Below are 144179 nucleotides of genomic sequence, written 5' to 3' on the forward strand. Positions count from 1 at the left end.
ATTTTTACTTACTAAAATTAACAAAGATTAATAATGCTCTAATATATATATATTGCTGATTGTTAGTTGATGTTTGCTAATGCATTAACTAAAGTTAACAAATGAAACCTTATTATAAAGTGTTGCCGATGCACATGGTAAAAAGGTTTTCTAGGTCCATCACACAAAATAAGTTTGTCTTGGTGAAAATCATTGTTTTGTGACTTTAAAAATGCACTATTGTACATGACAACATTTGGAAAATATAACCAGGAGTTAATGGTAATTTAATGCCAGATAACAAGCAATATTAGATAAAAATAGATCTGAAAAAGACATTACTATTGGGATCCGTGTAAATGCTCTGGAGGATGAAATCAGTTTCCAGTCTTAGATTAAAAAGGAACTATGCTCAATTGCAGATGTAAAATGTGTTGTGAGTGCAGTTTCATGTTGACTTTAACTCTCAGTATGTGTGTTTGAGTGTATGAACGTGCGGTCATCTGTCCTTCTCCTCATATTAAAGCAAAGATCAGCGGTTCTGTCGCTCTGCCTCACTAGCCTGGAAATCCAGACCTAAATCTGAAAGATTAACGGTCTGGCATCGACTAATGAAAATCGGCCAGCTCGAGGGGCGGCACCAAGCATGCGTTTGAAAATCTCACTGCACGCAATTGGATAACACTACGACCAATCACAACAAGTTATCGCTTAGCTACCAGCGGAGCTAACTGGTAGATTAGACTCTTGCCGTATCCGGTCGGCAAAACAGCTAAAACGCCCTTCTTGCAAAGGAACGATTCGAGCGCCGTGTTCTGTTCCTCTTTTAGATAAAAAGCCAAGTCTAACTCGTTCATTGTAGCGGCCAAAGCCGTTTCAAACAACTGGTGTTCATCCATAGCCATCTTGCAATGTTTACTAATGACTTGGACGTCACAGCGCTGTCGTCATCTTTAGCTCGCCTCTGGCCCGCCTATATCAGATAACCCGATGTGATTGGTGCAGCTCGGATACAGGGGCATATTTAATGAGCATCATTACTGGACGCCAGAGTAAACTCGCTGAGCAAATTCAACTTGTGCTCTCGTGAGAACTCTGGATTTCCAGGGTACTACCTCGCCTGTATCCCGTGAATGTGTGTGTGTGTGTGTTTAACTCTTAGCTTCCCCCCCTCTCTCTCTCCCTCTCTCTCTCTCTCTCTCTCTCTCTCCGCCTGCAGTTTGCCTCCTCAGGGCTGTTCACTGTGTGGCTCTTGTGGTTTCTGATCTAGTGGCCTTTCTCAGCTTCCATACAGACCCCTTCTCCCCTATGGTAACTCCCTCCTGCCTTAGAGGTGAGCTCGGGTTCGCCGTCTTCCCCGTATCCATGTTCATCCCGGGTCATGAGGTCACGAGATCGCCGTCCATGTCATTGTGATGTTGTTCTTCAGGGCATTTTCACACTAGAGCAAACATGACAAGTGAATGCTTATGTGAAAAGAGAGCTGTGGTATCGAGAAGGAAACCTTTATTTTTCTTTTTTCTTTCAGTTTCCATTTGAGTTTTAGTCATTTTGTTATGTTCTTTTGTCATTTTATTTTATTAATTTAACTAGCATTAACTGTCAACATCAGTTAATAAAATACAATTTATTAACAGATACAATATTGAAATTAACATTAAGTTGAATAAATGCTTTTGAAGTGATTAGTTCATGTTATGTTAATGTAATTAACTAATGTTAATACATTTAACCTTATTGTAAAGTGTTAATTTTTGTTTTATATATTTCTGATTAGCCATTACATTTATTTCTATTCTATTTCATTTATTTTTTATTCCAGCTTTAGTTTTAGTCACGTTAGTACTTTTTTGGTAACACATTACAATAAGGTTTCATTGATTAACATTAGTTCACCTACATTAGTTAACATGAACTAACAATGAAAAATACTACATAATCTTCGTTAATCTCAACATTTACTCGTACATTTTTAAAATCAAAAGCTGCATCGGTTAATATTATTTAATACACTGTGAACTGACATGAACAAAGGTTGTTAGTTCATGTTCATGTAATAACTAACGTTAACAAACAAGACCTTATTATAAAGCATTACCTTTATTTTAGTTACTTGCCAAAACGTTTTCATCTAATATCCATGTTTTTCATTTTATTTTAATCTAATATCTATATTTCATTATATCAGTTACTGAAAATGTTTTAACTATTTCCCTGCCAGCGTTTTCGGGAAAAAGTCGCCAGTCACGGCCAGCATTTTTGAAAATTTTACTTGCCCCCAGAATATATATTTTTTATGAATATCTGAACATGCAATATATCAAAAGAATATATGAAGAGTTCAGATGCAAAAGCCTCTAAGTGCCATCTGAAATTTTCTTCTAAAATTTGCATTTTTATCAAGCTTGTATATTTAGGTTCAGTAATTTCACTTAAATGACAATTAATAGGTCATTTTCATTGCCATTTAAGTGAAATAACTGAACATAAACATACAAGCTTAATAAAAATGATCATTCTAGAAGAAAATTTCAGATGGCACTTAGAGGCTTTTGCATCTGAAGTCTTCATATATGCTTTTAAACAAAACAAAACTTCATGCATTATTATTTTTATCAACACATGAATGTGGGTAAGTTTAATAAAAAAGCAACATTTTGAGATGTGATTCAGAACGATGATCAAAACACAGATGGAGTAGATCGAGTCCATCAGCACACTCACATTTCATTCAGTAACATTAGACAGTTTTGATTTATGTGCTGTTTAATGTTGATGATCGCGTATTTCTGCTTACATGTGTTATGGCTTGTTTTTGCTGCTTCTTCACCTGTGTTTTGATCAGGACATTCTGTACTCTTTCAGTAGATGTGTAATAGCGCCCCCTACCGTATAACAGTGAAAACACGGAAAGCCGGAAAATGGCGGGGAAAGAGTTAATAGTTTTAATTTTGCTACCGGGAACAGAGTGTGACAACAGCCTTCATGTCCGCCGCTCACACAGGACTCATGTCCATCCATCCATCCTCACTCACCTCAAACTGTCTGCTGTGGCCTCCTTTCTGTCTTAGAGTCAAGTGCTGATGTCTCTCTCTCTCTCTCTCTCTCTCTCAGGATGATATGCACAGAGTTATCGATCAACAACTGATGGATAAACACCAGGAGGAGTGGAAGGATCCTCCATTCTCCTTCAGCGGGTCGCGAGGAGGAGCCTCTTCCAGAAGAGGACATCGCCTCTCGGACAGAGACAAGCGCCTCTTTTCATTCTTCAAGAAGAACTGAGATTCTCTGAAGACATGGAGGAAGAGAGTGAGAACGAGAGAAGGGTACAACAAACGAAAGATAGAAAGTCTAAATCACTAGATCAGTGCTTCTCAACTGGTGCTGCTCATTTATTGTACAAACCTATATAAAATACTAACATGCCTTGATTGATTGCATCGATGCACTTGAAAAAATATTTTGAATTTTATATAAATTAAGATATTTCGATTGATGTGTGTTTGAATTGCATATAAAATTCCCATGCATTTGAATTACGAACTAATCAAGAAGTCATAAACTGAATGTTTTAAATGCACAACAGCCACATTTATCAATAAATCCAGCTTGTTTCAATCTCATAAATTGTATTAATTGAATATTGCTTGATCCACAGCTAGCCATATTTTAATCATCTTTTTACTTTTTAACTGAATACATTTTTCACAATTAACAGATTTCTGCTGATTCCAAGCAATTTGAGTAACTGCATAAAAAAAAAAGATTATTAAAATCAAATCAAATAGTAAATAAACTGCACCGTGCAGAAATCATCCATGTACTGTATGACTGACAAATATGCATCGCATTAAATGCATTGCTTTGTTAAAACACTGTAATCTAAATTTGATATGCAATTCAACACCCAAAAATTCACTGTAAAAACAAAGACAGAGCTATTTTTTGGGTCACGAGCCACTGGTTGAGAAGCACTGCGCTAACAGACGAGTCCTCTGACGGCTTTGAGCCATTTTGCACTTTATCTGTACCCTCAAACCTCACTCAGAAAGCTTCAGGAGCCGAACGGGAATCTTCCGAGACACAGCCGTCGGGTGAAGCCCTGCGTCAGGGTCTGTTCAACAGGGTTCCCAGAATTCTCCAGTCCTATCAGAGGTCAGTTTCCCCTGCGAGTGCCTCGGAAAGCTTGTCCTCACCTCACTGCCAGAGACTGACGGAGGAACGTCCGCTTACCGACAAATCACGGGATTCGCTAGAGACTCAACTCAGGATGAACCAGACTTCAAACGGTTCAGGACAAATGTTTTCAGGGTCATGCTGTAGTTGCAGGCCCAGATGGAATCTGTGGACGGATCAAACGTGCGAATGCTACGGTACTACTCAAAGGACGTGTAGCAGACGTATATCTGCATACGCTTTCGAAAATGTCATTTTCGGACACAGATTCCATGTTGGCCTGATTATAGATGATGTTTGAATGCTGCAACATTTAAGTCGAAATTAGTAACAGTAATCTGCTCTTAGGTTCATTCACAGAGCCATTATATATACAGGTGAAACTCGACAAATTAGAAAATCATGCAAAAGTTCATGTATTTCAGTAATTCAACCTAAAAGGTGAAAGGAATATATTATATAGACTCATTACATGCAAAGTGAGATATTTCAAGCCTTTATTTGTTATAGTTTTGATGATTATGGCTTACAGCTTATGAAAACCCCAAATTCTAAATCTCAGAAATTTTTACAATTTTACAAAAAAGCCATAATCATCAAAATTATTACAAATAAAGGCTTAAAATATCTCACTTTGCATGTAATGAGTCTATATAATATATTAGTTTCACCTTTTAAGTTGAATTACTGAAATAAATGAACTTTTGCACGATATTCAAATTTTTCGAGTTTCACCTGTAAATACATATATATATGTATTATGAATGTAATTCACTTGGTCTAACAACCATATGAATATTATATAAAAAAGATCATTATAAAAAGCACGCAACATGAAAATAATAATGCAACAGGAAAACATTAAAGGGGATCTATGATGCCCCTTTTTACAAGATGTACTATAAGTCTCATGTGTCCCCAGAATGTGTCTGAAGTTTCAGCTCAGAATATCCCACTGATCATTTATTATACCATGCTGAGTGAGTATTCAGCACCTCGTGCCTCAGATACGCTGCCAAAAACTAAAACATCTGTTTGGTTTTGATCATCATCTCCAGCGCGGTCACACTTACGTGACATTGCAGTTCTTGCTTCATCATGAAAGTTTATTATCTGCATGTGTTTTGAAGCCGTATCAGTGTAAACTTCTGATATGTGGTTTTCTGAGCGCACACACAGAAAGCTGACTGTCAGGCGGAGCGTCCCGTGAGTATTAAACTAAGTTCTCTTTCACGTCTTACTGCGCTATAAACACAAGGTTATGTCAAAAACACACAAAGTTCACACACACACAGTCAGTTACGTATGTGAACGTAAACAGCAGGGAAAGAAATCACGTGTGAATATTAGATATGATCAAATAAAAAAACGGAGTGGATGGATTTTTTACCACATTAGGATGCTTGTGTACACACACTGCGGACACATAATTATGTTCAAAACAATACAAAAGTGAATTTTGCATAATAGGTCCCCTTTAACGCAAATGTGTTGTGGCTATTTGATCAAACGCACCTGGAGAAAAGCGTTCAGGACAGTATTGTGGCCGTTTCAGCTGCTCGATGATAAACTCCAGGCCATCTGTGTCTCGATGTGAATGAACCAAAGAGCAGATGTGTTGAGCTGGAATTAAGGGAACTGAAAATACTGCGTTGGAAATATCGTTTACACACTTACACACACACACACACACACACAGTAGAAATCAGAGAGAAACGCCAAACTGAATACTCACCATTAGAAAACAGCAGTCCGAGATGCACTGAAACTGCGGCTGTGTTCAGAATGCAATATTAGAATACTGTGCAAAATACACAAATAAATAGTGTGACACTGTATGCAGAATGTAACCGTATTAAAAAGAGCAGTACAAAAATTAAGTACTTTAACTTTAAATTCAGTTTAACTTTTGATAACCCAATCAAATGAGTCAAAATTGTTAATAGAGACTTTTATTTTCTTACTTCTGGTTTATTTGTCATGTTGTAAATGGAAGGCCAAGTCAAGTGCATTGCATTGTGGGATGCAGTATTCAATGCAGTGAATGTTGTATATGCATACTGCACATTTTGGCAACTGTAGAAGGTCATTTGAGTATTGTTGCATAAAAAATCATACAGCTAGTATGAGTAGTGTGCTAGTATGAGTAGTGTGCTAGTATGAGTAGTGTGCTAGTATGGTATTCTGAACGCAGTCGGGGTCATTTTTAGTGTGTGTACTTCCTCCAGCCAATGGGCATGTGGAGATTCCAGCCTATGAGAATGAAGGGAGCACTTGTGTCCTGATCGTGAGCTGTAATTGGGTGTGTCTTCTGTCTTTCAAAAGCGTTCTGTGTGTGTGTGTGTGCGCGTGTTATGTTCAGTCAGTGAAAGTTGGGCAGATTTTGAGCAAAGCTATGCAGCTGTCCTCTGATTTCTGGTTTGGAGAAACCCAAAGAGTGAATTTTTTTTTTTTTTTTTTTTATACGTACAAAGACACAAATAGGTTTGGAATAAGAAAAGGAATCAATATATTTGTAAATGTATAACTTTTGAATGATAAATCAACACTTTTTTTAGAACACTCCTCATGTAAGCGTGTGTCTGTCATGCAGTCTGACTCATAAGTGTTTCTGGAGGATTGATCGGGTCCGGTTCTGTTCCGCTGTCTGATTAGAGTTGAATGTAAACCATCGTTCTACATCCATCCAGAGCAATGTGAGATAAGATGATTGATCCAGAGAGGTAATACAGGTGAACAATACAAGTTTCGCTGTAACAAAGTCATATGAATATTAACCATAGTGACTGGTTTCAGTATGCAAATTAGGCATTATCTTACTAAATTTGCGACAAAAAAAGCATTTTATAACAGAAGTGATCAACTCAAGTGTTTAAAGGTACACTATGTAACTTGTGGCTTTCTAGCACTTAAAAAACAAAACTGCAAGCATTTTGCGGAGGAACATTGTTTTGGTTGTGCTTCTATGCGGATGAATATGAGCATTCACAGATAATGCTTTAAAGCTACATATGACAATTTATCTGTATATTTAATATTTTATTTTATTCAATAAAACACACACTTTTAGCATCGCTTTTACAACATTTCACATCCCTCAGTTCTCTCCATCTCTGAAAAGCCAAGCTAATGTTGATTCTTGTTTTATTACGAGCTCGGTCTCGTTCTCTTTCTCTGATATCCTCATCCGTTCGGCGTTCGTTTTAAACGGGTGATTCTCCGGTTTGGAGATTTTTAGCGGCTCCACGTTAACCTTTCTCGCTCGCTGTGAAGACTAACCTCAAAGCAGCCGGAGCAACTTATTTATGGATATGACGAGACACACACACGGGCGAGCGACGCATGTACGCAATTTCCCACCAAAACCATCCCGACAGATCTACAATATAAACACTTACCATTGTGAATCAGGGTAAAACAAAATCAAGTTTTGAAGGTGTATTGACACAATTTTGAACAAAGTTACATAGTGCACCTTTAAGCATTTTTTTTTTTAAACTAAATACATGCATATGTGCGTGTACATAAACATTCTTGTTAAAATGCTTCTCAATTACATTTAATTTACTTGACTACATAAGCAAACACCAGTTCAGAAAATTGCAGTTGGATGATGCAAACTAACGCTAATGTATATGACACAAAAAAACAGGTTTTTGATGTTTTGATGAATTCCTGTAGAGCTTCTCCTGACTGACAGCTGAAGAATTAAACATGTTGTTTTATTAGCAGCATGTCAAACATAAATCTTCCAGACAGCCTGAATCGCTCCACGTTTAGAGTCTTACACATCTTGTTTTCTGTTGTTCTCTGTGTGAAAACATTTCAGTGAGTCTCCTGTGTCATTCCTTTAGATTTTGCGTTTTACACACACGGTTATGTAAATGTCTCATGTTACATTGCCTTTGTACTATCTGTCCTTTTGCCATTTAAACACTGTTTTTGCAAGTCTCTCCAGTCCGTGTCGTATATCTGTGTGAGCTGCAGTTGTGAATGTTTTTCCCCACAGCCATCTCCCATTTCCAGAAGAAATCTCTCTAAAATGTCACCAGTCACTCAGATTAGCAGCACTTGTTCATTTATGTGCATGTCTTTCTATATGCATATTTCATTCATAAGACAAAAACAATCACTAAACCCATTCTATAAGATTATTTTAATAGAAATATTGAGTATTAAGCAATTCTGTCCTGATCCTGTTGATCTGATTGTTATAAGCAAACCAAAAAGCTTATTTTACATAGAAAAATGAGAAAAAAAAAAAAACGTATTTCGTGACTAAGTAATGTTGTATAAAGTTACAATTAATTGTTCTCACCAGCCTTTCATTAGTGCCACATTTCTTTCCCTAAATGCACTTTCTGAAAATTAATGTAATATTAAAATCTATACACATATATATTTATCTTTGCAGTAAATCTTCTTAAAAAAATGGCTGCTAAAATGTCAACATGATCCTCACCACATTTACAGTAAAAATCTGAATTATTCATGCCGATCAGAACATCAGATTAAATCAAAAATAAATAAATAATGGAACGATAAAATACAGCTAATATTAAGTCTTTTGTAATAGTCTTCAATTCCAGGCAAAAGTGTATTTATCTGTACATTTGTAAGTAATATCATGGTAAACGTGTAAATAAGGAAGATTTTATACTTTCCATAAATGTATGCTATTTATACTCATAGTAAGTACAATATGGTGTATGTTTTTATAATGATCAAATTCTTATTTTTTCAACAGATTCCTTGAAAATACCAAGTTATATTACAAATGCAAGCATAAACATGTCCATGTTTAAAAAGCTTCCAATGTCTTCACGTGGAACGCACTGTGATGTGTCACAATAAAAATGCAAATGCAAAAGTTTCTCAATCATCACTTATTTCGGTAATAAAACGGCGGAATCATTGCAGTCCTGCAATAAACATCAAGATAGAAGAGCTTGTAAAACAGATGTGCAACATGTTCCCTGAAGGTGCTTAATAAAGACGAGGACAAAAAAAATGCTTGTGTCAAATATTAATTCTTTAAAATATTTTATTAATGATTTTAATTCATAAAGGGGAGGTCCATAATACATTTCTTTTCTCCAGTGTATAATATAACCACAGCTGAAAAAAGTGTTTCAACCAGCACAGTCTGCATGGACATGTGCTAATATACGAGTATACGCACATATATGGTGAACAGAAGTCACGTGACTGGGTTGAATTTGGCTCACAGCACAGCTAGGGCTTCTGGTGTGTTTTGGCTTACTGGTTTAATACGAATACTGAAAGTATTCCTATTTGGTGAATCTCACAAAAACGCTCAAGAGCATCAAAACTCAAAAGAAGAAATCAAATTTTAGATATTAAAAGTGAACCAATGAGGCTCTATCTTTTTTCTCTGTTTTGCATATTTCAATTGTGAAGCATTTATCTATTATGATTCCATTTGTTGTAATGACATTAATGCAGATCTAAATTCATTGCGTTACATAATCAGCATTTTAATCTCTCTGCATTTGTTTTTTTACATTCACAAATAATAATTTGCATAAAAATAGGCTTCTTTTTTCGTCATGAAAAATATTTTCTTTAGGGCTGAATTGTGACACGGTCACGTTTTCGTGAGATTCACTCCTATAGAGACCGCCAAAGGAAGATCTCATAGGTTGGGTATCTGTCAAAGGTAAATCTGCCATAAAAGTCAAGAAATGTGTCTTTTTAGGGACGAACACAAACAGATTCACCCCTTTGGCTTGGCATCTCCTGTCCACATATAAAAACATATTACATTTGATATTAGCAATATACCCTTTGCAACTGTGCATAAACATGGTAATTGGTTTTTTTTTTTTACTTTGCTTGGATCAGTGTCTTCTGGGTCCAGATGAGTTGAGGATCTTGTGCTCCATACAGGACTCGTAGCAATGTGTTACAACCTCGTATGACATTAACATCACTCATCGATGAGATGCAGGAGACGAAATCTAGTTCTTAACATCAGCTTCAATCGGGTGCATCCACAAACCCAAAGATGCGACTCCAGCGTCCGTACGAACACAGCAAGTCTATGGCAACACTGAACGAGAGGGCGACTCTGTCATGATAGCATCTGAGATTACGGCAGTATCTTCCGCCCTCATCCTCGCGGGAAGCACAAAAAGCAGAAAAACACAAGCCTGAAGCGGCAAAAGACGTCTGTGAACGTCAAAGAGGCTCTGCTGTCCTCGGCCTGAAGACTTCATCCAGATAACTAATCTCATGAAAGCATGTTCAGCCCTAAATCTAAAGGAAAAAAAATCAACTATATTTTGCATGAAGCCTATTACAAGGCCAAGGATTTACGTTTTTTTTTTTTTTTATCTCATGATAATGATTGACTCAATTCTCTTCCCTAATGTTCATTACTGTAACGCATCCAGATGTTTTAATGCACAACAGTAAAAAAAAAGACTATTTTAAAGGAGTATTAAAAGGCAGTACAACAAATACCATCATGATGTATAAATACGACTTTTCTTGCATCGTAAAATGAGAATTTGGGGGGGAAATGCGCTTAAGTGTATTGGTCTCAAACAGACTTCATTTTCTTTATGCAAAATAGAATTAATTTCACATTTAAAACATGGACATGCTCTTTTTGTGAGATTAACCCAATGAAAGGAAGGGAAAAAAAAAGATCAAATGAGAGAATCAAAAGACTGCTATTTGACGCATCACTGATTAATATGGTCTAAAAATGTGCTAAAACTGAAAAATGTTTGGCATCTGTCTTGCACGGAGTCCATGATGAGTGAATGTCTGTAATTGCAAGATTTCATAGAAAAAAAAAAAGGCCTAATTGTTCTTGCAGAAAAAAAACACTGGCATTCCACAAAAAATGAGAGAAAGAGATGATGATGATGATGATGATGATGAAGAAGAAGAAAATAAAAATCACTCCTGAGATGGTGGATAATAGAGAGTAATTCTGAAAGCATACAGAAACCTGCACGGTTTGGCGATCATGTCAGCTTGCTGGTCCTTCAATAAAGGAGGAGGATCTTTTATTAAATATCACGAATTCCACATGAAACTCCTCGACTCCGATAAAATCTGTACATTTTCTTTTAAAAAGTCTTTGTGGTTTGTCTCGGTCCAGAAAGGACTGCATTCTGTCCGCCCGGTGTTTTTGTGAAATCGTAATTGAGACGATCACAGTCCGTCTTGCATGTGCCGCCCGCCGTGCAGAGGAACGTGTCTGTTCGTGCACTAGCAGCATTTTTTCTTTCGTTTGCTATTCTTGCCGAGTTTAATCACATCATTCTGCTGCTGTTGCTGCTGTTTGGCCACAGACTCTTTCTTTGCCCGGAGCACCAGCTCTGTGATGCAGTTAAACATCTACACAAAGACCAGAAACACACACACACGTACACGTTACTGTACCATCCAGCACTGATTCTAATAAAAACTAACACACTTTACTCAACAGATCCAGCTATAAAATCTGAACGGATGAGCCGTGTTGGAAGCCGCTGTAGATGACACACACGCATGCATGCCTATACAATATATTATTTTTTTTATGTCAATGTTTAGTTAAATTTCAATGTGCCAAGTTTTCTTTGACAACTTTAAACTAGGGATGTGCACAAGTAATCGATTATTCAAGTAGTCATTCTGTGAAATATGAAATAAGATATTCTAGAACAGAGCAAAACTACATTTCATTGATTTTTTCCAGGCCTGGAAGCTGCGCATTTGTGAGTCAGGAGTGTTTTAAGTGTTTTTACAGCACAATCTGAACGGTCCTAAGACAGAGCCCTGAGGAACTCACCTCCTCCACGTTGACATTCTCTTTTGCACTCGTCTCAAACAGACTGATGCCCATCTGCTCTGCGAACTTCTGTGCGTCATTCGTCTCCACAACCTTAGAGTTTGGATCGTCGTTTTTATTGCCCACTGAAGGGAGAACATGACAGAAGTGGAGAGAGACGTTAATACAGAAGTGACCTTTGGCAGTTCTACTAATTCATGTACTAAAGGTTTCATATCATGGAAAATTGGATGTTTTTTTTTTAATACATAAGAGTTTCACTAACTGCACCCCCTCCCCTTGTCCACCCTGACCATTTATTGAAACTAAAATGCAAAAAAAAAAAAAGATTCATCATGGTAATAACATCACAACCCTGAGCTCCTTAAATTATGACCGCACACAGAATGAATTACATCCACATTTCATTTGCAAAGATGTTAACCAATCAAAATAAAACAAGTGGGCTTGAAAACAAATAAAATAAAATGTATTGTGTAGAGCCTGCAATGGTGAACTGACCTAATATTCGACAGACGTCATCACAGTTCTGGTTTATTTCATGCAGCCATCGTTTGACGTTGACAAAGGACTCGGCACTGGTGACATCATACACTACTATGACCCCATGGGTTCCTCTGTAATACCTGAAAATGGAAAATCAAGAGTATTAAAGACTTAGTTTAGTTTAAAGGAATAGTTCACCCAAAAATTAAAATTAGCCCATGATTTATTCAACTTGACGGACGGATCGCCTGCGATAATTAATGCGATATGGCTCAGCTTGTGAACTACGGCTCTGTGTAGTAAATGCCGCTCCATCTGAAAGCAGGTGATGGCGATTTACTACTAATCAAGGAACCGGCTTTACTGACGAGATGCGCATAACAATGTCATGCGATATATCGCCCAGCCCTACGACATTCTTCTTTATATTAAATAAAGTTCATTTAAAAAATGTCCTGGCTCTTCCAAGCTTTATAATGGGAGTCAATGGGAATATTTTTTTGGAAGTCCATCAAAGCGCATCCATCCCTGATAAAAGTGCTCCACACGGCTCTTCGGGGGTTAATAAAGGCCTTCTGAAGTGAAGCGATGCGTTTGTGTAAGAAAAATATCCATATTTAAAACTTAAAGGCCCGGTTTCACAGACAGGGCTTAGACTAAGCCAGGATTAGACCATAGATCAATTAGGACATTTAAGTAATTTTTATAAACATGCTTAGAAAAAAACATTACCGATGTGCATCTTAAAACTAAAAAGGCACTGATATATTTTTAAGATCAGTCAGTGCAAGTTTATTTCAGTGGAAACAGCTCAGACTTACATTTTAGTCTAGGACTAGTCTTAAGCTCTGTCTGTGAAACCAGGGGATAGACTAAAATAACTACGGTAGCTTCCGGCAAACGGACGTTCGCAAGTCGACTTACGCCAAAAGAGCAACACTGGACGATGTATGACGTAGATGTAGGAGTAGCGTAAGCTTTGACGGCTCTCGCGGATCAAACAAACAGGGCTGGACAACCGTGTTCGTCATTACGTTGTGCGTCAAGGTCAAGGGTTACTCTTTCGCCGTAAGTCGACTTGCGTAGGCCGTCTGCCGGAAGCTAGTTATTTTAGTTGATTAAGGTTTAAATAGGGATATTTTTCTTACATGAACGCATCGCTTCACTTCAGAAGGCCTTTATTAACCCCCGCAGAGCCCTGTGGAGCACTTTTATAATGGATGGATGCACTTTGATGGACTTCCAAAAAAATATTCCCATTGAGCTTGGAAGAGCCAGGACAGTTTTTTTTTAACATAACTCCGATTGTTTTCGTCTGAAAGAAGAATGTCCTTTACACCTAGGATGGCTTCAGGGTGAGTAAATCATGGGCTAATTTTCATTTTTGGGTGAACTATCCCTTTAAGTAAGAGTTTAGTTTTCAGTTACCAGCAGGAACCAACAGTGAACAGAGGAACAGCCCTCTGACTTAAAAGCACAGGCCATCTTCTGTCTCCAAACACAGACACAAAGACAAGTGCACACACAAAGAGCTCTTTGAGAGGTCTGTAGCGACCAAGCCCTTCTGTCATTGGCCGAGCCTGTCACAGTTCTGCCTTCATAGCAGATCAAAGCACATAAACATGCAGGAACATGTACATACACTAACGAGACACTAATGAAGTGGCATACATTCTCTTGTTAGCTACGTAATGACCATCCAATGTCGCCACATCAACACCAGTCCAAATACAAGAAATGCGTCTTTGCATTTTGAAGGGCAAAAATGTAGTTTAAAGTTTTGAATACTTTAATGTAAGCCATATGTTTTCACTTAAAGCTGCTTTTACCAATAATGCCTTAAAAATCTATAACCAAATTGAAACTTTCAATCTATTTTATTAAGCATTTTCTGTATGAAAGCTTCTACACAAATTAAGCTGATTATATAATGGTGTTTTTCACCAGTGTGTTGTTTGCGAATGATTGGATTCTCGTGCCACACGGAACTGTGCAATAAAACCCATGGAAAGCTTCAGTCCCAGAGTGCCAATGGTAGATGTGGATTCCCAGTCAAACAGCAGCTATAAAACGTTACACAACTAATGAGAAGCTTCAAACGGATTCCCTGAGGTGTTCTGTTAGTGAAGAGCCACGCTCGTACACACAACACCCAGAAAAACACAGTCGTCTTGAAACATTGTTCACTTTCTTAAATAAAATATGTTATTACTTAGGGCTGGGTAAAAAAAATATATATCGAATTTCGCGATTTTAATCTATTCTCATTTTTACGAACCGATACCGTTTCCCAAATCCCAAGAATCAATTAGTCATCCTGTTTTCAGTTGATGAACGAATGGAACATTGTAGCGCGCATCCCATCCAATAAATTGCTATAATCTTTGTGCTTTGTTACTAAAAATATGAAACAAAAAAACAAATTTTGGCGCTGTGGCGTGAGATCGCTCTGGCTCAGCTCAAGAGAAGCACATGATCTTCTCTTCCGCCTTAATAATATCAGTTACAGCACGAAATAAACATGAATGATGAGCGTTTCAACCGTGGAAATTTACCTCAGAAAAACCATATCCAGTGACCATAAACTCGTTAGTCAGCTAGAAAAATGTGCTCTAGAGAGGAGCATTTAGCTAAATATATGCACCATATTACATATTCATTATAATTTTTAATGTTCTTCAATATTTAATGCATGTTTGAATAAATCTGGCAAGTTTTTATGACAGCCACCATTTAAATGTTTATATTTCATATAACTTCATTAATTATAAAAATAAATAAAAGTGTAATTTAAGTGTTTGTATACAAATCAGTTCATTTTTACCTTCAATATTATATAGTAGACTAATGTAGGCTAGTAGGCTACAACTGACTCCCCTAGTTCACAGCATTAGTGAAGAGATTTGTTTTCCTTGAGAAGATTTGACATGTATTGTCCCTGATATCTAAAATAATCAATACTGAATCGAAATCTAATCGAATTGTGAAATGTGTGTCAATACCCAGCCCTATTATTACTGAAGCTAAGAGTGAAAGCACTATTTTAATACATTTTTAAAGAGAAATACCAGATATAATTTATTCCGACCGAGTGTTTGGTTTGATATCTACTGGGTTGATTACTGCGAGCTTCCTGTCAGACAATATCGAACACAAGCTTCAAGCACGTTTCAGTTCTGGCGATTTTCTCAAGAAGTCTGAGTACGAAATCTGAAAATGTTTAAAGAAACCTCTTTGTATTGTGGTTTACTCTGAGACAGAAAGCAGCAGGAGTTTGATCATTTCACGCGTTTGACTCACGTAGACGTGATGGTTCTGAAACGCTCTTGCCCGGCTGTGTCCCATATCTGCAGTTTCACCTTCTCTCCGTTAATTTCCACCGTCCGGATCTTGAAGTCGACTCCTATAGTGGTGATGTAACTACCTACAACACAATATTACACCAATCAACAATGTATGTACAATCTTAATATATTAGGTTGGGCTTTTTCAACCCCTTCATTTCCATAATTAGTTCTACAAATATTGTACAAAAACATCATTTTAGGCACACTGTTGGCCTACACATCACATGAGACATGATAAAATGACAACGATTTCAGCTTAAACATATTAAAATTTAAGAGACTGAATAATCCCAACTAATATTTACAGTGATAAAAAAAAAAAAAGAAGTCTCTTCTGCTCACTAAGGCCACATTTATTTGATCAAAAATACAGTAAAATCTGAAATATTATTACAATTTCAAATAACTGTTTTTTATGTAAATATATTTTAAAATGTAATTTATTCCTGTGATCAAAGCTGAATTTTCAGCATCATTACTCCGGTCTTCAGTGTCACATGATCCTTCTGAAATCATTCTAATATGATGATTTTTCGCATGACACAGATGACATGACTTGACATGACATGATTTAATGCTCAAGAAATATATCATATTTTTGTGGAAACCATGATAAAAAAAAAAAAATGTTCAGGATTCTTTGATGAATAGAAAGTTTTTTAAAAAAGCATTTATTTGAAATATATTTTTTATGTAACATTATAAAATATGTTAACTGTAACAATTTGATTAATTTAATGCATCCTTGCTGAAAAGTCTTACTGACTGCCCTCAATTCTGAACGGTAGTGTATGATTCATAAAATTATATTATTTCTCTTTTACAAGAGTTACTTGAATTTGTTAAATTCCATAAATTATTTCATAAAAAATAAAATCTGCAAACAAGAACTTGGAAGTATTTTAATTGGTCCACTACCTTTTGTTCATTAAATAAAATTAAAAATTAAAAACACAAACAACAGCTGTAACATTATCACGTTCCTGGCTTCAGAAAATATGATGAGTTCGTACTCAAACATGATATGCATCTTGATCTTACCTGAAAAAGTGTTGTCTGCAAAACGCAGCAGAAGACTGCTCTTTCCAACACCTGGAACGACAAACAACAAACAAAACCAAAGAATGAGGGAAAAATAAATAAATGATACAACATATGATGCAGCAGATTTCAGCTGAATATGATAAAAACTGGCTCCGTTAAACCAGACAGGCTAACGTCTGCTCACCATGTGGTTTCTCACACTGCTTTCAAATTTACTGCTGATAGATAAAACCTAACATTTCAGAAACATGGGGTCAGGACCAAAGTAATCTCAAATACCACCAGCATAATATCTCATCCACACTGACTGCAGATTATTGTACATTCAGACTGTCTGCAAAATGAGTGTCACTTTCTTCAGCTCTCATGGGTTTGAAACAGTAATGGAGAAGGCCATATCAGTGAGCTCTTGGGATTTCTTTGTGGAACACGAACGTCGGAGACTACAGCCGACAGACACACCGACCACTGACTCTCAGAAAGGAAGATAAACCAAGCAAACATCCTCTCCTGACAAACGACGCCACGAACACACAGGATAAACGAGTTTACATGCTTTCTCTAGTGGAAGGGCTGTAGAAAGGCAACACAGATTCCTGTAGAATGAGTAGAACTTGTGCATGATTAACTTGTTTAACATGGAGCACATCAAAAACATGACCTTGCAGTGGACACAATATTTCAGCCGTCTCAAAAAGACCACTTAATCTAACCGCAGTTAAATATAGCAAAAGCTTAAACCTGAAAATCTTCTATTACATGCCAGATCATCACCAGTGTCCAAACTGAGCCCGTCCATCAGAGAACACAGCAGATTTCCTTTCTTCACAGACCACAGATCTGCAGCATATCATTCAGTCCCTTTATTAGAGGTCAGATCTGAAGCAGAGGTCAAATAAAAGCCCTCAAGAGGACAGAAACACTGAGGCCTGTGTGTCCATCTACTGTACGCTCAGTGCCAGCGTCCATCCTTCATGTGTGTATTGGCCAGCTCTGGTGACTGACCAATTGTCAGGATTAAAACTTGACAGTAAAGAAATTCTGTAAGTTGTACCTGACTAAGCTAAAAAAATAAATTAAAAAAGTGTGTGTGTGTGTGTGTATATATATATATATATATATATGAAAGAGAGAGGAGTATAGCAACATCAAGGTCATGGGTTCAATTCCCAGTGAATGCATGAACAAATACATAATATATTATAAAAATACATAATATATGAACTTCTTTATATAGGCTATATATACATGAGCTCAATCAAGTTTGGATGAGCTGTATATTATTAGTATTTTGATAATGATATTCTGATATAGTGTGTGTGTGTGTGTGTGTGTGTGTGTCGACTGCTTCACACTAGAAGGTGCACAAACTCAAACCACAAGAACCACTGTGAGGTGTCGCTGCTCTTTTAACCATCCATTGAAATAAGGACACTCGCCTTTACTTCTGTGCAAAGAATAAAGCAAACACTACATCTCATTTCCTTCAGCTGTCACACACACAATAAATCACACCACAAACAACAAGTATTTCAGTGTCAAAATCAGCAATTGCAAACACTTGAAGTATTCAGATCAGTGACAGCCCTTCATCATCAGGTCTGAATCTGTATCTGTGCCTCTCAAATCCTGCAGGATTTCTTCATTAGTCTTGAATATGAACAGAATTCCAGAAAGTGCCACAACACCATATTCATTTTCAACTAGATCTATTATTGTATCATTTTTAAACCAACTACGTAAAATGTTTTGACTGTAAAGTGTTTATCTTCTGTCGTGTTATCTAATGCACTGACATTCAGACACATTAAGTGTGACAGCAAAAGCTTTCTGTGGTCACTTAAATCAATGCACTTCTGTTCTAGTACTGAATAAGTGATGGTAGAGTAAGAGTGATGAGCTGCAGATCTGACTGTGGATCTCGGGCCTGTCTGCTGTGATCAGCCCATAAAGCAGCGGCACAATGACACAATAAACACGCTCATCTGTCCATTAAATCAGACCTGCGCTCATTTACAGCCTGTCGGACCTCACAGCTTGACTATGAGACACTCAAACCCCCACAGAGCCTCGCCCCGGCCCGCTTCCCGTCCCGCATCCCCGGCGTCTCTTACCGCTGTCCCCGATGATCAGCAGCTTGAAGAGGTGATCGTAGTCGCGGGCCATGCCGGTGGAGTGTGGCTCAAACCCCGCGCCTTCACTTCAGCTTTACGCCTCTCTCCAGCCGAACGCTTGGCTGGAACCCGTCTGAGGTTCTGCCCGGAGAAGAGCGGACAATTTCACCCCGATAGACGCCGAAAGCAGCGGGTTTGTCGGTGTCAGGAGTCAGTCAGTCAGTCGCTCATTACCGGAAACGGCGCTTCCTCCTCCTGCACCAGCGCGGCTAACGGACCAATCAGAGCGCGCCGACGCCGTATGACGTCACAGCCGCCAACGGGCCAAACATACAAAGGATGTCACGCTCATTAAATTATTATTATTTCTTTTAAATCATAAAATAGGTCAATGACAAATAAGATATCCCAAAGTGATTTTTTATTTATTTAATTTATAAGAATGAAAGTGTCAGTATGTAAAATTTTGACAACGAGCCCTTTGACGAAGGATCAAAGGATGTCACGCTCATTTAATTATATATACATATATATATATATATATATATATATAGATAAAAATATATTTAAATATATATATATATATATATATATATATATATATATATATATATGTAGGTCAATGACAAACATTATTTTAATTTAATTTAAAATAATTTAAGTGTCAGGATGTAATTTTTCATTTGCAAAACGTTAAAAATGTTTACACTACAACAACAACAACAATACATTATTCCTTGTTTACATAATGCATAATATTTTGAAAATTATTTTTCACGTTTTTTTTCTTGAGGTTAGCTTAATATTGGCATCTTTATTTGAGACGGACCCTTACAAGCCCGGCCAAAAAAGAAAAAAGAAAAAAAAAAGAAAAAAAAAAGTTGCTGTTTGGATTTAAATAGGCAAATGCTTAAGAGTCTTTGATTGGATCATTATTGCAGTGATTATGCATGAAGAATAATTTCCAGAGTTTAAATTCAGTGAAAGTGTTTGGGATGTGCTGGAGGAGACTTTACAGAGTGCTGGACTCTTGGATTGACAATACAAGATCTTGACCAAAAACTGGTGCACCTCCTGATGGAATTAACATAACATTTATATTATTAAATAACACAACATTTGCATATTTAAATCCAAACAACATTTTCTTTCCCTGCCGGGCAGTGTATAAATGTAATATATGCATATTTGTATTTATAGTGTCATTACAGCAAAATGTTTAAGCATTTTACCAGCCACCTTAAAGTTGATCAAACTTTTAAAAAGTACCTTGTATATAGCATGATATTTATGTGTTACTCATTAGGGCCAAGTACTATATTGTTGAAAATATTACCATCTGATACCATGGTACCAATACAGACTACAGTGCCCTTTTTGTCTCATTCTTTCTTCCTTTGTGCCAACACAGAAGTATATTCATGTCATCTCAGCACTTTCTCAGTGAGAGCCAGAAAACTTTTCAAAGCAGTTTAAACTTTTGACAGTCTGTCAGAAACCTGCAGATTTCATTCCCCAGGATCGGCTGAATTGTGTTGCATATGAGCTCAAAATTGACATGAATATGGGTTTGTGATGACTCTAAATCCACAGATGTGTCTGAAATTTATATAATATATATATATATATATTTTTTTTACAAAACTGATATTTTACTTTTTTTTGAGTGTATAGTAAAGTCTCCAGAATAAATGTTCCTTCTTAAATAACATTTATAATCATCCCAGGATTCGTTAGATGAGAGAATATCCAGCGTAATAAAACTCACATTTTAGATTTCTGAATTATTTCAGTTCAATTACTTGAACTGTAAAACCACAGACAAGAATCTTGAGTACAGCGTCTTAAACGTGGGTAACTTCTCTAGAAAATGATACTTCTGTCAGTGAGTTATTAATATTGTGTTATTATTATGCATAAAATGTCAAGCATTAAAACACAAACATTATTTCTTTTAAGTCAAACCGTTTATTAAACCAAGGTTTTCATTTTCTGTTTATTCATACAACCATTATTTGTGGACACAGCGCTAACTGGAAAAATCAGCATCACATCCTTTGGGTTGTTAATGGCTCACGCGTCTCTCGCTCGCGCGCGCGCTCTCTCTCTCACACACACACACACACACACACGCACACACACGTTTACAACAGCTTGACACAGCGAGGAACTGCTCACCATCAAAACTAAATAAAAAAGGGAATCAAAACATCAATTTGTAAAGAATTGGCACAAATGAATACCTCATCTCTCAGAAGAAAACCAAAAGAAAAATGCACATTTACAAATTACCAGGGAATTAAGCAAAATGCCAATTTTAGACGCTGATTTTAGGGGCTCGGCTCAATAAATACTTTCCCAGGCTTTCCTTGTGGCGTAAATGATGAGGACAGTCAAAGCTAGCGTGAGGAGAGCGTGATGCAGGATCTCTGAGAACATCAGCGACTACAATGATCCCGAGCAGGGCTGAAGCTGTCAATCATGTGAGGATGGTGTCGTCGATCTCTTCGTTGGAGTCGGGAAGGCTGGAGATCTTCTTCAAGGATCTGCGGTGACATTCTGACAGCAGCTCATTACTGGCCGAGTCCAGGATCGCACTGATGCTCTGAAACAAAGTCACACATGCAAACGGTAGTTGAATTGCTGCACTGTGATTGGTCACGAGGCGACTTTTAAGGTCAAGCTGTGAATATTTGCCTTGTCAGAGTTTAAAAGACACTTAAAGGGACACTTCACCCATTTGCATTAAGCTTTGTATCGTTAGAAACCCAGTCATATTTTTGAATGGTCGTGCATTATTCCCTCATATTCCCCTGAGACGGGAGAAATACGGATTTCAGTGTTGCAGTTCCTGCTTAAAATGATGTAGAAATCGTCATTTTGCCTCATTCTAAAAGCAGGAAGTCCCATATCTTTGTAGAGGGATTGAGACTACAAACACTCGTTCCTCATTTTTCCAGGGGGTGGGACCCACTCACGCTACAGACCTATTACAGATCAGTGGGTGGGACTTCACTTGCAGAAACTAAAAGCAATATCCGCCATCTTGTTTGGAAGCTAAGCTAACAGGCGCTGTGGAGCCAGATGTGAAGTTACGACAATGGCGGAAGGTACTCAATATGATCTGGAAGAAGAGGATTTCGAAAGTCTGATGCTCGAATCAGATGTTTGTGTTGTTGTGAAAATTAGTGGGAGTGGCTTGCAGAGCTGTGCAATGTGGTGCATTGTGGGAGTTGTTGTCTTCCATACAAATGCGCCCTAAAGTTACTTTCTGTCTTTCCTCTACATATATGACCCACTTTCAATAAAGATTGTTTCCACGGGTGAAATGCTCCTTTAATATTCAGTAATATTATTATTAGAATAGAATTCTACAGAATAGAATTAGACTGCACTGAATTGAGCTGGATAGTGACCAATGTTGCGAAGTAACGCATTCAAAATAACACACTTTAAGTAATCAGATTACTTTTTTGATGTAACGAATAAAGTAATGCATTACTTTATAAATGTGTACATTAATATTTGAGTTACGTTTTTAAAGTAATGCACGTTACTTTTCAGTTTAATTATTTGCTTAAAATCTTTTTAAACGGCTGCCATAATGAGGTCAGAATATAATAATATTCTAAATGTGTTTTTAAAAGAAAATGAAAGCGATTGTTGTTGAATGCATTACTTCAGAAACACCTGAAAGCTTGGAATCGGGCGAGCCTCAGTCAGGTGAGAACAGTAGCGCACAAGTAACGTTTACTAGTTACTTTTTAAGGGGGTAACACAATATTGTAATGCATTACTTTTAAAAGTAACTCAACACTGATAATGACACCATTATCTTCTGCAGACCTGTTTTGTAGTTGAATTGAATCAACACAGACTCGAGCGGAATAACTAATGTCTTTAGTTAATGTAGAGCTGCTACTGTCTGTATCGTATAAAGCGCTATACGAGTAAATGTGACTTGACCTTTTGTTTTCATAACACGTGACTGACCTGCATGCGCTCCTCTCCCTGGCGCAGTCGCAGCAGGCTGACGAGTGTGTGTTCGCTCTGGGCTCGGACGCTGGTGTTCTTGTCTTTGGTGTTGTCCAGCAGGGCCTTGATGACCGGTTTGACCAGATTGGGCTCTAGAGCGGGAGTCTCCGCCTCCTTGCACACCCACCACAGCACGCGCTCCGTCACCAGACGAATGTCACTCGACTGGTTCTGCAGAGACTGTGGGAGGAGCCACAACAGAGTCACACTCACAGATCAACATTTCTGATGCGTGTTTGTGTTCGTAGGCAATGGCATACTAAGAATCATCTTTTAAATAAGCAGTATGTAGCATGTATCCTGTAGAAAGTGTGCATTTTCTGTCCACATGGAATATAACATAATATTATGTAGCATTCCACAGTTTGAAATGTTTGTTGCACAAAGAATAAGGTTTAATTTGTTAATACTAGTTGACTATATTAGTTAACATGAACAAACAATGGTAATTTCAACATTTACAAACACATGAATGAAATCAAAAGTTCACATTTAATGTTCATATTATTTAATAAATCTGAACTAACTGTATTTTTAGTAACTGATGTTAACAGACAAATAAATACTGTAAGAAATGAATTGCTTTTTGTTCATTCTAGTTAATGCATTATACTTTTTTTGGTAACACTTTGCAGTAAGTTAAAGTATGCAGTGTGACATTATGCAGCAGGCTGTGTGCAGACTCACCTTCACGAACTGTGTGATGATGCGTGGTGACACGGCCTCGGTTCCTCCTGTGCGGAGCTGGTGTCTCGTCAGGAAACCCATGGCTCTGATGCCACTGCAGGCGATGGGGATCTGCAGAACACACACATCGATGAGAATTAAAGGGGTGGTATAATGCCCTTTTCACAAGATGTAAGATAAGTCTCTGATGTCTCCAGAGTGTGTGTGTGAAGTTTTAGCTCAAAATACCCCACAGATATTTTTATATAGCATGTTAAAGTTGCCATTTTTTGAGGGTGAGCAAAAACACACCGTTTTGTGTCTGTTCCTTTAAATGCAAATGAGCTGCTGCTCCCGGCGCAGGGGGCGGAGCTTCAACAGCTTGCACTCACACACACACGCACTGAACATTTCAAAAACTTTTAGCCTTTTATGTTCAAACCGGAGTCAGACAATAATAGAGAGACTCAAAAAGAAGTGACAACATGTAGAAGCAACAGGACATTTCTGAATGGTTGGTTGATGAATTTATGTAGCTTATGTGTAGTTATCTTCAACTCATTGATTAGCATATTCTGTCTTAATAATCTATAAATCGTGTTCCGGGGGCGGGGTTTATGTAAATTCTAGGGTTGGTGATGTCACAAACCCGGGAGAAATGTGGTGTAGTCTCTACCAGCCGTTTGTTGTAGTCCTTAAAAAGCAATTTCTTTAAAAGCAAATATCTCGCTTTGCTTTGAACTTTGAGCGTTGTAACTTTGCAGATGTTGTTTATGCTCAAACAGCAACATTACACACTAACTAAAGTTAGAAAAGTGAAATCATAATCAACCACCCCTTTAATCAGCAGAGCCACAGATACAAGTCTATGCTATGCACTACATCATAAACTACGTAAATGTAGTTTCTTAGTTGTTACATTGTTGAAAAGTGTAAACTGTATTATCACCATAAAAACATTGTCCATTTATTTATGAATTTTTTTTTAACGTTTTTATTCATGTGCCTCGTAATCTTGAATTAGAAACCCTCCCTCATACAGCATCTCTTCTCTGATGACGAGGGTGGATAACCTGTCACTCACATGAGATCCACCAATAGCAAACCACAACCATCCAATCCAATCATGAAGAAGATCAAGCCCCGCCCTACATTTGTTCTTGTTCTAGAATCTGTTTCACTTGGATATACGGCACAATAGGGAAGAACAGACTATCGCAACTTCCCTTTCATGCCTTCACGAGTTTGATACTTCATGAGTACAGTACTTACTATACTTGCGTTCATACAGTAAATCTCACGTGAAGCAATATCTACTATATAGTAAATCTCACTTGCTTGATTGTCTATATCACTGCAAAATGTAAACTGTATTATCGCATATCCCTTTATATAAAGTTGGATACATGGCTAATTTCATCCGCATACATACAGTACACTCACGTAGAGCGATATATACTATATAGCAAATCTAAACTGCTTGATTGCTTGTATTGTGGCAAAATCTAACAATATTACTGCCCAGCTGTAATCTGATAAATGCGACTATAAGGCATGAAGATATTATAAACACTAAAACTGATTTTCTGTAAAGCTTCTTTGAAACTGTGTATTGTGAAAAGCGCTATATTTACATTTATGCATTTGGCAGACGCTTTTATCCAAAGCGACTTACACTGCATTTCAAGGTACACATTTACATTCTTATCAGTTCTTGCTTTCCCTGGGAATTGGACCCATGACCTTGGCGTTGCAAGCGCCAACGCTCTACTGTTTGAGCGGCAGGAAAGCGTATATAAATAAAACTCAGTCTTAACTCCAGCGCTTGTGAAAATCATGAGCTCCAATCTTATTAGCTGGTGTTAAGCACTGTCCAGGAGTCACGGGCTTTAGCACAGAGCTGCTACAGCAAACAAGGCAGTGGATTTAGCAAAGCTTGAAAGGTTTATGCAATGAACAAATGTTTGAATATTCAAGAGTTTTGACTGTTGTCATCGTTTTCCTAAACATGCTGATATTACACGGCTCTTACTCTGTCTGCGGTGGCACTAGATAAGACGGCCTCCAGGACAGAGGAACTGTATTCATCCACACACAGCCGATCAGGAGCGGACTTCACTGCGATGGCCAGAGCCAAACTACGGCCGTGACGCACCATCCAGTCCACACCAGACACATCCGCTACAGAGACAGAGACAGAGACAGAGAAGCATATGACGGAAGAGAAGGGCATAATATGATCTGGATTACAGTGGTTTTCTTGACTCATCGCATCACACACTACCAGGAAGTGTGCATGAGATGTGTGTGATCTTACCGAGGACATGCTGCTGTAAGACACTCTTGAGCTCATCTTCAGACAGGAAGGCACAAAGTTCGCCAATACAGCCTGCAGAGGCCATTCTAGTGGCATCCTACACACACACACACACACACACACACACACACACAGAGAAAGGTAAGGCGACAATGACACTCTCACAACCACATCCTGTGCTAGATACTGTTATAAAGACAAAAACACATGCATTAACATTCTTATGTCTTTAAGTGTAAAACTAAAATGAATAAGAAAATAATCATAACATTCATAAATGCTAATATATTTAAATAGGAATTAACTTTTATTTTGGTAAAAACAACAAGGTTCCATTTTTTAACTACATTAGTTTGCATTAAAAATGTATTAATCTTAGTCATTTTCAAAATGTACTAAAATATTATAAACTTAAAAGTTGTCTTCATTCTATTGGTAACAGTTTACAATAAGTTTAATTTTTTTTTTTTTTTTCTACATTAGTTATCATGAACTAACAATAAACAATACTTCTACAGCATTTATTAATCTTATTTAATGTCAATCTTAACATTTACTACATTTGTAAGATGAAAAGTGGTTTAAAGCTTGAAAGAGCCAGGATATTATTTAATATAACTGTGTTCGGCTGAAAGAAGAATGTCATATACACCTAATCATGGGACACATTTTTATTTTTGGATGAACTAACCTTTTAACTAATGGGACTTTAGTCTTTACTTTGATTTTGAATGATTTATAATCTCTCAAGTAAAACAAAAACTGAAACACTTGCTGTACCTCATCATGTCCCAGCATGCCCAGCAGTGTGGTGGTGATGTTCTTCCTGATACTGGGGTCGACCTTTGCCCCTGCACCCTGGATGACGAAGCGCAGGGCCTGTAGCATGGTCTCCCTGCAACACCAACAATAACACAGTGACTGACAAGCACAACTACAGTTTTACTTTTGACAAACAACAACGAACTAGAAATAGTGTATTTGAATAGTGTTCTAGTCAAGTCACCTTCATTTATACAGCGCTTTAACAATATAGATTTTTTCAAAGCAGCTTTACAGCGATAATAGGAAAATAAAGTAACAGAGATTGTTTTGGCTTTACAGCAGCTCTAGAATAAAGTTATTGTCCTGCTAAAGTTAGTTTTGATTGATTCACTTCTGTTGCAAAGATCATTAGTTATTAACTTAGGGGCCGCTAACACGACACCGTTCTAACAGAAGACTCTTAAAGGGATATTTCACCGCTGGAAAGATGAATGTGTATTTAAATTGGATCATTTATGTAGAAGAAATGTGAAATTATATTAGAAGTTGTTGGTGCCTTCTAAACTGAGAAAAGTCTTTTTCGCTCATGTGGATGAAAGACAACAACTCCCAGAATGCACTTGCTTCGCTGCCCTACGAGGCCACTCCCACACCACGCCTACCGGTAACAGAGGGCAGTATCGGAAGACATGATACAACTGGGCTACTAGTCGACTCGAACCTGAAAAGACTGCGTTTTATCGTGAGATCCCCCTATGGGCGGGTTGAACACATGCGGGACGAGCTCCTCCTACTGGCTGAGTCTCTCGCCTCTGGACAGAAGAGCCTCTGATGAGCTAAATGATGATTTTTGCGTCATCTGAGGTTTTTTTCCAGACACACAATACAGAAATCTCTCGTCTCAGGGGGACATGAGGGAGGGAAGCACGTCATTCGAAAATACTACCGGGTTTCTACTGATACAAAGCTTAATGATAATCGGTGAAGTCTCCCTTTAACGCGCTCCGGCTGCTCATTCGCACAACAACAGTGCCTGGTGGCTCGAGAACGCAAACCTCAAAATAAGGAGGAAGCGTAAACTCTACCTGACTCCAGAGTCCTCAGCGTTGCGTATGGCCGCCAGCTGCTCGGTGAACAGTGGATCTACTTTAGTGTGTATGGCGACCAGCTGACCGAGAGCCTCTGCGGCCCGAAGCCTCACGGCCCGGCTTGAGTCCTGAAGAGCCTTGAGGAAGGTGGTCTGGAGCTGCGGCAGGAACGGTTTCAGAGCGATGCCCACCTGTACGGGTCACAGACACACAGAGTAATCATGAGTAGTGTTGTCAAAAGTACTGACCAGAATCGTAAACACCTCTGAATGGCCATTGTACTCGCGCGCTCATCAAATATGTCTGTGATTGGCTATGATGATCAGCGCTTCAAAAACATATTGTAAACAAGGGTTCCCACATCTTGGTTAACTTCAAATTCAAGGACCTTTCAAGGAACTTTCCAGGTCCAATACCCTCAAATTCAAGGACTTAATGTGGGGACACATATGTGGTGTTCAACAACAAACGCTGAGGTTCCATCGTAGTAGTTTCATGCGCGCGTGAACGTCATGGCAACGCACAACACAAAGTACATCATGCGGGAAACACTTGATGTAACGCGTAAATGCGCGTAACTAACGTAAATCAAGCAAGCTAGTGTGCATAGGCCACGAAGTGTTGGCGAAATAACACATTAGCGGACCGGAGGGAATAATATGGAATTTTTTTCTAGAAAACTTCTTGCACAAAATAAATTCAAGCACTTTCAAGGACCTGTATCTATGCATGTTTATTATCAGATTCACAAACTTTCAAGGATTTCAAGGACTCGTGGGAACCCTGTGTAAATATACATCAATGGCGCTCTTCAGTGAGCGCTTGCACAGATACACACGGGAGCGTTTGAAAGCAGGATCGGTCCGCTGATCAACGGCTGCTTGTGCTCTCAAACGCTCCCGTGCGTTGATCATTGTAGCCAATCACAGACATATCCGATGAGCTCGTGAACATAATGGCCAATCAGAGGCGTTTATGATTCCACTCAACCGTGCTCAAAGCGTCACATTTTTGTAATTTCAGTACCAAAGTCAGTACTTTTGACAACACTAATCATGAGTGTGAATGAAGGGTCTGCATCAACATAAGGACAGAGGCATGATGGACACTCACTTTGGCCAGGAGTAGAGTGAGCGTCTCGAGCAGAGCGGTTTTCACAGACCAAGTGAAACGGTCTCCTAGGATTCGGATGAGCGGTCCAGTGATGTTGACCACAGAGGGCCGGAGCGCCTCCGCTGACGTCAGTTTAATGACTCCTCCCAACGCTCGAGCTGCTTCCTCTTTCTGCTCAGGACTTCCTGTCAGCACGCCTTCCCTCAGCACGGGGAGAATGCACGTCACTCCCTGAAGGAAATGCATGTTGAGTAGAGGGCATACAGCATTTCATATCATATTTATGTACTATTATAGTATTTTGAATTTGCATTTATTTAATGTTATCAGTTTTTCATTTTAATTTTAGTAATTTTGTTATGTGCTTTTGTCATTTTATTTTTCATATATATATCGATTTAGCTTCTTTCTTTTTTTTCAGGTTTAGTAATACCGGCATAAAAACAAAACAAAAAAAAAACGGTATTTGCAACTTTTTATCTCACAATACTGACTTTTTTCACAAAATTGTGACAATTCTGATGAGAAAAAAGGCAGAATTGCGAGAAGTAAACTCGCAATTGCACAATAAAATTAGCTTTTTTACTTTTTATTCTTTCCATATATTTTGGTACTTCAAATAAATTTCAGTTCTTTTTTACTTTCAATTTTTCATCTAATTTTTATAATTTATTTCATTTCAGCTTTATTTTAATTAAAACTGATTTATAACAGTTTTAGTTAACAATAACAGCACTCTTTCATATTATACTTAATGCAGTATGCTAGCATCACTACAACTTTTAAAAACAGTATGTAAAATTGTGTGCAATATGTAGTAGTTTGTTACAGTGTTATCAAATTACATCACTATGTTTAATACAGTGAGTGGCATCCAGTTATAATCTTGAACATAATTGTTATTTTGCACTTTTAATCTAATTTGGCTAGCACTTTATTTTACAGTCATGTTCCGCATGTACATACTATGTACTTATAAGTAACTGGGTAATAACTAAGCACTAACCCTGACCCTACACGTAACCCATGTAGTTGCCTTATATTACCCAGCACTTTCTTAGGTAAGACGGTGTCATTCTGAACACTTCTAAATTGATTATATGCCATCAGAGATGATATGTGCTGACATTTGCTCTGCAGTTTGACTCTCTTAAGCGATACTCACCTTCTTGGGCAGACAGAAGCCAGGCAAGTGTTGACCTTTGACCTCAGCGGCAGCAGAGCGGATGTCCCTGTGCAGGTCATCGATCATGGAGAGCTGGCTGGCAGCATCCAGTTTCTGCACAAACACACACACACAGTTTTATATTCACAGCTCCAAACATAATGAAACTATGAGAAACGTAGCAACCAGACACCACAGTCATATTTCATCACATTTCCCATTTAATCCTAGTAGTAGCAAAAATTATGTAATGTATATAAGAGGAAGACGGTCACATTCATTTGATCAAAAACACAGTAAAATAAAAAATATTATAAAAATTTCAAATAACTTTTTTTTATGTGAATACATTTTAGAATGTAATTTATTTCTGTGAATTTTCAGCATCATTACTCCAGTCTTCAGTGTCACATGATCCTTCAGAAATCACTCTAATATGATGATTTGCTGCTCAAGAAACATTTCTGATTATTATCAACGTTGAGCTGCTTCATATTTTGTGGAAACTATGATACTTTTTTCCCACTTTTTAGATGGAAAGTTCAAAAGAACAGCATTTATTTGAAATTATTTGTATTTTTTTGTTATAAAGACTCCAAACTTTTGAATGGTAGTGCGTAAGCAACAATATAATGATTCATAGTAATAAACTGCAATATTTACCTACATATACTTCACTAATACTGTGAATCTGTTTCAGTGAGGTTAAATCGATTGAGTGAAACAAAGTGATTTACAGAAATTAATCAAGCTTCCCAACTATCTTTTGCTACAGAAGTTGCAATCAGAGAACAATCTCATACTAGAGGTCAAGAATAGGGCTGTCACTTTTGTGAAAAAATCCTGTTCGATTTCTGAGACGTAAGTGTTCATTGAATCGATTGTAAAATCGATTTTCCATGTCTAAAGACGTTTCCATTTTAAACGGCAAATATGGGCAAATCCAAGGACAACTAACACGCATTAGCTCGAACGTAAAGAGGACGCTTGAGACGCGCACAAGTCGGCAATATTTCTGATGATTTATTGACGTGAAGTTTCGTGCACAATGACAAACAGGAGTGCAACATTCTCGAAAAACAATAAGCAGAGTGGACTGCCATAACATCAATGAAAAACATCACTGCCGGCTTCAACATGCCTGTGTTTACGGTAGTGTTGCACGGTGTACCGATACTTCAAAAGTATCGCGATACTCGGAAATGAAAAACGTCACGATACCTAAATTTATCAGTATCGATACTTAAAAAAAAAAAAAAACACCTCCCTATGGACGGCTGTGTTTTTTTCCTCAAGCACGCAGCAAAGAACCTGCCGCTGTCAGTGTCATGTGACAAAACACTACAGCGAGATGGCTGCATGTGCGAGCACAAGTGGTCCACGACTCGTAGAAAAAGATGAGGCGAGGAGTGACATATGGAAGTAACTGTTACGTTGCCTACCTTGCTCTGTTGCACGGTGCACCGATACTTCAAAAGTAAAGCGGAAATTAAAAACGTCACGATTCCTTAATTTATTAGTATCCATACTTCTAAGAATGACCGCGTTCCAGATTTGTAAGGCCGGCGACACACTGGCTGCGTGTCGTGTCCGTTTTTATTTCGGCTCCCATGTTAACTGCCTGCGTGACACACGCATCTGGGCGCAGCTCGAGACACGCGGAAAACGCGTGCATGCTATAAATAGAACCGACGCCTATTTTTCACGCGTCACGCAAGCGTGTTGGAAGCGTTCCCAGGCAAAATAGAATAGGAAAATATGTTTCTATGTCATTTTGACACGAATACATATTAATAAATGACATTTTGATGTTTGAAAGTTTTGACATAAATACAATATAAATGTAATTAAAAAAATATGATCGATTTTCAAATATTGCACCTCTCGATACAGAACGAATTATTCTGTAGCCTATTTTGCCGTCAACACGGCCGACGTTGTCTTTGCTGCTATATTCCAAAACTCTCTCCCCACATGCCAAATATATCACCAATGAGGCTTATCATGTTACCAATATTAAACATTGTTTAATATAATCGCTGTTCATATTTTTATTCAAAGTTCAGAATCAAGATAAAGCTCTTATGTTTCTTATGATAAATGAGATAATGCTGATAAATTTATAAAAAAAAATTACCTTGAATGTCATTGCTCTAATTTATTTTTTATATTTTGATATTTCATATTTTGTTCAAATGTTTAATATATCTGCTGTTCATATGTTCATTTATTAGTGTGTTATATGATTAGAATGTTGTCCCGGTTTTAAAATAAAGCACAGCAATGATATTTGAGAGTGTTTCTCCCTTTTCAGGAAAAGTATCGAAAAAGTATCGAAATCGCAATACTTGACTTGGTATCGGTATCGAAACAATAATTTTGGTATCGTGACAACACTAGTTTACGGTTAGAAATGTCAAACAAATTTCGCCTACGTAGGCGACTGTAGACCGTAGCCTGAATCTGTAACTGTATGCATGAGATACCGTCTGAATACCGGCAGAATTCACACTTTTGTAGTAAAAAGAGGCACATTATGCAGAAGTATAATTTGCTGTTATGTGTGTTTGTCAGAGCCTGCAGTTGCTGTGTGACGCGCGTTCGCTACGGGCGTATCGTGACGAGCTCCAAGAAGACCGTCACAATCGATTACCTATTTTGGTTTTCGAAACTTGTGTTGGTTGGTCCGATCGATTTTTGAATGTAAAGTGACAGCCCTAGTCAAGAATCATGAAACTAATCTACTCGTGTCTTATGATGACATGAGATGATAACACCAGGTATAAACAGGTTTTTTGAGAAGATCTGCACGGATGAAAGCTTCGTTTACCTTTGTGATGGAGTTGATGGTTTCCCAGCTCTGGCTGAGCACTTCTGGGTTGGGGTCGTTCATGAGCCGCATGAGGCCGGACAGCAGTGTGCGTGTGTGAACGCTGTAGTCCAGTCGTGTTCGAGAGAAGTAGCCGTTGAGGATGGTGACGGACGCCTGCCTCAGCCCCGCGTCTGCTCCTCGCGTGGCCTCCAGGAGATCATCAATGATGATTCTTTGGCCGACTTCATCCTCCACCGAGAGGATCACAGTCTGACAGTTGCTCAGCTCCTGACGAAGGCCATTAAAGACACATTTACACTTAGATTCTGATTCTTCATCATTTCCATTTCGGTAAGAGCTGATTGGTCAGTATGAATGATTGACAGCTGTGGTGTTCACCTGCAGGCACTCCTCTGAGCCCAGCTTGCTTTTGAGAGAGGAGAGCAGCGCGGGAAGAATCACCCCGAGGTGACGCGTCAGAGCGTCTCCCGCCACCGCGGACAGGAAGGCCAGGACGCGCGTGTTCACAGGAGGAGCCGTCAGCTATAGAGGATAAAAAAATATATAACAGTTAAACAAGTGCAAGGAATATTTTAGTCTCAGGCTGAGACAAAACGCCCACAGATCTCATGCAGACTGAAAAAAACAAAAATGGCAAGAGCTTTCTCAATGCAGCAAGCTCCAATCTGATTGGCTGGTTCCACGGGATCAAGTCGTCATATTTATTTATACAGCAGTCTTTACAACTCACACTGTTTCAAAGCAGCTCTACAGAAAATCATAATCTAAATGTTTAATATCTTAATGCCTTATAGTTGCATTTAGCAAATTAGAGCTGGGTGATAAAATAGTAAAGTATAAATATTGCAATGATACAAGCAATCAAGCAGATGAGATTTGCCATAAAGTATATTCGCCCTACATGAGTATATGTGGATAAAGTTGGACATACTTATATTATGCAACTTTATATATAGAGCTGGGCGATAATATAGTTAAATTTTGCTACAAACTTAAAAATCAGGCAGGGGAGATTTGCTATAGTATATATCGCTTTATGTGAGTTTACTGTATGTGTGCAGGTAAAGCAGGATTTACTATATTTACAACTTTTAACCCTTTAAAACCGGACGTGTCGTCAACGACACAGCCAACCAAGCTGTATTCATGTCACTGTAACTCTTCAACCTTTTGCACTATCAAAATAATTCAAATAGTTCCTGGAAGTAGACATCATGCGCTTTTATACAGCTTATTACGGTAATGTCATGCTTTCCGTCTGCAAATGACAACAGCGCGGGATGGAAGGATTTGAACACAGAGATACGACGCGCGGCAGGTTAGAGTGTTTTGGATTGCATAAAATAATAAAAGAAACAAACAAATACATGGCGAAATAAGTGTTAGACAGCAGAAGAGGGGATTGGGATGCTTTTTAATGAAATTTGGGAGGCGGATGGCCGTTACTCTTTCACGTATCTAAGCATGTAGTGCGTGCATGTGTATGTGTGCGTGCCTATGAATGCGTGCATTTGTATGTGTGCGTGTATGACAAAAAGCGTCCTAAATGAAAACTGTGCAACCCAATGTCACAAAAAAGACTTGTATATATGTATTATAGTTAATTTTTCAATTTTAAAGTGTTAGTTTCTTTCGTTCATGATTTTTTGTTTTTTTTTCTAAATAAAAATCAGTAAATTTACTCTCGTTTTTTTTATTTTTGTCTATTTAAATTCTATTTACAAACTCACCACACACAATAATGGTCAATAACTGTAATTTGTTGAAAGCTTATCTTTTTCTGAAAAAGATGACACCTTGTTTTAGAATTTTACAGTTAAAAAATCTAATTATGTGAAAAACACTATTACTAAAAACTAGGGCTGTCAATCGATTAAAAATTTTAATCAATTAATCGCATGATTGTCATGAGTTAACTCGTGATTAATCGCACATTTTTTTATTTGTTCTAAATGTACCTTAAATTTATACTTTTCAAGTTTGTAATACTCTAATCAACGTGGGCATGGATAAATATGGATGCTTTATGCAAATGTATGTTTATTGTTGAAACCATAGTCAACATAGAGCATGAAGACGAGACATGTTTCAAAGGTCATAGATGTTTTTCAAAGAACTTGTTCATGTCTATTAGACACATGTACAAAAAAACAAAGAAATACCAGGTTCCCATTACTTCTCTTTCTTTGCACTGAGCAATTAACACAAACATGTTTAGATTTTTGCATGACAGGGCAGCTCTTCTGAAAATGCTAAATGTACATTTATTATTAGGCTACATTATAGTTTGTCTCTCTCTGTGCCCATTTTGATGAAGCTAAATTCTCAATAAAACTGTTTTCATTGGTATATTTAACTGTTTCTGTTGTCAAACAACGGAATGAATATGAAATGGTGACTGAAACGCGACCCATTAGACATAACCAGCTCTCCCTTCCAAGATGTTAATCTGCACAAAAATCCTGATAATCGAGCCGTCGTCTGATTAAATCAAAATACACATAAGATAAACACAATATCTGGTTTGCGATTTCGGCTATACTTGCATGTAAAATTAGAGAAGCAACATCATATCTGTGTTTAACTGAATTAAAGCGCTGCTCCTCTCTCCAGCGCGAGACGCAGAGAGAGAGCGAGAGAGAGAGAGGCGCGCGCGCGTGCTGGGAGCAGTACCGGCGGTACCGGTAGATTCTCAGAAACTAAATAAGGTTTGGGCGCTTTGTTGAAGGGAAAAATCGCTAAATGGGTCTGCAATGTCGCTAAGTTGGCAACACTGTGTATCTCCATTTCTCCAACTAGGTTTTGGGCCACGGGTCAAACAGAAAATAGGCGCTGCGTTAATCGAGCGTTAAAAAAAATAGTGCCGTTAATATGATTTTGCGTTAACGCGTTATTAACGCGCTAACTTTGACAGCCCTACTAAAAACACAACTATTTTAGCTTCAGTTTCTAAAGGGTTAATATACCGCTGACTAATATTCTGATGATTTAACAAATAGTGCATATTGCTAATTGTGAGTGTACTGTATGTATCCGGGTAAGGTTGGATATACATACAGTAGTATAATTTGAATAGATTTCAATAGAATAAATTTAAATTTTCACTGTGCACAGGGAAACAAAGTCGGATTTAAGGAGTATTGGGTGGATATAATGAGCAGCAAGAGTTTAGTGAGGTTTGTGAGATCAAATCTTTGAATCATATCATATCATATAGTTTACATTGAGATGTTTAGCAAAAAGTAAACAAATGTTGTAAATAATTACATTAAAAAAAAACCAAAACTGTGGTCGATCACTTTAAATGTCAGTGAGATGGTAGGCGGTTCTTGGCCAGAAAAAGCTGCTTTTATGAAGTTAGTCAAAGCCTGTATACACAAGTCTACAAATCAGGTTAGTTAAAAGAGGACACTAGTAAGGAGAACTCACTTTGGGAACCAGATAAGGCAGGACTGACCGACTCTTCACAGCCATGACCTGTTTCAATCCATCCAACGCAAACTCTGACGTCTCTTCGTCCTCCTGCAACAAAAAGCAAAATCATTTGAGTGCTTTTCACAAAACATACATGCTTCAAAGCAGCTTGGGTGATAGAAACTGGCAACTAGGGTTAAAAGTGTGACGTCTTTTAAAGAAATCAATACTTTTATTCAGCAAGGATGCACTTTTGAACCTTCTATTCATCAAAGAATCTTTAAAATTGAATAATATTTGCAAATACAGTCGTCAGCATTTGAAGTGGATCAAAAAAGTTAAAGTTGTCCTAAGACAAAATTCATGTATAACTTTGATGAAAGGTTTTGATCCACTTCAAATGTTGACTACTGTATGATCAAATAAATGCAGCCTTGGTGAGCAGAAGAGACTTCTCTCCAAAAACATTAAGAAATCTTACCAACCCCAAACTTGTGAACAGTAGTGTTTAGAACAGTAGTGCAAGGTAAAGGCGAGGATTGTGGGTAGAAAGCAGTACCAGTTGTCTGAGCAACGCAGGCAGAATGTCGTCGAGGGCCTGGTGACCGATGGTGGCGTGGAGCTGCTCGAAGGTCTTAGCAGCCGCTTCACGGACCTCCTCCAGAGGATCACACAGCGCCTTTCTCACGGTGGGAACCAGAGACTCGGAGAACACCAGAACCTGACACACAAACATCAGTCACATGATCAATAGCTGCGTTTCCACCGCAGGAACTTACCCCAGGAACTATCCAGGGTCTGGTAAACATTTCCCCCTCCGAATGTCCCTGCTTGCGAGGTAGTGCTTTTTCAAAGTTCCTGGGACAAATTGTTAGGCTAATGATATGAAGAAAATCAAGCAGCTGAGCATTATTCTATCAAGCTGCCACTCACTGCATCTTTGCTGGTGGACTTCATGATCTCGCTGAGGCCGATACACACGCCCTGCCTCTCGTCACTCTTGTCTGAGCGCAGACCTTCCTCCAGGATGGGAATGATCTCGGGCAGGATCTTCTCACCCAGTTTCCTCACCAGGTCACCCAAAGTACGAGCAGCGATCTGGAGCAGGACAGACGGGGAAACACAGACCATTAACTTTAACAGCACAAGCAAGGCATTACTGTCGGTTATTCATCAAAACCTATGATGAAAAGAAATTTAATAATTAATAATGAAAAAATGTATAATAATTACGGAAACATGGCGGCACAATGCTGATGATGCTAAATACACATTGATTTCCACATGACGTAAAAGTCCTACTATAATTCATTACGGTATTTTATTAATAAAAAAAATATAAATAAATTTGAAAACTAAAATAAAAATTGACCAAAAAATTTATAATTTTAAAAAGTATTGTATAATTTCATTTTGGAAATAGATATTAGATAGATATTAATCTTCATTATTACAGCACAATGTGGATAATGCTATTAACTGCATAATGCTTTCCAAATTATATAAAAGTCCTACTACAGTTCATTACTGTATTTTATTCATCAAAATCTAGACCAAAAAAAAAAACTATTTTAAATAATAATAATAAAAACAAAACATTACAGCACAATGCGTACGAAGGTAAATACACATTGATTTACAAACTACATAAGTCCTACTATAGAGGTGATTATGGTATTTTATTCATAAAAAAAAAAGAAATTATTCAAAGAAAATCCTCCTCCCTAAAATATATATTTTTTTTATTATGCCATAATAATCTGCATTATTATGGCACAATGTGGATAATGCTCGATACACAATGCTTTACAAATTACATAAAAGTCCTACTATAATTAATTACGGTGTTTTATTAATCAAAATGGATGGATGGATAATAATAATAATAATGATAAAAACATTACAGCACAATGCGTATGAAGGTAAATACACATTGATTTCCAAACTACACAAAAGTCCTGCTACAATTTTATTACTGTGTTTTATTAATCAAAATCTAAAAAGTTATGTATAAATAAATATCATTATACCATGGTCTGGGTGAATACTCGATTCTGATTGGCTGCAGGGTGTCCATTAAAAAGTGATAGAGGACACCTAGTAAAGGAGTTCTGGTGAAACTGACTGTTTACCGTTCGAAATGAATAAATAAATGCGCTGGCTACATCAGCTGTGAGTAACCATAGCAACAGGTGGTCAAAGTATCCGTTTACAATTTATTGTATCAAAACAAAACTGAAGGGTTCTACGAGCTGAGCGGACTATAAATATCTCCGAAACCAAGTTATTGTTTGTTAAAAACTTTAGATTTCGATTGTTAAACTAATTAAAATATAAACTAATGTTTTAAAAATGTGTTATTTGGCAAGAGACCATGGTATAAGCGGGTTAATGCCCTTCGAGGTGTCCATTGTCAGGTATTAATGGACTTCGGCGAAGACAACCGTCCGACGCGCACCTCGTCAGGCATTAACCCTTACTTACACCACAATGTGTATGATCCTAAATACACGTTGCTTTCCAAATAATGTAAAACAACAACTCGACTACAATTCTGATGAAATTGTTTGAATGGAAACCGATTTCCAAACACCACACTGCAAAAAAAAAAAAGTCTTACTTAGCATTTTTGTCTGGTTTCCAGTCCAAATATCAAAAAAATCTTAAATCAAGATGCATTTACTAGATATGTAAAATTAGATAAGATATTATGTCTTGTTTCCTGGGGAAATTAATCAAAATTAAGTGAGTTTTTGCTTAAAACAAGCAAAATTATCTGTCCACGGGGTTACAAAAATAATCTTAATTCAAACAGAAACAAGATTATTTTTCTTATCTCGACAGATATGATAAAACAAGACATAATATCTTATCTAATTTTACTTATCTAGTAAACGCATCTTGATTTAAGAATTTTTTGATATTTGGACTGGAAACCAGACAAAAATACTAAATAAGAAAAGCATTTTTTGCAGTGCACACATGCATGTTTTTCTGTTGAGGCTGAAAATGGAGTGCAGTTGTTGTACCGTTCTCTTGTCCGGGCAGGTGGAGGCCAGGAAGCCCAGCAGGAGCGTGAAGAGGGTGGGCAAGATTTCTCGAAGCGTGCGTGGCGTGTTGGACACCACGATCTTCCACACATGAAGAGACGCCTGTCTCACCACCAGCTGTGTGTCTGAGCGGCCCATGTAGAGCCCCGAAAGCACACGGTTACGTCTCTCTGCGCCCAGCGCTCCAATGATGGCCTGGGGAAAGTCAGTAAAAATACAACATTTACACACACCGTTTCCTAGAACACGGACACAACAGGAAGTGAGGAATATATTTTCGGATTCTAATGAAAGCACAGCTGTCCTGAATGCCATGAATCCAGGGGCTCATTATGTGCTACCTTGTTCGACTGGGCCGTGCCAAAATTGTCATCCTCTGACGCCGTCTCTGTTGTCATCTTTCCCGATACCCCGGAGATATGGAACAGCAGGTCTCCTAGCAACTGCACCGAGCTGAATCTAAGAACACACAAACCCTCAGCATCAGCAACAGTGTAAACTTGTGAACTGATGGAAGGACCATTTAAAGGGATAGTTCACCCAAAAATGAAAATTAGCCCATGATTTGCTCACCCTGAAGCCATCCTAGGTGTATACGACGTTCTTCTTTCAGACGAATACAGTCGGAGTTGTATTAAAAAATGTCCTGGCTCTTCCAAGCTTTATAATGGGAGTGAATGGGTTTTTGTTTTTGGAAGTCCTTCAAAGTGCATCCATCCATTATTAAAGTGCTCCACACGGCTCTGCGGGGGTTAATAAAGGCCTTCTGAAGTGAAGCGATGCGATTGTGTATGAAAAACATCCATATTTAAAACTTTATCGACTAAAATAACTAGCAGACGGACGTACGCAAGTCGACTTGCGGCAAAAGAGCAACACTGGACGATGTATGACGTAGATGTAGGAGTAGCGTAAGCTTTGACAGCTCTCGCGGTTCAAACAAACAGGGCTGGACAACAAACTCAAGCTCCTCCCACATTTCTCTTTACAAATTCTCGTTTTAGACTTCTAATTCGTGACTGGTGTTTAGTTTTGCTCTATTTGTCAATGCGTCAGGTTCAGCGTTGCACTTTCGCCGTAAGTCGACTTGCGTATGCCGTTTGCCGGAAGCTAGTTATTTTAGTCGATAAAGTTTTAAATATGGATATTTTTCATACACAATCGCATCACTTTGCTTCAGAAAGCCTTTATTAACCCCCGCCAGAGCCATGTGGAGGACTTTTATAATGGATGGATGCACTTTAATGGACTTCAAAACATAAACGGCCATTATAAAGCTTGGAAGATCCAGGACATTTTTTAATATAACTCTGATTGTATTCGTCTGAAAGAAGAAGAATGTCGTTTACACCTAGGATGGCTTCAGGGTGAGTAAATCATGGGGTAATTTAAATTTTTGGGTGAACTATCCCTTTAAATGGCTGATGGGAGAGTGTGTGTGTGGTACCTGATCCTCCAGAGGTCATCGAACAGGCCCTGCTCCAGCTCTGGCAGAAGTAAAGCGATGGCGGTCTCGGCGTACATGCTGATGATGCGCTGGCCCGCACGCAGGGCCGTGTCTCGCACGTACTCGTTCTCATCGGCCAGAGCCTGAACACACACACACACACACACACACACAGAGAGAGATCTTTATCTACCAAGTGTCAATCAAACAGACCAGCTTATCTATGACTAGATGAGTACAATATTCCTGGATAAACAACGTAACGTAATGCAACGCAATTATGAATTTGAGAGTGAAACAATATTTAGTGGGAAATAACAAGGAATGAATGCCATCCTGACTGAATTGTGAAAAATAGCATAGGATATTATTGGTTCATATTTTTTCCCACCCACATGGCCTGATTCAAGTCAAAGAAAAATACAGTTAACGAGAGTTATTACATTTTAATGAAAGTTTTTCTTCAGTGAAACATGGACTGATCCATCAATGCACAATAACCAGGAAAATGTATTAAGAAAATAAATATTTATTTATTTATTAATATGTATTTTCTTAAATATAACGAAAATAAACACTAATTCACATTAATTAATTAATATTTAAATTAAGAAAATACATATTGAGATATTTATTTTCTTAGTAATAAATTATTATTACCGGTACTAAGAAAATACATTTCTTAATATTTATTTTTATAAATAAATATTAGAAAAATAAACATTAACCACTTTATTAATAATTTATTAGTAAGAAAATACATTCTAAAATATTAAAATGTAAACATTTGCTTAATTATTCAAATAAACATTCTTATAATAAAATCTATATTTATTTTATTAAGAAAATAAAGCATCACATAATTTTGATTTCATGTTGTAATCAAACAATTTAAATACTTTTTAACAATTGTGTTGAAATTTAAACATTTTGAACTTCTGTTGAACTTGAAAATGCACAAGAGAAACATTGCGAAACGATTAGTAAGTGTTTAAACATGTTGTCTGACCTTTAGGATGCAGGGGATGATGGGACCCACGTATGGGGTGAATTTGTCCCCAAAGGTCAGCGGGAGGTAGATGAACATCATGATGTATCCGTCTCTGACGTGAGAAGCGATGTCCACCTTACTGGCCGTCTGGACCACGTCTGGCATCAGTTTGTCCAGCTTCTCCACACCTAACGCTGCCATCACCTCAGCCAGACCTAACAGAGGAATACAGCACAACATTAATACAATTAATCTAATTCATTCCTTTTATAACCGCTTTTATTTTGTGCTTATTTTCTACGCAAAGCACTTTGAATTACCATAGTGTGAAATTTTAGAACTGTTTTGAATAACTGTTTTAATTTTCCTTGCTTTCATTTTGTGATTATTTTTATTCCTTTCTATGTAAAGCACTTTGAATTGCCACAGTGTATGAAATGTGCTATATAAACAAACTTGCCTGGCCTTGCCTAATACAGTCAGGCAGAAAGACAAACACACTGGTATGCTGGTGTAATCAGGGCTTGACAGTGCGAGTGTTTCACTTTGAGACTAAAAATAGATGTAAAATAACTATAACTGACGCACCCACTGCTAGCCTAGCTTAGCACAGAGACTGGAGGTAAACGGCTCCAGCTAGCATACCGCTCCCAATAAGTGACAAAATAATGCCAACATTTTCTATTTACATGTTGTGATTTGTATAGTCACAGCGTGTACAAATAACAAGGTCACATGAGAGACAGCCATCTTCTAACCGTATACATACCGGGAACTATATTATCAGAAGGAGAAGCACTGCTACCGCCAGTCTTTGTGCTAAGCTAAGCGTCAGACAGAGTTACGGCACGCACAGAGATGAGAAGGGTATGTATGGAGTTATCGAACTCTGGGGGATACGGTGAATAAGCTAAAGTCCCAAAAAGTTGGTGTGTTCTTTTAAGAGCACATGTCGTCCTCTGGGGAAAGGTGCACTTCAGGCCCTGGTAGTGTGTGTGTGTGTGTTCTGCATCTCTCTGCTGCCCTCTAATGGTGCAGTGAATCACCTTGAGCGGCACCAGAGCGGTCCACAGAGCTCTGTTCTGACGCCAGCGTCTCCATGAGCCACGGCACCAGATCATCGAAGCAAGACTCGCCCATACCCTTCACCATGGCACCCAGAGCCTTAGCAGACACGGTCCGCACCTGAGAGAGATTGACAGACGCCATTAAAAACAGCCTTTCCATATAACACGGCTTTATGAGTGGGCTTTAAGAGTTTCCACGGATCAGTGCGGACTATATTACCTCGGGCACGGGGTCCAACAGAGACGCCTTGAGTCCTGGAATCACGCTGGGTAGGTATGGAGACAGATCCTAAAAAAGAAAAGAAGATATTAAAGCAATGAGCCACTCAAGGCCGTGTGTTACAGTGATTTACCATGGTTAACAGGTGTTCTTATCTAAAATTACTGGCCTAAAGCATTTAATTTCTTTATAGAATTTTATATAAATAATCAGAATTAACCATTTTAAATTGCAGGCTGTATACGGATGCTCAAGCCACATTATTTATTTAAAAAACAAACATTAAAAACAGTTATATAAATAACTGAATGCACTGAAATATTAAATAAATAATAAAACTGCTATTACAATACCAGTGAAAAGTTTTTGTTTGTTTTTGAAAGAAGTCTCTTGCTGGTCAAAAATGTAGTAAAAACAGAAATATTATTGAAATTTAAAATAACCGTTTTCTATCTGAATATATATTTTAAAATGTAATGTATTATTTATTAATTTTCAGATTCAGTGTCACATGATCCTTCAGAAATCATTCTAATATGCTGATTTGCTGCTCAAGAAACATTTATGATTATTATCAATGTTGAAAACAGTCGTGCTGATTCATATTTTTGTGGAAACTGATGAAAAGAACAGCATTTATTTTAAATAAAAATGTTTGTAACATTATAAATGTCTTTACTGTCACTTTTGATCAATCAGTGTCCTTGCTGAATTCATTTTTCCAACAACAATTTTTTTTATGAACTTTTGAAGGGTATTGTATGTGTATCTTTTGTTTTTGAATGGTTGCAAATGTGGCTCGTCCAATCCGCTTGGATTTCTTGGGTGAAAAAAAAAAAGGAACCAGAGGTTGTCAACTTTTCAACATTTCTAACACAATATTTAGGATATAAAAGAGCCAGTTGCGGTCAGGTGAGAATCATGTCCTACCCTCTGGTCGGTTAGCGAGTACATGTTTCCGATGATCTGCGCGGCCATCTTGCGCGTGTCGGTGGATCGGTCCTGGAAGGCTCTCTGGACGATGGGCATTATCAGAGCCAGAGACGGAGCGTCGATGAAGTGCACAAACTTGGTGTCCAGCAGCGTTTGCAGGCAGTGATGCGTCCTATGAGACGGGTCAGTCAAAGCGTCCAGCAGGATGGGGGTGATCGCTGCCGAATTCACAATATCAGTTCAGTGTCATCACAACATTAAAGCCCCAGTCCTTTAACACTGTGCCACACCTCCCACCCGAACAAAACACGCAGATTTACACAACACACAGACCGCTGGGATTCTTTCAAACATCCTAGACTGACAAATAATGCTTTAAGCACTTTCTTCAAACATGAATGTTTCATACCCAGGATCTCAGGGTTGCGGATAACAGAGCCGATCTGTCGGAGCGCTTGCTGACCGGCCTTCTGCACCTTCACATGAGAGTCCGTCAGAACCTCCGTCAGCTTGGGGACGATGTTCGGCAGACACGAGGACAACTGCTTAGGAGCGCAGTACGCCATCGCACCCAACAACTCCACGGACCCTACGCACGGATTAGACAGAAATCTAAAACACTATGCTTCTGAATTTCCATGTAAGATAGTGATAATGATCAACAACAAAAAAATATTAAATAATATACAAATAAAATTAAAATATATACAATTAAAATACATGTAAAAACATTCTGCATTTCCATGTGAGACAGTGAAGATGGATAATAAAAAATGTATAATAAATAATAATAATAATTATTATCTAAAATACACAAGTATGAAAGACACCATAATTATAATTAAAATACAAAATACTATAAAAAATAATTAGACAATGCTCTGCATTTCCATGTGAGATGGTGATTAATAAAAATATAATAATAATATAAAATAAACAATAGTAATTATAATTAAAAAATCATTATAATAATTAAAAAAAAACTTTTATTAAACATACTAAATTAAAAATATATTTTTTTAATTAAAAATATAATTATAGGGCTGAACATTACACTCTCAAAAACTATTTAGCTTCCCAAGAATTCACATAAAAAAATATTCACATATTCATATGGTAATATCAACATGGGTAATATCTGAAATGAATGCGGTGTCTGCATGTGACAGTGAGCAGCAGACCTGCTTTGGTTCTCCAGGACTCCTCCTCCAGCGCCACCAGCAGAGACGGCAGCACCAGCTTCACCCCGTGAGCGCTCAGATTCCTCATCACGGCCTTGGCACAGTCGTCCGCAGCCTGACACAGCAAAACAACACATCATGACGCCGCATGTAGAGTAAAGGACACACGCATTCATTTACAATATGATATATTAGTCCATCCTTAGTGAAAGCAGAAAAAAAGTGACAATACACAGACACAGCCAATAAAAACATCTGATTATCATCGCATATGTGATAATGGTAGTGATTAGGGCTTCACAATATATCGTTTTAGCATCAATATCGCAATGATAGTCACAATAAGAAGGGAAAGACTTGCAGTCTTCACGCCTACTTGAACACTTGGGCCAAATACAGGAAACACGTCATGCAAGTAGACAAGTGGTCAAGTGCAAAGACCACAAGGTGTGGGGAAAATCTACCTCTCTGACGTACTGGTTCCCGTCACCAAAACAGAGCAGCAGGTGCGGGAGGACGTGGACCACATACGGTTCAAATAACTTCCCCAGCATATTACACAACATCTCAAACGCGAACAGAGCACCTGTGAGAGAGAACATTAAGGGCTTAGTATTACCTTCTTCAACTCTTACTGTTTTTCTTCATGCTCTAGCTCAATTATAACATGCTACTTTATTAAAATTTTTTCTTAAATGTTTAACTTTCTGTGGAAAGGAAGAGAGCAGGGAATGGGAACAGTACACAAGCAAGACTCGAACCTGCTTCACCCACATGTGCACCACAACTCAGGCACTAACCACTAGCTCAAAATCAGTCCATTATTTCATCATTATTTAACTAGTTAATATCATTGGTTTACTTAATTTCAGTTTACTTTTTGCATCGTTTTAATGTATTTATTAATTATTAATAAACAAAATAATTTTTTTTTAAATGATAGGTTTCCACACATGAATCGGCTCCTCTGAATCCAGAGGATTTGAAACTTTAAACCCATTGAAAGTGTTTGTGATGTGCTGGAGGAGACTTTACAGAGTGCTGGACTCTTACTTTGTAAAATCAAGATCTTGACCAAAAACTGACGCACCTCCTGATGGAAATAACATCACATTTATTTCCATCAAACATATTCACATGCTAGAATTATAATAATCCCTGCAATAATGATCCAATCACAGACTCTTAAACATTTGCCTATTTAAATCGAAACAACGACTTTTTTTTGGTCAGGCAGTGTATAAATATAATAAAATATTTTTTTTAATAAAAAAAATATGAATACATATATAATTTGTCATGCCAATAAAGCACACGTTTTCTCCTTAAACAATGCTTTGTAAGCCTTAGCCTCGCTCACCTTCTCTGCGTCTGGAGTTCTTCTTGTCCTGGATGGCGTCTGTCAGAGTGCTCATGATCTCCTGCTGTTTGAGAGACAGGATTCCCAGACCTTTGACCAGCCCGGCCAGCCCGTAAGCGGCTCCCTTCCGCTCGGCGTATTTATCGCTCTCCAACAGGAGCTGCAGGAGCTTCCGCACCATCCCACCAGCGTCCTCCTTTATAGCAGGAACCAGAGGAGGGAGACAACTCGCCACCGACTCCTGAACCTGAGCAGCACCAGACAGAGAGGGATGCGTGGGAATATTTTAACGCTGTCTTTTATATGCATCAGTAAACGGTCACTTAATGAGAAAAATAACCAAACAGTAATTACACATATATATGTATATATATATATATATATATATATATATATATATATATACACACACACACACACTATATAGCAAATCTCAACTGCTTAAAGGGATAGTTCGCCCAAAAATGATATTTAGCCCATAATTTACTCACCCTCAAGCCGTTCGAGATGTATATGTCAATCTTTTTTCAGACGAACACATTTTCAGTTATTTTAGAAAATGTCTTAGATGTTTCAGTGGTTATAATGTGAAGCAATGGGGTCCAGCTCGTTGAAGTCCGCAAATGAGCATGCATCCTCCACAAAAGTAATCCATCCGGCTCCAGGGGGATAAACGAAGGCCTTCTGAGGGTAATCCGTGCGGTTTTGTCGTAAAAATATACATATTTAAAACTTTTTAAACGAATATAACTGGCTTCCGGTCGCGGTCGACGCGCGTTCATGGAGATGGATGCTGGCATATGGCGTAGGAAGCGTCGTGACGTAGAACGAACGTAGAGTTTTGTTTTGCTCTGCTCTCTGGCTGCACTGTCACGTTCGTTCTACGCCACGACGCTTCCATCTCCGTGAACGCGCGCCGACCGCCACCGGAAGCCAGTTATTTTCGTTTATAAAGTTTTAAATATGTATATTTTTACGACAAAACCGCACGGATTACCCTCAGAAGGCCTTAGTTTATCCCCTGGAGCCGGATGGATTACTTTTGTGGAGGATGCGTGCACATTTGCGGACTTCAACGAGCTGGACCCCATAGCCTCACACTATAACCACTGAAACATCTAAGACATTTTCTAAAATAACTGAAAATGTGTTCGTCTGAAAAAAGATTGACATATGCATCTCGAACGGCTTGAGGGTGAGTAAATCATGGGCTAAATATCATTTTTGGGCGAACTATCCCTTTAAGATCATGTTAATCATGCATGGAAAAGCTGCTTTGTAGGGCTGGGACGATACACCTATCTCCCGGATCGATACTATCACGATACTTGGGTGCTGATATAATATTACAATATAATATACAATATATGCCGATTCGATGTTGCAATGCATTGCGATATTGTTTTACACTAGACCATGGGGAAAAGCTAAATCATACACTTATACAGACTGTACATGATGTACACGATGAGTCATATTTACAAAAACAATTCATCACATCTTTCTTAATCTTTTATTTCAGAAGCATCATACACTACCACATTCTCTTGAATAAAACAGTCACTTGTTGCCACCTAGTGGCGAAAAATGTAATCGATAAATGCGTTATTTTAAGCGCCAAGTTTCTTTCAAAAGCTGATTTACTCTGTTTTGATCGCTATCGTAGACATCAGTGTTTCTATTTGAACTTTAAACTTTTATCCCAGTACTTCTGTGCTAATATGAACTATTGTATCACAGAAATAATGATCCTATGAGGTTTGTGAAGTTGTTTTATGACAACTCTCTCCGGGTCAGCGGCAGCGCCAACACAGATTTGAATGTTGCGATATGATTTTGTCAAAGGCTTAATAGACAGACGAATTGGAAGAAGATCACGTGAGTGTTTGAATCGAGATCACAGTGACGGCTTTTCAGTGCGTTCAGTCTCACGTCTCTTCCACGTGTTTACTTGGGACATTACGACACTTAACGCTCAAAGATAACGACACATTTCATCCTCTGTTGGAACAAAAGTGGTGAAAAAAGTGGAAAAAACTTCTGTCAACCTCATCTATAGTGCCCCTTTCACACAGAGATTCTGGAAAATACACGGATAAAGTGACCCGGGATTTGACCCGGGTTCATTTGATTTTGGTTCATTCACACTGCCAGTGATTTTCCGGAATCAGAGAGCGCGTTCACACACAACCCGTGTATGTCCCGTGTATGTCCCGGAAAGACACGTGACATCGATGTGACTTGTAATGTCTCAGCAGCGTCTTCAGTTTGCTTATGAGCTGCGATATCTCTCTCGAGAAACCACGCTTGTGCATTTATTTCTCTGATTCGATCATAAAATTGCGCATTTCGTACCGTTTCACAGCTGGCGAACGATCCCGCGCTTCAGCGTCATCACTACGACACGGCATTATTACGGCTTTTGTTCACACAGCGTGCGTCCCGGGTCTGAACACGGCAATGTTACTAGGTCCCCAACCCGGCATCGATCACGGCATTAAACCCGGGTCGTGTTTGCGTTCACACAGAAGGCGTTCCGGCAATTTGCCGGCAATTTCCCGGGTTCAATGCGCTGTGTGAAAGGGGCTTAGGTGACAGATTTTTTTCTCCCAGCCCTACTGCTATGAAACAATGGAGTATTGTGAACAGTGCTATAAAAATAAACTTGACCATCTGAGATGGATGTTAATACAAAGTAAACAAGCAAAAATAGCTTCAGACCTGTTGTGACGGAGTTGAGAGGGCAGTGATCAGCTTGGCCATGATGGGTTTGACTTTCGGGTCACTCTTGTCCAGATGTTTGGCCAGCGAGCCCATGAGGATGACCACACTCTGCCTCACAGAGTCATAGCTGGCGTCCTGCGGCGCGCTCTTCAGGAACTCCTCGAACACGGGCAGCAGAGAGCTCACGTTGTCCTGCGAGACAGAAACGGTGAGAGAGAGTGAGCGTGGCTGCAGGAGAACGAGAGCGAGGCTGGCGGGGCGTCTGATGGAGTAACACTACCTTGCCGTGTGTGTTGAGAGCGGACAGTGCCGCTTCCAGCATGCAGCGCCGCACCTCTGTGTGTCTGTCGTTTAGAGCGTCAGGCACGAAGAACAGGAACAGGGGCAACACCTGACTCTCATCCAAGAACTCGGCCAGTTTATTCAGCGCCAGAGCAATGCCACACCTGCACACAGGAAACGCATCACTCACCCGTACACCTGATACATGACTCTGGGTGATTTAAACTCAAAGCTGTAGCATGATGTTGATTATCACAAATAATCCTTTGTAAGTCACTTTGCAAGTCAATTTGTAAACTCGCAAGAAATGCATTATAATGGGAGTTCTGTGGGCAAATGTGAAGCACTGGGAATGTTTAATATACATTTTGAAGGTATAACCAGATTATTACAGGTCTTTGCATGAGACTGACATGACAACCTTGTTTCAAGTTGTCCAATCATTTCCCTCATACCTTGAAAAGCTAAACAAGTAAACTTTCTCTTGATCTAATGATTTAAAGAGTGAAATAAAAAATGAAGCCTACATAAACTACATAACAACAACAAAAAATAGTCACAGATTGCCACAGATGTTGTTCAAATTCATCATAAAAAAATACAAAAATATATCTAGAATTTTTTTCTAAGTAAGTTTTCCAAGTAAATATCTATAATAACCCCACAGCCATCATGTAAATGCTCTTACCTGGCCTCCCATTGGTCTGGAGGAGCTTCAGAAATGATGCGTCCCAGAGCGTCCAGAACCGGAGGAGGTCTCTGAACACAAAACACACACAAATCCCTGAGCATCACTCAAAGCCGTCCCATTCAAACGACAACCCAGAGTGATTCGCCTTCACAATGATGGCCATTCAATTTTAAATATTAGGGCAATGAATAAATAAAAAAACGAATTAAAAAAGCCCATCTGAGTGATTTATGACACTTAACACAACGGCTTTAATTTCCCAGATGAATTTCAATTAAGCGCTACAAGGCTTGATTAAATATTGATGTCTGGTCCTAAATCTCCAGTGTGAGAGACTCACGTAGAGTTTCTGATGGTAGAGCTCAGTGAGTTGGGCCAGAACGGTGGCCGACTGCTCCTGGTACTGGCTGACGGCACTGGACAAAGCCTCGGCACCCGCCGACCGCACCGCCTCCTCGTGGTGGATCACATCCTCGATCAGGAGCGGACAGAGTTCAGGGACCAGATCCAGACACAGAGCCTGCCAGAGTCTGAGACACACACACACACACACACAGCATGAGCAACACTCACCACTGCAGAGCGTTTCAACAATAATCAATGATTCACTGCTGGATTAGGTGTTTAAAAATCATTGTCTAGCTGCTGAAATAATGGATTTTATATACAGTACTGTGCAAAAGTCTTAGCTTTAGATATTTATATCTTCTGCTGTAGTGTGTCAGTAGGAAATATCAATTCCAAACATTCCTTTTGCCATTAATTGTAATAATCCAGTGAGATGTTTGTATGCACAGGGAGTCTGACAACAGCCGGTCTGATCTGATCTCACCATCATCGAGTCAGAAACTGAGACAGGCTAAATCCAGAAGAACTGCGGCAACAAGATGTCGGTTTCTTCAAGCGTCTCGGAGACATTGCCAGAGTTCTTCTGGATTTAGTCAGGTGAAATAATGTAGATTTTTGATCATTTCATTGTATTTTGACACTAATGCATTCACTTTAGAAATGTACACAATTTTAGCTAAAGAAACTTTTTTATATATATATATATATATATATATATATATATATATATATATATATATATATATATTAGGGGTGTAACGGTTCACAAAATTCACGGTTCGGTTCGATACGATACACTTGTGTCACGGTTCGGTACGGTTCGGTTCGGTACGTTTTCCATAGGCTACAGCAAAAATAAATAAATGCCAGAGAAATTTCCTTGAATTCATTTTTTTTATTATTATTATTTTATTTAATGAAACTAACATCATAAAGTATGATTTTTTTTTGCTTTTTTTACTGAGCAATAATGGAGCTATACTTGACTCTTCTTATGAGCATATAAAACAAAACAGCTCCTTGGACAAAATGAAATTTAATATTGTAGTAGTAGGCTAGTTATAAACAAAGGTTTATTTTAGTTCAGATTAACATTTGAGGGCAGCAATTGTATTCATAATGTCAAAATAAAACAGACGTAATGTTACTTGACAGCATTATAGCCCACTATTCCTGACAAACTTCCATACCTTGCAGTTAGTGTTACTACTACAGCAAATCCATTCCACGGTGAATGTTGCTTATCTGTGGACACGGGATAGTTCATTCATGGCACGATGTTTCTTCCTGGTTTCCACGTCAGCGCTGTTTGATCCGTTAATAACAGAGAAATGTGCATGTTTCTCACTAGATCTCGCAGCGATGTTATTACTTCAGTGGCGAATTCAAAAAGCATTTGAAATGTAAATGCTTTCTTTACTGGTCTGAATCTCTTAGCGCTGTGTGGTGTTGCTTGATCAGCCTCGCGCATAGGGCTCGCGAGTCCCGCTTCACAGGTCAAAACTGATAAACGGTCCACACAAACACAATAAGAGTAGGCTAGCTCAGTTTCGTTCCTTACATTGCATTTGCCAGTTGATGTTGTGGTCGCGCCAGCCTCTATGAGCGCGCTTGCCACCCGCGACGCGCCTTCATTTGAAATAACAAAATTTTGGTCGGCAGAAAAAAATGGTCCAACGAACCGTTCGGTACGTAATGCGTACCGAAAACCGAACCGAAAGCCTCGTACCGAACGGTTCGATACGAATACGCGTATCGTTACACCCCTAATATATATATATATATATATATATATATAATATTACCTGGTGATTTTTTTTTTTTTTGACAAATTATTATTTATTTTTTTAAGGCAAATGCCTTTTAACTTCAGAAACGTCCATGATTTTAGCTGATGACAATGTATTTTTTTAATTTGATTTGATGTTATTTTATTTGATTTCAACACAAATGCATGTTTGTTTTGGTTTTTCATTTTACTGTGACAATTTATTCCATTTTAATTCAACACAAATGCATTTTGTCCATTATTTTAGGATGGAGAAATTATGTTTTAAAAAAAATTATGTTTTTTTTTTTTTTACACAAATGAGAAATGTTGGCTATAAAACAGCAGTTCATTTCCACAGAATAGCCCGGATGGCTTTCCTAACAACTGTGAACTGCACTGGAGTCCACATGACGAACCATTTCCCAGAGCCCCGTTTTCAAATTAGCTTGAGTGTAATTCCCTGGAGTGAGTTTACAGCTTTAACCCGAACCAAACTCTGATGTGAAACTGATTAGAACCAGCACCACAGGCTGCAGTGTGAAAGAGTGACTCTACGCTAAAACTGCATGACTCACTTCTCTGCCAGAGCTCTGCCCTCCTCCTCCACATCGAATTTGGCCACCCACAGTCTCCTCAGCATCTTCAGACCGCTGGCGTCAGTGCTGTCGGTGGGTAACGCCAACTCCATCTCCAGCAGACCCTGCGAGAGTCAGTCCACAGGTTTAATTACAAACATTTCATAGCATACTGTCAATTCAAAGTAGGGCTGCACGATTAATCGCACTTATACCGATTTGGCTTAACGTGATTTTGAAATCGCAAAGGCTGCGATTATTTGTCATTGATGATCGGCTCTGTAAACGCTGCTCCGTCTGAAAGCACTGCGAGTTTGAGTCACTTTAAAAAGAACATCTTTCCAAACAGGAGAAGCATTTATGAACCTCTTGTCCAACAAAAGACAACATTTAATAACATGCTTTTACTCCAAACTCACTTCATAACGACAGTTGAGGATCCTTCTGTAAGATGATGTGCTTCTTACACAGAATAAGGCAGTCGTGTGTTTATTAGTCATGTTTAATCAAAGCTTTTCAGTCTTCTGATTATTCAGATACAGCGATAGGGATTTCCTGAAATGATGCCCATTATTGTACTTCTGCGGCGGGGCATATTTAGCATGTGTGTGTGAGACACCCTCTGGTGTTCAGATGGATATGTGGGGTGTGTGTGTGTGTGTGTGTGTGTCTGTGTGTGAGAGACGCCCTCTGGTGTTCAGATGGATATGTGGTGTGTGTGTGTGAGACACTCTCTGGTGTTCAGATGGATATGTGGGGTGTGTGTGTGTGTGTCTGTGTGTGAGAGACTCCCTCTGGTGTTCAGATGGATATGTGGTGTGTGTGTGTGTGTGTGTGTGTGTGTGTGTGTGTGTGTGTGTGTGAGACGCCCTCTGGTGTTCAGATGGATATGTGGTGTGTGTGTGTGTGTGTGAGACACCCTCTGGTGTTCAGATGGATATGTGGGATGTGTGTGTGTGTGTGTGTGTGTGTGAGTGAGAGACACCCTCTGGTGTTCAGATGGATATGTGGTGTGTGTGTGTGTGTGTGTGTGTGTGTGTGTGTGTGTGTGTGTGTGTGTGTGTGAGTGTGAGTGAGAGACGCCCTCTGGTGTTCAGATGGATATGTGGTGTGTGTGACGCCCTCTGGTGTTCAGATGGATATGTGGTGTGTGTGTGTGTGTGTGTGTGAGTGAGAGACACCCTCTGGTGTTCAGATGGATATGTGGTGTGTGTGTGTGTGTGTGTGTGTGTGTGTGTGTGTGTGAGTGAGAGACGCCCTCTGGTGTTCAGATGGATATGTGGTGTGTGTGTGTGTGACGCCCTCTGGTGTTCAGATGGATATGTGGGGTGTGTGTGTGTGTGTGTGTGTGTGTGTGTGTGAGTGAGAGACGCCCTCTGGTGTTCAGATGGATATGTGGTGTGTGTGTGTGTGTGTGTGACGCCCTCTGGTGTTCAGATGGAGCAGTATTTACTACCGATCAGCCGTGCTGCACTGACAAGCTGCGCATAAAATAATCGCAGCCTTTGCCAAATCTCGTGCGGTTTCAATGCGATTAATTGTGCAGCCCTAATACTGTCAATACAAACGTGTTCAAAGGTAAGATGACATCAGAAAGGTACTGACCCTCAGCGCAGCGTCTCTGACAGAGAAGCACGAGGACAGTAAAGCCTCCAGCAGAACGTCGATCTCAGGCTGTTCGGCGAGCGCACATCCCTCCTGCCCTCCAGCGCTGGTACACAGAGCCGTCAGACAGTCTGATGCCAGCACCTACAACACACACACACGGTCACACACACACACGGTCACAACACAACTCTCCTCAAATACTGTGTGTGTCTCTTGATTCGAGGCTCTACCTGAAGGCGAATGGTGGACGTGCCGATCACTTTGGTCAAAAGCAGCAGCATACTGACTCTGGGCAGCAGCTCTGGGCCAGTCTGGACAAACAGGAAGACACATTCATTATAAACTCTTAGACATGGATAGAATCAACATATGCACATCAAATCAATGTATGCACGAAATATCGAAATATGCACGCATGACATGGATGGAGATTCTGAATAAGCTACTGACATGAAACATTCATAATCAAAACAACAAAATTCATGTAATATTTCATATCACAACAACAAAATTCTTATCATATCCTGGCGCCTAATTGTGGTCAACCATTTATTAATTCCCTTAATCAAAAACAAAAAGTCATCAGAAAAATCACATGAGATCGCTGCAGTAGCAAATGACAACGATTCAGACAAATAAATCAACATTTTTTCATGTTCCAGAAGCCGTTTCAATAGGATATGTGTCACAATAGGGGGAAAAAAGACTTTAAAAAGATTTTAAAGGTCTGATCAAATCAAGAATTATAACGATAACTATATTAGCTTCCACACCAGCGGACGATAGTGACCTGTTTTTGCCGCTTTAATGCTCAGGCTCTTAAAGCAGGAGGAAATCTGATTGGCTGTCAATGTTATCATTCATCAGCTGGAAAAAAATCATTGTGAAAGTGATTCAAAAGATTCACAGTTTCTCTGTGCCGTTATCGTAATAGCTTTGATGTGGACTCTGATGCTCATTTATATAATCAGAACGGATCTTTAGAACTATATCTTTATCGTTATCACTATAGTCATCATACTTGGTGTGAACGGCCCTTAAGAATGACATTCACTTGCATGCTAATTAGTTATGTAGAAGAACATTTACATGTTCTCATTTTTAATATCTGACCAAACCCACAGAACTTAGGAATCGATTTCAAATCTGAAATCAAAAAATTTAATTGAAAAATTCCTGAATGACTTCAGTTAATGCAAAGTTGATGGATCAATAAATCAAAACCACAGATTAAATGGCAAAGCAACCAGCCGTACCTCGTCTATGACCGTGTCGTCCGAATGCGCCCGCAGCTGAGCGTGCGTGTTGATGACCTGTAGCGCGCGGGTCATCGTGAGCTCGGTGTCCTCGGAGGATCCGCTGCTCTGACTCAACACAGCTTGAAGAAGCGGGAAACAGAAGGAGAACGCCGGCGCTGGCAGGGCAGACGCTTCTGACCCTGCAATCATTGAGAGGTTCGCCAAGTTACAGAAGCTCTTTATTATTTTTTTGCACTTTCTTGCACCAAAAGTGTAATTTAGTTTTCATGTCCATTTTCTCCCCTCCGCTGCATGTGGGCGTGTGTGTTATTCACCGGTTTTGGCGTCTCTCTGAGGTGTCGTGTGTGTATGCAGCAGTGAGATGGTTCGCTGCGTCGCTGTGTTCAGATCTTCTTGAGCCCAAGCAGGATCCAAATCACACTCTGGCTTCAGCTGACGCAAGGTCACATGACCCACGAGAACCGCTGAACATGTAGAGAGAAAAACTCATTTGAGCCACAATGAAAGCAAAAGCACAGCATCTGTTATTCACACATGCTAAAACAATCAGAACGAACAGAATTAACCCTGTAAAGCCTGACATATGAAATAATAGTCAGAAAAATCTTTCTTTTTTTTCTTTTTTTAAATGGAACAGTTTATCAAACATTCAGACAAAAGAAGAAAAGTTTGCATACGTGTTTCTGCGTATCATATTTGATGCATCAGGCTTTTATGACTAAAATAGTCTGATATAGTGAGAATATGGAGCTCAAACTCAAGGAGGAAAAACACCTCAATTTTATTAAGAGGCCCAAACTGAGCAAAAATAAGCAATTTGGTGCAAATGCTGATATTTATTTGTCCAAAACATATTAATATCAGCTGTCACTCTATACCTGCCAATAATATATCTTAGTAAGATGATATTTACTAAGATCAAATGTTTAATGATCCGTCTCTGTAGTTTTAAAACATACAATGCAATACAATGATGATTGAGAGATGAACAAATAAACCTTCCTCAAAAGCCTGATGATCATATTTGACACTCACATTTCTCAGTTGCTTCAGTCCAGTAAGTGTTTATCTTGAAATATTACTAACAATATTAAAGATAATCTTATGTCTACTAAACAAAAATCAGACTTTATTTTAAGGTGTCACTGTCACAGTGTAATTATATATTTAAGTACTGAGTAATATTAAGTAACTACATGCACTTACTATAGGGTTAGGGTAGGATTTGGTTGAGGGTTAGTTGCATGTAATTATGCATGATTTACTGTTATTAATATGGTAAGTACACGTAACATATGTAACAAGGACACTGTAAAATAAAATCATTAAAGATTTCACAGCAAAAGAAACGTGAACTACCATTATACTCAAAGGCCTTTTACTTGCTAATAAAGTATGAACTATCAATCAGACGACAGAAGGCATGTAGGAGTAGCAACAGGATTTTCAGCAGACTTGATCATGCTGATTATCCAGAGGCCTTAGAAATTTGCGCATCAAACATGAAACAGTAGTTTTATAGGGTTAAACATGCATTTGCATTCACAAAAACGTACATAAATCATTAGGAAAATAGGAAAAGGAAGGCTTACCCAAGTAGTGCAGGTGTTTAGGCATCAGAGTGACGCCGATGCGCAGGAACACGGGTTTGACGCGTGGAGCGGCCACAGGAGACTGCAGGAGGGGAAGAAGAACCTGCACGACCGCAGGAAGATGAACCCAGATCAGAGGAGGACGACGGGCCAGAGTCGCCTCCAACAGACCCATCACACACTGCAGCTCCACGTCCAACTGAGAGAACAAGAGAGACGCGTCTCACTGGTGTTACACTTAAACACACACTTCAAAAGTTAATCGATCACCTGTTTATTCATGTACACCATATTTCACTCTACATCGTTCGTGCTCCACCAACAACAACCGCACTTCCGGGAACTTCATAAAAGGAGTCCCGCCTTTTTCCTTTCGGTAAACTGTCATGTGTAATCTTAATATTTAGCACAGAGGTATACATGTGCATGAACACATTTTTTAATGTCTTAAAGGGTTACTTCACCCAAAAATGAAAATTCTGTCAGTATTTACTCTCCCTCATGTTGTTCCAACCCCGTAAGACTTTCGTTCATCTTCAGAACACAAATTAAGATATTTCTGATTAAATCTGAGAGCTGTCTCACTCCTCCATAGGCTGCTAGGTAATCGATATCTGCCATCCCAGAAAAGTGAGTAAAGACATCGTTAAAATAGTCCAAGTGACTACAGTGGCTCAACCTTAAGTTTATCAAGCGACGAGAATACTTTTGGTGCGCAAAACAAACAAAAACAACGACTTTATTCAACTCTTCATGTTCTTCTGTGTGGGTCTGAGTGAGTTCACGTAGTGTAACAGCGCAGCGCTTCTGGGTTGTACATCAGAACGTAGGCTCACTATTGGCTAGCATCACACACATGACCAGCATCGGCCTGGTAGTGAGCCGACGTTTTGATGTACAACCCAGAAGCGCTGCGCTGTTACACTAAGTCAACAGCTCAGGAGAATGACATGGAAGAGAAGAGATGGTTGAATAAAGTCGTTATTTTTGTTTGTTTTTTGCGCACAAAAAGTATTCTCGTCGCTTGATAAACTTAAGGTTGAGCCACTGTAGTCACTTGGACTATTTTAACGATGTCTTTACTCACTTTTCTGGGCTGGCAGATTTCAATTACCTTGCAGCCTATGGCGGAGTGAGACAGCACTCAGATTTAATCAAAAATACCTTAATTTGTGTTCTGAAGATAATATGTTTATTTTCTATAGCGCCTTTCAAGAACCCAAGGTCGCTTCACAATGATGAACGAAAGTCTTACGGGGTTGGAACAACATGAGGGAGAGTAATTACTGACAGAATTCTCATTTTTGGGTGAACAATTGGTTTGTTCACGCTGATGATGTGTCTCGGGTATGACCTCTCACCTCCTGCAATCTCTTGCGGATGCTGGACTCTTTCTCCAGCTGGTTCTGCATCATCTCCTTCTGTTTGCTGGACAGCTGGATCTCCTCTTTGATGCCTTTCTTCTTCTTGATCTCCTGAAGGACAAACACAAGGAGAGGCTCAATCAAATGTGCGGTATAAAACAGAGCACACTACACCAGATACTGTCTCCTACAATGCAATGCGCTTAACTTTGTTTCATTGGTCAATGTGGTGGATGAACAGGATGCTATATTGGCCATGATTTTTAATGTCTAGACTTCATTATTTGGTCTAACAAAAGTTAAGACATTTTAATGATAATGGCTAATGCTGATATAAATGAACAGCCAATATATAATATAATATTTAACAGGAAATAAGATGTACGTAAAATTATCACCATCATCACTGAAATGTAATTATATATATATATATAATTGTTTTTTGTTTTTTTTATACTATATATTTTGCACAATATTTAATAGGGCAGTCAACAGATTGACACTAGGTGCCCAAATTTTAATAGCAAAACACGATTATACATTTGCTGAATAGCTGTTTATCTTCAACACAACAACTAAATTAAACAGGTAATGCACTGAGATGAGAATGTTCTGTGTTTCAGTTGGAAATATTTATTGTTGCATACTGTAAATAGTATTTGACTAAACAGTGTACAGTAACTATTCAGTATGCACACTAGAACATAAAGCCCAAAACAACTTGTTCCCTTTAATATTCCAGTGGATTGTTTGCAGTTTTTCTCTCTCACCTCTTGAAGCTCCATTTCAATGATCTGCTCTTTGAAGGAATAAGCCTTGTTCTCTCTTTTCATGTTGCCTTTCTTTGTGCTCTCCTGCTGCGCACTGCCAAAAACAACAGCAGAAGAACCATGTGATTCTCATTCATTCAATACCTCAAAAAATGAAGTTCATTCATTCCATCTGGACTGATTCAGTTCGCTTTACCTCATAATGATGCTCTTATCATAAAGTTCTCCCTCTGGCGTTCGCATGATTGCATATTCCTGACGCGTCACCTGGATCATCGCATGATTGGACAAGCGCTGGGTCACGTGATCCATGACACGTGGCAGCAGTTTAGTTGGAGACAGAAGCGACAGAGAGCCGACAGCATTCTGAACAGCCTACAGAGAGAGAGACACAATGACAACCATAAATCCAGCAAACATCTGACCCGAATCTTAAATGTGCGTCCTATTATATCAATAGATAGTTTGATGTCGTTGAATGAAGTCTCTTTAAAAACTGCATTTGATCGAAAATACAGTATATACACATTATTTATCAAATAAGATGTATATAAAAAGGCTGCAATTAAATTATACTCACTATAAATTTTACACGATATATATGAAAAATGGGCATAAATCTGTCAACAGATATTAATCTTAAATGCATGCCCTACTATATCAATGTGTGTGTCCTACTATATCAATGCAAAATTAAAGTCACAATGCAATCAAAATAGACAATACTATTTTTGCAGTATTTATTATAAAATATTTATCCGTGCACATCATTCTTTTTTTGAATTCATGTGCCTCGTAATCTTGAATCAGAAAAACTTCCCCTCCCTCTTGCAGTGACATCTCTTCTCATCTCTGATGACGAGGGCGGGGCAACCTGTCACTCACATGAGATCCACCAATAGCAAACCACAAGGACAAAATCAAGCCCCGCCCTACAATTGTTCTTGTTCCAGAATCCGTTTCACTTGAATATATACGTCACAATAGGGAAGAAAAGACTATCGCAACTTCTCATGCCGACTTTAAACGCACCTGGTTGTCTGTGTTGGCTTCTAGCAGGCGAGGTAGAATCTTCTCCAGGTGTTTGTCGATGAAATCAGCAGCGTCCATCTTCATAGTGGACAGCAGGGAGGGCCACAACTCAGACCTGATGGCCACTGAAAAAGAAAGAGCGTGATTAGCAGCTATTGGGATATTCCTGTACGGATGCAATCAAAAGCACTGGGAGAGAGACGGACCGATGGAGGGATGATGGGTAACGATGAGAATATCCAGGGCCAGTTTCTCAGTCTCTGGCAGGTCGTTCCACTGGGCCGCCGCCGAGCAGATAACCCTCAGGGCGTCCAGCAGGATCCGTGGAGCAACATACGAGCGTCCCATCTCAGTCAGCTCACCCGTCTCCGTATAAAGAGCATCTGACGGCAGAATCTGATTCAAGAGACGTAAAAATGAGCAGATTCAAAACACGTTAGTGTAAAGTAGCCTAATCGTTCAACTCCTCCTCATCCCTCACCTTGTGTTTGTTAATAATGACTCTCAGTTCTCCCAGAAGGCCGTGGGCCAGGCTGGAGCCGCCCAGCGAGGACAGGAGCTTCTTCACGGTCTGCTTAGCATGTTTACGCACACACCACTGTCGGGACAGCAGCGCCATAACTGTGGCCTGATGATACATCCTGAGGACGGCAGACAAGGGTTTGAGTCACATGATCGCTCACAGATGCTTATGAAGAGTTTTCGCACTATTGTTGAATGCCAAAATTCACCCCATTTACTTTCTTAACCCTGTTATCTGCAAATTTCAGCAATGCTTTTGTCGGCTCAAAATACCCCCTGACATCACCGAGTGGATAAAAATGTGTACAGGCATATGAAAACTCTGTAACACAAGATGTGCGTGTTTATGAATTCTTCTAATAAATACAATTAGCATAATTTCAGAGATGTCAAAGTTGCTTTGGGGTCAATTGCTAAATTACTAAAACTAAAAAATTACATAATAATTAAACTAATTTAAAATATTAAATCCTGTAAGAGTATATTAATAATACAAAAATAATTTGCAAATGAGCCGTCAAATTTTTTTTTTTTACGTAATGAGGTAAAACAAATCAAGCAAATGAAAATTTCACATGCATTTGTGTTTATTAATTTGTTTAGTAGTCGTGTAACAAGTGGCTAAGGTAGAGTCAGCCGATCAAATCCCTAAATAAACACTTTTAGGGTGATACAAGATCCCATTAGGCTTTATTTTACATATCATAGCCCACTTTTAATGATCCTAGAGTTGCCTTAAAGTTTTCTGACTGAATATTCTTTATCATTACGAAATTAAAATGATTTACAAATGCTTAGTTTAGATGTTTGTTTACATTTTCAGCAACAAAAAACTAAAACGTAAAATTGAACTCAGGAAATAGAATTCCCTCTGCCAATTCAACCAATAATTAAATTCTACACAAAACATTTCAGGGAAAAATAGTAGTGACTCACTGAGACTTGCTGTTGTTGAGTCTTTGTGGCTGATCCAGGAACAGTCTTTCACACAGCAGCAGGATGGTGCACAGAGCTGTGGGTACAGAACACAGGTGTGTGTGTGTGTGTGAGTGTGTGATCTTCATCAGATTTACTGATCAGTGTTGTTACTGTTAACTAAAACTGTTAAAAAATATTTTTCATTAATAAAAAATGAAGCTGAAATAGTTTAACAATTGCCACCAAAGGTCTCTATGACCAACTAAGGCGATGCTTTTGGGAGAAATAGCTCAGAGCGTTACTGACAGACTGGGAAGAGAGGAGAACAATGGAGAATATGGGGAAAATAATGTGTTTTTTGAACATTCAAGCATGAAAATCTATTCTAGAAGAGCTCAAAAACAAATCAAGACTTTGTAAAAAGCATAATATGGCCTTCTTCGTCTAACCGCTTACGGCAAAAAATATTCCTCTGAGCCACATCAATGAAATCCTAAAATCGCCTCTGGATAAGTTTGATAAATGGAGCGTTTCTGACCTTCTTCACTGGCCTGAGAGAGGAACTTCTCAGTGGTGAACAGAGGCTTCTTTTCATCCAGTATCAGGTTCCAGAAAGACACCAGCTTCGCTTCTAAAGACACAGAAGAACATGATGATCACCAGCATTAGACACCGGAGGAGGATAGATATGTAGATATGTTTCCATCAAAAGTTGCGAGTATAACTTGTGTGCAAAATTGGGAATATCGCAAAGAACATTTGCGAATAAAGCAGCATTTCCATCCCATGTGTTCAAGAGAACATAATCGTAACTTCCTGGGAAGTTGGTGCAAAACATATGTAATAAAAATGGAAGTTGCTGCAACTGGGGAAGCCACTGTTGCTCTTTTTTCCTTCATTATAAATGACTTGCGTCTCAGAGCGACAGAGGAAACACATTAAACGCTATCGTTCTCTTGCGTTCGGATGCTGGTGTTTGGGAACGCAATCATGCGAGACGCTTTTGGAGGGAATTAAACCAAATCATTCTGATGACAGACTTTGGCTCAAAGTGGTTTCAGAGCCACCAAACCAGCGTTTGAGATGCTGTGATGCGATTGGTCTGCTAGTAAAGTCCAGTTATGCAACCATGCGTTATTATGCAATGTCCCAAAATGTGCATAAAAATAGGTGGATGGAAAAACAGCCAGTGTGAACGCTCACCAGACACAGAGTCGAGCACAGACAGCCGACAGAGCAGCACAGAGGCGGTCACGGCCTCAGACAGCAGTGCATGCTGGGTATTCTGGGCAGCAGCTTTCTCCACAGTCTGGATGAGGAGAGGTAGGAAGTCAACAGCCTGACTGAGAGTGTCACCTGAACAGAATGAAGACGCACAGACGCTGTTTATTTTTGACAAAACATCAGCATGTGAGTATGAACCCATGTGAAACATCCCAGCAGTCCGACTGACCTTTGAAAGCCCCGATCATGGCCTGGAGATACGCCTGACGCACGAGGGACGTGGACGTCTTGAGGCCGAAGGCTTTTTTAAACCATTCCCTCAACTCTGAGGGTACGTTCACCGTCAAACGGCCCGTCCACTGAGATAACACAGACGCCGCATGCACCAGCGTCCCCTCATGGACTATAAACACACAAATACAACAATCAGCAGATATTAGGCTTTTATGCATGTTTAAGAAACATAAGACCTTTTAAGATTGTTTAACGTGAATTAAATTACAAGTTTACGACCAATTTGCAACCAAACAAAGTTAAAAATTCATATCTAGTCGTTGGGTATTAACAAATTGGGTAGAAATGCCAGTTTCATGGAATCATTTTGCATGTAATTTAGTTTAACTTGATGTACATCAAAATCATCAACAAAAAATTATGAAATGCAAGACATTTTAAGATCGTTTAATGTAAATTAATTTATTAATTTAAAACCAATTTTGCAACAAAAGTTAAAAATCCATATTAAATCTTTAAATGGTAAACTGGGTAGACATAAAATCTTGATATTTTAAGTCAGGGCTTCACAACAATTTGTCAATATTTAACTTAAAATATTTACTTCCTACTGAGATTTTAGGTTAATATTTCAATGACAGTATTATAATAGTTAAACTGAAACTGAAAACATAAAAAAAAAAACATATTGGATACTTAAAATAAAATATACAACTAAATAACAACTAACCCTTAACAACTAAATCAAGGAAGGTAAAAAGAACTTAAACTTATTTTATTACAGCTAGTTGCCATAGAAACATTTCTCATTTCATTTAGTTTAACTTGATGTAGTTGAAAAACCTTAAGTAATAAAATGATTACAAATTATAAACTAAATAGGCATTTAAAACTTAAAATCTATAATAGTATCTAAGTGATACTAAAATAACACTATTCAATGATTTAGCAATGTTACAGTTCTCAGGCATCAGTTAATGGTCACGACAAGTAAACTTAAAACTTTTTAAGTGCTATATTTAGATAATATTTATTATAATAATAATAATAATAATTGAATTCATTATTAGCGTTACATCAACTCACTAACCCTGGTTTATGAAAGTAGTCGAAATGCTCTCATACTTATATGGATGTTCAGTGTTTAAACCAGAATGAAAAAAGTTACTTTTTAATGTAATTAAAAGCCCGTAGGTGTCTCACCTTCCTGTTGCAGGTATGGAATGAACATCACAGCCACACTGGAGCTCAGAGACTGAGAGGAAGTGCCAGAGACGGCGTGATGACTGCAACTTCTGATTCCTGTTTCAAAAACACACATAAATGAAGCTTAATACGTTACTTAAAGACTCACATATTCATGCAGAAGTGAGAATGAGATTTGGGAGATAAACTTGTTTTAAACAAAGCGTGTGTTTTCGCATTTAAAAACGTTTTATTTTAAAGACATATGGTAGTGGAATGGAAAAAAGTGAGGTCTCAAAACATGTTTTTTTTAAAGTTGAACTTCCTTTAACTTGACACAAAAATGCTGCAAAAGACGCTAGACAAGCACAGGGGTCAAAGATGTCTGTAGGTTTCCTGATGGAAATTAGCAGTGATCAAAAGATACTTTATTTCAAGATTAGCTATTAGAAAACAAAACCAGTGTGTAAAACCTTTGCTGTCCAAACAGGCGTAATGAGCATATGAGACAGATATTCACCCGAGAGAACGCTCATCTTCTGGGCCACAACAGTCAGCTTCCCCTCGGAGCCTGTGCAAAACAACATCAACAATTAGGAATATCCTGCTTTTCAAAGTGAGCAGGATCTGGTGGTGTGTGTGAGATGATGTGTAATGATTACTGGATAATGAGCTTCATATTATAATTTTACTGAGATTACTGGTGTGGTTTTCCAGAATCAGATTCAGATCGTTTTATTTAGTGCCATGTCAGCACATGTCAAGCTATTTTCATGGCACAAATTAAATTACAAAAATACAAATATCATATAAATGCTATAAAAAACAAAAACAGCAAGTCATATTATACAAGATTTTTTTAAATTAACATATGATAAAAATTCCAAAACCTTTTCAGGCATAATCTTACTAAAGTCCTTAAGTGAGGTAACGTCATAAAAGAGCATTCTACTTGTGTTAAGTCCAGGACAATCTAATAAAATATGTTTAACAGAGAGGGGAATCTTACAAAACATGCATAAAGTTGGGTCTTCATCTTTAAGCAAAAAAAGCATGAGTCAAACTTGTGGTGTGCTTTTCCATGCTATTTTTTTTATAATTATTAAGGTTCCTATTATTATTATTATCATGTAAAAATGCTTTATTTTTGTGGAAAATACATTATTACATTATAATACATTATTTTCAGGATTCTTTGATGAATAGAAAGTTCAAATGAACTTTTTAAAAAAAAATAGAATCTTTTGTAACATTATAATGATCTTTACTGTCACTTTTGATCAATTTAATGCGTCCTTGCCTAATAAAAGTATTCAATGTTTTTTAGTATGTAGTATTATTTTACTTAACCGTACCTTTTGAACTGTTGTGTATTTTTGTAAAGTTTCCACAAAAATATGAAGCAGCACAACTGTTTTAAACATTGATGATAATCAGAAATGTTTCTTGAGCATCAAATCATCATATTATGAACGTCACTATTAAAATGAAAATGATTTTTTAAGATTATTTCTATGAATTTTCCATTTTAAGAGTACATGACCGTTGAAACCTTGAAAGTGCTCACTGACCTCCGAGGATGGCGAAGAGGTGTTTGACGAGGTCCTGGACGGCGCTCGGGTCGCTACACTGTTGGACCAGATTCTGAAGGGCCGCCACCGCCTGGTCCATGAGCTCTGGGTTATTGGCCTTCAGCTGACCTGAAACACACAGACACATCACATTAAACCTGCACGTGACGCCTCAGACCAACCTCTCGATCATACTGATGAAGACTCACTAGAGATGCCCTTCCCGATGTCCAGCGCATACTGACTCAGGTCAAGTGTGAGAGACGCCAACATGGAGGAGATCGCTGGAGGAAAGACAGATAACAGAGATGGACATACTCAGAATTATTCAGAAATTAACAATCAGTATAGTAATAAGTAATATCTTGTTCATGCTAGGTAGAAACTAATACACTATCTATATGTTTCATGTGAGCATTTCTATAAACAAAAGCAATTATCAATGGACTGGAAGAAATACTCTTTTTTATATATATATATATATATATATATATATATATATATATATATATATATATATATATATTTGTCCTTTTAATAGTTAAAACTAACCAGGGTTATTATATTGAACTAAAACCATACAAAACATTTTCTTTGTTCAAATAAAATAAACATTAACTGAAATAATATTATATACGGTATATATATATATATATATATATATATATATATATATATATATATATATATATATATATATATATATACCGTATTTTTATATATATATATATATATATACACACACACACACTTCTCATTTTAATTTAGTTTCACTTGTACTAAAATAAAGCTGAAATAAATATTAATCAAAAACGCATATATAGACATACAGTTTTTTTTTTTTACTTAATTAGTTAACTACGTTAGTTAATATAAAAAATGCTTCTAATTTGAACATTTTCTAATTCATAATTAAAATCAAAAGTTGTGTCTGTTCATATTATTAAATGAACCTGAACTAACAAGGAACAGTTGTATTTTATTTATTAACATTAACAGATTAATAAATATTAAAATAAATTCAAAACTATAATAGTATTTCAATTGTACTAAAATGACACTGACAGTAACATTATATCATAATCATTTGTGACCCTGGACCGCAAAATCAGTCAAAAGGGTAAATTTTTGGACATTGAGATTTATACATCATCTGAAAGCTGAATAAATAAGCCTTCCATTGATGTATAGTTTGTTATGATATGACAATATTTGGTCGAGATACGACTATTTGAAAATCTGGAATCTGAGGGTGCAAAAAAATCAAAACATTGAGAAAATCTCCTTTAAAGTTGTCCATTTATGTTGGCGATTGTGCAGCATTCACTCACAAAAATAAATGTTTTATATCTTTACGGTAGGAAATGTACAAAATATCTTCATGGAACATGATCTTTACTTAATATCCTAATGATTTTTGGCATAAAAGAAAAATCGATAATTTTGACCCATACAATGTATTGTTGGCTATTGCCCCAAATATACCCGTGCGACTCGTGACTGGTTTTGTGATCCAGGGTCAACATTTGTTCTGAGCAGTAATGATGATATCATGATGCATCTGTGTGCTAATGAATAGTGTGTGATAACCGTAGCGTCTCACTCACTCTGAATGGAGTTCTCCGGGCTGCGCAGCAGAGCTTTCTGTAACGTGGGCAGCAGTTGCTCCTTAAACTCAGAGTGAGACATGTGACGAAGCATCGAGGCGCTCTTCTCCTGAAAACACACATTCAGCTTTAGGTTTTATGATCTCGACACTGCAAAGAGTATTGACTCAACAAGGTCACGACACAGATTCTCACCAGTATGTGCGGATGCGGTCTGGTCTTACTCATGAGGACCGTCTTCATGTACAGGTCCAAGAGAGCCGCCTAAAACAGAACAGTGTTGATATTGTTAAATAAAAATACAATTATTAAAAATAGTTTTTGTCAAATTAAATAAAATAAAAAATAAAACAAACTTTTAAAATGATGCCTTGGCTACTGACTGAAATAAAAATCAAGTTCCGTCATGAAACTCTAGAGGGCGCAGGTTGATAGGACCTTTACATGCAATCTGAGAGCAACCGCATCATTACCGCATGCAGCCAATGAGCTTGCTGCTCAACATTTAAGCCCTGCACACACCAAGCCTTTTTGTGCGTCGGCCGACTAAGTTTTCTCAGTGTGTTCCGCACGGTTCCACACAGTCGGCTTAAATTGGAAATCGGCTTTTTTTGGGCCGATTCGACATGTTGAATCGCCGTCGGTAAGAGAGAGAAATCTGATTGGCTGTTCAACTTAGTGAACGAGTCAGTGCACAAGAATAATAGCAAAACAGTAAGCAAAGAAGTCAAAACGGTACAGATATGCTCCTTACTATCCGCGCTGAAGCTGAGAGCGTTCGCCAGCTTTGTGGAACGGTCGGCGATGCGTTAGTGCACGACCGCATCTGGGAAAAATCGGGAAAATGCTTGAGCATGGTTTCTCGAAATCGAAAGCACAGATCATTAGTAAACTTAAGACGCTGCGTAAAATAATCCACAAGTGCACGACAACAATGGAAAGAGCGGTAGCGGAAGATTAGACTGGCCTTTCTACAACACATCCCGACGTCACGTGTCTTTACGGGATCTTTACGGGGTGTGTGTGAAGCTGAACGCACTCACAGATCCCGGAAAATCACTGGCAGTGTGAATGAACCAAAATCAAACGATCCCGGGACAAATCCCGCAACACATTATCCGTGTATTTTCCGGAATCTCCGTGTGAAACGGCCACACTTGCGCTGCAGCAGGAATCAACAGCAGCAGATCGAGTCCGCCAAGACCAAATATATTAACATTCCCATATTCAATAACATACTAAAACTATTTTGTGAGTTGTCATGATTGAAGTGTAAGTTCTAAAATTACTAAAACTAAAATAAATAAAAGCCAAATTTATCTATAAAAAAAAAAAAAAAGATTCATAAAAATGACAAAAGCACTTTTAAAAGCATTTAACTAAATTAAACTAAAATTAATACTCAACATATCACAATAAAAGCTAAATCAAAATATGAATAAATGCTGAAACAACACTGAAACAGAAGCTGATGGCATGTGAAGCGTGGGAGAGGTTGAGTTTATCACCTTGTGTTTGTTGATGGTGGCGATGTCTTTCTGCGCAGTGCAGAAGTCCACACACAGTCCCAGCAGAGGCACAGACACACAGCTCTGATCCAGACTCAGCAGAGTGCTCATGTACTGATCCACCAGACCCGGGGTCTGCACAAGACAAAGACAAAGTTCATAAATATAAAACTAAAGGCTGCACTTTATATATGTTGATGCAGAAAGGATGCATTAAACTGATCAAAAAAGACAGTAAACACATTTACAAAAGATTTCATTTCAAATAAACGCTGTTGTTTTTTAACTTTCTATTCATCGAAGCATCCCCAAAAAAAAAAAAATGCATCACAGCTCCTCAAAAATATGAAGCAGCACAACTGTTTTAAACATTGAAAATAATCAGAAATGTTTCTTGAGCATCAAATCAGCATATTAGATATGATAAATATGTACCATATTACATATTAGAATGTTTTTTAAAGGATCATGTGACTGAAGACTGGAGTAATGATGCTGAAAATTCAGCTTTGATCACAGGAATAAATTACATTTACAAGTATTTAAATATGAAACAGTTATTTTAAACTGCAATAATATTTCACAAGATTACAGTATTTTTATCAAATAAATCTTACCGAGACTACATTTTTAAACGACACTGTATGAGACATCAGACTGAATTAATTTAGCGTTACCTCCTTCCACAGCTTGTTAAAGCGTTTGCTGATTGACTTGAGTGCGTTCCCAGAGGCTCCGCCCACTGCCTCAGCCAGCAGCAAACTCTGAACCTCAACCTGATAGGAAAAGAGAGAATATGATTGGATGGATTGCATGTAGAGATCTCAAAAACATTACATAAAAAGAAAGCCATACAGGTTTAGAACTATGGCTAAACTAAGCTATGATTAAAGGGGTGGTTGATTATGATTTGACTTTTCTAACTTTAGTTAGGCTAGTGTGTAATGTTGCTGTTTGAGCATAAACAACATCTGCAAAGTTACAACGCTCAAAGTTCAAAGCAAAGGGAGATATTTGCTTTTAAAGAAATCGCTTTTTAAGGACTACAACAAACGGCTGGTAGAGACTACACGAGCTTCTGCCCGGGTTAGTTGCATCACCAACCATAAAATTTACATAAACCCCGCCCCCCGGAACAAGATTTATAGGTTTTAATGACAGAATATGCTAATCAATGACACATAAGCTACATAAATTCATCAACTAACCAATCAGAAATGTTGTCTACATGTTGTCACTTCTTGAGTCTCTCCATCTTAAAAGGCTAAAGGTTTTTGAAAATTTCGGGACAAAAGCTCTTGAAGCTCCGCCCCCTGTGCCGGGAGCAGCAGCTCATTTGTATTTAAAGGGATGGACACAAAAACAGTGCGTTTTTGCTCACCCTCAAAAAGTGACAATTTTAACATGCTATATAAAAATATCTGTGGGGTATTTTGAGCTAAAACTTCACACACACACTCTGGGGACATCAGAGATTTATTTTACATCTTGTGAAAAGGGCATTATACCACCCCTTTAATAAAGACATAAATGCAACTGACCAGTTTCTTCCAGTTGGCACCTTCTCTCTTGTCTGCAGTGGGAAACACAGTCCGAACGATCAAACAGGTCCATGGCAGGGCGCAGCAGGCTCCTGACGCTGTGCTCTTCCTGGGGGATTTTTGACAATATATCGTATATATAGATCGTAGCTCGGGAAAATCTGCATCTGATAACGATAAGATTTGTGCAGTCACTCACCCAGGCATCACGCCCCTGCTGACCACCCCGCAGCTGAGCAGACCGGGGGGGAGGTTGCTCGCAATGGCATCAGGCTGTGATTGGATGAGCACTTCGATGACCGAGAGCAAAGCTCGCCGAGATGCGGCATCCCTGAGAAGACAAATCAAATCCACCGTCATCAGAAGAACACTCTCGCATGTTTTAAAGAGTATACGTCACAATATTCCCTTATTTAAATAATTCATACGCAGAATAAAGGGGCGGGGCCTGGTTGAGTTAGTTAGTAGTGTGTTGAAACTGGCGGTTATGGTAAGGGGCGGGGCATTTCCCAAACACACTCAAAGCACTCGACCAATCACAACACACTGCTCCAGGCGACCAATCAGAGGACAGTGTGCTTTTCAGAAGGAGGGGCTTCATAGAGACAGGAACTAAACAGAGTGTTACTGACAGACTGGGAAGAGACGAGCTGCAACAATGGAGAATATGAGGAGAATAATGTGTTTTTTGAACATTCATGCATGAAAATCTATTCTAGTACAGTCCAAAAACAATATCAAGACTTTGTAAAAGGGCATAATATGGTCTCATTAATAAAGGGGGGTCCAAGGAGGTTTGTGGAAGAGTTTAGAGATTTTTTTTTTAAAATGTTTGTTTTTTTAAATAAATAAAAAAGGTTCAAATGATAAATTAAATAAATAGTTAAATTAAAAATTTAAATAAATTGTTAAAAATTATATTTTTATACTAAAAAAATTTAAATAAAAAAATATTACAAATTAGATTATTATAAATTATATATGTAAACAATAATAATGTGTTTAAAATAAATAAATATTACAAATTTGATTTGTGAACAGTAAAGTTTGAATTAAAATAAATAAATAATACATAAATTAAAATAACATGAAAAGAGTACTGTAGTGAGTAGAAAGCAAACTTAAAAATATTTTCCAAATAATACTTTAAATTGGTATAGTCTACAATTTAGATTTAAATAAATTGGGCCTTTATACATGAACATGTATCTCTAGCTGCCTTAAAATTTCTGATGAGGGTCCGTTGCGAGGATGATCGAATTTGATGGTCCGTAGCTTCTAAAAGATGGAAGAGATGAAGAGATCGCTCAAACACACACGCACACACACACACACACACACACACACACCTGTATCTGTGCAGGGTGAGATAGAAGAGTTTGCACAGTCCTTTGATGGCCGGCTCAGGAAGGTCTGAAAAGAGAATTTAACCACAAACATTACAGACTTCAAACAGTTCAGACAAAAATCTGTCATTTTCTCACTCTCACGTCATTCCAAACTTTTATGACCGAAACATCGGAATATGTGCATGTGTAAATGTTAACATACACTTCTGTTGAATTTTTTTTTTATGTTTTTGAATGAAACTAATACTTTTATTCAGCAAGGGCACATTAAATTGAACAAAAAGTGACAAAAGACATTTATAATGTTACAAATGATTTCCGTTTCAAATAAATGCTGTTCAACTGAGCTTTTGATTGATCAAATAATCCAAAAAAATAAAACGTATCAAGGTTTCCACAGAAATATGAAGCAACTTTTTTTTAACATTGATAATAATCAGAAATGTTTCTTGATCAGCAAATCAGCATATTAGGCTACGTTCAGACTGCAGGTAAATCTGAATGTTTCGCTCAAATGTGGCTCAGATCTGTGTTTCTCATGACAGTGTGAACAGCACAAACCACATGAAATCTGATCTTTTCGATTCCGATTTGTGCCACTTCCACATGTGGTCCGAAATCCGATACAGGACGGATGTTTTGCAAGGCGACCGCAGTCTGAACAGTCATATAGGAATTCATGCGACTTTTACGTCACTCTAGATCCACATTCATCACAATTCTGCACTAATGGGAGTCACTTAAAAGATTGAGGACAGAAGCAGGAAAGAGGAGTCTGTCTTACTATGGCCCTTCGTCCTGGAACGAACTCCAGTCTAGGCTTAAGATTGGTGCGCTAATTTCCTTAAAATAGAATATCTGACATGCTGACGGACATGAGCACTTGTTTTAATTAATGGTAGGTAAATCTCGACTTTTAGTCCTTATTTCGTTTGTTTATATATTTTAAACTCATTGCATTTGTTTCTTTTTCTATGTAAATATTTTGTAAACTTTGTGTAAATCTGTATTGTACTTTTAAGTTACATAATGTATTGTTTTCAGCTCATGGTTGAAAATTGTGTTATACAGGACTCCAATTTAAATAAAGGTTATATATATATATATTTTCCATACCCGACATTATCAAAACAGTTGTGAAAGGTATTCAGCGGAAGGACAGTGATGTGTCAGAATACATATTTTATATTGCCTGCGCTTAATTTCTCTGGCTTCGACGGCAAATCGCTCTATAAATAAATGCATAATCGCTTACTTTAATGTCTTCTGTATGATAGCGTGCTGCGTGACGTCTTTTTAGCGTTCTTTAATGTGTAATGATGCTGAAAATTCAGCTTTGATCACAGGAATAAATTGCATTTTACTATATATTCACATAGAAAACTTTTATTATAAAATGCAAAATTAGGCTATTTCACAGTATTGCAGTTTTTACAGTATTTGATGAGCATAAGAGACCTCTTTCAAAAACATTCAGACAACAAACTAAAATATTGCTGACCCCAAACTTTTGTAGGACCTTAGTGTACGAGTGGTACGGACAACTGTTGTGAAGCTTCATCAGTGTTTTTATGTGACTTTTTGAGCTTGACCGCAACTGAAAAATCATGTTATTCTTTTAATCTGATTCAGTACTAGATCAACTCACCCTTTCCTTTTACACATTCCTTCAATTCTCCAAGAATTTCCTTGCGCTCTTTAATGCTGGATGAAGTGACTTTCACAGCGAATCTCTTCAGTGTGTCTGAAACCTGCCCCTACAAACACACAAACAACAGCCATCAGAGCACAGCTGATCTAAATAAAAACACGTATATCATATTACATCATAATCGTGTATCATGTATTGGAGTTATATTTTAAATCTGGGTCTGTTTCTACCATCTTAAACACAACTTACAAAAGCTTGTCATGGTAAACATTGTTTCCACTGCATTACTTATCACTACGTTTATTGTTACTATGTTAAAGCTCGGAGATGACATCATATTAGTCATCGCTGTTATAAAACAACACAATAAAAATGACGACGATTTAGAAAGCATCATATACTGACAGAATATTAATTTATTATAATTTTACATAAGTAGTTTAGACGAAATGTATGATTACCGTGGTACAGGTGATTGTTTGGCCAGCTTTTTTTGTGTACCACAGTATAGTTACACTGCATTTTGAAGATCATCATGATAATACAGTGTTATATGTTCAAAAAACAGGTTTTTACCATGATACCAGGTCCACAAAACATGGTACTTCTAGCACTTTCTTAATGAAAACTGAAGTGAATGCGTGTTTGAGATCAGCAGATACACATTTAAGTGAGTTACACACTTACAAGAGTCTCAATCTCTCTCACATTACAGTAGAATAATACTAAATGTGGTTATTATGCAATTCAGCCATCGATAATGCTCAGTTTGTCGTTATTAATGAACATTCATGCACTAGCGCGCGTGCACAGCGCTTTCTGGTGTGTCTGAACATCACGCGCTCGCAGATCACATGTCATCTTTATGTGAAAACTCATAAGAAAGTGGTGAGATGCAGAAGAAAAGTTTGTGTTTTAATGATCATGCAGCAGCGGTTCGAATCACACCAACCTGCGTGTCCGCCGCCATCTTGCCGGCCTCGATCTGGAAAGGATTTAAGACGTCACTTCCGGAGTCATTACCGTCCTCAAGAGCCACGTGCTTCTCAGGGCTTGAGTTTGTAATTTCCGCATAGCGCCTCTAGAGGGCGCCACTGGTCAAAGATTCTAAATGGGGTCTAAAACTTTTTCTCTTAATTTTATTAAAAGCGGTCTATTTATTTTATAGTTTTTTTTAATCAATAAACATAAAAAAAAAAAAAAAACCTAGCAAACAAAAAACCTACACCCATGGTCAAAAAGACGTGAGGATTTATAGAGCATACAAATGTCAAGGCAACATTGCTAGTATTTTAATAATAATAAAAAAAATCAACATCGAGAGGAAAATATTCAGTGCATTAAAACACCAGATTTATTTGCATATAATTGCATGAATTGAAACAGTAACCGATACTCACAGAACAAAATGTGACAGTGTTACAGGAGAGAAAAAAAATATGCATAGCTGTTTTCACATTGGGTATATGATCAAATTTGTAAAGTGATACTAAAACACTCATGAACAGAAATAGAAAAGCGTCAGATCGATTTATATGATAGAAAATCTCAAAATAAACAAAAGGCACAACATTCGACCAGTGTAAATGTGTGATTAAAACAGATAAGGACATCATATGATCCCTAGACTTCCACCGCACGTTCTTTTGGCACAAAGCGATTAGGAGCAAAACGAACTGCAAAAGACAGGACGGATTATTACAATTGAGTTATCAAAGAAAAGTGAATTTAATAAAGCTCTACTTTCAAAGTAGTGTTCTGAGACTGAATCACGTGAACAGATCTCTGGCACATCGGGTCATATAAAAGCTTTCATGATATAATAAACACTTGCTGGCATATACGGCCAATGCATCCAATAAATCATATTTGCAATCAGGCATCCAGAAAGCCGCACCATTACAACAGATATCAGGGACCGCAGATATAGATTTAATACTCTTGATCGCAAAAATCACTTCTATTCCAGTGACAACATGTTTCTTCAAATACAAGAAAGTGTTCATCAGTTCACCCATCTGAAACCTCAAAGCAAGTTTTCAAAACTTGCCCTTTAAAATTATTGAAAGACACTTAAGACTTCCATGCAAAAATGAAAGAGAGAGAAAAAAAAAAAAAAAAGGATTATAATATACTATAATATCACAATATCATGATACAGCAGTTACAATATTGCCTAGAATAGTCTCTGAGAATGAGCAAGACAATATCGGATATTCATTTCCGATCAGATCATATACTGTACTCAAGGGTTGAAAATTGCACAATATTGTCACAGCTATTTAGATGAACAATATCACATCTTTGATTTCTAGGATGATTAGAATCATCAGTGGTTGTGTAGTAATAGTTTTGTGAATAAAAACCTATACAGTCATTTATTATTACAAAACATTTCCCAAGAGTTCATGTGACTGGTGCATTCAAAGGAATATTATGGGTTCATTATATATATATATATATTTATAATGGATCATATAGTTAACTACTTTCAAAACTGTCTGTAAATACATTTTTCCTTTGATTTAACAAACCGAAGGACGAGCAGAAATGATTTTCTGTTGTCCATAAAGATTAAGTTGTATTTAACCCCATATATTCCTTTAATAAAATACAACTTCAACACAGATTAGAAATGTCATGTTATATCTTCTTGTATGCAAAACTACATGTTTAGTATATAGTTTAAAAGTCTTTTAAAATCAGTCAAATTTGTAATACAAAACAAGGCACTAAAAGTAGCAATTCGTCGAGGTGGAATTCAATGTTAAAATGACGCAAATGCAGCAAATAGACGTTTTCATAACCGGATAAAGGAACACGTCCGGGTCATATTTCACTCCAAAATACAAAGAATTAGCAATAAATAACATTAGATTATATTTCGCTTAAAAGAAAATGAAGCCTATTTTAGGACTATAAACAACTATAAGAACTTATACACAATGGCATTATAAGTTTAGTTTATTCAAATTTAAAATAATAATAAAAATATTGTTATTGGACAGATTTTTGTATTATAATAGACATTATTGCATCACAATAATGAGAATTTGGATGGAATTTTTTTTTTTTCTCAGAAAATAAATGGCACAATACAAAAAAGTTCTTAATAGTCCTAAAATGTTTTTACCGCAAAATGTCATTTCTTTTTTTTTTCTTTTGGTTTGGGGCTGATATATGACCTGGATATGTGTTCATGAAATTCACCCAGCAACTATTGGCTCAAGTTGGTTATTCGGTTGATTTCCAGTTGTTGTTGTTTGTTTATCTCAAACTTTAATTTCCCATCATCCCTCCAGAACCGTTCTCTTCATCAAACAGTTTCCCTGCAGCTCAACCAGTGAGCGGAAGACATTTTTCACACACTTTCTCAGAAAAAAACACACCAGTTCAAACATATCCTGAACTTTCCTCTAATACCCTCTAAAAACAACCTGGCTTTTGAGAGCATGCATCACTTCACCATCTTTTCAACCTGACCAGCAACGTCATGTAGGGATGTCGAGAGTCAGACACATAAACCTGAACGACACATACACACACACACAACAGGCAAACTTTACACTAAATCATACACACACACACTCTCTAGCTGAACAGCTTGATGAAGCAGCCCTGGCAGTAAGGCTTGTCGTTCTGCTCTTTAAAGGTGCCCTTGTTGAGCTGCTTCAGGCAGAAGGCACAGACAAAATGCTCGGGGTGAAACTTCTTTCCCATGGCGGTGATGCAGCGGCCCGTGATGGGTTTCTGACAGCCGGAACACAGCGACCCGCGGCGCGAGTGATAATGGACCTCACAGTAGGGCTGACCGTCGTGCTCGAAGAAACTGCCGTTGATGAAGGGTGTGAAGCACTCCTGAAACACACACAAAACACAACATTACTCATTAAAGCACTGACTTACAGATGTGCAGAATAATTACGATTTATTACTGTTTGCTGAAAGAAGACTCTTCTGCTCACCAAGGCTGCATTTATTTGATGAATATGACTTTTCCAAAAGAAAAATATATGTTATCGATTTGTTTTTGTTATTAGGAAAATGTTATATTCATCAAACTAAATGGAGTAACTCAAAAAACAAGTTTGCTCATTTTAAAGCAGCCTTCAAAATGTATTTAGAGTCAAAAAAATCAAAAAGCCCAAAGATCTATATCTCTGCTAAATGAATTTAACATATTTTCTCCTTTTTATTTAAATTATTGTTGTTTCAAATTATACTTACAAAATGTGTAAAAGAAATGTGTCAAAAACTTGATATTGAATTCTGTAATTTTGAACATTCAAAAAAAAAAAAAAAAAAGGCTGCATTTATTTGATCAAAAACACAGTAATATTGTGAAATATTATTAAATAACTGTTTTTTAAATAACTGTAATTTCCTGTGATCAAAGCTGAATTTTCAGCATCATTACTCCAGTCTTCAGTGTCACATGATCCTTCAGAAATCATTCTAATATGATGGTTTGCTGCTCAAGAAACATTTATGATTATTATTAATGTTGAAAACAGTTGTGCTGTGCATGATACATTTATTTCAGGATTCTTTGATGACTAGAAAGTTCAAAAGAACAGCATTTATTTGAAAGGGAAATAAATCTTTGGTAACATTATAAATGTCTTTACTGCCACTTTGATTGAATTTTAAGCAGTTCAACATTGATAATAATCATAAATGTTTCTTGAGCAGCAAATCATCATATTAGAATGATTTCTGAAGGATCATGTGACACTGAAGACTGGAGTAATGATGCTGAAAATGCAGCTTTGATCACAGGAATAAATTACATTTTAAAATATATTCAAATAGAAAACAGTTCTTTTAAATTGTAATAATATTTCACAATATTTCTGTTTTTACTGTATTTTTAATCAAATAAATGCAGCCTTGGTGAGCAGAAGAGACTTCTCTATAAAAATTGTAATCACTCGAAACTTTTAACTGGTAGTGTATTTCCAAAACCAAAGCAACAAACCAACCAAAAATGAATATTCGTCATTATGTTACACTCACCCTGCACACAAAGCACTCTGGATGCCAGAGCGAGCTCAGGGCAGAGATGTAGTTCTCCAGGATGGCACGAGCACAGCCGCCACATTTAGGAGCGAAGAGGTCAAAGTAGTCTTTACGACAGTACGCCTTCCCATCCTTCTCATGAAAGCCTGAAGAACAAAGATGGATTTATAAGAAGTGTGCAATAATAAAAAAACAAAGAAATTGGGCTATGTGTGTACTCGCCTTCAGGACCAAAGAACGCCCCACACTGGGCACAGAAAAAGTGTTCAGGATGCCACGTCCGGTCCAGCGCCGTTACCACTTTCTGTGAGGTGAGAAAATTAACACATATGGGGGGGGGGGGGGGGGGGGGGGGGTTAATGTTTAGTGTTAACATCTGTAGCAGGCTGTCAATTACCACAGGAACTAATTTCTATAAAAAAATATAATTACTATAATAATATAGTAGCACTTTATTTTACAGGCCTGTTTCGCATGAACATACTATGTACTTATTGTAGTAATGACTCTAACTGGGTAATAACCCTCACTTAAGCATTAGATTTTATGTGCTTTTTTTGCTGTTCACACTGAAAAATCTAATTAATCAATCAATGAAGTTACAAAATTGGTTCTCACATCCAGTATGGGTCCGTTACAGTAGTAGCAGCGCGGAGAGAATAAATGGTGGTAATCTCTCTCGCAGTATGGCTGTCCTTCCCTCTCAAAGAAGTTTCTGGAACCAATCTCCTCCTGGCAGTGTGTACACACAAAATGCTCTGGATGCCATGTGCGCCCCATGGCAGTAACTACCTGTACAGAAACACACACACACAACCTTTGTTTAGATGTGACCTACTCTTTCTAACTAGACACACGCAATTGCGACTTTATATCATGCAAATCTGACTTTATATCTCCCAAATGCGTGTTTTAAAGTCAGAATTGCGAGATATAAACGTGCAATTGTGAGAAAAAAGTATATATCTCACAACTCTGACTTCATAACATGCAATTGCGACTTTATATCTCCAGATTGCGTGTTATAAAGTCAGAATTGCGAGATATAAACATGCAATTGTGAGAAAAAAAAGTCAGAACTGCAAGTTTATATCTCACAATTCTGACTTTATAACACGCAATTGCGACTTTATATCAAGCAATTCTGACTTTATATCTCCCAATTGTGTTATAAAGTCAGAATTGCGAGATATAAACATGCAATTGTGAGAAAAAAAGTCAGAATCGCAATTTATATCTCACAATTCTGACTTTATAACACGGAATTGCGACTTTATATCAAGCAATTCTGACTTTATATCTCCCAATTGTGTGTTATAAAGTCAGAATTGCAAGATATAAACATGCAATTGTGAGAAAAAAAGTCAGAATCGCAATTTATATCTCACAATTCTGACTTTATAACATGCAATTGCGACTTTATATCACGCAGTTCTAACTTTATAACTCATAATTGTGACTTTATACCACACAATTCTGATAAAAAGTCAGAATTGGTAGAAAAAAGTTTGTGCATCTCTCACCTGGCCCACAATGGGTTTGCAGCAGGCACCACACACTCCTTTAGCAACCGTCTGCACTCCCAGCTTGTGGAGGTCAGACTGAAGACTGCCCAGCATGTTGTCTAGTTTATTAACCTGTCCGTGTGGACCCTTGCCCTGGGCCATGATCTACAGATAGATAGGACAAAGAATCAAAAGAAAAAGTCTTCAAAACACAGGGAGCTTTTTAAGCACCTAAACCTTAAAAAAAAACATTGAGGCATTATATATATATATAATAATAAACGGAGCAATTCCAATAGGGTCCTCACACCATCGGTGCTCTGGCCCTAATTACTATGATAATATAATAGCACTTTATTTTACAGTCCTGTTTCGCATGAACATACTATGTACTTATTGTAGTAATGACAACCCCCAAACCCAAAATTATCCCAAAACAACGAATTGTGAATGTATTTAAAATTTTATGACACTGACAGCATAATTTAGTAAAGAATTGAAATCCAATCAAATTATTGTCAGACCAATGCTTTGTCCAAACTCCTGCTGATGTGCATCTAATATTTATGACCAGGACAAAAGACTGAGGGATGCGCACACACACACACACACACACACACACACACAAATCTGGTTCGCTATCTTTGTGGGGACTCTCCATAGGCGTATTGGTTTTTATACTGTCTAAACTGTATATTCTGTCCCTTTACACTAACTCGACCCCTAAACCTACCCATCACACTAAACTTTCTGCATTTTTACATTTTCAAAAGACATACATATCTCTCCAAGCCCTCAAGCATACAACATTCAATTTACAAATCACAAATCCATTAAAGTTTTGTGATTTTTCTAGGAGAGGACAGTAAGACAGAAGCTTAGTCAATGACAGCACGTCTGCACCTGCAACGGAGGGAAGAGAGGGTCGTACTCCGTCTGGCAGCCCACTGACGCCAGCACTTTGGGCAGGGTGACAGAGGCAGGTGGCGGGGTGGGTGTGGGCAGGGGTGCGGGTGTGGGATTGGGTTTTGGGGAGGGAGCTAGAAGTTCCACAGGTTCAGGGGTCGGGGGCTTGGGTGGAACGGGAGGTGGAGTTGGCTGGGGAGGAGGTGTAGGATCTATCGGAGGGGGGATGGTTGCAGGTGCTGGGGAGGGTGCAGGTGGTGGGGAGGGGGCGGGTGGTGGTGGAGGAGGCATGGGAGCAGGAGCTAATTTGACCGGAGTGGGGCGCTTTGGTTCCTCAGCAGGGGGAGGGGGGCGAGGGATAGGGGGAGATTGGGGAGGTATGATCACCTTCCTCTGAGGAAGAGGAGACTCAGGAGGTATGATTATCTAGAGGAAGACACCAATCAGACGGAAGAAGAGAGAGGAAGAGATGGAAAGTAGGAATGAGGAAGAAAGAAGCAGGTGATTAAAGAGAATCTTTAAAGCAATTAAGCAAAAGGAATTTAATGGAAATAGAATTTTCTGAATGCGCAAATTCTTCCCGTCTACCTTATCCACCTCTTTGTTGTGGTCTTCCCGTGAGCGTTTGGGGTTGGACATGACGATGACGCCTTCTGTGAGCCAGTCGTCCGGCTGCTGCTTTTTTGGACGATCTTTACGGGCTATTCCCAGCTTTCCTTGCAGTTCCTCAATGAGCCGGTCCTGGGAGTTGCTCTTGTGGAAAATGAGGGGACCCATCTTCCTACGTATCAGGCCATCTCGGTACATAGGGTGGACATTTTGAATCTCCTTGGTGCGTCTAATCACTGATTTGATCTGAGACAGCAGTAAACTTCTTGAGATGCCACAAGCCTTGTGAGAATTGGTGCTTATTTCCAAAAGAAACCAATCACAACAAGCAGGGATCTAGGGAAGCATTCAGATGCGATCCAGTTGCAGAATCCGTTAGACATTTCTAGCACGAAAATGGTGGTTATCAAGTGCACAGAGGTACCACTGGTTTTCAAGTGCACACACAGCAACACTCAAGTGCATCTGCTTTTCTTACAGTTACAATTTGCCATAAATAAAGTGAAAATTAAAGAATAAGAAGAAGGATAATTTAGGGTACAGAGTTAGGAACGGTTACAACTTTTAGCCAACTATCTAAAATGTTTAATTTACATGCTGGCAAACAAATCACTACAAGCCTTGTTTGGAATAACTCCAGATCACACAGCATTCTCAATCAGCAAGCATTGCAGTCTCATCCATACGTGTCCTGAGGCTGAGATCCTGTCCATTGTGCCAGCCATATGAAGCATGGGAAGGTCCATTTGGCCGTCTGGAGTTCCAGGGCAAGACGAGGGAGTGAGAGAGTCATCCATCCAGCTTGCTTCAGTCATGGGGGTCATGGAGCCATCAGGTCCTTCATAAGCCATCTTCAGCTCCATGTCAGCCCAGTCAATATCACTCCTGCAGTCCGACTGATCCTCCATGAGCCCGTCCCCCATTTCGCTCTCTGTGTGTGTGTATAGATGAATGTCGCCGCGATCCGCCGCCACTATCGTCTCCTCGTATACTTCTGGTTGTGTTTCTAAAGTGAGCCGTGAAGCTGCTGATGCTGTGATCTCGTTCTCAGGCCTGCTGAAGCTCATGGCAAGAAGTTTATCTAAGGCGTCGTCAAGAGAAGGCTCATAGGTTGGTGGTTCAAGTCTAGAGGGAGGAAGAGGTTTGAGAGAAACAGCTGGCTCAGGCTGTCCTGATGATGGTTTTGGGCTTGGAGACTTGGGAACCGCTAGAGATGGGGAAGAGGAAAGGATTAGAGGAGGTGAAACAGCTTTGGGAAGAGACAGAGATGGTGATTCAGAGACTGTAGGAAGTGGGGATCTGGGGAAAGATGGCACTGGGCTCAAAGGTTTTGCTTCAGAACTGGAGAGATACAGATCAATAGATGCTGGTGTCATCAATGGACTAACTCTTTCAGGGGTTCTGCTGAACGCTGAGGTACTTGTTGGACTAGAAGACTTGTTGAAAGGTGAATAGGACTTCGGAATAGGACTTCGGCTTGTCAGTTTGGCAGAAGGATTTCCCTCCCAGACAGAACAAAGATCCCGAACTCCGGGTGAAGTAGCCGTGGTTATAGTCTGAGACAGAACCACTAGAGACTCCACTTGGGAGGAGAGCAGGGAAGCAGAAACATCAATGGCAGAATCCAAGCCCAGGTCAGATACCGGAGAAAAACGAGGACTGGATGCTGCAGGTGGAGACAGTCGATAGGAAGGCTTACTAGATAGTGGAGGCGCAGCCCCCGGTTCACCAGATTCCTCCACAATGTGCAGATCAAAGTTTAAAGAAGGGGAGAGACCTGGGGAATATCGGCTTGGTTCCGCTGGGAGGGTATGGGACAGGGATTTGGACACAGCAGTCATAGGAGGAGGGTGGATTTCAGCAATGGTAGTAGTTTGCTCAAACATTGGCTCAGAGTTCAGGGAGCCTAAGGAACTTGGCTAGAGACATAAAAAGGGCACAGGAGGGGAAAGAGAAGAGATTGACAGATTAAGGGAGGCAGAGAATGAGAAATAATTAAGAAAAAGCTTCAATGAGATGTACAGAACAGCTGAGGAAAAAAACAAAACAGATTCTGGACACAATGTCGAAGTAATGAGATGAAACTGAAGCTAGAAGTCATAGATGAGCAGGAAAAGGTTTACGAATAAATGTACTGGTAAATTTTGTGAAGGTCAGATGAAGACCGGCCAGGGATGAGTTTCCCTACAGCAGCGTAAGCCCAATAAGATTGTAGACACCATTGGCACCAATGGTCTCAACAATCTGCTTACAATGTTTTTGGGAAACGTAGCCCAGATTGTCGAGCAGTAAGTCCTGAAAATAGATCACCCAAACAACATAGTTCAGCACACATTCCCAGACACAACGTCTCTTCTACTCACTTACACCGTCCTAGTAAATCAGACACACGACCACATATACACACACTCACATTGCTCTGCACCTTAAAATCTGACAAACAGGCCATGAGCTCATCCAGTTCTCGTGTAGCAGAGGTGGCTGATATTCTGCCCTGCTCTTCGGAAGGTGTGTCCACCTGTCCGTCCGTCAAATCACTTCTCAGAGCACAGGGGCTGGACCTGTTTATGCAAATTACATTAAATTGCATTCCATTAAAACCCACAATGCAAATCCACGTTTCCTCATCTGGAGATGACCGTGCTGGTGATCTTACGTTGGGGAAGGCACAGAGCTTTCCAACTCATTCAGAAGACTCTCCACAGTGGGACGACCATCTTCTGTCCCCTTCGTTCCGTTCCTCTGAGGTTTGTCCTGTGCTGCTGGTGTCAGTGTGATCCCTGGGTGGGATCCATTTTCCTGTATATAGTGGGCAACACTGCAAGGTGGCAATGGAGGTGCTGCATCCTCTGCAGAGAGCAGATTTCAAAGTACAATTATATGGTTTTATATCTTATTTTTTTGCATTACTTGCACCACTATTGGTGTGAACAGGCCTTAAGAGTGTCTATATGTTTACCTGTACTGGAGTAAGAAGGGGCGTTTTGCTGCACAGCATTAAGCTCCAGAAGAAGGCGGTCCAGTTCAGACAGGTTGCTGCCCAGGGCAGAAGTCATGGCTGTGGATGAGGAGTCTGAATGCTTCTGCTTGTTAGGGAAACTGGACAAATAGAAATGTGCCAATAAGGGTTTACTTTTTCATTATAGCTGGACATAGAAAATAGGGCTGTGTGATTAATCGTAATTGATTTTTGATTTCGATTCTGGCTTCCAACGATTATGAAAACAAGATAATTGAGGTAAAACGATTGTGAAAACACATGTGTAACAGTATATTGGATCCATGCATTTGCTCTTAAAGTGACAGCAGCCTAATAAACATGCTGCAGTCTGTCATTAATGATCATCAAACAACATTTGACAAAGGAAAATCACTCACTGATCTTGACTGAATAACTTAAGTGGCTTTAATAAGGAGTAATCTATATTTAATGTACAGTAAGACTATGCAGTGTTATTTTACATATTTGATTATTAATTTTTTTTGCAGTAGGCTATTAGTTATCTGAATACCACTGTTAGTATGTATTCCTGAAAACCTAAAAACACTATTTAATTTGTGTTTTTGTTCTGTTTTATTTATTTGTCTGTTTTGTTTGTAATTAGTTTCTTTGTTCTTAATGTATTGCTGACTGTTTACTTGTCTTATGTAATTATTTCGAGGACCTTTTTCTTAATTGAATAAGATAATTGTGAAATTTTACAGATATTTAAAATGACTCATATCGTGAAATATGACCGATCCTATCGCCCACCAACAATCGTGTTAAATAATAGTGACTCTGATTTTGGCCATAATCGAGCAGCCCTACTAGAAAGGATATTATGGTGGATCACATTGTAGAATGACAGATATTTAATAACCATTTTGCTTGACTATTATCAGAATGAGCAGTCAGTTCTCATCTGTGGTACCGTAACTCACCTGTAAACGTGGTCTTCTTCTGTATGAGAGGCTGGTGGACTGCTGTCCCGAGACACCGTGCTTTTATGAGCAGGGCCCAGAGACTGGATTTCAACAGAAGAAAACCAAAATGCATACATTTTTTATGTAAATCTTACTGAAAATGTAATACATTGCAATACATTGATTCTCAACTGCTGTATCACGATCCAAATGGGTTTTTTAGTTAAAAGTTGTACTGCAGTGGGCTTATGAAAAGCCAATTATTTAAATAAAATAAATACAATTAAAAAAATAAAATAAAAAGTAAAAAAAGTAACAATTTAAAAAAAAATTTTTATAAATACTTGCTACAAAAATATGTAACATTTTATTTGTTTATCTGCATGTCAAGTGACCATTAGCCATAGAATCAGAGAATCATTAATAAATATTTTAGGTCAAAGGGGTTGAAAAAAAAGATTGGGAATCCTAAATGTTGGATAACCAATTAATGCCCAATGTAAAATATGGGTACTAAGTAAATTCAATAGAGAACCACAGATAAACTACATATTTGTACCCATTAGCAAGAACAAGACACACTGAGATGAGGTGAATATTATATGTGACTAGCTTATTTTGGAAAGCCCCAAGATAGTTTGTGCTGAACCTGTTGTGAGGAGTGCTGGGAGTCCGGCCGGGGCGAGAGGGATCCGTTCAGGGCCTCAGCTGAGGGGGGAGGGGGGAGAGGCGGAGGAGGGGAGTCATCCTGGAAAAGGTGCCCTCCGGAGGGGTAGGAATAGGGCGTCTCCTCGGGGAGAAACACTGGGCACTTGGAGATATGGGCGGTGGAAGACTCGAGATCCGCAAGTAATGCGTCTGTGCAGAAAGATGAAACAAATTCTTTATTGTACACTGTCTTCGAGTTATGTGACCTCCCTCTGACTGTCATAATATCAAAGTATGTTTTGCTGTTCTGAGTTATTTGTTTCAAAAGACCAAGAAAGGATAGAGTAAAAAAGTTTTTAAAAAAACACTGCCTTTCAAAAGTTTGGGATCAGTAAGATTTTTACGTTTTAGAAAGAAGTCTCTTCTGCTCACCAATGCGGCATTTACTGTATGTGATCAGAAAGAGTAATATTGGGAAATATTATCGCAATTTAAAGAACTGTTTATTCTTTTTAATGTTTTAAAATGTAATTTATTCCTGTGATCAAAGCTGAATTTTCAGCATCATTACTCCAGTCTTCAGTGTCACATGATCCTTCAGAAATCATTCTAATATGCTGATTTGATGATCAATAAACATTTGTCATTATTATAATTTTTGTGGAAACTGTAATACTTTTTTTCAGGATTCCTTTATTAATAGAAAGATTTAATTAAAAATAAATCTTTTGTAACATTATAAATGTCTTTACAGTCAATTTTGATAAAAAAAATAATGTGTCCTTGCTGAATAAAAGTATTAATTTATTTTAAAAAAAATATATAAAAAAAAATAATTACTAACCCCACACATTTGAATGGTAGTGTATGTTTATAAAGACCGATAATCTTTTCATAATAATGCAGCTAGACACATGATCAAAGAGGAAAGTCCCAAAGAACAATGAACAGGGTTAAAAATAAGAGACAGTGGCATGATATTTCTCTCCATCAGAGAGAGAGAAAGAGAGAAAGAGAGAAAGAGAGCGAGAGCGTCTCCAAACACAGATATGATGTTTGCTTGTGCAACTCAGTCGTGCATTCCAACCTTTCTAACCATCCTCAGTCATGTTACTAAATACAGTCCTTCAGCGCAGCTGTGCCAGCTGTAGCGCCAGACCCGAAGACCCTCTCCGAGGAGAACTCTCACAGAAACTCTACGCTTCCGTTCAGTTTTGGGTAGTCCACTACCTATCGTACCTAACAATAGCCGGTGACACTTTATTTTACGGTGTCCTTGTTACATATGTTACATGTACTTACCATAGTAAAAACAGTAAATTATGCATAATTACATGCAACTATCCCTCAACCAAACCCTAATCCTACCCTAACCCTATAGTAAGTACATGTAGTTATTTAATATTACTCAGTACTTAAATATATAATTACACTGTAACAATGACACCTTAAAATAAAGTGTAACCCAATAGCCCTTAACTATAGCACACCATTGTTGTATTGAACCGGTCGGGTCTTTGTCTCAGTGTTGTGTCCGCTGGCGGGTGTTTGTGATGAAGCGCAGAGACCCTATCAACACGTCCGTCACACTGAGCTGTCCTGCAGAAAGAGTTGAGCTATGAACCCAGTCGACAGAAAACGACAGTCCACTGTGCAAATGCTGTTATTGATGACTGACAGATTTGTTGATTTTAATAATGTAGTTTTGAACCATTACACCATTGTGCTCACTTTTACAATGGCTTTGAATGCAACCAATCCGATCAAACTTAAAGTGCCGCTTTTTTGAAATAATACTAAAATAATAGTTTATTAGTTCAAATTTATGTAAAAAAAACTTTAAAACAGAAATTGTTCGAAAATGTCACAATTAATTACGAAGAACTGGCACATTGAATTAATTAAACATGATGTTTTTGAAGTAAAAAGACTGAAATTGTATTTTCTTGTAAAACATTCTAATAATCTTTGTTATTTACAACGTCGAAAAATATTTTTCACAGTGTACTAATAATAGCAGTTTGTGCACTGATGTTATAAATTATTTAAAGCATAACTGCATAATCCTATAATTGTTATCACTGCATGATTTAAAACATTTTTGGGGTTGGATTTACAGGAAAAAGTAACTATTTTTTTATCATTATAAAAGATTTTGGTCATACAGTCCATGCCTACTGTAAATCCAGCCTGTCATTTACATGCCACATCTGCCAACAGAAACTTTGTAAAGACAGACGGAGAGACAGACAGAATCTCAGACATGCAGCTAGTCTAAAAGGGCCTAAATAAAGCTCTTACCTCACTCTTTTCTCATGCACCTATTCATGCATTCATCCAAGCGGTCAATAATAGCCTGGAGACATGCAGCCGTCACATACCGTACAGGCAGAGACCTCCTCACACACAGCACACGCGGATGAAGCACAGGGAGACACCTGAGCTACGCCAACTCTTACATGAGTAGACACATTAAACAGCAGACGCTATAAAAACGTGATGGTTGAAGATCAACTATGACGAGATCGTAATGACACTCAGAGACGAGTGTATGAAACACTTCACTCTTTAAAACTAGAGTGCGGGTGGAGTTCAGCTTCCATACAGAGTCTCTGGGATCTTGATAGTGTTCGTTTACAGACAGTTAGTGTTTACAGTCATGGAAAACCTGGAAATATCAAGAGATATTATGGAAGTTCTCATTTGTTCTCTAAGGTTTTGGCAATTGTATATAGTTTAAGTGTTTTTTTGTATATGCATAAATATGCAGGCATGTTAATAATGTTACATATATGTTGCATAAAACAGTTAATGTGTAGGGTAGAGTGGGGGAAAACGCCCCCCTTAAGGAAAATGTGACATTACAGTGAAACAAAACATAAATGTGACTAGAATTGCCATCACGGTTTTTAAGTGACTATGGCAGGAGTTATTCACCAAATATTAAAATTGCTCAGCCTTCATAATTAATTAGTATTTCCACTGAAAATATTTTTGTACAAAGGGGGCGTTTTGCCCCAGCGGTGGGGTAAAACGCCCCCCAAGGTGGGGTAAAATGCCCCCTTTCTTACCAACCAGTTTGCTTCATAGATCAACAGCAAAATTAACAGACAATAGTTTTTAATCTCTAAAGGTAAAAGGCAAGTAATGTATCAACATGTATATATATTAATATTTATTTCAGAAATGTTCAAAATAGGCAAAATTAACTACCTTCCATCAGTGAGCTAACTGTGCTAGCAAGCTAGCTAGTTAATGCTCACTTGAGGTATTTTTTTCATGTTTTGTTCAAATATTTTGATTTTACCACCTAGTTATACTGCATTAAGTGTAAAACAAAGGATTTGATAGACAGAAATATTTTATTATAGTAATTATGATAGAGAATTAAAACGTAATTATATTACGCCCAGGGGGGGCGTTTTACCCCTCAGCGTAGGGGGCGTTTTACCCCACAAGCTATGAGTTTTTTAAAATAATGTGTAATTTTTAAAATATAATTATATTCCTTATAAATAATATATGATCTCAAACTACAGACTTCACTATTCATCTATCATACATCACTGTGATATCCTGCAGAACAATATTCTCTTAAACACTTATTTACTAATATCTGAAAATTATAGCATTTACCATGTAATCCTCTTCTCTTCAAATGTGTCGCTGGTGTCAGCTTATCCATAGAGATTTGTATATCCCCGTTATCAACGTAGTGCATAGCAACAGTAAAAACCTATATTGACTACTTTTAGTGGTTATTTTGGGAAAAACAGGTGGGGGGCGTTTTACCCCAGGGGGGCGTTTTCCCCCACTCTACCCTACATTTTAAAATGTAATAAAGGGTTTTAAAAGGTCATGCCAAGTCATCAAATTTCAGTCACCATTTTCTTGTGTAAAGTCAGTGTTTTGTGATTTCTGATTTGATTCATTCAAAAGAAACATTCAGTCTGAATGATTCATTAGCAAATCCATCTGAACTTGAATGATTTTTACGATCCATTTCAATCAATCTGAATCTAAATGATGTTTAAAATGGATTAATTTAATCAAAATTATTTATAAAAAAAACCTTATCCATGTCCATTGATTCAGAGAGAGTAGTTGTCATGTATAGAAATCACAAACAGTCTTTTCAACCACACAGTTTCATTATTTCTGTCTAATAATTCAGATTAAAATCACAGAAGTACCGGGATAAAAGCTTATATTTCGGATATAAACACTGATCTCTACGGTAGCGATCAAAATAGAGCAAATCACCTTTCGAAAGTAACTTGACGCTTCAAATAAAGATTGTATCAATTACATTGTTACACCAGTAGGTGGCGACAAGTGCCGTTTAAAAAAAATTATTTGTCATTGAATCATTCATTCAAAAGAGTCGTTCAAAAACACTGATTCATCCGGTAATGAAACATGTGTGGTCTTTATGAGTGGGTCATTAATTCAAATTAATAATTTTTGTAATATTTTTTAAATAGACTGCAGCAAGTAACGTTTTGTCAGAACCTCTAGTAAATTACATGTTTTTGTTTAGTTGTCCATTCAGAATCTTAGCAGAATCGTGATCTATTTTAAACAAAAAAAAATTTATTTATCCAGAATCATGCAGCTCTACTAGTCATGCAAAAGTCATGGACATTCACTGGAAAACTGAATGTATGTAAGTTGCATGTATTTATTGAATGTATTTGAACTTTAAACAGAAACCGTCTCTATACATCTCTTTCTTGAATTCACTCTATTTTTATCAGTGAAACGGAGTACCGTCTGCTACTATCCTGGTCTAGAAGTTACACCAGGGTCAAAATGTCCTACAAACACTTAATGCATTAATGTTGCTTAGAAAATGTGTACTCACGGAATTTAGAGTATTCCAGAATGTATCCCAGTATTCCGTCACACCTGAGTGTGAGCCTGAGTGTGTGAGTGTGTGTGAGAAGAGAGACGGAGAAGGGGTGGCACACACAGCAGACGGCTTGCCATTAACCCTTTCTTGCTCCGACAACTTTAAACACATACGGTTTCGTTTTATGACTATATTCCACATTTTAGTACAGTCATAAAAATTGAAAATGGGAATTACACCATGAACAAAACATGGAATGAAATTAAAGCTTTTCATTTGCTTTGCAAACAAAATAAATAAATCAATTAATGTCCGATTAAAAGGTTTGTAAGATCAAGAGAAGCATGAGTCGCACTTATGCTCTTACTTTATGGAGACCTTTTCACATCATCAAGCGAAATATGTGAGAAAGTCAGCAGATACAGCAAGTGCTCCTTAAATGGCAGTCGGGTGTGTTTTACTCCCAGGAGCCTCTTCCTGGGAAACGTCTGCATGTGTGCTGATGTCAGCAGGACTGCGGCGGGACTAATTCTGGCATCCTAAATTAATCTGAAATATTAGGTGTGGTCAATTAAAAAATGCATGCAAAATGTGCACGTAAAGACTACTAGTGTGAGGCCTTTGTACAAAACACACACACACACACACACACACACAAACAGGGAAAGTCCATGTTTAACCCTTGCTGTTCAGGGATTCTTCTGAACAGGGAACACACAGTATGTGCAGCATATACAGCCTGTCTATTTAAAGCATGGAGATCAGCACGCAAGTCAGTGCAAACATACTGGAAATAAACTGAGCGATTCTTCAGGGCTCTAGTCTAGAGGACCTGCACCTGGTGCCACGCGCCCACCAGAACCAGTACAGCCATCAAGAGCACATATACTGGCAATGCCACACATGCCTAAACCATTGCATTATATGCAGCAGAGGAGATGACTAATGGTTTTATAGCCGTCTAATGCAGTGATGCATGACTGGTGGGTCACGGCCAAAAATAAATCACAGGTGCGTTTGATGGGGTCAGGGAAAACCAATGCAAATAATAAAATGCGACTGACTGGTCACCTAACTGACTTGACAACTTAAAATGGAAGAGGAAATGTAGAAACTGTGTACAAACATAGTATCAGGCAAAAGTTTGGACACATGAATGGGAAAGTGTGTCCAAACCTTTTGACTGGTACTGTACTCACTGTAATATACACATAAAGAAAATCGGCCGATATATCGATATCAGACTTTTTTTTTACTCCCTAATATCGGTATCAGTTCCCAAAAATCCATATCGGTCAGGCTCTAACACAAACTAGTCACAACTACATCTATGTGGTAAAAGATTTGTTTCCAATTAAATTTTTTACATTATTGCATTAGATTATTTGTAAGAAATTACACAGATGTCAACATGTACAGGTTGTGTGACGTGCCCTCATGCTCGAAAAACATAGGCAAAACTACACAAAGTCAAAGAAAATATGATCCAGGTTATTATAAATACAAGTTGAAATGAATATAATAGCATTAGTGAAATCAGTGTGTTTTATTACCGGCTGGAACCAAAAGACTTTTACAAACTAAATCTGCACACATTACATGTTATTACCTTTCATGTAGTGTGTAATATAGCTGTCCGTGAATGTAAAGGGTCTGCAAAGTTACAAAGATCAAAGCGCAGAGAAACAGATTCTGAACTGCCTAAAATGAGTCGTCAGTAATTCCAGTCTCACTTCCTGCTCGAACATATGTAGGTTTGTAATAAATGTGCATAATAATGCCAGTCAATGCTCTTTTTTGCCCCGCCCTCAAACACTGTAGTTGTATCTGAGACTGGAAGTGTTTGGTTCGCGTTGTTCATGTGGAGAAGACGCTCCTTTCTGCTGCCAAAGTAAATCCACTTTGATGAGATTGATACGGCAAAACCCATGCCATCGATACTGTTCGAATCACTGTGAATTAAGTGCTGAGGAAGAGCTGAAATTCAGATGAGCTAATGAGTGTTTGGTTTCTGACACGCTGTAAGTGGTCGACCAATCACAACAGACTGAGCCATCTGACCAATCAGAGCAGAGTGGACCAATCACAACTGGGCCGTCTGACCAATCAGAGCAGAGTGGACCAATCACAACTGGGCTGTCTGACCAATCAGAGCAGAGTAGACCAATCACAACTGGGCCGTCTGACCAATCAGAGCAGAGTGGACCAATCACAACTGGGCCGTCTGACCAATCAGAGCAGAGTGGACCAATCACAACTGGGCCGTCTGACCAATCAGAGCAGAGTGGACCAATCACAACTGGACCGTCTGACCAATCAGAGCAGAGTTGACCAATCACAACTGGGCCATCTGACCAATCAGAGCAGAGTAGACTAATCACAACTGGGCCGTCTGACCAATCAGAGCAGAGTGGACCAATCACAATTGGGCCGTCTGACCAATCAGAGCAGAGTGGACTAATCACAATTGGGCCGTCTGACCAATCAGAGCAGAGTGGACCAATCACAATTGGGCCGTCTGACCAATCAGAGCAGAGTGGACCAATCACAATTGGGCCGTCTGACCAATCAGAGCAGAGTGGACTAATCACAATTGGGCCGTCTGACCAATCAGAGCAGAGTGGACCAATCACAATTGGGCCGTCTGACCAATCAGAGCAGAGTGGACCAATCACAACTGGGCCATCTGACCAATCAGAGCAGAGTGGACCAATACAACTGGGCCATCTGACCAATCAGAGCAGAGTAGACTAATCACAACTGGGCCGTCTGACCAATCAGAACTGGGCCGTCTGACCAATCAGAGCAGAGTAGACTCTCGGAAAGGAGGGGTTTAGAGAGACTGAATCTTTGAACAAACTGTTTTCAGACACTTTAATAAATGAGGTGATGTGCAATTTATATTATGTTATATCAAAGTGTTTTTTAACCTTGGAAGCGTATAAACCTATTGTAAGAGACACCCAAAAGAAAATGAGGAACCTTTAAAATAGCATAATAGAGGCACTTTAAACCTATTGAATAATTGTGCATTATTTAAGCCTATTCATTTCAGTTCATGGTAATATTATTGAAAGTAGTTTTATTTGAGTTGAGACGTGTGTAATTACATTACGATAAAAATATTCATGACTCTTTAGAAAAATTAACAAAATCCCACCTGGAAATTATTAGTCGACAAAATAAATGAACTAGTGAGAGTTTGACACGTGTGTTTTTAGAGAGTTTATTTTCTAAAAGCCCACAAAAGTGTCCAAAGATGAAACACACTTCTATGTTTTAACAATAATGTGCACTGGAACTAAAGGCAGAGAGGTGCGAGTACAGGCAGGATATCCTGTGCACCACATGGCTATCCTGTTTTGGGTGTTGCCAGATTTGTAAATGTAAAAAGATTTAAAAAAAAAAAAAAAAAATTGTTTAAAAGGCTATGAGAAATTAAAGATTAAATGTTGGTGATTTTGTTAGATTAGTCTCTAGAAAACTGTCTGTACAGGTGAAACTCGCAAAAATTTGAATATCGCTCAAAAGTTATAATTTTGCTGATTATGGCTTACAGCTTATGAAAACCCCAAAGTCAAAATCTCAGAAAATTTGAATATTACATGAAATCAATTTTAAAAAAAGGATTTTAAATAAAGAAATGTCGGCCCTCTGAAAAGTATAATCATGCATATGTATATAGTTATATATACTAAATATTATATTTAGAATATTAGTTTTAAAATATTTTAAGATTTAAAATATATTAGTTTCACCTTTTGATTTGAATTACTGAAATACACGAACTTTTGCACGATATTCAAATTTTTTCCGAGTTTCTCCTGTAAGTGTTAAATGCACTGTGACCGCTTCATTGACATGCAGTCCTGAACTCCCGGCAGGAGGCAGTGTGGAGTCAGGGATTTACTGCGTGTCAGGGAGGGTCTGAGAACTCATTTAACGCTGCTGTTTATGGAGAGAACAACCTAGTGGTTAGTTAATGTGATTATGAATGCAAACAGAGGAGTGAAGCCAAACTTAAACTTAATCCACAGCAGAACAGCAGTCCACACTCGACGAGCTGAACTAGTGGAAGATTACACTTATGAAGAAATCAACAGGGTCCTGAGGTTACTAAATGTCAAACTACAGTACTTTCACTGAAATATTTTGGGTTAAACAACTCTGACATACAGCAGAATATGAACCACGTTCAACAGAAATGTATTGCCCCATAGACGTGTAATGTTAACAAGTTTACAACAAAATTATTGTCTTAACAGCTTATCGCAGATACAGCTCAGAGAACTTAGTTCACCCAAACATGACAATTCATTCTGTCAATATCTATTTATGTCATTCTAAACCAGTATGATTTTCTTCTTCAGTGGAAAAACAAAAAGAGACACAAAAAGTCTTTCACATGCAGTGATTGGCTACTCCTAATTCTCATTCACATCCGTATATACATGTGTGACCCTGGATCACAATTGTATGGGTCAAAATTATCGATTTTTCTTTTATGCCAAAAACCATTAGGATATTAAGTAAAGATCATGTTCCATGAAGATATTTTGTAAATTTCCTACCGTAAAGATATAAAACATGTATTTTTGTGAGTGAATGCAGCACAATCGCCAACATAAATGAACAACTTTAAAGGAGATTTTCTCAATGTTTCGATTTTCTTTGCACCCTCAGATTCCAGATGTTCAAATAGTCGTATCTCAGCCAAATATTGTCCTATTCTAACAAACCATACATCAATGGTAAGCTTATTTAATCAGCTTTCATATGATGTTTGAATCTCAATTTTAAAAAAAGTGACCCATGTGACTGGTTTTTGTGGTCCAGGGTCACACATGGAAGACACATTTCTTATTATCGTAGTTACATTCTTCTGCATTGCTGAGCATAATCTGATCATATAAAACTAAGAGCTGAGAGAGGTTTATAAAAAAGCTTATACAAATGCACATCAGTTGAACAGAGGCCAGGTGTGATACTGATATCTTCTGAACAGGGAACAACACAGTATAAAGTGATGCAGAGAGAGTCTTGGTCTACCCGTTTCTAATCGTATTACTCCTTTATGAGGTTGTTAACCACTTTATCGCTTCATACTCAGAATCTGAGGAAAGAATTCCACACATTCCATCAGAGAGCCGCCACAGAAACACTATAGAGGAGAGAGAGAGAGAGAGAGAGAGAGAGAGAGAGAGAGAGAGACAGAGAGACAGGGAGAGAGAGAGAGAGAGAGAGAGAGAGAGAGAGAGAGAGAGAGAGAGAGAGAGAGAGAGACAGAGGGGCGTGTGGGCTGAACTGTGACACAGCAGAGGAATGTAGTGCAAACGGCCTCACAATGGCTGGTGTTCATTTCAGTGTTACGATCCCACCCACCTATATTTAAAAATACCAGAAACCGTGAAAGCACTACAGAAACCCAGCCCTAATGGTTAAACAGCGACACAACTCCAACTCCAACTAAACTAGGGACAACTCCTTGACACACAGCATCTGAAAGCATCATGTGTGTGCGCAAGCAGCATAATCGTGTCGCTTTCTAAGACGCCGATCACAAATGCACGTTGACAAGCTATTGCACGGCAGATTCAGCAAACAATAAAATAAAATAAAACATTTTATGAAATTCAACTTAGAAAAACGACTAGATATATTGTATATACGATATATGATCTTACTGAGATATTTATTTTATTACCCGCCATCAAGTTGATAAAAGAAATGTCTCAATTAAAGGAAGAATAAAACACTATCCCAGTTCTACTTATTCCCGGTACAAGAAAAGTTGAAAAGAAGACAGAATTTGTGTTGTATATTCATTTCTGTATATTTGTTTTTGTACTTTTAAGTACAGACTTTCTGCATTCATTCAATCTCATTAAAGATAAAACTCATTAAAAGATGTATATGCTATATTTTAGATTTATTCATCCATCTATCAAATCATGCATTTTACGTGACATCTGCGTTATATTGTAAATTCCCTCAGCAACACGGGAATAATACGGCCTTAAGTTATAAATGGAAATTTGTGAATATGGGAGAACATGTTCGACGTATTTCCTCCTTTTGCAGCCACTCTTCGCCCACATTTCTGGACACAACTGGATATCCATCTTCAAGGACAACCCCGCGTTGGTTTTTCGGATGACCAAGTATTCCCACACTGCAGATTTGAACTTTTTTGTATAGAGATTAGAATTCGCAGCCTCTGTGTCAGACGTTTTCTCCGCTGTACATGTACGGGTGGAATCTAAGCAGTCAAGTGGAAAAACGTCACACATGCGCAGGTGAGATCATTTTTTCTCCAAAACCGTGGATGAGCAAATATTCACGATATGATAATCACGTCAATATCGTGATAAACCGCCATACCGGTGTATAACCTTAGCTGCAACAATGGATAATATGTGAGCCTGGATCACAAAACCAGTCACGAGTCGCACGGGTTTATTTGTGGCAATAGCCAACAATACATTGTATGGGTCAAAATTATAGATTTGTCTTTTATGCCAAAAATCATTAGGATATTAAGTAAAGATCATGTTCCATGAAGATATTTATGGAAATTTTCTACCGTAAATATATAAAACATGTATTTTTGTGAGTGAATGCAGAACAATCGCCAACATAAATGAACAAGTTTAAAGGAGATTTTCTCAATGTTTTGATTTTTTTGCACCCTCAGATTCCAGATCTTCAAATTTGTATCTCAACCAAATATTGTCCTATCATAACAAACCATACATCAATGGTAAGTTTATTTATTCAGCTTTCAGATGATGTATTTATCTCAATTTCAAAAAAGTGACCCATGTGACTGGTTTTGTGGTCCAGGGTCCCATATGTAGAAAATAATGTGTTTTTTTAACATTCAAGTGTGAAAACCTGTTCTAGCAGAGTAAAAAAAAAAACAATATAAAGATTTAAATAAATAAAAAAGTGCATGATAGGTCCCATTTAAGTCCCGGTCAGTGTAACCAGTGGCCGTTCTCCTGCAGGTCAGAAGAGGCTAAACTCTGCCTGTTTATGACTGGAGACCAGAGGCCAAAGCTGGCGACCTCACCAAAGGAAACTCTATACCCTCTAACCAAACTTACTCTGATATTTATAACAGAGAGGCAAGAGGGGGGTGAGCGAGGGGGCCGGCAGGATGACTGCAGGACAGGTCACAAAAGAAACAACAGAGAAAGAAAAGACATCTATAGTTACAAGACAGCCAGGAGCGACAAGAGAAGAAACGAGACAAGCGGAGGGGGGTCGTGGAAGCCTGAGGAGGAGAGAGAGAGCATGAATCGAAGCATGAAATGTGTTAAAGGAGAGGATTGACAGATATTTTAGAGAGAAATCTCAAGTACCCGACCCCACCCCTGTAGAAAGTTGACACTTGGCACCCAAAATAAAAGCTCTTCCCAACGGGACTTCAAGCCAAGCAGACGGGGGTCCCTTGTCTATTCCTGACACCTACGTAAACACAGAAGTGAGAACATCCAACCGACTCGTACGCGCACACGCAGGTCAAATCTGATTGGATGGTTATTTAGATAAGCGCTGACTGACTCTCTATCCCAGTTCAACGGGTTAAACCTGGAAAAGACCCACACAGACCACAAACACCCCACAAAAACTGGTAATAGATTACGGGACATAGTGACTGCTGTGTGATTATTCATTCATAAATTACTTTGGATTAAACCATCTGCTTAAACGTGCTTAATAAACATTATTTAACTGATTTTATCATTCTGATTAGCTAATTAAAAATGACTTCCTAATGTCCATTCACACTATGTAAACATGAGCTTGATGGACGTCTTTGGCTGGTGCGTGTCTTTTCCAGTGTCTCACACGCGCATGCAATTCTATCGATACAGTAGCGCAAAGTATTGCAATATTTAATTATAAAATTATCTGTTTTACTTTCAGTTTTTCTCCATTGGTTTTCACTGAGTTTACTCGTTGCTTTACATTTGCGTATTACATCCACAAGGTGGCGCTTGTTGCGGTGCTCTGTTGTTGTGCATTCAACAGCAAATTCAATGAAAATGGCTTCACCATCACAACCGGTTGTACTCGACGCTCCGTCTTCTTTCAAATCGAAAGTGTGGGTACATTTCGGTTTTCATCAAAAAACGAATAGTATATTCCCAAATTAATTTTGGTTGATGACCTTGCAGCCAACAGGACTGGACTCTAGCAGTAGGCTACACGTTTTTGTTTATATTTATTATATAAGTTACTCTTATTTATTTAATTATTCTCGGGTATATGTTAGTCTATCTGCTTTATGTTACTCTATTGTATTTAAATAATTTTAAGTTATGTGCTGGGAGCTCACCATTCATGTGAGAGAGGTCTCCTAGAAAACAATTGTGTCCTGTCCTGTAATGAGGTCCTGTGTCCTGAATGTTCAAGGACAAAGTTTTTGCACTTCAGTTAATGTGTAGAAGATAATGTTCGCAGAATTAAATGTGACATGCAGTCTTATTTTCCTCATTTTTTGTAATGCCTTTGAATAATATGGGGGACATAAATCGCAATATATTGCAGAATCGAATCGCAATACTTGCTGTATTGCAATGTGTTAAGAATCGCAATAATATTAAAACGTGGCCCAAATATCAACTTTTTGCCAATTCCCACCCCTAGTTCACACAGAACGCGTTTTTTTCCCCATTCCACTGCTCTGCTTTTCCATTGTTTTTCTATTTAAACACATGGTAGATGGACGTCTTTAACCGTTGCGCTCGCATCTTGCATCTTTTGCAGCGTCTAATGTATTACAGCGTTCATAAAACACGGCGCTCATGTTGAACTTCAAGTTCAAGATTCAAGTTCCCTTGAATACGAGTGTATTTTGTCTTGCTGTAAAGTAAGCATAATAATTTAGTTGTTTTAAGTATGTATAAAAAAGTTCAAAACCAGTGAAAAAAAAACTACAGTGCAGTAAAACAAAACATACATTGATACAATCTGTGAAAATAATTATATCTTTTTCAATGCTTTTCTTTTGTTTTTTTAGCTGGAAAACAAGACAAAAACACTCATTAAGAAAATGTTTTGTCATTTCAACATTTCAATAACCCTGCACTGCAAAGAATTATGTTCTTACTCAGTTTTTTTTTCCTGGTTTTACAGTACAAATATTGAAATATTCTTAAATAAAGATGCATTAACTTGAGAAGGGAAATGACTTAAGATATTAAGTCTTGTTTTCTGAAGATCATCAAAATTTTAAATATTTTAAATGTTTAAATGCTTAAAATAAGAAAAAATATGTCATTGGTGTCAGAAAAATAAACATAATCACAAGGGAAAACAAGATTATTTTTCTGACCCCATTGGCAGATCATTTTTCTTGTTTTAAGCATAAACATACATTTTTATCAATTCTTCCATAAACAAGACTTCATATCTGGTCAATTTGCTTCTCAAGTAAATCTCTCTTGATTTAAGAATGTTTAGATATTTGTACTGGAAAACCAGACAAAAACACTACGTCAGAAAAATTGTTTGCAGTGAGTTTCAAATTAATTTTACGAAATAATAAAGTGCGTGCTCTTTTAATCCGAGCATTTTTATGCATTAGCTCCATCTGCAAACTTGGGCAGGATATTTGGGGATTTGCATTGCTTTTGGATGGATGTAAACAATTGAGCTGAAAGCACTGCATTCTTTCTGGTATCTGAAAGCATTATAATTAAAAGCAGGGCTGCACGATCCTGAAGAAAAATGCGATATGCGATAACTCATTAAATAATGCGATATTTGATATGCGATACGATAATGCTTAAAGTGTGTAAAATAAACTTAAAAAATATATTTAAAATTATATAACCTACATATGTGTTTCACATTCTTTTTGTGACAAGAAAACATCCCTACAACTTCTGAAAGTGAACATCAGTGTTTTACTGTGGCATAAGAAGTGTTACTTTAACATCAGTGTAAACCACAGGGTTCAGGAAGGCCTACATTAGGGTTATTTAACAACAGAAACTGAATAATCACATGTAAAAATAAAACACTGCTTAGTTTTCACTGTATGAATTAAATATATACTGATTCTTATTAAAGCTACAAAAGTTATTCAGCCGAGAGCAGTGAGTGATTTTCTCTTTGTCTTTTGTTCATGACCCCAGTTATTGCAAGCCGTTGTGATATGCATATCGCGATATTTCGATATATTGTGCAGCCCTAAATAAAAGTTAATCAAAATAAATATGTGTGAAGAACTTGGTTTCAGTCCTAGTGAGCTCTCTGTATGCGTGCCGTGGACTCGCATGTGATTCGGTCGACCACGATGGACGAATGTAACATCTGCACATTCCTGTGGATCTCACACACACCTTTGATGAGCATTATGTGTCCAGTGGAACATTTTACACAGGCAGCGCTAACAGGGAGTATCTCCCAAATCCACTCATGTGGGAAGAATTCTGCTGTAACTACGAGTTCTGGAACATCCAAGGCCATCAGGAAAACAATCACCGCTGTGTCTCAGGCCAGACGCCCTGCCAAGGAGGGAGAGGGGGAGCGGGGCATCGAAAAAGAGGTCGAAGGAAACAGAGAAAGAAAAGGCCAGCAGAGAGGGACGCGTCCGAGCGTTTTCATCTAAATCACCTCATAACAGCAGGAAAACACATGGCAAAGTCTGGCTTTGATCGCCCCTTCAGCGCCCGCCATTATCGTAATTGAGAACAGATAGGCCAATACTCTGGAATATTATGAGTCAAGACTCTCCGCCGATAAAAGCTGGTAACTTTATTAAGTTAAACGTCGAGGATGCTGCGTGCCTCGTTTAATGGCACACATAAAAAGCCCTTGTTTCAGATGTGTGTGTGACTTGTGTGTGAATGCACTTCCCAGCAATCTAAGATTATAATTCCCTAAAAGTGGTTTTGATGATGAGGACTGAAACTAATCGATATGAGAGAGGAAAAACTGAAAATAGTTTTCAAACAACCAAATAACATGACGCTGTATGTTTGGCATCGCTGACCTCAAGCCTGACGCAATGAATGTTCATGTTTCTCACACAAGGCGCCAGATGACTTCAGAAAACTTGGCATTCAAATCAAATAGGGAACTTTTATGAGTTGTAATGTGGGCTTGCACGATTTTGGGGAAAAAAAATGTAATTGCAAAAAAAAAAAAAAAAAAAAAGATCACGATTTAAAACGCGATAAAAAAAAAAGCCAGATCTACTGTGCTTATTTGTAGAGCTGCACAATTAGGCCAAAATTGTATTATATATGAATACGGCTAAAATAATAATAATATTTTTTATCATTATTATTACTAAATTATTAAATAATAATTACTAAATTTAATAATAAAATAATTTTATTTGACATAAAACGGTAAAATTTGAATATTATCATTTATAATCATCTTGATTTCTTTATTTTCAAACGTTAAACCATTAAACTTATTTTGACGGAAAATCGCAGGGAGTCCTTAAAGAATATATTTTGTTGATAAGTATTTATAAATATATCAAATATATATCAAATACTTCTCATTACAAGTTTGGAAAGACTGTTGCCGCATGTTGCGCTTTCAAATGCATGTTTAAAATTGAGACGATGAAAACAGTGTAAATGACCACAGTGCCGCGCTTCACTCTGAAACATGCAGCGCATATTATTATCTATCTATAAATTACAGAAACGTCTGTCTGTCTGTCTGTCTGTCTGTCTGTGTTAACCACATATCTCTCGAACCGTTGGTCCGATGGATTTCAAATTCGACAGGTGTCTCGCCACGGGCACGAGTAAGTGCAGTGCCAAGTTTGACATTGTTTGGATGAGAAATGCAAAAGATATTGTTAAATATATCATTTTTAGAAGGTTGTGGTTTAAAAATAAACATCGGTCAAAGAAGCCCCAAGAAGGTTGTGGTTTAAAAATAAACATTCTGACAATCTGTCAGCTACACGGTTTACTTCTGAATATTATAGTTTGGTTCCAAAATGTGATAAATCCATTTAGATTAATTTGAGTAAAAATGTGTTTTCTTTACCAAGAAACCAACAATTACAAAAAACACACACAAAAACTGATTTTGCACGGGCACTTTGCACTGCTTCCTGAATCGAGGCGCTTATTCATTTGTGGTTGTAAACTGAATCTGTAAGTCAGCTATGCTGTTTACTTCTGAATATTATATTTCATTCTGGTGCGCTTAACGCTATCGCTACTGTGTAATAGTAGCCTATGCTATTCACCAACTAAACATATCCTATTCAATGCGTTCACAGTCTCTTTCACGACATCATTGTAGTTGCCTATTCACAAACTGTTTGCTCAAGCATAACTTTTTCTCGGAGTTCACTGTGTGCTTTCAGACCGCTGCGAAGTATAACACACCGTTGCCATGAAAAACAGAGCGTTGCTATGGATGCGGAACGGACTATTTTCTTTAGCGGAAGCAATACAATCATTTTTAAATCAATAAACTCCTTTTTAAATCAATGTTTTGTGTCAATTTATTTATTTATTTTGTAGGTAGCCATGTAATAAGCGGGATAATGTATTGCGAGGTGGTTGTTATAGCGAATAACAACCCCTTCAGGCTGATTCAAGTGCCGTTCAGCCTGTCGGAGTTGTTATTCGCTATAACAACTGCCTCGCTATACATTATCCCTTACATATTATATTTCATTCTGGTGTGCTTAACGTTATTGCTGCTGTGTAATAGTAGCCTATGCTATTCACCAACTAACTAAACATATCCTATTCAATGCGTTCACTGTCTCTTTCACGGCCATCATTTGTAGTAGGCCTAGCCTATTAAAAAACTGTTTGCTCAAGCATAGCATTTTCTCGGAGTTCACTTTGTGCTTTCTTCCATGCATGCACAAATAAAAATGTCACTGAACTTTTGCTGTGTAATTGTAACAATGAGCACTCAAACACACCAAACCAACAATTACTAAAAACACACTCAAAAACTGATTTTGCACGGGCATTTTTTTGCACTAGTATAATTAAATTGCAGCCTTTGCGATTTGATAATCACACTGAGCCATATCGCCATTTCAGTTTTATTTGAAATCATTGTGTATAGCCCTATTGTTTTGTGTCATTTATTCACCCTCATGTCTTTCTTACTTTTGTGAAACACAGACAAATGTTGGCCTAAAAATGTTTTAGTGCTCTTTTGTCCATACAATGTTGTTTGGAGCCCAACATTCTTTCAAATATCTCCTTTTTTGTTCCAAAGAAGAAAGAAAGCCATACAGGATTTTGAACGTCATGAGTAAATGATGACAGAAAGTTATTTTTCAGGTGGCCTTTAAAGGCCGTGCTGGCACTGTTCTGACTCATCTAGACGCTCTGTATTTCTTGAGTGGATTTAAAGTGTGGCCGTAGAGCTCAACACAAAGCCACTTCCTTTCTCCACTGTTTCCTGAGGAAGTGAGGCGGACCCTGAAGCCTTGGTCTGAGGGCTCTGTGTGTGTGTGTGTGTGTGTGTGTGTGTGTGTGTGTGTGTGTGTGTGTGTGTGTGTGTGTGTGTGTGTGTGTGTGTGTGTAGGGAGGGGAAACTGATTTAGTCTGTGTCGGAGTCACTGCTATGATTCTTTTCTAATCCTCCCTTTTCCTCACACCGTGTCCTAATCAGCACAAAGCGAAAATATTCCAGTGACAAGCACTTTTTCTATGCACACAGATTATACATATATATCTATACAGAAGTATAGAATATACTTATCTATAAATATGTGTAAAATCCCTGCGATCACAGATATGTGTGATAACAAAATTTCAGCCAATCAGATTGATGTGAGGATGGGTGAGTTCTGTGTGTTTGCAATGCTTCTGAATACCATTTAAACTGAAAATAAAAATTACACACCCTATCATGCAAAAGTTTAGGGTCAATAAGATTTTAAAAATATATATATTAATACTTTTCAGAAAGAATGCATAAAATTGATTAAAAGTGACTAAAGATTAGTTTAAAAAAATCCTATTTCAAATAAATGCTGTTCTTTTGAACTTTCTATTCATTAAATAATCCTGGAAAAAAAGAAATCCTAAAATTAAAATGATTTCTGAAGCACCGTGTGCCAGTAATGATGCTGAAAATTCAACTTTAATCACAGTAATCACTCTATGATTGGATCATTATTGCAGTGATTATTATGTTTCTAATGTTTGGCAACAGTTCTCCTAACCCTTACTGATGGAGTGTGTAGCCTTACATTACTTAAACAACCATGCTGGAAGAAACTCTGATTAAAACGAATTAAATATCCTATTTAAATAAACCACATACGAGTGTTACCTTGCCCAATAGAAATGATCAAGCGTTTACGGTTCCCAGGCGGTGGTTGAGTGGGCCAAAGCCAAATTCTTTAAATACTTTAACAGACAAATCATTATTGTTCTGTGATTCTCCACAAATTACTACCTTGACGACTTGTCCAATGAGGCCCAGATGAGAAACAGCATTTGCTCGAACAACACCCTCATTGTGCACCTGCGTGACCGCAACAACCTCTTGTGTGAGTACGAGAATACTGAGGTTTATATGCAGAGGCGGATTGTAAAAAAAAAAATGTGGGGATGGTGTGGTCATGTGTGTGTGTGTGGGGGTCGGGGGGATGGGTTTGACTCTCTTTCTCTCTCTCACACACACACACACACAAGATTGCATGCCAAAAATGATGCCCTCAAAGATGTTTTTCGCTGTGTTTTCAGCATCCGCCGTCTCACTATATGAGGTCATGAACTTCATCTCCACTTCACAATTCATTTGGTAAAACTATCGTCATATCATATACACAACGAAACTTAAAGGTCTTCACGACAAACCATCAAAATGAAAGTTAGGTCTGACTTAAAGAAATTCTGAAAGAAATATATTACTACTGAAGAATGTACTTCTCAAAGTAATGATAATTAATAATAATAAAACTTTACTGTTTTTAAGGAATATCACACAATTGCTTATACCATATTTTAATTTAAACTGTAAACACTGGTTGTGCAGCGCTTTGTTTGCCAAAAAATAAAAGAATGGTGCAAATTTCATTTGATTACATTTTAAAAGTTTAATCAAGATTGTATGCATTCATTTGATTTCCACCATTTTTGGTAATAAATTTGTGTTAAATCATAAAACATAGGATCCAGAAACAACATAGAAGACATAAAAGACATTTCATAGGGCCCTATTATTGTTTAAATTTGAATAAACTTTTAAATTGTTAAAGTTTTTGTAATTCAATTGATTAGACATCCATTTTAGTTATTGGAATTTAAAGGGATACTTCACTGATTAGCATTAAGCTTTGTATCAGTGGAAACCCGGTAGTATTCTGAATGACGTGCTTCCCTCCCTCATGTCCCCCTGAGACGAGAGATTTCTGTATTGTGTGTCTGGGAAAAAACCTTGGATGACTCAAAAATCTTAATTTAGCTTCATCAGAGGCTCTTCTGTCCAGAGGCGAGAGACTACAGCCAGTAGGAGGAGCTCGTCCCGCATGTGTTCAACCCGCCCATAGGGGGATCTCGCGATAAAACGCCGTCTTTTCAGTTTCGAGTCGACTAGTAGCCTAGATGTATCATTTCTTCCGATACTGCCCTCTGTAACCGGGAGGCGTGGCTTGGGAGTGTCGGGCAGCGAAGCAAGTGCATTCTGGGAGTTGTTGTCTTTTATCCACACGAGCCAAAAATACATTTTCTGGCTTTTCTCAGTCTAGAAGGCACCAACTTCTAAACTAATTTTACATTTCTACTACATAAATGACCCAATTTAAACACACATTCATCTTTCCAGCAGTGAAAAATTTCAAATGGATTTCATAGGGCCCTGCATAAGTGTCCAAACACATTTGACCTCATCAACGGGCCAATTCTAAATCCGAAACACTGATCGCCTCTAACAAAGCTAATAAAGCATTCCACTGTGAGCAGCTGGTTGGAAAAACTCCTCTCATTCGCCCTTTGACCCTCGAGTGAGTCAGTTCAGTTCCTCCCCCACTCCAAACACAGGCACTGGATTTCCCCGTACTCACACCATCATACCCAAACTCACTGACGGCATGCGCTCGCCTGTCACCCGGGCTCTTCCAGCTACACCGGGACGCAACCCTGCTCGGAAGACAATCGCCTCTTTCTCCAGCCCAAAAAAAACAACCAGAACTGAACTACCACCATCAAACATCTCCTTCTTCAGATGTCAAGTTATTAGTGCGGTTTGCTAAAGTACTGTTATGATAATGCACAGTCAACCAGTCATTATTGCAAAACACTTACGTGATAATGATTGTCTTACTACACATTATCCCACTTATAACTTAATACATTAAAGGGGTCATATAATGCCATTTTTGTACAAGCTAATATGATTCTTTAGGGTCTAAATTAAAAGTTTGTAATATACTTTAATTTAAAATTCTCATTAGTATTGTAAGAAAACACTCATTTTACCTGGTCAAAAAAAGCTCTGTTTTCAGCACGCCGTTTAAGTGCATGTGTCTTTAAATGATAATGAGCTTTGCTCCCACCATTTGTTATAACCATAACACAACAACCATAACGCGTTGTTCATTATAAACGTGGGATTATGAATTATATTGAGAACATCGTACATAGAAAACATGCCGTAATGTACCCTTAGAGTAAACCTTAGCCGCATTCATCGTGAAGCGTGCAAGCGATCTGCAAAGATTAATATAAAGGTTAAAGGTGCAATGTGTGATATTTCTGAGGATCTATTGACAGAAATGCAATATAAGATCCATAACTATGTTTTCAGTGGTGTATAAAGACCTTACTTAATGAACCGTTATGTTTTTATTACCTTAGAATGAGTCATTTATATGTACATAACCGCGGCCACCCCTTCTATGAAGGTCGCCATATCGTGACGTCATGTTTCTACCGTAGCCGACAGCGAACAGACAGCGCTACAGAGCGCGTTTCATCACTAACTTGAATGAGAAGCAGCAGAAAAAGACGCGGCTTCCTACGTCGGCCACCGTAGCCTCTCATTCGAGTTTGAAATTTCAAGGAAAGGCCGCGAATTATTGACCGATTGCAATTCGCAAATCTCACCACTAGATGCCGCTAAAAATCACACACTGCACCTTTAATAAAACGTTACACTCACTTCAGTTCTTCTGGAGGTGCAGCAGGAACACGAATAGTTGGTACCGATCCTTTTTTCAGGAGCAGCTTCTTAGCAAAACCAGCTTTATAACGTTACTGACCCTCGTTTGTAAAGCAGTCTGGTGAGAAATGATTCGCGCAAACATGAAAGCATTGCTGTTGATCGGGGGGAATATTCCCTTCGAAAACAAACTCAGCCACTGCGGATTTAGGAATATCAAAATGACTTCTGTGTTCCTTATTACACCCAAGAACAGAACACCACAACCGCTTAGACGCCATTCTGCTCGTAGACAGTGCTCCAGCGTATCAACAATGACGTGCGGACTATGATTGACAGCTCGCTCACGAGCGAGGGCGGGTCTGTGTTGAAACGCTGCTGTCAATCAACAATCGTGGGAGGGGCGTCCGACCGTAACGGCTTGATTTGAGAGAGGGGAAAACATAAGAAGATTTAAAAAAACCACTGGATGGATTTGTATCATTATATGATGGTTGTGTACAGGCACTGCCAACACATATTTCAGTACAATCAACTTGTAAAAGTGCATGTACCATTATATGACCCCTTTAATAAATACATGAACAAAAATATTTATGCATTTTAGCCAAAATGAGTTGTTGCATTCAAGGCTTATTATTAGTTGCATTGCATGAATCAAAACCATGACCTTGCCGTTGCTGTACAGTTCAAATGATCAAATTTACAGATTAAATTATTGCTTTATCTTATTTGTAGAAACAGCAGAGACACAGAAGGCTATGTAGGAAACACTGACCGGATGAGTGGTCTGTTATAGCGTCGCTCTGGACAACGGTCATCATTTAGAAATATCTGACCGATGAATGCTGCAAATGACCAATCAGAACGAAAGCCATGTGATAAAAGACGATGCATAGTTTGGATAGAACAAGAAATAAGCTTTTCCAACTCATGTCTTTTGGTTGTGCGTCCAATCAGTGTGGCAATGTGCCGAAAACACTAATAAAGTAATTGACCCATTGTTTGTTCCATGTGCTATTGTTTATGCATTTACAAAATGGTTGTTTTCCTTTTCAGCCAATGGCATAGTATGTTGAGACTATGAAGCTCATGGTTATTTTGATCAATTTTGTGTTTGGCTTTAAGAACATTTAGGCCTGGTTTCAAAGACAGGGCTTAGATTAAGCCAGGCTTCGGCATTAGTTAAATTAGGACATTTAAGTAGCTTTTATAAATGCGTCTTAGAATAAAACAATACTGATGTGAGACAAAACAATGGCACTGACATATTTTAAGATATTAGTGCAAGTTGCTTTCATTTAAAACAGCTCAAACATGCATTTTAGTGTAGGACTAGGCTTAAACCTTGTCTGTGAAACCAGAGGTTAGTACAATACACCATTTTGGTACTTTGTTGTGCCCAATTCAGTCCTGAAGCAAAGCTAATGTGCTTTATGTCACAGATGGGCTGCAGCAGTCGGCGGTGGGCGGAGTCACTTTATCCCCAACAGGACACGCCCCTCCACATGGAGATCAGCCAGTTATTATCTGATCTGAGGGCTATTCCAGAAAGCAAGGTTAACTTTCTTTCACATATACCCTGAACTCTCAGTTGATTCACCCAAACCTTCTTACTCGAGGTATGCAGTTTCCAAAACCACGGTATGGATTAAGTTCAGACTGAAACTCAGAGTTATTGGTGACCGCATAAAGACTCACGATTCGGGTGCCGAATCCAGGAGTTCTCATTGAAACAGACGCTAAGGCTGCATCCAAAAACTTTGCCAGCTGACTTGTTGCATCGCTGCCATATCAGACAATGACTTTGCAGGCAGCATTTGCGCACAGACTTCTGAGGCAGCGTAATGGTTTGATGACTTACGGCAAAATAGAGCAAGCTTTGGTGATAACCAAGCGAATATTTAATTAGTACAATTGTAATTTCATTCTAGAAATTACATCAGAAGTGGAATTTTTTTTTTACATTTACACACAAACCGCAACTTTCAGACGCCATCTTTATTTTTCTAGCTCAACCGTCACGGAATGGAGAGCACAGGATTGTGGGATATCAAAGGCAGCGAAGGCTACATCTGTGCTGCCTTCAAATACCAATCAGATGAAGGAATCTCAGGAGACTGGAAGTGAAGCTCACATTGGATTCGGACGTGCCCTGATGCCTTCCTACATTGGAATGCGTCCTCCGAAGACAGGATTTTTAAGTGTTCGAAGTGTGCCATAATTCTTTTCTTCTTCTTTTGTTCAATGGCTATTTACGTTCTTAGTGCACTGCATATCGCCACCTACTGGGCAGTTTTGTAAAATGTTTTAATCTTATCTTTTAATCTTTCTTTAATCAGTTTTTTATTACTTTGAATAATAATTATTTTGTTTGTTTGATGCTAAATATATAAATAAATAAAAAAGAGATGGATTTACCCCCCCCCCAAAAAAAAACAGTCTGTGCTTTCAAAGATAATATGGCTGTATAAGTTTATTTTTTGTTTTTAAATTTTACTTCCACATTTGTTGTGAGATGTGGAAGATTTGTTCGGAAAAAAAACAAAAAAAAAACACTTTTGAATGCACATCTACGATGTGTGAGAAGAGAATAAAATAAGATAAATAAATTAGAGGGAAATAACATTGCTTTATGTTATGTTATAATATATATAACTATCTAATAATATTGTGTGAAATCTGTTATGCTCACCGAAGCCTCATCATGCGCTGCTACGGTTAAAATTTTTTAAAAAAAAATATGAAATTTGAAGTTATCCGTTCACTCTGAGTAAACTTATCCGGGTGTGTCACATAACCTGCTTTCTGGAATATGCCCAACAGTTCATAAACTGCATCACAAAATCAATACAAACACAGCTGTCAAGTCTCTAATCTCACAGCCATACAAGATTTTTACAAATTATTACAAATTATTTATATACAACCAATCACTCAAAACCAAGTCAGGTCTGAATACAAACAAATCAGCAAAATACTCTCTCAAATCATTCAGGTTAAGATGAAGGGCTTGATAGTTCTGTGAAAACTCATCAGAAGGCCTGAGATTGTATTTATATTAGACATTTTCATATTCTTTAATTGAACTCTGTGGATTTAAACAAAATCAATCAAATCAATCGAATAGAGTTCTAATTGGAATGCTTTATCGAATTAAGACAAAAATACTGAATAATAAGCAACTTTTAAAAATGACAGCCGTTCCAATTCTGCAGAATTTCACACAAATGTTCCATGTGGTCCAGCTCATCATCAGTCTCATCAAACACTCACATTATAATCACTCAATTATACTGCAAAGGTCCATCTGTGCACACACACATTGAACTACACACCCGCATATCTGTCAAATGTGCTATTCTGATCGCTGATACACATTTATAATCTCATACACATACAAAGGCGCACAGCTGTATTATCTTTTATCTTTATTATGTTTACTTTTTAAGCTCATATCTGTGATCCTATTTGTATTTTCTTCTCATCTCTGGAGCTACAACCTGCGATTGCTGATAAACTTTGACTTGACTCGTGCCAACAACGCTTTTAGGCTCTGACTGAATGTATGAAGGAAAAAAATATTTAATTAATGACAAACAATGCGCACTAGCGAGATTTCAAATAAGCTGCAGAATTTGAAAGAGATTAATAACTATTTAATGACTGAAGATGATTCCCAAAGGGAGGAAACAGCGTACAGCCCAACAACAGTCAACCTCAGTATTCTTTTTTCTTGACACATGATAGTCTAATATTGTAACTGTAACAGACACTAATAGCGCGTTGTGCGGGATGGAACGTCAAGAGTTACACTGTTTCACTATGACGTCGCGTTCGGAGAAAGTATTACTTTGTATCACAGCTCTTGTGCGTTAGCTCACTGGCTACTGTAGTTAGCCTCTCTCTCCCTCTCCCTCTTATTTTTCCGCTATGTTTGTGTCTGTCTGGAAACAACATGTGGGAATATGAGTGTTTTTACCTAGATCGTCCATGTTCGCGCGCTTCCAGAAGTGCTCTGCTCCTAATCCGACTCTGAAGACGATGTGTAGAGCTCGTTTCAGAAGACGAGTCTGTGCTGAAGTTTTTCCTGCTGTTCTAGACGCTGGTGTGTGTGTGTGACTGCTGGACAGGACTGGACCCCCGAAACATCACACCGATCACAGAACAGAGAAACTCACTTCACTGCAGCGACCTCTGCTGGTCGAAGAGCGCCACACCGGGGGCAATGGAAACATGAGAACGATTTCTAACGTTCTCACTGAACATCTATATCATATAGGCCTGGTTTCACAGACAGGGCTTAGATTAAGCCAGAATTAAGCAGTAGTTCAATTAGAACATTTAAGTTGCTTTTATAAAGGTGTCTTAGAAGAAAAAGAAAAAAAAACATTACTGTTGCATCTTGAGACAAAACAATGACACTGAGATATTATGTTATCTCAGGGCAAGTTGCTTTCAGTCAAAACAGCTCAAACATGCATTTCAGATTAAACCTTGTCTGTGAAACCGAGGGGTAATGTTGTAACATTAGTTAATGTTGTTATTGAATTTGAAAGTAGTTGGGTGTACCAGAAAATACATATTTTCTGATTTATTTTATGATGTTACAAAATGTATCCTTCATATTTCTTATCATATTCATTTATACATCTGAAGCATCAGTTATTCGTTTACTTTATAATCATTAATCTTACATTTTACAATATGTCTGAGCTGTTCCGGAGTGAAACTGTCTACTGAAGTCATGCACAGATGCTTAAGGCCCGCTTCGGCAGAGATGCGATCACTTGTTAAGAGGTGTCAAAACCACAATAGTTCATCAATACGTGTGTCCTGCATTTGACTTGCCTCCATGACCTCCTACACATTCACACAAGGCCTAATAATAGATTGTTCTTTTCAGTAGGCATGTAGTTGCAAAGTTGCTTATAGTCAGTAGAATGTCTTTTGGGGGGGGGACAAATCTACTAATACTAGTTGACATGTAGTTGCAAAGTTACTTATAGTTGGTAGAATGTCTAAAACGGACCATTGAAATAGTGTAATCACACTGTTCTTCATCGTGTTTGAAGTCTCAATGAAGTTAGTGAAGAGAAAAGATCCTGCAGCATTTGAGACGCTTGATCTAATGCAATGCATAACACTCTGTATGTATTGTGTGAATGTGCATACATAAATAAATTATAATTCTATCTCATTTAAATACTATAATAAAAGAATGAATAATGATCATGCAATAGTATTAAATAAATACACTTAAAAGCCAGAGGAAGCTGATTGTGTATCACGTGTGTGTGTGTGTGCGTGTTTTCTTTGTCATGTCACAAACTAAAGAACATTAAAAAACTTCAACATGTCTCATTGGAAACAAAGGCTGCATCCTAAATCGCGTACTTCCCTACTATACAGTAGGTGAAAAACAGTATTAGAAGAGTTCAGATGCAAAAGCCTCTAAGTGCCATCTGAAACTTTCAATGAAAATGACCTATTAATTGTCATTTAAGTGAAAGTACTGAACTTAAATATACAAGCTTGATAAAAATGATCATTCTAGAAGAAAATTTCAGATGGCACTTAAAGGAACACTCCACCGTTTTTTGAAATAGGGCTTATTCACTTTCTTTCCTACATTTAGATAGGTGGGCAAATGCATTTTTGTCTCAGTGCATGCATTGTTTTAGTTTGACAGGGTCGGCGCTAGCTTAGCTTAGCATAATGAATGGAATCCTTTGTTGCCAGCTAGCATGTCCTGAGTAAAAGTGATATAATTTTTTTTTTTAAAACACCTAATTACTTCTTGTGGCCTGCGTATTCACAACAAGAACAAATAGCGATGCAGATTAACACTAGGTGATTTCCTAGGCAGATATTGACTTATATATTAAGGACTATATTAGGGGGAAGCACAGGCGAAGCACTGCTACTTGGGCGTGATATCTCTGCGCCCAAGTAGCAGTGCTTTGCCTGTGCTTCCCCCTAATATAGTCCCAAGTCAATATCTGCATGGATATGCACGGAAGTGTTCCTTTAAGAGGTTTTTGCATCTGAACTCTTCATTTGACAAAAGAAGCGTGTCCGAATTCACAGTACTCATAAACGAGTGGTCGGAAAGGATGAGCGACTTCTTCCGGCGAGATTCTGAAGTGTGCATATGATGGATACTTCACTTTCCCATGAGGCCACGGGAGAGGATTTGTGAATAGCAGTAAAGTGACGTAGGTCACATTCATACTATATCAAACATACTGCATTTTTAGCAGCCGCGATGTAATTACCCATTCAAAATAAGCACCTGCTCAAGAGAGTATATGATTTCGGAGGATGCAAAAAAAACAACAAAATAAGAAATTCTTAATAATTTTATTGTCATGTTATTGTTTAAATAAGAGAGAAATGTTCCCCCTGATGTGAATGTGGTGTAAGTTGAAAAAGTTAATGTTTGTCTTTAAAAAGACAGTCTCTGGTTTTGAATGGCACAGTTTGCCTTTTAACTTATTAACAAAAGATGCGTGACATTCATTTCCCTGTGGTTGAACTTTGAACAATCGCTGGAGACTGACACACTTGGAATAAAACAAATGGAAACACCTCACATTATGAACATCCATCCCAAGCATCTTAAAAGAAACTCAAACGTCTAGTTTTTAAAATCAAGTGTTGATTTTGTCAGAAGTCCACAGCCTTCAGCTTCTTCTCCTCCTGCTCGGTCAGAGGCTCCCGAGCCAGGATTTTTCCGTGCAGACGGTGATGTTTCCCGATGCCCAGCTTGGGTAAACCTCGATTCAGGCCCTCCAGCAGAACGCAGGACTTACACAAGGCCTGACTGGAGATGTAGCCACAGCGCGAACACGTTCCCTGGACCGGCATCTTCACCCCTTCCTTTACGGAGAGCGTCTCCCCGGAGTGGATGACGTCTATGATGGAGCTGGGCCTGATGGACTCCAGGTCTTTGAGGAAGGCGCGAGCGTGACCCCGGTAGGCGTTCGGCGAGTAGATGCACTCTGTGGAAAAGTAATCGAGCTTCTTAAAATAGGCGTAGAGGACGATCTCTTTCTCGTAGGCGTATTTAAGTGGCTTGCAGCGAGGGATGGCGCCGTCTCCTTCGCTGGCCGTGCTGATGGAGGTGCAGCGCCGCAGACGTGCAATATCCCCACGCAGGACGTTCATCAACACCGTCTCTGCCACGTCATCCGCATTGTGACCTGCTCGTTCAACAAAACACACCTCTGTAAACCTTTCAGCCTCGGAAAATGCATTTCCTTCTATTTCTGAGAGACTCAAAGTGCATTTCAGAATACATTAACACGAGTTAAACTGTATGAAACTCATAAAATATATACATTATGGCTTCTGTAGGTGTAATCTAATGTTTCAGGATGATTCAGTCATATTAAATACGATTTTTAATTGGTTAATTTAGATGTTACCACACGAAACAAACATGTCAAGGTCATATTTCACCCCCCCAAAAAAGTATATATTAGTGCTGTCAAATCAATTAATCGCGACTAATTGCATCTAACATAAAAGTTTGTGTTTACATCATATTTGTGTGTGTGTATAATTATATTAATATATATATTTCTTAGTGTGTGCAAATACTGTATATACACACACATATTTATATATATATATATATATACACACATACACACACACACACACACACACACGTATATACATACACAGAAATATATATATATATATATATATATATATATATATATATATATATATATACACACATATACATAGAAATATATATTATATATATATATATATATACATATAATGTAAACAAACTTTTATGTTAGATGCAATTAGTCACGATTAATCGTTTTGACAGCACTATATAGTACAAAAATGCCTATTTTAAGAACATTAATATTAGTATTTGATAATGTTTTAATTTAAATGAGCATAAATAAAGGCAGTACAACAAAAATGACAGACAGTGAAATTTTTTTGGGAAACAATAAAAATCATATATTTTTTGCATTACTTGCAAATGCTTGACTGTGATGAAAATGGTCCTAAATATATGCCTAATTTAACACACAAAAAACATATAAGAAATCAAAAGCTAGCATTCTGACTTTATTGGCTCTATATACTTTTAGCTGTCTAAACCAATGAACTATTCCATATATCAATAATGACATCATCATCCTTCCAAGAAGTGAATTTAAGGAAAAATTTGAGTCCGCTCTCTTTTATTTTAACTTTATCTTATGTTTAGTATTGTCTGTCAGTAGAGGATGATCTAAGAATTACCCCAATGTTGAATAGTAAACGAATAAAAATGGAAATATGTAACAAAAAATAAAAAGTGAGAATTAAATTCTCTAAAGAGGATGCATATATTTACGTGTATTAATTAAGCCTGAGAAGGCACAATGCAATGTATTAACTCTGAAACACATTATTTGTCTCGCAGAAGGTCTCATAAACACATGTTGGAAAAGACATTACTCGCCTGTGCAGATCTTGTCCACCTTCAGCATCATGGCTCCTCGGTCCAGCGCCTGCCTGCGAAACACACCACAGAAAGTGCAGTTGTTCTTCAAGCCCACTTGCTTCACGATGGCGTCCATCGTCCAGCCGTACAGCTCTTCATAAGACACGATCTTCAGCGGCAGCTCATACTGCTGCTGGTTCCTCTTCACCGTCTCCAGGGAATCATCTCTGTAACCCGTGATGCCCTCATCCACCGACAGAAGCAGGAGGTTCAGCCCGTAATCATAGCGCTGGTTCAGGAGCTTCATCACATGGGCCAGGACGGTTGAGTCCTTCCCGCCCGAGGCACCGATGGCCACGGTCTCCCCGCGATTAAAGAGTGCAGCAGACATGATGGTTTGGTGGATCTCCTCCTCAAAAGCCCAGAAGAAGCAGTCCTTGCAGAGGGAGTGTGCGGTCTTGGGCCGCTTGAGCACGGCCCGTCTCTGAACGCAGTTACTGCACTGGACGGGCATGATGACACTGCAGAGCATTTCAGAGTCATATCAGAGCTGAACTCATCAAAACACATGCTAAACTGATCTTTCACCCTGGGCTTTTCAAGCTTTTAGATGCCACTGTCCTCAAGATACGAACGTCTGCTAATTTAAAAGGCGCATATATATATATATGTGTGTGTGTGTGTGTGTATAAATTCTAAATTTATACTGTGAAAAAATAATATAAATATGCATAAAATATGTTTTACATTACATACACTGCAAGGAAGTGCTATGGGTTCGTGGAAACGTTTAGAGAAAAAAAAGTGTTTAAAATGTACAAAATAAATGAATAATAAAAAATAAGACTAAAGGAACTAATTAGGTCATTAAAATAAAATGATTCAAATAAATAAATTGATTAAAAAAACAGATTCAAAGAAAAAAATAATAAATAATACATCTAGTACAGTATTATAGTGAGTAGAAAAACACATAATAACATAATATAAACTAAATACTTTACAAAAAATATTTCATGCATTTTTTTCACGTGAAAATTAGTGTTGTCAAACCGTTTAATCGCAATTAATCAGATCTAAGATAAAAGTTTGTGTTTATATAATATGAGTGTATATATATATATATATATATATATATATATCATAATATAAATGTGTGTGTGTGTACTACTTTATACACAAATACACATGATAGATAGATGGACACATAATATATAAACACAAACCTTTATGCTTGATGCAATTAATCGATTTGACAGCGCTAGTAAAAATATATATATGCCTTTCAAATTTGAGGATGAGGATGATAATCATATTTTGGGATCAGTGGAATCTAAAAAATTGAAACCTTTGATTTAACCCTTTCAGCATTTGGCATAAAAGTTTACAGCAGGAATATTTCGATTTAATGAACATGAATGTTTAATGTTGTTGGGAGAAAGTAGGTGATGATGGTCCTTCTGAAATATAGTGATTCTGAATATTTCTTAACACGGTACAGTACGTTTGATTCGAAAGATGTCAAAGAATAAATATACAATTACTTATACAACTATAAAGCATAGCTGTTGGATTGAATTGTATGCACCTGATCCTAGTGATTACAAGCAGAAACCACCATGCAAAATTTGTTAAAGGGTTTGTAACTAGTTTATGGCCAATTTAAACAAACTAATAAATAAATTCAGTGTCTGAAATGGTTGAAGAACAGTCAGAAACTGTATGCATGAATATGATAGTATTTAAAAAATTGAAGCATTTCAGAACAATTTTAGAGAGGAAAATATTATCACATAAGAAAAATGGAACACTAGAATAGCAGTTGAACTTTATGAAACTGATCAAATATAAACTACAAACCTTTAAGTAACTTACTTCCTACGGGGTGCAATTCATTTAGACAAGAGTGAAGATGTAGCACGATGACGTGTTTGAGTAAATAAAACGCTAAACCAGAGTTATAAAACAAATAGCTGATGAGTTTAACGACGAATTAAAAAATAAAAATAATAATCTCATGATTGCTTTTAACCCAAAACATCTCGGCTGCTGTGATACAACCATAGGGATAAAACACGTTTCAAGCACGTCACTTCCTGTTTGACTGTTTGAGTTTGGCGCCCTCCTTTGTCCTGGCATAAGAGTTTAAATGTGAACTTTTGTCAAAAACGTACAAATGTTATGATTATGAGGTAGCAGTTATAAAAAAAATGTATTCAGTATTACATGCACAATACGTTTGCCAGTGTAAATGAATTTTTAGACCATGTGTAAATAGTAAATAAATCTTTTAAACAGTGCAAATAGTCGATGCAAGAAGGTTGGAAATTTCAAACACTGTTTATAAGCATACCTTATTCCTTGACACTGCCTTATTATAATAAAAGTAAATATACTATAATAATAAAAACCGTGTGATTTAAATAGATGCTAACAAGTTGCTACCGCAATATTAGTCTGTGTGTGTCTTTATTTGTTAACATTTGTATCACAGAAACAACCAGGCAACAATGAAAGACATGAAAAATACATATAAACTCAAGAAATGTCCTCTCACTTTCAACTGCTTTATTTCCAGCAAATTTCTCTTAACATGTTTACATATTCGTGATTTAACAACTGAGACATAAACCGAACAAGTTTCACAGTCAGACATTGAATAATGAGTCTCTGAGCAGAGCGGGGGTCAATATCAGGTCAGTATGTGGGGACATATGATCCCTCGTGGTTTGTCCCAGACCTGTAGCTGCGTGCATTGCTCTGTTCACATTTGCAGTCCTCATGCCTCCTCCCGCAGGACTATAACATGTTCATGCAGGAGATCAGGGACCCTGGGCATCTTTCTCCTGGTGTATTTCAGAGAAAGTAGAAACATCTCCTTGGTTTCCTAAGCTATTGTATCTGTGACCTTAATTGTTTTCCGCCTATAAACCAAAAGTGTAAACCTTAGGGACTGTTCCACACGTGCATGTGCAATAATTGTTTAATAAATTAATTCATTGAACAAACATGAAAAACACTATACAATAAAGACATGTAAAGCTGATCTCGGTTACAAAATGATCTTTAAAATACAGTATCCTAAAAAAAGGGACATTTCTTTTTTCGTTTTTACATCATTGCACAAGTGATCAGTCATAAAACGAATTAGAAAATATAGCTGCAAGCAGCGATACGGGGCCAAGCCCCTGAAGCAGCTGCAACAGCAGTGCAGACTGAACATACATGAATAAACAGCTGGTTCAGAAGTGCAGGTGAAAATGAACTCAAAATGAACAGAAGTTCAGATGAGAATGAACACAGAATGAACAAAAACATATGTATTTCTAAGAAAGAAGAAAGATTAGTACAACGATTGAATCGTAAAGGAATCCAAATCACACAATATTCCACACAATTTTTCTAAAGTCGTCCCACGCGGGACTTGAACCCACTATCTCTGGATCAGATGCCTGTCGCGCCACTGGGAAGACATGCATTCATTAAGATGCCGATGTTCCATAATTCAAGTGAGAATCAACTCAAAATTAATATTTTTTATATGCACCACATGTCTTATTTATTGAGTTCCTTCTCATATTGTCACCATGTCTGGAACTAACTCATCTTTGCACCACTTCTGGCCACTATACCTATTGTGGTCTGGGCATGTGCCACACATGATTGAAACCCACAACCTGAATGGTTCAGGGCTCGTGGCACAAGGTTTAGCAGCTTGCGCCACTCAGTAACTTGACGCTGACTTACTAAACTGCCGAGGAGAGATCAGTGTAAGAATTAGCACACAAAAGCATGTTAACCAATTTAGCATGCTAAGCTATCTTAATGGTAATGTAGCTTATGTTTAACCTGATAGCTGAAGAGCCACAATGCATTCGTAAAGTGTAGCATTTAATATCATGATATTATATTGTAATTAATGGCAATGTCCTTGTTTTGTTCTATTATAGCGCCACCAAGTGGTGCAGTCCCACCACTTTTTTTAGCTCAATTTTCCACCGGACAAAATTGCGATTAACAACTCATGATTTCTGTTCTGTTCTGTCTGTGCGCACCAATCTTGCACTTCTATCTACTCCTCAACCAGACCACCTAGAGACTTCGGGTTTTCGGCATTATGTTAAGGAAGGTCTAATCTCGGGAACGCACAAAAAAAATCCAGGAAAAGATTTTGGATTTCCTGGAAATTCCAGAAAAAATTCAGTTTTTTGCAAATTTCTCGGCAAACATAATAGCTATCGAGTTGAAACAAATTGCAATCGATAGCTTCTAAAATTTACAATAATATTAGAAAAAAAGAATTGATCAAAAATATTTCCTTTATGCTTCAAAAATTAATTAAAACTTTATATGAAGGGAAATAAGAAAAATATTGCCTTTTCACCTATAAAACTATTGTTCCACAGAAATACGTAAGGAAGGTATTCACAAGAGTCATGAGCACAATTAATTCCACTGAATTACGGCAAGAAATCAATGAAGGTATCGATCAAGATTTGGAGAAGGAGCAAGAATATATGAGAAAACGACAAGAGGTTGTTGCAAAATAAATGGAAGAACGTTCAGCAAAGCGACAAAAGATGGCGACATCCACACCAACGGCTTCCTCATCAGGCGTATCTGATTTCTACGATGACTCGGGCTTTCAGAGGATGTTTTGGCAAATATCTCGAAAGCAGAAGAAGAGTTTACAAAGTCACAAGCCAATAGTCAAGCAGAAAAGAAGGAAGAATCTGAAGAGGACAAAGCAGAAAAGGAAACTGATACAGAGAAAATCGAGGATATTGAGTGAACACAAGATGTAAAAAATAATGAGCTAATAAAAAAAATGATGTTCAACTAGTCAAGTGATTGTGCCTTTTTTATTATCCATTGCTGATTTGATTTCAGAAAGTTCATTTGAATTTCAAGAGAAAGTCATATTCTCGAGCAACTTATTTTCTCTTTCATTTACTATCTCTTAGTGTTGTGATCCCATGACGTGAGAAAATTGCGCTAAAACACTCACTGAGTTTTTATTACTTGTTTTTATGTGTTCTCAGAGTGAGCCCATACATGTGTGTGTCAAATTTGGTGAAAATATCTCATTTTGTTTTAGAGTTATAGACATTTATATGTATGAGTGCAGAAAAAATTACCCATGGGCGACTTTGATTGGATTTTTTTGCCAATTACTATAAATATTTTGACATTTGGCCAGTAATATATAGCCAACGACCTATGTTTCCAAACTTCCAAGATGGTTTCGTCTCGATCGGTCTAACGGTTTCGAAGATATCGGAAAATGTTTTTTTAAGCGCTAAATCACAACGCTACACAAACGGTAAGGCAAACCCTAACATGTTTGGTATCGTTGGACTCGGGACCTGACTCGCGTAAAAATAAGTCAACCACACCTAGAGTTAAAAGCATTTGAAAAATATATTTTATCACTAGGTGGCGCTGGTTCGAAACTTCTCAGGCTCCTTCAGGGCATCATATTGATGGCTCATAGTGAGTTCTGTAACGATATCTTCATGCGTTCGTAAAATACAGCATTTTAGTACAAAATTTAAAATGGCCGACATCCAAAATGGCCAATATGGGAAAATTAGATATTAGTCTAACTCAGCATGACTCGTCGACTCGGCATGACGCCCTGAATCTAACGAGACCACTTTTATGATTTTTGGACAAATCGTTCAGAAGTTATAAGCAAAAATAGCAATTTTTAAGTATCTCCAGACCAGTAGGTGGCGCTGCGCCGAAACGCAGAATGTCGCCTCAGGTCATGCTTGTGATGACATGTTCCAAGTTTTGTCTGAATACGATAAAGTGTTGCGGACATACAGCCTTAAGTCTGTTTTTGCAAGCGCTACGTAAAACTGCACGGTATTCGAGAATGGTTTGACGAATCAACTTGAATTCCGTAACTTTTTGTCGGCATGGTCTGAAGATGATCTGGTTAAATTTTCGTGAAAATCGGAGCAACCGTCTAGGAGGAGTTCGAAAAAGTATTTTTTTCTGAGAATTCAAAATGGCGGAAAGAATTCCATGCAATCGAAACGGACACGTAATCGGGGGACACAAGATTTTTGTTTCTAGCCCTTTACGGTTCAAAAGTTATTAGCATAAACATGAGTGAAACTTTGCTTTAGGCAGTTGGTAGCGCTGGAGGGATTGAGTTAGAGACTGCAAATTTGCTATGGTGACTGTTCAGACTGAACTCTATCAGTGTGCCAAATTTCCTAACTTTCCTGCAAGCGGTTCTATGGGCTGCCATAGACTTCCATACGGAAGAAGAAGAAGAAGAAGAATAGGAATGCTAACGATTTCAAGAGGTGCCTACGCACTTTCAGAGCTTGGCCCCTAATGATTATCACAAAAAAAAAAAAACATGTAGAAAAATTCATCACTGCCATGAAATCAAATTTTACAATTCGTATTTTTATATGTAATATTGTAGTGTTTATTACAAATTATTTATCTGTGCACTAATTTTTTTAAATTCATGTGACCTTATATTCTTTAATCAAATATGTTATCCTTCCCTCCCCCCTCGAAACGACTTCTCTTCTCTTCCTGTCATGTGCTATGGCGCGAGGGTGTGGCAACTCCCCTCAAACCGTTAGTCTGCTATGAGCGAGAGATGGAGAGGAGGAGCGCTAAAGTAAAACCCTGCCCTCTATTCAATATTCCGTTTCACTTGTAAATACGTCACAACACTGGAGAAAAGTCGTTTGTAACTTCCGGTTCATGACGACTTTAACAAACTCCAAAATCTGAGGTGACTTTAGTTGAAAAACCACTCATAAATATCATGGGCTTCTTTATATTCTCTGTGTCGTGCTATATGGTCACAGGCGGTGCAAATAGCCAGAATAAACTCTTGGGTTTGTCGTATTAAATGAGGAGTTGGAGAGAGATATTTCCTCCAGTTAAAGAACCTGCGATATGCTTCTTCGTCCTTGTCCAGCTGAAGCAGATATTCTGCTAGTGACTTTGCATCTGGGAAGTCATTCACATGAATGAAGGCATCGCCGGGAACAAAGTTTTCATAGTTTCTTCTGGGAGGACCCAGAACCACAGGGACGGTTCCTGCAGCAAGCGGCCCATTTATCTTCTCAGTGATGTAGTCCTTGTGGATGGAGTTCTCAAAGGAAAGGTAAAACTTGCAGCTAGCTAGGGTAGGATAGTATTCGGTATGATCCAAGAACTTTGCATAAGCTTTTCCGAACAGATGCACTTGGATGTGTTTGCTGAGTTCTTGGTAAAACTGGTTCCTTGTGCCGACACCTGTAAAGGCATCATTGTTACTCACAATCCAGCACACCAGTTTGTCCTTTTTGGGAATTACAAACTCCTCATCTGGTTTCTTCCTGGTCTTCAATTTCATCCGTACAGGAATATCAGCATCATGTCTGTAGCTGAGAGTGAGATTGAACAGGTTTTCCAGACCTGGTATTTTCTTAGTGTTGGTCGGTGATTCCAAATGTAACCAAATCCACCTCTGGAACGGAGGACGAGGAGATGGAGGAAGGTTGGTCAGGTCCTGACTGATGCCCCTGTGATAAACCATGACAGCGTCTGCATTGGTGTAAAGAGATCTATCATCCGTCAACTGACAACCATCGATATTGTAAATTGTTTTGCAGTCACTGAAGTCAAACCTGTAATTTTCAGGCCAGACCCATAGTAGAAGAAGAGGTTTGTCTTCTACTGTATCAGGAAGAGAACTCTTACTCTTGGCAGACTTGTTTTGTTCAGGTCTAGGAAGTGGAAGAGGACAGTTTTTTGGAGGTGTAAACCAGAAAAACATGACGCTCAGAGAGATGATACCAGCCAACGTCAGACGACACAGCAATGATCCATTTGTTTTTGACATTTTCTGATCTGAAAATATTAATGAAAAGGAAGTGATCAGCCTCGAACATAAACAAGAAGAAAAACAAATGCCTCCATAATAAAAGTAATGTTAAATTGACTTCCAAAAATAAATTTGCATGAAATATAAGGTAGCACTGTGTCTGAGACAATAGCAGCACATCAGGCAGTTAAAAAACTAAACTGACTAAAACATTTGACTCACACACAATTAGATAAGACTCAAATTGTACAGAATGTTTGGAATGAATAGTGAACTCAACTCCTTACCGCTTTAAGAGTGAATACGCTTCCGTATTTTACATGGTATTTTACGGGACAGCTAATCTAGATCAACAACACTCAGACAGGATGTAAATAAAGGGAGTGACATTTCATGCATATCTGCAGACAAAAGAATGTTAATTATTAACTGGAAATTATGTTACAAACCAAACCATAAGCGTAGCCGCGGGTGTGCTGGTGGCAGCTGCAAAAAAAAAAAAAAATCTAAAATTGGACTATTGTTGTTTACTTACAATATTTGTTTTAAATAAAATAATTTTTTTTAATTATTATCGTTAAAAAATATCTGCCGTCATTGGACTGCCAACCAATACGCAAACAGCCGCTGACTGTTGTTGTGTTGTTGAGGCTCGCGCAGAGAAACCTAATGAACATTCAGCGGTTAAAAAATGTCATGTGGAGTATTTATAACATATGATATGATACAGTTAAGCAACATCACACGACCACGAGTGCTGAATACCATCACGATTGAAAATGTGACACTTATTTCATATGACAGAGACAGTTCAATAAACAAGTAATTAATATCAAGTCACTTAGATTTTAGACACAATATTGACTGTTTTCGTTCTATTTGTGCAGCGAAAATAGCTCCAAACAAAGATCACAGCAGAACCACAGCACATCTCACTGGAACACATAACCGCATTACTGAATGATTCAAAGTCAAAGATTCAATGACTCAAATCACAACTGCCTCATTCCTGAACAATTCAGCCGTTTGAACGAATCATTTGAATAAATGACTCAATGACTCACTCATTAAGACGGTCACCTGCCGCCCCCCTACTGGTGGTTTAGTTTCGTGTTTAAAAGTAGGCTATCATTCTTTCCAATATTTAATTCAAAAAATATTTAAAACAATCTCATAACATTATTTAATGCAGTTGTAATTTTGCAGTGTAAATTAATTAATTTGATTGGTAACAGCCATATAGAGTCTTATAATTCCAATAGAATTTATTGATCAAATTTAAGAATTTAAAATGAAAGATGAAGCATATATTTAAAACGATTAGGGGAAAATGCTCTGTAAAAAAGTTAAAATATCATAAATATGCATATTTAAATATGTAAAAGCTGACTGAACACTGATGAGAATATTGCTTCAGAATAAATTTTAACAACACACACACACACACACAAAAAAAAGAACAAAAAAAATCAAAAAAATTTCTGGACAAGCAATTGTTTTTACATGGACAAGTGAATGACCGATTTACTTGTTCGAAGGACAAGCACATGAAAAGGCTTAATGTTGAGCCCTGAGTTATATTTTATAGAGGCCTAGTATTATGGTTATGTGGCGAGCCTGAGCATAGTTTTACACATCAGCCCAGTCTATTCTGTAAAGGTAGTGATACGCCGGGTCGTTTTTTTAGTTTTTTTTTTATGCACATTAATCTGACAATAAATGTGGCACACCCAGTTTTTCTTATGCACACCCAGAGACCACACGTATTCAGTCCAGATAATCGCCATTACGAGCGGACAATTATGGCGCTCGTTTTGTGTTCATTCTTTCCTAGTGGAAGCAGGGACGGACTGGGACTAAAAAACGGCCCTGGACTTTGACTAGGCCCGGCCCAAAGCAATCGGCGCACGGAAACTCGACAACAACAACAATAACGCCTGGCATGAGTGTCACAAGACTTTAATTGTGGCTCATATACCATCCAAACTGTAGCAACAGCACTGATGTTGACTAGATGTTGTGTTAAAAGCAAATTATTATGGTATGAAAAAGAAAAAAACCCTCTAGGCTGTGACTGTCTGACTTGGGGCGCTTAAAGTAATTTAAAGTTGAGCTGGAGTGGGTGTCTTTCTCTGCTCTTGGTCTAAGCTCAACCTGAATAAACAAATGAATGGATTTAAAAAAAAAAAACAACAACAGGTTTTTATTCCAAGATAGCATGGAATAGATTAGATAATATGCTGTTATATCCATGCTGTCTTAAAATGAATTTATTACTTAATAATCTTAATTTATGCAGTAATTAATCTTACTGCACAAATAATAATAACACATCTAGCCTAAATGAAAATACACCATTACAAATGTAACTTCTGTATTCAAAATCTTCAAAGTTTGTAAGAATTAATTGTAACGTTACCAACATTTTTAAAAGTAAAAGCACAACATATTTATTAATATGCTAATATTTAACTGCAAGGTGCTGCTGCTGGCTGTGCTGCAAAATATTTCAGTTAGTTTGCGACATTTAGCGGCTTCAGTATCTAAATTCCGGAATTTTTTTTCTCTCGCCTTCTCAGCCCCACCCTTTTCTTTCCGTTTTTTACCCACGGCCGCGTTATGCATATTGTTTGTTTGTTTCTATGCTTCTATCTAACGTCTTTGCGGTTGGTTTCTTCCTCCTCTTCCACTTCTTCTTCTCCTTACTTGGCGGCCACCATAGATATCATATATAAACGCTAGATGTCTTATGGCGCAGTCACTTCCGGCATCATCGTTCGGCCATCTTGTCACAGTGCTCTGTGCATTAAGGTGAATGATCAGCACGCACACAAATCCTCTTATCTCGCTGAAATCTTGACGGATTTACAAACGGTTTGGTTTCTTACAAACGTTATTAACGTGGCTATAATTCCGAATGCTTGAACATGTATGTTATAATTTTTCATATGTATCCAGTGTATGTATGCAGTGTCATAACTACATCTCTGACGTTTATAACAAACCAAACCGTTTGAAAATCGGTAGAAAAATGAGCAAGTTATGGTTATTTAAAAGTACATGCACCATTGAAGTAATGAGCGAGTACACTGTGGCAAGATGGCCGCCACGTGCGGACGTCGACCTCCATTGGCCAGCAGTGCGCACGAGACATCTAGCCAGAGAACGTCTAATGAGGGGATAAGTGCCACTCAATAAACTTCCGGTTGCAGTTCCACTCTTGTTCCATATGAGGGCGCTCACATGACGAGTGCAGAATGAATGGAGGTCTATGGAGCTATGCCGCTCAAAATCCACTTTTCTTAGGCTACGTTTACACGTAGGTGGCTATTTTCATAAACAGACATTTCACCCCTCTTCGTTTTCAAAAATAACATCGTGCACACGAACCTGTGTATATGCTGTCAAGAGCATGCCAAACCTGTAGGTGTCAGTGTAACGAGAAGCTCAAGCCCACCTTAGCCAATCAGAATCCCGAAAATAGTCACATTCTGTGACGTCGCTACCTAAAACTCCGGTTTTCTCTGTTTACATGCAAACGTGCAAACGAAGATTTTCAAAATCTCCACTCTGGCCGAGGTTTTTAGAAAGAATCGGTTTCATTGGCGAATCCTCCGTTTGCGTGTAAACGAAGGGCGCAAACGAAGGGAAATGTCTCCGTTTTTCAAAATAACCATGTACGTGTAAACGGGGCCTTAGGATATAAATTTTTGTCTAGTAATTTGAATGTTGTTTTCGAAAGGGGATGCAAAGAAATTACACATTGCTTGGTGTTAGATTTTTTAGAGTCACTTATTTGCTTGAAAAAGTCTTTCAAAATGTCAATGACGTCAGAATGCTAGCGTGTTATGGACAACAACAACTCAACCTGTAAGAAATCGAAAAGAAATAAGTACTCGTTCATTCAACTTTCGATCTATAACCCATGTTGAACTTGCAAAACCTACAATCAAATCTGAGATTTCTCAACGGCAATCGGGTGAGGGAGACAAATTTAGCTGTCTAGCCCCATTGACTCCCATTCATTTTGCACTCATGGCGAGCGCCCCCAGTGGAACTCTGATTGGAACTACAACCAATAGGACTTAATAGGGCGTTGGAGTGAACAGGCTTTCCGTAGACAGGCTTTGATCTAGCCTTTATATATGATATCTATGGCAGCCACGGCCAGTGCAGCTGGCATCCAACTTAAAGGTGCATTGCTGCCACCTACAGTACTGGAGTGTGAAACAGATTAGTGGGGGAAAAAACAGGCGATGACTGCGTGCGTGGCGGGTGGTGGGCCGGCCCGCCGGCCGTCCTGGAGTACCGGCCGTCCTGTGATTCTCCAGATCACACAGATGGCCAGTCCGCCCCTGAGTGGAAGTGTTAACGTGCGTGTGACATATGAAAGGCGATCGGGGTCAAAAGTCTTTAAACGAAACGCGTAAATTTTGGAAAATCGTCCGCGTTAACGCACAACACGCACAGCAGCCAATGAAATTGTTGTATTTGAGACTACATTTGCATATGTGACGTGAGGTACGTTGGTATATATGTGTACAACCATCAGACGTCATGTTTATTCATGATAGGCCTACTACTGGTATGCATATGCAAACATCAGACGTTGTATTTGTTCATGAGGGATAATGCATTGGTACGTTCAGTTGTGAGTGATGTCAGTCTTATGTCATGATTTGTCATGCCTTGTTCGTTTAACGTTCTTTCTCAAGGTAGAAAAGTCAACAGTTTAAACCATGAATGGCTCTTTTATTTTAGTAAACTGCCAAAAAACCTTTTCAGACTGCATGCAGCTGAACCAAGAAAAGCTTAAAATTGCATGGAGCTGATAAGCATGAATGGCAGAAGAAAAAGACTGCAATTAAAAAACAAAACAAGAGAAAATGATTTTAATGCAAGAAATAATAAAAAAAAATGCAGGCTATTGTAAATATAATTTATTCCGAATCAGTATTCTCATCATTGTTCAGTCAGCTTTGACATATATAAATCGGCATATTTATGATATTTTAACCTTTATAAAGGGCATTTTTCCCCTAATCGTTTTAAATATATGTTTATCCTTTCATTTAAAATTCTTAAATTTGATCAATAATGTAAAATAGAATAATAAGATGCTAAAGGGCTGTTACCAATCAAATTAAACTGCATTGAATAATGTAATGAGATTATTTTAAATCTTTTTTGAATATACAAATAAGAAAGAATGATTTTTTGGAAAGAATGATACTTTTAAACACGAAACTAAACCATCAGTATAGCAGGCGGCAGGTGGCAGTCTTAATGAGTGAGTCATTGAGTCATTTATTCAAACGATTCATTCAAACGGCTGATTCATTCAGAAATGAGGCAGTTGTAAATTAAAGGGATAGTACACCCAAAAATTCTGTCATCATTTACTCACCCTCAAGTTGTTCCAAACCTGTATGAGTTTCTTTGTTCTGCTGAACACAAAGGAAGAGATCTTGGTTACAAACATTCTTCCAAATATCTTCCTTGTTTCTATTTTTGTTTCTATCCAGTTTGTTTCTATCCAGGTGGCTATTGGCTTTTACCGATAAAACAGACACTTTACTCTTGTTCTGAGGACATAGTTTAATGTGTCTTATTTGACTTGCACAACAGCTCTGACTGAAAAAATGTGATAATAAAAGGTTTTGGGTTGAACACCAAATTACAAAAACATTATTATGTGAAAATGAATAAAGTTATGTGCGTGGTTGTGTGTGTTCAGTTATAAACATATGCTGTGTAATACTTTTGAAAATGATAGGCCAATGACTTAAAACAAACATTTAATAACCCATACAGATAAATTATAATTTATAATATGGATCATATCATTTACTTAATTTACAATGTAACATTTATTAATTTACTCTAGCACAGAAGATATCAGTAAAACAAGGCCACAATAAACAAAAATATTACAAGTTCGAACATGGCCAGAATGTGTGCATTGAGAAACGCGTTCAAATTGGTCGTCTTAACATGGTAAAACTGTGTACAAAAATTGTTTATTGATTAATTGAACAAGCATTAAAAACACTTTACAATTAAGATCTGTAATGGTTATCTGGGTATTACAAAATGATCTTTTTACATCATTACACAAGTGATCAGTCATAAAACCAATTAGAAATGATTATCAAAAATATATATGTATAAAAATTCATCACTATTTTTTAACAAACTCCAAAACTTTGACTTTAATTTAACTTGACTTTAACTGAAAAACCACTCATAAATATCATGGGCTTCTTTATATTCTCTGTGTCGTGCTATATGGTCACAGGCAGTGCAAATAGCCAGAATAAACTCTTGGGTTTGTCGTATTAAATGAGGAGTTGGAGAGAGATATTTCCTCCAGTTAAAGAACCTGCGATATGCTTCTTCGTCCTTGTCCAGCTGAAGCAGATATTCTGCTAGTGACTTTGCATCTGGGAAGTCATTCACATGAATGAAGGCATCGCCGGGAACAAAGTTTTCATAGTTTCTTCTGGGAGGACCCAGAACCACAGGGACGGTTCCTGCAGCAAGCGGCCCATTTATCTTCTCAGTGATGTAGTCCTTGTGGACGGAGTTCTCAAAGGAAAGGTAAAACTTGCAGCTAGCTAGGGTAGGATAGTATTCGTCATAACTAAGAAATGTTGCATAAGCTTTTCCGAACAGATGCACTTGGATGTATTTGCTGAGTTCTTGGTAAAACTGGTTCCTTGTGCCGACACCTGTAAAGGCATCATTGTTACTCACAATCCAACACACTAGTTTGTCCTTTTTGGGAATTACAAACTCCTCATCTGGTTTCTTCCTGGTCTTCAATTTCATCCGTACGGGAATATCAGCATCCTGTCTGTAGCTGAGAGTGAGATTGAACAGGTTTTCCAGACCTGGTATTTTCTTAGTGTTGGTCGGTGATTCCAAATGTAACCAAATCCACCTCTGGAACGGAGGACGAGGAGATGGAGGAAGGTTGTTCAGGTCCCGACTGATGCCCCTGTGATAAACCATGACAGCGTCTGCATTGCTGTAGAGAGATCTATCATCCGTCAACTGACAACAATCGATATTGTAAAACTTTTTGCAGTCACTGAAGTCAAACCTGTAATTTTCAGGCCAGACCCATAGTAGAAGAACAGGTTTGTCTTCTACTGTATCAGGAAGAGAACTCTTACTCTCGGGAGACTTTTGTTCAGGTCTAGGAAGTGGAAGAGGACAGGTTTTTGAAGGTTTAAACCAGAAAAACATGACGTTCAGAGAGATGATACCAGCCAGCACCACTATTAAAGCCAGACGATTTGACATTGTCTGATCTAAAAACAAAAATGAAAAGGAAATGATCAGCCTCGAACATATGTTAAGAATAAAAACAAATGCCTCCATATTAAACGTTAAAGCATTTGACTAATACAGTTAGATAAGACTCAAATTGTACAGAATGTTTGGAATGAATAGTGAACTCAACTTACCTCTTTAAGAGCCCTTCATTAACAGAAATTTGTAGTTGTGTTCCGCGCGAGAGGACCGCACTATGTAAAGACGGAAGTGTAAAAACATAGGAAACTCAACGCCGAGAACCTCGTGTGTAACACTGCCTCTGCTCATCCAAACAAACCTGAACCAGCTAAACTAGATCAGCTTCAATGAAAATAAAAAATACAGTCAGGTTGTAGCCTAAATAACAAGTGTGACATTTCATACATATAGATGCAGACAAAATAATGTAAATTCTTAACTGGAAATGATGTTATAAAGGTATTCGGTCCAAACAATCGTCATTACGAGCGTACAATCAGCTCCAGTTCTTCCGGCATTCTCCGTCTCATCTTCTCTATTTCTCTAGCCTACCGTCAGGGGGAGTTTCCCTCTCGGTTCGAGTTACCTAATTCGTTTCCTCAAAACTTCAGTTTCGCCCAACAATTATTTGGGATGTCAAAACTCCTAATTTGCCAAATAACACTTTCCTGCAAATAGGGTTGTCAGAGTCCATGTACAGATTGTTATAATTATCTAAGTCCAACAAGTAGTTCATCCAAAAATGAAACTCTATCATCATTTACTCACCCTCAAGTTGTGACTGCAAACATTCTTCAAAATCGTTAGCCTCATAGCATAATTGCCCAAGTCATTTTTTAATTAATTATTTCTTAGGCAATTATGCTATGAGGCTAACGAAATATATTCCTTTGCGTTCAGCAGAACAAAGACATTTGGTTTGGAACAACTTGAGGGTTAGTAAAAGATGACAGAATTTTTATTTTTGGGTGAACTATCCCTTAAGGTGGTAAAGTCAAATATTCAGGGCAGAGCTACAGATATGTTTAAGACTGGAAGAACTGGAAGAGAGAGATACTCTCTGAGAGAACAAAGGAAATTAACATTTTAACTCGCCCTTGTGCACTATCGAGACGAAAGTGTCACCTCCGAATCACAGTACAATACACATATTGAGTAATACAGGCCGGCAAAAGCAGGAGATAACCAATACATGATCAAATGAGAATAAGGTAAGAACTTTGGCAATTGAAAGTCAAAACTCAATGCGATAGTGACCTCTGGTGGTGATATGGTGATTGTACTAAAAATATCAACTTTCTATGTTTGAAATTACTCATAGGATGAATTTAAACTTAAAATTTGCTGATATTTCTAGACAGACTCATCTTTCTCTGTTCACTTGCATGAACCAGTGAATGTAAATCTTCCTTGCAAACATATGCTTTGCATTAATGGCAAGTGGTGCTCATTTTCTAACCTTGAAGACTTTAGAGGACGCCACTTTGTTCTTGTTGTACTTCAGAATAATTGTACCTTTTTGCACTATGAATTTGTTGTTGTGACAAATGACTTATGTTTCTCTGTTGTAAGTCGTTTCAGATCAAAGTGTTTGCTAAATGCAGAATTTAAATGTTTTTCTTCCTTACTGCCACAGGTGCATTGGAGACGAGTGAAGACATCAGCAGTTTTGGACAAGGGCAACTTATGTGAAAAAGAACCATGTTACCGTTTTTTGACAAGAAGGTTTTACTATGAATTTCTGTTTCATTCGGGCCTTCTTATTTTCAGAGCTCTGTACATCAGTGCCAAGATCAACAGTATCTTTAGTCTTAGACACAACCTCTTCAGCTTTATTTCCCATTTCCACCCTCTGCAGTTTCACTGTGATAATTAATAAATGGCCTCAGAATGAAATGTCACTATGTATGATTTTGTATGATGAACTTTTGTTGATCAAGCCGGTCAAATTTGACCTTTAAGGGTCATGGATGGTGTCATTTTTGCCACAGAGTCTGATTAAAATATCAATAATATATATTCTTTATTAAGTAATTTAGAAAATCATTCATTTATACATGTATGGTAAACACTGAATAATGGGTGTTAATAGATAACTCATTATGTAGGCCTACTTATGAATGTACTTATAATTAACAATAGTAGTCTATATATATTAAGGTTAATAAATGCTATAATTGATTATTGTGCATTGATTCCTAATGTATCTACTAATGAAATGATAGAACTTTGTGCATTCATAATCCTCAAAAGACACTCAACTGTCGCCACCTACTGGTGTAATATTGGAACTTAACCAACAGAAATACTCAATTAGCTATATCCTCTTTTTTTTAATTTCATTTTTAATTACAGTATCTTGCTTTATTTCCACATGGACAGAACCGGAAGTAACGATAACTTGCAGATTTTAAGTACCAGATAAATATTCAGTAACTGCTGTGATGGATTCAGTTCAAACATGTTTAAATGATTCATTGGGCCTACAAGAATGCTCATGAGTCAGACTGCAGTGATCAAACTCTCACAGGAGGCATCCAAAGTCGCATACTTCCCTACTATAGGTGAAAAACAGTAGCCTATGTGACAAAAGAAGCATGTCCGAAATAATTAACATAAAACTCATACAAATTTTAAAATTATTAACATAATACTCATAAAAGAGTAGGCAAATAGCGCCCGGATAACTAACTTACTATTCTGAAGTATGCATATGATAATATAGGGTGCTTCTCAGTACTCTGATTGATGCATTCTCAGTTTCTATGCAGTTGATACCGGCAGTGATGTACAGAGCTCCGAAGGCCCGAATTAAACAGAAATTCGGAGTGAAACCTTCTTGTCAAAAATGGCAACACTGTTTTTCACATACTGTCCAAAACTGCTGATGTCTTCTCTCCTCTCCAATGCTGCTGTGGGCAGTAAGGAAGACAAAACATTTAAATTCTGCATTTAGCAGATGCTTTTATCCAAAAACGACTTACAAAGTTCTCACCTAATTCTCATTTGATCATGTATTGTTTGTGTATATATATATATATATATATATATATATCTCCTGCTTTTGCCGGCCTGTATTACTTTCGTGAATCGTGACGTGGATGTTTGAGCAGACACATGCCTGCGATCAGGGCCGTGCACAGACCTTTTGAGGGGCATGTGCTGAAACTGAAAAAGGGCACCCCCTCCCTTTTTATATTTTTTTTATATTACGATTATTTAGTAAGCCTACATAAAAGGAAGAAATGGTCACATCTTCATGACAAATTCAATAACACAAAATAATAGTCTCAAAAGCTTTAGATTTTTTCACTATTAATAACAACCATAATACTAATAGATAATATAGATAGGGTTTCAGGGCTTCTTTAAGGCTAAGCCTTTAAAAAAAAAAAACCATGTTTTACTACATTTAGGCCTATACATGTGAAGACGAGCGGAGAGTAGGCTATAGAATATTATATATTCAAAAATTATTTAGATAGCGAATACGTGCATATTAAAGGAGCTGTATGTAAGAAATGTATTTCAATTAATCATAAAATGGCCCTGATATGTCACTAGACATTAAGAAATCATGTTCATTTCAAATACTTACATCACTGACAACAGTAGTACGGCCAGGATATTGTCATTTAAAAAGTGAAGTTGCAGCCCTCAACTGATGTTGATGTTGTCATGTTGTGTGTTGGCCTGAAGCTCCACCCTCCACCTATCTACTAATCACGAAGTCAGTAGTGTTTCGCCATCCGGGTTGCCAGCTCTGCTCTAGTTACCACAGCTGCAGCTCCTTTAGCAGCCTACGTTCCTGCTGGATCCTGCAGCCTATCTGGCAACCTCGAGTCAGGGGGAGGGGGAAGGGGATACACCGCTCTACAGTCATTTGAAAGTGATTGCAGTACCAGTTTTGGCCACAATCTTACATACAGCTCCTTTAACAGCCTTGAATTAACCACAATTTAATATTGTTACCATAACATGATTAAATGTTAATAAATTAGGTATATCAGCAATCATAAATCCAAGAAGAAATTTCTCAGAAATATATGTTACCTGCTAGGACAGTCGCTTTGTGCAAGTTCCAGTACGAAACAGCGCGTAAAAACAAATTATGGGCTATGTTGTTGTATTACAATACTTATCAATATATTGTTAACATTTTACAAAAGTCTAACTCAGATGCAGTTACGGGGTTTTTGACCAGCGAATGAGTGCAAATGTGCAAACTAGTTTGTTGTAGCTATATGAGCGCTCAGGCTAAAATAGCCTACATTTGGCCAAAATCTAATTTTATAAAAGATGAAATGCTACTCTATGCAAAGGCTATATAGGCTATGTAATGGCTATGACTAGATGGCAAATGCCAGACCTCGCTCTCAGGTTCCACGTGTCTCAGTCAGACATCAAATAAATAAAATATGAGAAATATACCCTTGCAGCTGCTGTCTAGTGTCTGCTGTGCGGCTGCTGTGGAACTTCACTTCATTCAGTCAATATAGAGGTATGGAGGCAGATTAGTCTCAAATATAATTCACGCAAAAAACATGATTCACAAATGCGTAGACAATTTCACATGCATGAAACCTAATTCACGTGCACACAAAAAAAATCCACGTGCGTGAAAAAAAATATATTCACAAAAAGCAATTCACATGCGCAAAATAAAATTATATATACTCATAAAATACATTTCACAAATGCAAAACACAATTCTTAGATATACAACTGTGCACAAAAACCTTTGAATGTTTAAAATGTACGAGTGTATCCTTGCATTTGAATGTGCAAATCGTCATTCACGTACGAATCGCCTTAGATATGTGTGTGTGTGTTTTTGAGACTTTCCTGGCAGCATAACACTCGTAACACAGAGCAGTCGTACTCTTTAGCCAATCAGATTTAAGCTTATCAATCGACCAATCAGTATCACGTGAGGGCGGGCCTACCTACATGTTACGTCATCAGCATTCGACCAGTTCATGGCTGAGCAGAGGTAAGTGCAGTTGATCGTTCATTTCTGTGTTAACTGAAGTTAAAGAAGTTTGAGATCAGTTGAAGCAATAGTTTATTAACTGCTGTTTAGTCCACATGTGAATATAAACATTTATTTTTAGTATTGATGGATTTTCATGTCCTGTCCACGACACATTCAACCTATGATAATGTATGTAATGACGTGCATATATAGGAGACATGTTTTGATCTGCATATATTATGTAGTTTTATTGTTTCAGATTTCCAAGACAGATGATGTATGAAGTTGCAGACAACCAGTACTGTGATCTTACCATTCTACTGTAATTCTTTGAAAACAGTCATGTTGCAAGCCATCCATTTTGACAGTTGTTTCAACAAGTGGTTGAAAGTGATGCATTGTTACTGTATTAATTTGTCTCCTGCGGACTATATGTACACGCTTTGGGAATAAAGCCTTGCTATGCATGCATTATTAAATGTTCTTGTAAGAATTAAAAGATTCAGACATAGTTCAATTTGATGTACACGTTTTATTAATTTGAAAGTTTCTGAATCCTTTGGGAATAAAATATATAAAATGACTTGATCATGATTAATGTTCCTGTTACATATGAAGATCATGAACTGACACTCTAAACTGTGAAGCACAATATTCAGTACAGAGAAATATACGTTTCTTCAGGAGTTGTGAGATCCAGTCAGAGTGTACTTTGCTTTTATATAAGTATATAAATAGAAGTGCAATACATCAAGTAAAAAGTTAAAAAATGAATTGTGTTCAGTCCGGTCATCAGTAGACCTCTCTGTTAGGACATATAAGATTTTGTCCTGATATTTAAAGTACTAAAACCCTATAGTACAAGAGGTGCAGACAGAGGACGTGGGAGATTAAGTGATGGTATTTGAATAGAGTTTACTGAGTAATCTTAGTCGCATAATCTTAATTGCCTCTCTATGATAAGTACCTTTGTCTTATCAGCATAAAATCAGATTTGCCTATTTTACTAGGCAAAGTAAAATTAATGCTTCACAATATTGTCCTGAGACCTTAAGATGACAATAAAAAACCTTATTTAAAAACCTTGAGATCACAATACAGCACAAAACATAAGGAAATGCATGTTGAATATATTGCTAACACTCTACAATAAGGTACAATAACTTAGTTAACATTAGTTCATGTATTAAATAACCATGAGCAATACATTTGTTGCTGTGTTTGTTAATCTTTATTAACGTTAGTTAAAAATACAGCTGTTCATTGTTAGTTTACAGTGCATTTACTAATGTTAACAAGATTTTAATGAAGTATTAGTAAATGTTAACATTAACAAAAAATAATAAAGGCTGTTCACGACACGTGCAGTTCATTATTAGTTCATGTTAACTAATGAAACGTTTTAATAAAGTGTTACCAATTAAGACATAAATACAAAAAGAGAATAAAGAAACAACATGAATTAAGATGTTCGTGACTGCTATCCAGATGTCACACCAAAGGTGAGTAATCCTGATAAAATGCAGGGAAACAAGTGTTAATAATAATTTAACATCATACACAAATGGCAAAAAACACTGGGTGCTCATTAAAATAGGTCTATTCACTATTTAAAGAACAATCTCGATGGGTATTGACCACAGATGATTGTTTTGCAATCATTAGCGTGATTGTAGCTGTGAGAGCTGTCTGTACCTTAAGCTAAAATACAACAAAACAAGCATCATTCTTCTTCATTTTTGACACGATATGGGACATCTGATTACAACAGCACTTGCTTACATCAGTTAATAGTTCATAAACTATTGCTTCAACTGATCTCAAACTTCATTAACTTCAGTTAACACAGAAATGAACGATCAACTGCACTTACCTCTGCTCAGCCATGAACTGGTCGAAAGCTGATGACGTAACATGTAGGTAGGCCCGCCCTCACGTGATACTGATTGGTCGATTGATAAGCTTAAATCTGATTGGCTAAAGAGTACGACTGCTCTGTGTTACGAGTGTTATGCTGCCAGGAAAGTCTCAAAAACTCACACACACATATCTAAGGCGATTCGTACGTGAATGACGATTTGCACATTCAAATGCAAGGATACACTCGTACATTTTAAACATTCAAAGGTTTTTGTGTACAGTTGTATACCTACGAATTGTGTTTTGCATTTGTGAAATGTATTTTTTGAGTATATAATTTTATTTTGTGCATGTGAATTGCTTTTTGTGAATATATATATTTTTTTCACGCACGTGAATTAGGTTTCATGCATGTGAAATTGTCTACGCATTTGTGAATCATGTTTTTTGCGTGAATTATATTTGAGACTAATCTGCTTCCATATAGAGGGGGCTGACAGTTTGAGGATCGAACAAGATTTACACAAGCTCTTTTTAAGAACTTTCATTGGCTAAATATTTGTTAAACAGACAGACATACGTAAAGGGTGACCAATAGCATTGATTTATATAAAAAAAAAAGGGCACTTCGGAGTGTAAGGGCATAAAGCATGTAAGGGCATAAACCTCTACACAGGTTGAGCCCTACCTGTACACGTGCCTTAAAGTCAGTGTGTCCAACAAAAGAGGATTACACTAGTATCGATGGATGTGAGTTTCTGCAAGAAAAAGGTACTGAGCTTTGTTCTTAAACCAGTTTGCACTATTCGAAGGACAAGTGCTTGCAGGCCCAATCATAAATCAGTAGCCTATGCAAATATTAAAGTAATATTTGTCACATTTTCTGTGGGTGTAGCTGTATTTAAATTAGGACTAGTTTAAATTAGGACTAGATTAGGACTAGTATTAAACATCTAGGTTGTTTTGAAACAGGGCTCAACAAGGACAAAAGGTTTTCACACACATCCGAAGCACTCGCCCAGAAAACACACTGAATTTAGTTCACTTTCACGTCGTCTTGCACTCGAATGGACAAATGGTATCCTAGTAAATAGCGTTGCAAGATTAATTAAAAACGAACCGAAATTGTAATTTGACTTAAATTTATTTATTTTTTATTAAATATATGCACAGCGTGTTACTGAAGAGCGGCTCTGTGATTAGTAAATGCGCTCCATCTCTGAAAGCACTGCAAGTTTGAGTTGCTTAGAATGTGCATAACATAGTTTAATAACATGTTTTTACTCAATTCATAACGTCAGTTAATGTTTGAAATTTCCTTTTGTGATCTGATTTGTCTTCTTATCACAGAATGAGGCAGACAATATTTTATTAGGATCCTATACAGTGATGAAGGCTATGTCGATTAGCATTGCATTATAAATATACTTCAAGAAAATACCAGAGAAGGCTTGAAGAACTCAAATACACCATATATTGTTGCATAATATAATATAATATTTTATAATACATCCTTAGATCTTTCTAATGATTTATAGTCATAGGCTGCCAATAGGCTAGGCCTAACCCTGCAGTTTTTTTTATCAAATAAGTTTTATGTAAAATATAAATATTATTGATATTATATTGTTACATTTATTCTTAAATACTCTATTTTTTTATTTTTAATAATGAAAATGTTATTGTAATAGTAATATTCCTTATTTTTCGTATTTTTATTTTGCAATAATTGTCATTATCCGGGTCTTTTGTCTTGTTAAAGGACTTTTATGTTGAAATGTATTCTGAGTTTCCATTGTGTCTGTGTTCCTTTCCTGTGTTTGATTTCCATTCTTCTGTGTCATATTAATCACCATGGTCACCTCACAGTCTATGGGTCACCTTCATTATTTCCAGCTGTTGTTAATTATTAACTCATTGCTTTGTGTATTTAAGCTCTTGTTTTTCAGTTAGGTTTTATGAGTCCTTGTGGGTGTGGTTTACCTGGGACTTTCCTTTGCATGTTCCTGGTTTCCCCTTCCATGTTTATTGGATTATTGCCTTGATCTCTGGTCTGGACTATTTTATTTTTTTTGCCTTTTACAATTAAATCTGTGTGAGCATTTGGTCTCACCCTGGGTTCATCCTTGCACACCCGTCACAATAATAATAATTATGATGATTAGTCATTTAATATATAAGCACAAAATGTTAGGCCAAATCGTGCAGTCCTACAAACAAGCCAGGTGTTCTTATATATTTCATATGTTAAAAAAAATCACAATTAGTTTTTCCCCCAAATTGTGCTAGTAAACATAGTCGGTTATGTCTTAAAGGTCCCATTGCATGAAAATTTCACTTTATGAGGTTTTTTAACCTTAATATGAGTTTCCCTAGCCTGCCTATGGTCCCCCAGTGGCTAGACGTTTTGATGGGTGTAAACCAAGCCCTGAAAATGAAAGCTCAAACGGGCGAATCTAGAAATCTTCCCCTTATGTCGTCATAAGGGGAAAGGTTACCTCCCCTTTCTCTTCTTTGCCCGCAAAAAGAATTTGGCCCGCCCATGAGAATATGAGCTGCGCGAGCACGATATTGTTTTTTCCTCGAGAGACATCATGGCTTGCAAACGAGCGAAGTGTAGCAGCCCAGTTGAGTAAAGAAAAGTCGCTCTCTCACTGATGTTGTTGTTTTATTGTCCTTAATGCCTTCAAATCACCTTTACAACACCTTCACAACACCGTAAGAGCTAGAACAGATAAATTAACATTATTGGAATATGTAAATGGTTCACATTATATAAATTAAACAAAAACAGTAGTCAATATAGCACCTAAATTACTAAATAAACACTAATAGTAATCATAAATAACATAAATTACTCAAAATATCTACCAAACATATATAAATATCAAAGATATATGCTATGTAATATACAAGTGTATAAATATACAATGTATACCTTGTACTCCTTCCAACCAGGTGCTAAAACAATAGATGCAAAAACGAATACTACAAAAATAAAAACAAATAGTGACTAGATGCCTAAAATAACTTTAAAGTTGCCTAAATACTATATATCACATCCGTGAATCCGTGACCGCATGGTTCCGTGTCTCCGTCTCTCTGGAAGCTGTGTAAATGCGCGCTCTGTGCGCACAAGCAAGCTGCGAGCATTTCCGGCAAGCCGTCTTTTCAAAATAAAGGTCTCTATAGGCTAAATAACTAAGAGTGCAAAGGAAACTTCCAAAAATATAATAAACAATATTAAGAATATTAAACTAATATTAAGAAATATAGAATAATGATAATATCAGAATAATATATATATATACTTAAGACTAAATCCAATAACAGGGTTATTTACACTCCCATCAAATTATGAGTGACTACAAATCTCAACTTTAATCACGAATGATTTCTAAAATAAATTACCCTGGTTTAATGTTAGATGTAAAGGAAAGACTTAAACATATTTTACTGTGAACTGCATTAATCAAAGGATATGTCAGGAAGTTCAGGCTGCCTCTAGCAGCAGGACCAGCTTCTGCACTGGACGATCCACTATTGAAGGTTTGTTCAGACGTTTACCATCCTTCCCCAGTTTTCTGTCTCCAAAACGGATCTTCACTCTTCTCACCAAGCCATCCTTGCCAACTACAGTCTCAATAACTTCTGCCAAGCGCCACTCATTCCTGGGCAGATCGTCTGCCTTCTCCAAGACTATGTCTCCAACTTGCATGTTCCTTCTTGGTGTAAGCCAACATTGTCTTGTTGCAATGTTAGAAAGATACTCCTTCTGCCAACGACTCCAAAATTGCTCTGCTAAGTATTGGACATGGCGCCATCTCTTGCGAGCATAAACGTCTTCCCTCACAAACTTGCCAGGGGGTGGAAGAGCTTGGGTAGTTTTCAGAGTGAGCAGGTGATTTGGGGTAAGGGGCTCAGGACTCTTAGGGTCATTTAGATTGTCCACTGTGAGCGGTCGGCTATTTACAATTGCCATAGCCTCGTAGAAGAAGGTCCGAAGGGAAGAGTCATCAAGCCTTCCAGAAGATAAGGACAGTGTGGAATTAAGAACACTTCTCACAGTCCTAATCTGTCTCTCCCAAACTCCTCCTGTGTGACTTGAATGGGGTGCATTGAAGACAAAGTCACATTGTTTTTCTGCTAAGAACATTACTAGACGACTGGTGTCAATATCTTTCATGGCCTTAGCAAACTCATTCTTAGCTCCAATGAAATTACTGCCTTGGTCGCACCTTATCTGACGAACTGCTCCTCTGACAGCGACAAAGCAACGCAGGCCATTGATAAAGGCGTCCGTGGACATATCATCCAGCATCTCAATATGAATGGCTCTGCAACAGAAACAGGTAAAGAGAAGTCCATACCTCTTGTATGATTTCCGGCCCTGTCTGGTGATGAACGGACCAAAAACATCCATTCCACAGTACGTGAATGGAGGTGATGGATCTGTACGTTCTGAGGGCAGGTTGGCCATTTTTTGCTCTTCTGTGGGTCTGCGAAGCTTGCGACATCTCACACACCGTCGTACAAAGGATGCAACAGTCCGGTTTACTCCTGTTATCCAAAATCCTCTTGATCTGATCTCATTGATAGTTAAGCCTTTTCCTTGATGTTCAGTTTTCTCATGACAATCGGCGATCAGAAGTTTTGTAAGATGGTGTTCCTTTGGAATTATTACTGGATATTTAATGGAGTTAGGGACAGAAGAATTACAAAGCCGTCCTCCCACCTTGAGCAATCCGTCATGGTCGACAAAGGCGTCTAGATTGCATAGCCTGTTGTTGTGCGAGAGTTGCTTGCCCTTACGGAGTAATTCTATCTCTTCTGCATAGATCTGACTCTGTAAGTCTTTGATGATGATGCACTTAGCATCCTCACGTTCTGCCACTGTACTGTGGTCACTTGACTTGTCTTTCCTGACTCGACGAAGTAGACGTGCAACTGCTTGGATGACTTTGGACCATGAGGACAACTTTGCGAGACGATTGGATAAGCAGGGATACTGTACCGTTTGTGTTTTCAGTGACTGAGCCTTCTTGACTTCTGGGTCTCCAATTGGAAGTTGTGTGTTAACATCCACAGGGGGAGCGATTTGTCTTTCCCACAAGACATTCGGTCCTCTGAACCAGCTGGAAGTGACAAGATCATTGACACTCATACCTCGTGATGCATAGTCAGCTGGATTTTCATCTGAGGGAATGTATCGCCATTGTTGAGGGGTTGTACTATG

General features: G+C 37.9%; 7 protein-coding genes across 12 annotated transcripts in view; 1 reads left to right on the forward strand and 6 right to left on the reverse strand.

Annotated features, from left to right (window-relative positions):
- bicdl1 (BICD family like cargo adaptor 1) overlaps positions 1 to 3733 on the forward strand; it is a 41975-nt gene extending 38242 nt beyond the window's left edge. The window contains exons 10-11 of one of the 2 annotated variants that reach the window (XR_014625399.1): positions 1199 to 1312; positions 3094 to 3731. Coding sequence is in view for 1 of the 2 variants with exons in the window: in XM_084388968.1 (XP_084245094.1) it covers positions 3094 to 3261 (168 nt within the window). In the remaining variant the exon portion in view is untranslated. Of the gene's footprint in view, positions 1 to 1198; positions 1313 to 3093 lie in introns of both variants that reach the window. The other variant, XM_084388968.1, reaches the window with a different exon arrangement.
- A 5448-nt stretch (positions 3734 to 9181) lies between these two features.
- Positions 9182 to 19282, reverse strand: rab35b (RAB35, member RAS oncogene family b). Its single transcript, XM_084389245.1, has 6 exons — positions 18957 to 19282; positions 16840 to 16890; positions 15752 to 15875; positions 12467 to 12591; positions 11966 to 12090; positions 9182 to 11529 (listed from the first exon to the last, which is right to left on the reverse strand). The coding sequence occupies exons 1-6, from the start codon at positions 19006 to 19008 to the stop codon at positions 11401 to 11403; spliced, it is 606 nt and encodes a 201-aa protein (XP_084245371.1). The 5' UTR covers positions 19009 to 19282; the 3' UTR covers positions 9182 to 11400.
- Positions 19283 to 20901: 1619 nt separating this feature from the next.
- On the reverse strand, positions 20902 to 74941 carry gcn1 (GCN1 activator of EIF2AK4). The gene is made up of 58 exons (XM_084388601.1): positions 74880 to 74941; positions 73925 to 74033; positions 72277 to 72340; positions 71127 to 71258; positions 70928 to 71036; positions 70064 to 70162; positions 69387 to 69521; positions 68074 to 68142; positions 67879 to 67987; positions 66481 to 66555; positions 66272 to 66400; positions 65221 to 65271; positions 64719 to 64817; positions 63511 to 63684; positions 63261 to 63413; positions 62596 to 62688; positions 62076 to 62151; positions 61099 to 61258; positions 60824 to 61013; positions 60618 to 60742; positions 59782 to 59960; positions 59586 to 59679; positions 58813 to 58926; positions 57452 to 57650; positions 56174 to 56323; positions 55857 to 56038; positions 54831 to 54911; positions 54598 to 54741; positions 52993 to 53117; positions 50639 to 50828; positions 50296 to 50366; positions 49606 to 49771; positions 49323 to 49517; positions 46602 to 46848; positions 45706 to 45827; positions 45242 to 45356; positions 44470 to 44649; positions 44058 to 44278; positions 43128 to 43196; positions 42887 to 43025; positions 41859 to 42055; positions 40850 to 40992; positions 39744 to 39861; positions 39382 to 39597; positions 37286 to 37450; positions 36912 to 37073; positions 36368 to 36460; positions 33317 to 33460; positions 32936 to 33205; positions 30106 to 30219; positions 28941 to 29171; positions 27825 to 28018; positions 26755 to 26869; positions 25975 to 26071; positions 25690 to 25838; positions 23679 to 23789; positions 22950 to 23171; positions 20902 to 21561 (listed from the first exon to the last, which is right to left on the reverse strand). Exons 1-58 carry the CDS (start codon positions 74895 to 74897, stop codon positions 21436 to 21438), a joined length of 8019 nt encoding a protein of 2672 aa, XP_084244727.1. The 5' UTR covers positions 74898 to 74941; the 3' UTR covers positions 20902 to 21435.
- A 2061-nt stretch (positions 74942 to 77002) lies between these two features.
- On the reverse strand, positions 77003 to 112681 carry pxnb (paxillin b). 4 transcript variants are annotated; one of them, XM_084390091.1, is made up of 14 exons: positions 112485 to 112641; positions 86522 to 86730; positions 85891 to 85973; positions 84926 to 85065; positions 84623 to 84815; positions 84392 to 84527; positions 82653 to 83885; positions 81946 to 82212; positions 81355 to 81783; positions 80470 to 80616; positions 79565 to 79738; positions 79169 to 79250; positions 78944 to 79092; positions 77003 to 77785 (listed from the first exon to the last, which is right to left on the reverse strand). In XM_084390091.1, the coding sequence occupies exons 1-14, from the start codon at positions 112495 to 112497 to the stop codon at positions 77519 to 77521; spliced, it is 3522 nt and encodes a 1173-aa protein (XP_084246217.1). In that variant the 5' UTR covers positions 112498 to 112641; the 3' UTR covers positions 77003 to 77518. The 4 variants fall into 4 exon arrangements, with proteins under 4 accessions (XP_084246217.1, XP_084246218.1, XP_084246219.1 ...); XM_084390092.1 differs by having other exon boundaries at positions 81955 to 82212; positions 112485 to 112633; XM_084390093.1 differs by lacking the exons at positions 81355 to 81783; positions 81946 to 82212; positions 82653 to 83885 and having other exon boundaries at positions 84380 to 84527; positions 112485 to 112681.
- Positions 112682 to 114846: 2165 nt separating this feature from the next.
- Positions 114847 to 119085, reverse strand: ctu1 (cytosolic thiouridylase subunit 1 homolog (S. pombe)). 2 transcript variants are annotated; one of them, XM_084388597.1, is made up of 3 exons: positions 118839 to 119085; positions 116982 to 117484; positions 114847 to 115707 (listed from the first exon to the last, which is right to left on the reverse strand). In XM_084388597.1, the coding sequence occupies exons 2-3, from the start codon at positions 117475 to 117477 to the stop codon at positions 115172 to 115174; spliced, it is 1032 nt and encodes a 343-aa protein (XP_084244723.1). In that variant the 5' UTR covers positions 117478 to 117484; positions 118839 to 119085; the 3' UTR covers positions 114847 to 115171. The 2 variants fall into 2 exon arrangements, with proteins under 2 accessions (XP_084244723.1, XP_084244722.1); XM_084388596.1 differs by having other exon boundaries at positions 118824 to 119085.
- A 396-nt stretch (positions 119086 to 119481) lies between these two features.
- On the reverse strand, positions 119482 to 132647 carry LOC311278160 (4-galactosyl-N-acetylglucosaminide 3-alpha-L-fucosyltransferase 9-like). The gene is made up of 2 exons (XM_084388784.1): positions 132549 to 132647; positions 119482 to 124835 (listed from the first exon to the last, which is right to left on the reverse strand). Exons 1-2 carry the CDS (start codon positions 132589 to 132591, stop codon positions 123736 to 123738), a joined length of 1143 nt encoding a protein of 380 aa, XP_084244910.1. The 5' UTR covers positions 132592 to 132647; the 3' UTR covers positions 119482 to 123735.
- Positions 130591 to 132117, reverse strand: LOC311278161 (4-galactosyl-N-acetylglucosaminide 3-alpha-L-fucosyltransferase 9-like; the record flags this gene model as incomplete). Its single annotated transcript, XM_084388785.1, has 1 exon — positions 130591 to 132117. One exon carries the CDS (start codon positions 132115 to 132117, stop codon positions 131038 to 131040), a length of 1080 nt encoding a protein of 359 aa, XP_084244911.1. The 3' UTR covers positions 130591 to 131037.
- Positions 132648 to 144179: the final 11532 nt, after the last annotated feature.

The sequence above is a fragment of the Rutilus rutilus genome, assembly GCF_951802725.1.
Source record: "Rutilus rutilus genome assembly, chromosome: 19".
Classification (NCBI taxonomy): domain Eukaryota; kingdom Metazoa; phylum Chordata; class Actinopteri; order Cypriniformes; family Leuciscidae; genus Rutilus; species Rutilus rutilus.

Bases quoted from the DNA above. Each gene is read 5' to 3' on its own strand.
- rab35b (XM_084389245.1), bottom strand. From the start codon at position 19,008: ATGGCCCGCGACTACGATCACCTCTTCAAGCTGCTGATCATCGGGGAC. The intron at 16,891-18,956 runs GTAAGAGACGCC...TTGTCGTTCCAG, and splicing joins GCTGATCATCGGGGACAGCG to GTGTTGGAAAGAGCAGTCTT. The intron at 11,530-11,965 runs GTGAGTTCCTCA...GTCTTTGTGTAG, and splicing joins AGAATGTCAACGTGGAGGAG to ATGTTTAACTGCATCACAGA.
- gcn1 (XM_084388601.1), bottom strand. The intron at 57,651-58,812 runs GTGAGAGGTCAT...TTGTTCTCTCAG, and splicing joins TCCGCAAGAGATTGCAGGAG to TTGGACGTGGAGCTGCAGTG. The intron at 40,993-41,858 runs GTCAGACAACAT...GTGTGTGTTCAG, and splicing joins TCATCCCCTGCATCCTAAAG to GCTCTGGCCGATGAGAACGA.
- pxnb (XM_084390091.1), bottom strand. The intron at 79,251-79,564 runs GTGAGAACCAAT...CTCACCTCACAG, and splicing joins GTAACGGACCCATACTGGAT to AAAGTGGTAACGGCGCTGGA. The intron at 79,093-79,168 runs GCGAGTACACAC...TTTGTTCTTCAG, and splicing joins GGCGTTCTTTGGTCCTGAAG to GCTTTCATGAGAAGGATGGG.
- ctu1 (XM_084388597.1), bottom strand. From the start codon at position 117,477: ATGCCCGTCCAGTGCAGTAACTGCGTTCAGAGACGGGCCGTGCTCAAG. The intron at 115,708-116,981 runs GCGAGTAATGTC...TTGAACGAGCAG, and splicing joins GGTGGACAAGATCTGCACAG to GTCACAATGCGGATGACGTG.
- LOC311278160 (XM_084388784.1), bottom strand. From the start codon at position 132,591: ATGACGATTGTTTGGACCGAATACCTTTATAACATCATTTCCA. The intron at 124,836-132,548 runs GTTAAGAATTTA...TAATATTTTCAG, and splicing joins CCTTTATAACATCATTTCCA to ATCAGAAAATGTCAAAAACA.